The sequence below is a fragment of the Sorghum bicolor genome, chromosome 1 (genome assembly GCF_000003195.3).
Source record: "Sorghum bicolor cultivar BTx623 chromosome 1, Sorghum_bicolor_NCBIv3, whole genome shotgun sequence".
In the NCBI taxonomy this organism is placed as follows: domain Eukaryota; kingdom Viridiplantae; phylum Streptophyta; class Magnoliopsida; order Poales; family Poaceae; genus Sorghum; species Sorghum bicolor.
This window is the reverse complement of record NC_012870.2, coordinates 80,205,340-80,346,633: the sequence shown is the minus strand read 5'-3', so window position 1 is coordinate 80,346,633 and position 141,294 is coordinate 80,205,340. Positions and strand designations below refer to the sequence as shown.

At 42.6% G+C, this 141,294-nt stretch overlaps 15 protein-coding genes and 1 long non-coding RNA gene across 27 annotated transcripts; 5 read left to right on the top strand and 11 right to left on the bottom strand.

Annotated features, from left to right (window-relative positions):
* On the bottom strand, positions 1,770-4,461 carry LOC8059522 (UPF0187 protein At3g61320, chloroplastic). Its single transcript, XM_002465981.2, has 4 exons — positions 3,715-4,461; positions 3,306-3,473; positions 2,988-3,194; positions 1,770-2,503 (listed from the first exon to the last, which is right to left on the bottom strand). Exons 1-4 carry the CDS (start codon positions 4,366-4,368, stop codon positions 2,297-2,299), a joined length of 1,236 nt encoding a protein of 411 aa, XP_002466026.1. The 5' UTR covers positions 4,369-4,461; the 3' UTR covers positions 1,770-2,296.
* LOC8059521 lies at positions 8,252-9,582 on the bottom strand. Its single transcript, XM_021453732.1, has 4 exons — positions 9,460-9,582; positions 8,995-9,196; positions 8,794-8,865; positions 8,252-8,707 (listed from the first exon to the last, which is right to left on the bottom strand). Exons 1-4 carry the CDS (start codon positions 9,580-9,582, stop codon positions 8,526-8,528), a joined length of 579 nt encoding a protein of 192 aa, XP_021309407.1. The 3' UTR covers positions 8,252-8,525.
* LOC8059520 (mediator of RNA polymerase II transcription subunit 12) lies at positions 12,912-25,697 on the bottom strand. Of its 4 annotated transcripts, none has more exons than XM_021451596.1 (13): positions 25,448-25,695; positions 24,878-25,167; positions 24,008-24,067; positions 23,647-23,752; positions 23,364-23,435; positions 22,374-22,427; positions 22,156-22,263; positions 21,604-21,753; positions 21,170-21,520; positions 18,772-21,074; positions 15,227-17,764; positions 13,998-14,316; positions 12,912-13,771 (listed from the first exon to the last, which is right to left on the bottom strand). In XM_021451596.1, the coding sequence occupies exons 2-13, from the start codon at positions 24,985-24,987 to the stop codon at positions 13,337-13,339; spliced, it is 6,606 nt and encodes a 2,201-aa protein (XP_021307271.1). In that variant the 5' UTR covers positions 24,988-25,167; positions 25,448-25,695; the 3' UTR covers positions 12,912-13,336. The 4 variants fall into 4 exon arrangements, with proteins under 4 accessions (XP_021307271.1, XP_002466024.1, XP_021307272.1 ...); XM_002465979.2 differs by having other exon boundaries at positions 25,453-25,695; XM_021451597.1 differs by having other exon boundaries at positions 21,170-21,514; positions 24,878-25,695.
* On the top strand, positions 29,160-35,302 carry LOC110431364. The gene is made up of 3 exons (XR_002448866.1): positions 29,160-29,479; positions 33,655-33,779; positions 35,182-35,302. It is a non-coding gene; the product is annotated as an uncharacterized LOC110431364 (long non-coding RNA).
* LOC8059519 lies at positions 30,564-35,976 on the bottom strand. 2 transcript variants are annotated; one of them, XM_002465978.2, is made up of 7 exons: positions 35,473-35,976; positions 34,906-35,197; positions 34,412-34,467; positions 32,327-33,899; positions 32,134-32,246; positions 31,798-32,047; positions 30,564-31,688 (listed from the first exon to the last, which is right to left on the bottom strand). In XM_002465978.2, the coding sequence occupies exons 2-7, from the start codon at positions 35,066-35,068 to the stop codon at positions 31,141-31,143; spliced, it is 2,703 nt and encodes a 900-aa protein (XP_002466023.1). In that variant the 5' UTR covers positions 35,069-35,197; positions 35,473-35,976; the 3' UTR covers positions 30,564-31,140. The 2 variants fall into 2 exon arrangements, with proteins under 2 accessions (XP_002466023.1, XP_021306106.1); XM_021450431.1 differs by lacking the exons at positions 34,906-35,197; positions 35,473-35,976 and adding an exon at positions 34,689-34,784.
* On the bottom strand, positions 39,066-44,432 carry LOC8081545 (protein PAIR1). Of its 2 annotated transcripts, none has more exons than XM_021462332.1 (11): positions 44,194-44,432; positions 43,862-44,093; positions 42,923-43,073; positions 42,565-42,702; positions 42,397-42,449; positions 42,101-42,298; positions 41,401-41,460; positions 40,813-41,315; positions 39,775-39,955; positions 39,567-39,648; positions 39,066-39,459 (listed from the first exon to the last, which is right to left on the bottom strand). In XM_021462332.1, the coding sequence occupies exons 1-11, from the start codon at positions 44,415-44,417 to the stop codon at positions 39,311-39,313; spliced, it is 1,971 nt and encodes a 656-aa protein (XP_021318007.1). In that variant the 5' UTR covers positions 44,418-44,432; the 3' UTR covers positions 39,066-39,310. The 2 variants fall into 2 exon arrangements, with proteins under 2 accessions (XP_021318007.1, XP_021318008.1); XM_021462333.1 differs by having other exon boundaries at positions 42,929-43,073.
* Positions 45,070-49,931, bottom strand: LOC110431942 (branched-chain-amino-acid aminotransferase 5, chloroplastic-like). 2 transcript variants are annotated; one of them, XM_021451788.1, is made up of 10 exons: positions 49,715-49,930; positions 48,806-48,894; positions 48,512-48,689; positions 48,200-48,376; positions 47,933-48,064; positions 47,586-47,684; positions 47,384-47,500; positions 47,053-47,148; positions 46,600-46,712; positions 45,070-45,499 (listed from the first exon to the last, which is right to left on the bottom strand). In XM_021451788.1, the coding sequence occupies exons 1-10, from the start codon at positions 49,805-49,807 to the stop codon at positions 45,379-45,381; spliced, it is 1,215 nt and encodes a 404-aa protein (XP_021307463.1). In that variant the 5' UTR covers positions 49,808-49,930; the 3' UTR covers positions 45,070-45,378. The 2 variants fall into 2 exon arrangements, with proteins under 2 accessions (XP_021307463.1, XP_021307464.1); XM_021451789.1 differs by having other exon boundaries at positions 45,084-45,499; positions 48,512-48,686; positions 49,715-49,931.
* On the top strand, positions 59,600-60,886 carry LOC8081544 (expansin-B11). Its single transcript, XM_002468642.2, has one exon. The coding sequence runs from the start codon at positions 59,666-59,668 to the stop codon at positions 60,464-60,466; it is 801 nt and encodes a 266-aa protein (XP_002468687.1). The 5' UTR covers positions 59,600-59,665; the 3' UTR covers positions 60,467-60,886.
* LOC8081543 (expansin-B11) lies at positions 68,113-69,387 on the top strand. The gene has a single exon (XM_002468641.2). It carries the CDS (start codon positions 68,169-68,171, stop codon positions 68,967-68,969), a length of 801 nt encoding a protein of 266 aa, XP_002468686.1. The 5' UTR covers positions 68,113-68,168; the 3' UTR covers positions 68,970-69,387.
* LOC8059518 (expansin-B11) lies at positions 76,227-77,523 on the top strand. Its single transcript, XM_002468640.2, has one exon. It carries the CDS (start codon positions 76,291-76,293, stop codon positions 77,089-77,091), a length of 801 nt encoding a protein of 266 aa, XP_002468685.1. The 5' UTR covers positions 76,227-76,290; the 3' UTR covers positions 77,092-77,523.
* Positions 82,556-83,826, bottom strand: LOC8059517 (expansin-B11). The gene has a single exon (XM_002465976.2). The coding sequence runs from the start codon at positions 83,768-83,770 to the stop codon at positions 82,970-82,972; it is 801 nt and encodes a 266-aa protein (XP_002466021.1). The 5' UTR covers positions 83,771-83,826; the 3' UTR covers positions 82,556-82,969.
* Positions 91,502-105,976, bottom strand: LOC8059516 (expansin-B11). Its single transcript, XM_002465975.2, has 2 exons — positions 105,733-105,976; positions 91,502-92,097 (listed from the first exon to the last, which is right to left on the bottom strand). The coding sequence occupies exons 1-2, from the start codon at positions 105,929-105,931 to the stop codon at positions 91,502-91,504; spliced, it is 795 nt and encodes a 264-aa protein (XP_002466020.2). The 5' UTR covers positions 105,932-105,976.
* LOC8059515 (expansin-B11) lies at positions 92,462-93,749 on the bottom strand. The gene has a single exon (XM_002465974.2). It carries the CDS (start codon positions 93,682-93,684, stop codon positions 92,884-92,886), a length of 801 nt encoding a protein of 266 aa, XP_002466019.1. The 5' UTR covers positions 93,685-93,749; the 3' UTR covers positions 92,462-92,883.
* On the bottom strand, positions 110,775-116,386 carry LOC8081481 (SKP1-like protein 21). Of its 4 annotated transcripts, none has more exons than XM_021451344.1 (10): positions 116,201-116,386; positions 114,017-114,164; positions 113,662-113,886; positions 113,372-113,563; positions 113,181-113,300; positions 113,003-113,078; positions 112,611-112,708; positions 112,372-112,529; positions 111,901-111,986; positions 110,775-111,226 (listed from the first exon to the last, which is right to left on the bottom strand). In XM_021451344.1, exons 2-10 carry the CDS (start codon positions 114,050-114,052, stop codon positions 111,210-111,212), a joined length of 1,008 nt encoding a protein of 335 aa, XP_021307019.1. In that variant the 5' UTR covers positions 114,053-114,164; positions 116,201-116,386; the 3' UTR covers positions 110,775-111,209. The 4 variants fall into 4 exon arrangements, with proteins under 4 accessions (XP_021307019.1, XP_021307020.1, XP_002466017.1 ...); XM_021451345.1 differs by having other exon boundaries at positions 112,372-112,463; XM_002465972.2 differs by having other exon boundaries at positions 112,611-112,702.
* Positions 116,613-121,809, top strand: LOC8078037 (plasma membrane ATPase). Of its 3 annotated transcripts, none has more exons than XM_021458378.1 (14): positions 116,613-116,698; positions 116,811-116,939; positions 117,574-118,623; positions 118,701-118,832; positions 118,997-119,101; positions 119,186-119,303; positions 119,407-119,553; positions 119,645-119,883; positions 119,988-120,017; positions 120,104-120,188; positions 120,309-120,469; positions 120,549-120,722; positions 121,062-121,185; positions 121,294-121,809. In XM_021458378.1, the coding sequence occupies exons 1-14, from the start codon at positions 116,657-116,659 to the stop codon at positions 121,431-121,433; spliced, it is 2,676 nt and encodes an 891-aa protein (XP_021314053.1). In that variant the 5' UTR covers positions 116,613-116,656; the 3' UTR covers positions 121,434-121,809. The 3 variants fall into 3 exon arrangements, with proteins under 3 accessions (XP_021314053.1, XP_021314058.1, XP_021314061.1); XM_021458383.1 differs by having other exon boundaries at positions 121,266-121,430; XM_021458386.1 differs by lacking the exons at positions 119,645-119,883; positions 120,104-120,188.
* LOC8078035 (putative transporter arsB) lies at positions 136,682-138,667 on the bottom strand. Its single transcript, XM_002465971.2, has one exon. It carries the CDS (start codon positions 138,375-138,377, stop codon positions 136,923-136,925), a length of 1,455 nt encoding a protein of 484 aa, XP_002466016.1. The 5' UTR covers positions 138,378-138,667; the 3' UTR covers positions 136,682-136,922.

The window sequence follows — 141,294 nt, the reverse complement described above, 5'->3', positions numbered from 1 at the left end:
ACGATTCCGGCAAGGCAAGGCAAAGGGCATGCAATTACGTAGGACTCAATCAACCTGCCCAACCTTTGTCTGCCTGTCCCCATCAACACCTAATGCCCAAATTGCCCATGCATATGGCCGGCCCAAGTGCTGCCTGTATGTCTGCATTGCATGCATCATCCTCAATCATTAGGTCCGCCACAGATATAGTCCGATGATCGATGACACGACCCACGGTACTCGTATCAACACTACAGTACACTATAGGCCTGTATCTATATACTGGCTGCTAGCTGCTTAGGCGAGTCTAAATGCATGTTTCATGGAAGTGACATGCGCATTAAATAGAATGTCACATAAGCAAAATTGCTGACTTGACAGAGTTATTAGGCCAGTCTCAATGGTCCGTTTCAATGCACTGTTTCCAAAACAAATATGCTGACAGAGCATCAATGAAACGAACAATGAAACAACCTCCACAATGCATGAGTTTCACCTTGATGTTTCCTAGGTTGGGAAAAACATTTAATTACTGCAAAATGATTGGATCACATGCAAGATGGTGAAACGATTTAGTCCCCAGTGGGGATTTCATCCTGTTTCACCGCGTGGGAAACAACGCCAGCGGAGTTTCACCATGGTGAAACTACTTCCTTCTCTCTCCTCTTCGTTTCATACAAAAAGTGCAGTTTTGCTGACATGGCGCTCTAATAAATGTGCATGACATCCTGGTGAAACTCCCACTGAAACTGGCCTTAAATGAAGAAGTTTCATTGAGAGGAGTTTCATCCCCATAAGAGCAAGTACAATAATGGGCTTATAGCCAAGCTAATGCTGATGTGGAGGAGAGAGATGATAGCTTGGCTCTTATGTAAGCACCAAGCTGAGCACGGATGCATAGGTACTAGTGAGTCCAAATAGCAAGTGTTGTGAGAAGAAATTGGAAAGAGAATGTGTTTTAGAGACAAGTATGAGACAACTTATTGTATAACTTGGCTTATAGCCAAGCACTTGACTCTATTATTGACCTTGCTCTAAAACTCATATGACTCGATTACCTAATTTATAATCTTGTTCATTGTGTCATAAAACTATATATTAAGACTGACCTTAGTTGCAAGTCCAGGTGGTGGCCGGACAATCTCCATCTGCACACTTCCCTTTCACTCCATTGGATTAGCAAAAGAGATTTCGATTGATCGCTGTGTGCTGTCCTGTCCTTCCAGAAGGCAGCTAGCAGCAACCATGGGCAGGGCTGCAAGCAATCTTGCGGGCAGGGGGACATGCATGCAATGGTGGCGGGCTCAATCCACATCGAATCTTGTGCCACATACATAGAGTAATAAATATAAATAAAAAAACTAATTACACAATTTATCTGTAATTTGCAAGACAAATTTTTGAATCTAGATAGTCTATAATTAAACAATATTTGTCAATACAAACGAAAGTGTGGTATCTATTTTGCAAAAAAAAAAAAGGCCTCGACCGTCACAGATACATAATGCTACACACTACTGGTATAAGCACTCAGCAGGGGGTAACTCAATTATGAGCCTGTTCGTTTTTCTTTTCAGCCGTACAATAAATTAGCGAACACTAATTTCAGTCATAGCTTTTTAGACGAGTGAACAGGCTCATCAGCATACACGCATATACATATACCAGACTGTTTTCCTCTAAATAAAAAGAAGCAGCATATACCAAGACTGGAGATACATTTTTCTCCAACACAAGACTGGAGAGAGATACAATCCACACAAGCTAGCAAATAATAAGGCTAGCTGCAGTGTGTAGAGATATCCAATTTATTTATTTTCTCATGTAGTATGGTCGTCAGAATACAAGACACCTCGCGCATGTTAATTAAATATAAGAAAGCATAACGAGACATACATAGCACATTAGCACACCATTATGTTTCCATCTACTATCTATCTATATACACAGCTACAACAGCAGGAGCTAGTTTTGTGTCTCTTTCTTCTTCATTTATATACAGAATAATCTGCTCTACTCACCACATCTACATCGTACATCAACGTGCTTCTTCAGGTCATTCCAATTCACCCCAACTCGTCTCTCTATACCAATCGCAAGCTCGCTCCCGGCTTCAGTTCTCACCTAGCTCCCAAGCTATCCAAGCACTAGCGAGTGCATTTTATATACTGACATAGACAAACCACAGCAGGAGGAACTGGGCACAACCGACCGTGGGGTCCAAGTTCTCCAGTCCATGGATATCGGGTTGCCCGGATTGCTTGCAATGCTATCTTCTTATTATTCGAAGAGTTCACGGCGGCACGACCTTGCGTGCTCAATCAATCTTGGCTTCTTCTCTTTTGGAGTTAGGCCACCCATTGTTCTCGCACCTACTGCCCCTGTGGTCCTTAGTAGTCTTGGCAACTAGTCGCAAGTGAACCGAGCTCTGCACCGCCATCACATCCTTAATACCGTCATGGAGCTGCTTGCACAGGGCATCAAGAGCCAGCATGGGGAACGGCTCTTCAATTAGAACACCAACCTGAAATGCATTAGTGTCAGTCACCAGACAGGGAGAAATACAAAGAGGGACTCATAAGCTTCAAATTAAGTGTCCAATCCAACATTTCAAAATAACACCACTAGGATTTCTGAAGATCAGTGATACTGCACTTGACAGCAACATTCACTATCTAATATATATCCGGATTACCTGGTCCCTAAATAATCAACCAGCTCCTGCAGGCATTTTTGAAAAAAAAAATGAAGTCCAAAAATCATCCACAAGTTGAGCTGTGATTAGCTTTGTACTGATACAAAATAAAAAACACTTGTTTGTACTGTTATCACATTCAAAATATTGATCTTGAAGTACTAGCTAGAGTTATTTCCAATGTTACAGAGTTGGTGACATCAAGATTATGGTACAATAATGGCTGCAACCGCTAACGAAATGCTGCTGATTTTCTGTACAGTTTAGGATGCAAGCATGATTGCCAGGATGAAAAATGACAGTAGAAACTTACTTCCTCAATGCAGAATAGTGATGCAGCACTGATAAAGGTAGCTGGAACAACAATCCATTTACATTCCTCCCAGAGTATCACTGGGAGTGTAAGATGCCACAGAACAAGGAATCTCGAAGTAAGTCTAGTGTATGACAGAGGAATAGGAATCCCCATGAGCTGCTCGCAAACACCGATTCCTTCAAGAAAACAAGACAGTTTAGACTCCTACAAAAGCAAGAAAATAAATAGCATTAGGTTACTTGATGACAGCGGGTGAATGCGCCAATCCAGTTATTGTACAACTAACAAGAGATACTAGGATGGATAGTTAGCTACCATGATGCTCCGCTTCTGTTCGTCGAGATCTAGCATTTGGAGACTCTGTGAAATGAACTCGATAATACACCGTGGTCGATGTTTCGATGCTAGAACAACGTTCAGGTCATCTTCGGCAAGCAAGCCCTGGAGGTCCCCTTTTACATCGGAGTCGAAGATTATGTGGCACTGAAACGTTCGTTGCAACACTCAATTCAGTGCAGGAGAAACACTTGAATGAACAACACACAAACACTGTAAAGCTTAGGAAGCGCATCCACAGAGTAGAGTAGAGTAGAGTAGAGTAGAGTAGAGTAGAGTAGAGTAGAGTAGAGTAGAGTAGAGTAGAGTAGAGTAGAGTAGAGCAGTCGTGAAATGAAGGAATCACTAGTTGAGTTTGTTATTCGCGGTCGAATGGCTGGGTTGAGACCTTGAGCGCGACGGGGAAGGCGAGGATGTAGTTGATGAGCGCGCGCCGGAGCGGGTCGTCGTCAGCCTGAGCCTGTCGTCCCCCGGTACGGGTATGAAGATTATTAGGATGATGCATGAGCATCCCGGCGAGGTCAGCGGCACCGGCGAGCACGCGCATCCACGCCTTGCGTCCCTCGTCGAAGCGCGCGTAGGAGGCCTCGGTGCGGAAGACGAGGAGGAGCGCGAGCGCGGGCGCGGTGAGCTGGTAGGGGAGCGAGGAGGCGGTTAGCGCGTAGTCCGGGAGGAGCGTATTGTAGGTGGCGATGGCGGCGGCGAAGGCGGTGAAGGCGGAGACGGGGGGCGCGAGGGAGAGGATGGCGCGGGAGGAGAGCGAGGTGAGGAGGTGGCGCAGGTGGCGGCGGGAGGTGCGGTGCTCCCGCCAGGCGGCGTGGTCGTAGAGCGGGCGGCGGTCGCGGACGCGGCGCTCCTGGATGGCGTCGGCCCAGTCGGGCACCGCGGAGAGAAGGGACAGCACGGGGTTCGGGGGCAGGGAGGCGGGTGGTGGTGGGTCGGGGAAGCAGCGGGTGACGTGGAGGCGGCGGGTGAAGGTGGAGCTGCTGGGGCCGGGCGGGTGCCGGCGTGGTGTCGGGGGTTTGGGCGACGGCGCCGCCATGGAATGGGACGAGGGAGGGAGGGAAGGGGTGGGGGTGAGCTCGGTCGAGTTCACAGAAAAGGCACCAACCAAAGCCCACCACCATTCGTGTGGCCGCAGGCGCAGCGCACTGGATCATCTCTGCCCAGTTGTGCAGTGCTTGTGCTTGTGCGTGAACATGACAGGTGGGGTCCAAACACAGCACCCTGGGATAACTAACTCGGGGTGAAAAAACATACAAAATACTATTTTGACTTACAAATACTCCCCAATTTTCTAGTTTTTTCTATGTCAAATTATCTTAGATATTATATCTATATTTATATTAGCGTATATAAGACTGGATCATCAATTTGCACGCAGGCCTCATGAACTAGACTGACATCACGCTTCATTTGCAGGGGGAATTGATGAAGCTAGCTGCTCCAGCAGATGCACAGAGTGCGCTCCAAATTCCATACTACAAGCGATCATCACATTATTCCATGCACATACTACTCTACTACATTACAGGACATACCAACAAGCTAATTAAAATTAAAGCAAATTACGTAGCTAACAGTGGGGCGGCTGGGGTAGTAGCAAGCAGCGCGCGGTGGAGGTATTGGCGATAGCCGTACCTCCTCAAAATTCTCCTGGATGCAGCACCGCAGAGCGACCATGGCAAATCTCGCATACCCTCTCTGCCTTGCTGTGCCCACATGCAAGTGTTCCGTGTGCACAATAACCGCGGCGGTAGCAGGTCTTGCAAATGCAGTCCGCTGAAAAAATAATGGCAGCAAGAACACACTGTGTGCGTGTGAGCAAGGGAACAACTGTGTAAGTCATTGGTTCATCTGACAACACAAGCAAAAAGATATCACAAATTAGATTCACACAAACATGTTGTGTAGTATACAACAAAAATAATCAGGAATGTTCTCCAATAAATTTAGCATAGAGAAATTAAGTTAAAAAAATGAAATAACTGGAAGCACATAGAATATTACGCTACAAGTTACTGAAAAACTATGCCTGCAGATATATAAGGTAATAGATAGGTTGCACAGGAAGTCGATCTGTAACACAGGGTGGGTAATAGCTTTACTGTTACCCTTGTTCGAAACAAAACTTACCAGGCCTCGCTTTGCTGACACAGCATAATTTGTCCCATATACTCAAAACATGAATCTGTCACTATACCAAGCATACTATAAAACTACAATGTACATCGCTGCGAGCGAACTACAGTACAGAGATAAGGCCACTGCTAGCTGAAGACCATCTAGTAATACATTTAATCTGTATAATTATGCGGAGGAGAACAGGATGTAGATTAAGATGGGTTTCATAGCTTATGCGATCAGACGTACGAGACTGGGATCAACCAGTTATTTTTTTGAAATGAATGGGATCAACCAGTTATAAGAGTCAATTTTCTCACTCATGACGCAGAGGAGATATATATTTTTTTTTTTGAAAAGTTGCAGAGGAAATTATGAAGATCTGGATTCCAAACTGTCCAAAGGATGATATGGTTGCATCGTATTATGAGAAGAATGGGACATTCACATTGCGCAGCGCTTATCGAGTAGCAATGCACAGCAGCCCATACAAGAAATGAATCTGGCATGTACAAGTGGTTCAGCTAATGGTGGGCACAACTGCTGGTCTAAGTTACTTTCTGCACCTATGCCAAAAATCTTTGAATGGAGATTGACTAATGACGGGCTAGCAACAGTGCAAAACAGGAAGTGCATAAATATGTGATGGGATCGATAGCATGTGTCAGATATGTGGGGGGGAAGAAGAGGACCGCTTTGATGCTATGGTCTCTAGCACGAAAGCTAGCTCTGAGAGAGGAACTGAGAAAGGAGTGGGATCTGCTACCTGAAAATGAACTTACCATATCAGGGCCGGGACCATTAATAATGTGTTGATGGACTCAATAGGATTCAGAAGAGCGAGGTCAGTTGCTATTTTGTTTTTGGAGATGTTGGCATCTACGGAATGATGCAAATCCGTGGAAGTGGTACAGCTTCAGTCTTTGATTCTGATAGATATGTGGTTGCTTACTGAAGGTCACTGTTGAACATCAGACACGGAGTAGAGGGGACATATATAAAAGGCAAAGCACTGGTGACTGAAACAAGATGAAGCTTACTCGAAGCGGTTAAAGAGGAACCATCCACTATTTATAAGATTGATCATTCCTTCAGCTGCTGACCTGCTGAAATACGCAATGGACAATAACAACGAGAAGAAATTGTTACTGTACAACCTGTTAAGGTTTCCGGGTTAATCCAGGGAAGACAATGAATATGCTCTTATATTAAAAAGAAAGGGCAAGGCAAGCATACACAGTGTATGAGGAAGGGAACAAAGAAAGCTGCCGTGAAAATGCAAAATAAAACTAAATTAACGAAACAGCTATTGATTGATACAGAAGGAAATGAAAAGAAGTGAAATAAATATTTCCACTGCATGCAGGGAATGGAGACATAATGCAATCTCTCAAGTTTTCACAGGATAAACAAGGACATATACCAAACAATATAGCAAGTTAAAGAAATATTGAGACGGTAACTAGTAGTGGTTTGGTAAAATTGTAGCAGTCATGATTCATGAACCCCTCAAATTTTACATGGTGAAAATCCAACTGTTTAAGTATTTTTAAGAGATAATCTCGAGAGAACTTAGGGCACTCACAATGCAACACTCTATCACAGAGTCCAAGACAATTAATTACATATTATTTATGGTATTTTGCTGATGTGGCAGCATATTTATTGAAGAAAGAGGTAGAAAAAATAAGACTCCAAGTCTTATTTAGACTCTAGGTCCACATTGTTCGAGGTAATAAATAACTTTAGACTCTATCATAGAGTCTGCATTGTGAGTGCCCTTAGTGATGAAGTGGTATATAGAATAGATGCTGAGGCATTCAGCAGCAGGTTTACTATGTAGTGGCATGCCTTGTGATGAAATCCCCTGTTACATATGTTATTATTATTATTATTATTAATTAGGATCATCAGAAAGGAAGGCGAAGATGGGACTGACCAATCCAACTGAGCGCATGACGTACCTCTGCCTTCTCTGCCGATGCCTCCTGAACAAGTGGAGCGGCAGCCGGCTACCTCCACCTGATGCAGGCACGGCGCGGAGGGACGAGCGCGGTGCAGCCGCCTCCGTCGAACGAATCCACCACCTCCTCCTCCGCTACAGCTGCAGCGGCGGCGGCGGCGGCGGCTGATGCTCATCAGTCATCTCCTGCTTTCGACGTCTGCCTAAACTTCAAGTGAAAGCAAGGAACGGTCTTATCTTACCCAACCAAAAGTGCACTTTGAACTTGCGGCATAAATACGTACGGCAATGCAATGCAAGACAATTTCTTCATCTTCTCAAACTTGAATGAAATAATAATCCCAGGGGCAAGGGCAAACCTGACCAAATGAACCTACCGTACGTGTAACCAACTACTCCCTACATTCTTTAAATAAATTATAAGACATTTTTGTCTTTTCTAAATTCATTGATTTTATAATGTATCAAGACATAAGGGTGTATATCTAGAAATGCCAAAACATCTTATAATTTAGAAATTTACAACGGAGAGAGTGAGAGTCATCGCAAATTTTGGGTCAAACGCCTGCCTCTTTCGGAGCACCCTCTCAACTCACTCATAGGCTCTGTTTTCATCTTTCGGAATGGGAATGGTTGGTTAAAGTTTCTGTAGTTCTGCAGCGCCCAGCAGGCAGGCAGATGCATGGTTCAAAGTTCCTGTAAATCACATCCTGTTAATGTCCGCTAATTGCAGCTCATGACGGTCATCGAGCAATGCAATCTGCAGCACCCAGGTAATTAGATTACACAGATGGGTTCCAAAAAAAAATTTATTTAAACCATTTATACCCACCAGCCATGCAAACAAAACACATAAAGAACATTCTAGATTCATTCCGTACACGAATCAGATATATTATAAGCATGACGTTAACTTGTAACCTCCGATTCGATAGAAAGCAACAAAAAAGAAACACATATTCCATGAACATATAGACCATGGGAACCAACAATCTACATATACCACCACCACAAGCACGTCTAGCGAAACCATCATCATCTTGAATGTACCATATCAACTAATCAGTATTCTATGCACACATTGGTTAACGCGGAAGATGGATGATCGGTGCTCAGTAGTAGCAGCGGTAAAGGTATTCGCGATAGCCATATGCAAATTCTCCAGGGAATGGATGCAGCACGGCGGAGCTATGATAGCACATCTCGCAAATCCTTTCTGCCTTGCCGTGCCCACATGCTGGTGTCTCGTGTTCAGAATCAAAGCGACGATAACAGGTCTTGCAAATGCAATCCGCTGAAAAACAATGGCAGAAACAGCATGTTGAGTTAGTGTGAGGGAACAGTAAGGATACAGAGAGACAGGTAGAGACAGAGAAATACATCTGCCATCACGACGACTACCCCACCAAATAGGAAAACCCAGGACACTATAACCTTCAGTAACTGGTTCATCTGAAAACACAAGCAGAAAAATATCAGATTCACACCAACGCGGTGTAATAGAGAACACAGTAATCTGGTACGGTTTAATCAGTTGTTACAGGTGTATTAAGATATACAAGTAGAATTGGTGATAAGTACCTAAGGGGGTGCATGTGACGACTCCATAGAAATCACTGGTACGGTTGAGCTCAAAAAAGAAGAGAGTCCTTGGAGCAGGAAGGAAGGAGAAGCAACCGGAGCGCTTGCGGCGAGCCACAAAGTTGCCATGAGTCCAGACCCCGATGCTGTGCGCCCTCAAGTGTTTGGTCACCTCACCAGGAGCAGGCTCGTACTCGTCATGCTGATGAATCAAATCAACCAATGTAATGCAATGAGAGAAGAATCATCAATAATTAAAACAGAGAGGAATGCAAGGTGAAACTAAACATCAGGATTCTGGCATATATAACCAACAGCGGTATTAATAATACATTTAGTGCAGGGGCAGATCCAGGGGCTGCACCCGGGTCCAGTCCATGTGACACCCAATAGCCCCAGGTAATATTAGCCCATTAACAGCCAATGAAAGAAGGTCCAGCCCAGCCCTAGCTAACACAGGCACACAGCGTCCCTTGGCTGCTCCCGCTTCCCAGCTCCACTTTGCGAGCTGAGGGGGTGATTGGTTTTTCTCGGTTGCGGCTGGTGCCCCCCTCCCAATCCAGATGATAATGCGCCAACTCCAGCCATCGATACACACAATTAATCCTAGTCATCGAGACTCCAATGTTTCTATGTGGCTAGGCGAAGATCGAAGGAGCTGGTGCTCGGCGGTCAGCGGCCCGGCCTCCCCTCCATCATCCACTCCCGACGTACGTACGTACGGCTGCCAGCAGGGAGAGCAAGGCACGGTACCACCGGTACGTCCTCCACTCCAACCTTGGCTCGCTAGCTCCTCCCGGCCCTAAGTAGTCGCCGTCGCTGCCCCGACCGCTCGTCGCCGACGACCTCGATCATTAGCGCACCGCGCGCCCCAATTCGATCGCTGCTCCGCGCGGTCTGTGCTCTCGGTCCGCCGTCCAGTCCAGTACCAAGCACCGACCAGGGCGTCATCACAGAAACGGGCATGCAGTCATGCATCAGTTATGGACGAGGAGGAGGGGACGATTGTGATCGACCCGGCCGGATGGCAGCCTATCCGCTTCGATCGCCGGAGTTGGTCAGACTGCCTACCCCCGCCACGACTCCAGCTAGCGGATGCCGCTCCACCAGGGTGGGGTACGTACGTACGTACTTTTGTGCTGCGGCTAACCCCAGACCTGACCTCTAATGGATCGATCATCACCGACCAGTTTACACTTAATTGCTGTGTGTGCTTATTTCATCATCGACTCATCCTCACCTCACAGCCGCAGGGCTCACACACACACGTACGTTAGTTTATTGCTCTTTTTATTAATTGTTGCATTTATTGCAGGTACATGTGCCATTATTCACTCTTACGCTGAGGCCCTAACTGCGAGGATCCGGATTGGGCACAACAACCCTACGCTTGAGGTTGATCTTCGTGGCTTGATCAAGGCGTGTGACATTCTCACGGAGGAGGCCGGGCACTTCTGAGTTGGCCATTGCAAGACTGGCGATCGAGATACTACGTACGGCATCCCGGTCCAAGGTCATTCTTCAGCTGACTTACCCAAGCAGGGTGCGGTGGTGCCGCCCAACAAGACGCAGCAGGCCGGCTACGCTCTGGGAACTTCTCTCCTGTCGTTCGAGGCGACAAGACTTCCTCGCACTGCCGTGGGCACCAGGGCCAAGCTCGACGCCGCGCTCGCCTACCGGGAGTCGCTGTGCAGGTATCTCGACGCCGGTCCTGTGGTCGCCAGCTTCCTGGTGCAGGAGCACTACCTCACCCCTCGTGACGTACGCCGACGAGCCGTACCGGTTGATTCCCGGCCGCGAATACCTTACGGAGAGATTGAGCACGGCCGGGCAAGGTCATCCCGGCCGCCCACGCAGTGGTCATCTATGGCTACCACTGTCCTGCAGGAGATGTTCGCAGTCTGCGTCTCTTGTATCAGGATAACATGAAGGATGCTCCGGTGCGGCATCTCGTGGACCCAGATGCTATCGAGCATTTTCACATACCCATCGTCGACGGACTCGTATTCACTGCGCAGCCCAAAGAGTCGCAGGATCTACTGCACCCGCGGCCACCCCCGGTTACTGTACACCCGGGTTTGTGGGACAAGATGCGTGATATCTTTATGCATGCATTAGACATTTAGACACTTGATTCATCGACTATAGGAGTTTTATTTACTCATTACGTCAACAAGCATAACTCTAGCGATGTATTGACCGATCGACATGCATGGGCCAGACTCGCTTTGAATTGTAAAGGAAAAAAAAAAGTCTATATTACTTTCCTCAACTTTCTGTTTTTTTTTTCTCTCCCTATAAACTCTAATATTAGGAAAAATATCTCTATCAACTTTTTAAAACCGTTTATCTTACCTCCCTGACCCTGACCCAGTTTTAAAGGCGGTTTTGTATTTTTCTTTTTTTTTATTTTGACCGAATTTTTAAAAAAATATAGTAAATCACAGATAAATCATAAAATAGAAAATATAATTTTGTTGGACTCCACATGAAACTTTGTACTAAAGCATATCATATTATAATATGATAAAGCATATCACAGACCATATTATGCTTTATCACAAAAACTTTGTACTAAAGCATATCATATTATAATATAATTTTGTTGGACTCCACAAGAAAAATATAATTTTGTTAGAAAATATATACATAGTGAACATATAATATGATATGCTTTAGTACAAAGTTTTTGTTGTGGCCTTAGTTATATGCTTTTCTGTAATTAATTATGATTGGTTAATTATTACTATGATTAAATTGTATTAAAAGTTTCATATTCATTGGATCATGTATGGCTTAGTTATAGATTTATTTATGTTTAACAAGCATAAACCTAAAATAAAATCTATAGCTAAGTTATATATGATTCAATGAATATAAAACTTTTACTACAATTTAAGCATATAATAATAATAATCCCACCATATAAATTTTATTACAATTAGACCAAACTACAACTATAAATTATTTCATTTAATTACAAGCATAGATCTAAAGCCGCAGTAAAAACATTTGTACTAAAACATACTATATTGTATATTCACTGTGTAGATCTACTTATATAGAGTCTAATAAAATTATATATTTTTTATTTTATGATTTTTCTGTGACTTACTATGGTTTTTTCAAAAAAAAAATCAACCCGAAATAAATAAAATAATATAATAATAGGGAAAGTCAAGGAGGTAATATAGACTTTTTTTCAATTATAAACACATGACTCGTGGCTATGAATTGTAATTGTAATGGGAAAAGCCCAGTGGACCTGTAAACACTACCAACTAGTGGGCCTATAATCTTCTAAAAAACTAGTGGGCCTATAAGTATGTATGTTAATTGGCCTATCAACACTACTACCATTTTTTTTATGGAAACGATTTTGTTACTAACTTCGTGATTATTTATTCGAATCTAATTGAATACGAATTTGTAATAAATTAAAACAATTTTATAATTTAAGAAAACATAACCTACCATTGAAACCAGTTATTATCCGATACTTGTACTTCATCAATGGTTAAATATTTATGGACACACACCCTAAAATATTTATGGATATACAGCTGTATATCGCCAAAACACGCACGCGCGCGCGCACACAGGAAAACACACACACGCCTTAGAGCAATTCACTTGCTGGCTGTAAGGTTCCTTACGGCCTTCTTACAGCCCACTCATACAATAATTAGCTATTCACTATTAATACATGGCCCACTTATCTCTCTCACAAAGGTTCTTGGTTTTTGTGTCCTGCTTCTCCTCTCTTACTTCCCTTCTCTCCTCCACATTAGCATTTAGCCAGCTTATAGCCCACCATAATACTTGCTCTTAGCGTAAGCAGACACTATAGCAAATCAGTAGGTGGGTTAGTTAATACAGTACGACCCAAAGTCATGATGTCAAGGCAGCGAATGCACTGGCAGCTAGCATGAGTGATGCAACTTGGATTAGCCCTTGGATCAAAAGAATATATGTGACATTCACTAGATTACATCTCAAACAAAAAACAATTAGACGGCTTTTGGCTAAAATCTACAGCATGACTTCCTAATTCTGGAACACAGCTCCCCATTGGATGTCTTCTCGGGCCATGCATGCCTCAACAATGGATCAATGTTTTCCATTATATACAGTCGCCCCCACAGGTCCTAAAACAAAATGGGGGCGGCAATGTATTCTACACCAACACCAACCTAAAGCCATGGTTTCCATCTTGTGGTACAGAACTCCCAAAGAATTCGATGTAGTTGGTGTTTTAATTTGAACACAGCACAAATGTCAAATACCATCACTTCAGCACCAACAAGTGAGACTAATACCCTAGCCTCCAATTCACCATGCGTCAGCTGTCATCATCTAAAGACCCAATGTAGGTCAGTTCTGTCCTCCTCACCCTCACAGCACCCTTGAGCCAGCTGCACGCTTTCAGATTAGCATGGTCACCCGTCACTCCACTTGCACCATTGCTTCCAGATGTTGTGGAGGGGCAGCTTGTGCCATCTTCGAGCAAGTTCCATGGATCTACCTCCATTTCAGGATCATGAGAAGGCAATGCTGCCTTGCTTCTGCTCGAGACATTAGTGGGCACCCAACTCACAGAACTTTTCTGTTGAGGACCTGCACCAGATGTACTGCTCTGGAGTGGTGTTAATGCAGCCAACGACAACTGAGGAGGTTGACATTGCATAGAAGGGTGCCGGGATGGTGGAAGAAGAGGCATGGCTGCTTGGATCCTCCGCCTGATTGTTTCAGGCAATTCCATGTGATCCAGCGCAGACTGCAAGATACAAAAAAAAATTAGAACAAAAGAGGCCACAGGGCTACATATGTTGCATGAAAATAATATAGGTAACAAATCAACTATTGTAAAAGGAAAAAAAATGAAGCCCTAAGCCAATCACTCTATAGAAAAGATAAAAGAAAACATACTTTGTGCAGAAAGATGGAACAGCCTAAAAGAAAAACTAGGGTATGCATTTATGAATTCAAGCAAATGAACTAACCTGTAAGCCTTCGGCTGCTTCATTATCAAATGCGGAGAAATCTCGTTGAGTTCTATTTGTCGACCTAGAGGCTGACCTCGACTTCAGCCAACTTGGTTTATAGCTGCCAAGCAGCGCATGGAGAACGCATAAAAGCCTCTCAAAAAGACTTTCACCAGGCCGATCAAGCAGGACATCCAGGGGAGGTTCCAGCAAGGAATCCATCTCCCTCCTTAAAGCATTTGCATTGGTAGGAGGAAGGGGCAAATCTGCATCTTCATAAATCATCCGCGTTGCAAGCAGGCCTAGAATTGCAGAAGCAAGTGTTTGTCTCATGCTCCTAAGAGTTTTCATAGTCAGTGTGTGTAAGAATAAGAGTGAACATTTGCTATCAAAGGAAAGTATCCTAATGATAGCCTAGGAAACCAAAGGGAGCAACCAATCAATTATCCAAAACTGGAAAGGGCTACAGAGGAAGTTTACAATACTTGAGCACACTGCTATAATCTAGTTAAAGTAGTAATAAATGTCAAGCAAATGGAAAGAACTAAGGTCACATTCATCTCTCTGATTGACATATTTGTCATCAGAAATTACAGTTTTGACTCAGTTCACTTCATTAAAAAACCACATTTGCAGATACTGCATTGCATATTATAAGTGCATCACTAAAGCATTTATAACAAGTACCACAAGGATTCATAACCCCTTCAGGACAGGCTACTGGATAGTCCATCAAATGGTCACCGACAAATTGTGTACAGAACATATAATGGACAGTAGACAAGCATGATTGAGTGCTGTAATATTCAACCAAACCCTTCTATATAATACAAAATGTGCTCATTTTTCCATCCTATGTACAAGTGATTCCAGTATGAAAAAACATTCAACAATGCCGCACAAAGCTAGATCATTTGACATAAGGCCCTGTTTGGTTCCTCATGTTTTTTTAACAACTATCACATCGAATGTTTGGACACATGCATGGAGTACTAAATATAGACTATTTAAGAAACTAAAAAGACAGCTAGAGGATAATTTGAGAGACGAATCTTTTAAGCCTAATTAGTCCATGATTGGACACTAATTACCAAATAAAACGAAATGCTACAGTACCTGTTAAACTTTAACACCTCCAACCAAACACCCCCTAAGTACAATCTATGACAAACCTATATGTATAACTATCGAAAACCCATGTTGGATCAAATACTAAGGTCAACTCTAACCAAAACATGTAAAAGTACCTGTCTGCCATGATTACTGGAAGCAATCTAATGATGAATTGGAGGCGTAACCACAATGCTGCCCGCAGAGCAGAAGCCGAAGGAGGACTTGGGTCATTACCAACCGGAGCTCTTCTGCCAATGTTTGGGCTTCCACCTCGAATTCCTTTACGACCACTTGATTTGTTTGATGGCACTTCATTTCCTAAAGGAACTGAACCAGCTTGTTTAGCACCATTCCTTGCTATTGCTTTGATATGTTCACTAATAGCCCCCATCTGTTTGATCAAATCAACAGAAAGTATACCGCGGATATCAGCAGAACTTCTGTCAATGCATGGCAATACTAATTCAGCAAGGGCTTTCTCAGTTAAATATTTATTAATTGATCTAATCGCATCAAAGCTTCTATCAACATTATGAGGGGGAGTTTTGCTAGGCCTTTTAGCATCAACAGTGTCATCCACAACTTCTCCCTCTTCAATTGACGTGACTTCCAACTTCCTTTTTGCAGCTTTATTAGCAATGACATCGCTAAGCAAGCTGGACCAACCCCATGGTTTCCAAACCTGTGCCTTTGTTGAAAGCCCTTTTCGTTGGGCAATATGAACAAGCTGCTGTCTTGTTGACCTGCGGCCAAGAATAGCGTCTTGCCCTTGTAAAATCCATTTTACATCCATAACAAGCGACTCCTGAAGCTTTCCAAGAAGGTGGACAACTTCTGAATAGAGAGGAGCGGCGTCAGGTCTAGCAAGTAGCCTTGATAGAATCACTTCAGTAAACCCTTTTTCACTATCAGAAAGGGCAAAACCCTCAGCATTTGGGGATAATGACCGAAGTGATTCAAGTGCTGTCTTGCCTGCTGCAACTTTTTCCATAAGAGCCTGTTCATCTAAAAGAAGCCTCATCTCAACCCATTGCCAATGGAACTTTGCAGGTTGAAGAGTATCAAGAAGTTGCATAAGCCTCTCTGAAAGCTTTAATTCATTATCTTTGGGGTCACAAGGCTCTGAAGCACCATCCCCCTGAATAGTTGGTGTGTTGCAATCAATAAGAGCATCCAGAAAAAGCCGGGCACGGAGAGGTATAAATGGCAATATTTTTGAATTCCTGTCCGGGCTATGGCTTTCAAGCATTGCTGCAAACTCTGAATCACCAACATCAGAAGCCAGAAGGTTATACAGACGATGTGTATTACGGAAGCAGATCTCCCGAAAAGGTTGATGTCTGGTAATATCACTTATTGCGTTTGACAGAGACTGATAAAGCTGTGGATCTTCACGGTTAAAAATATATCGTCTCCAAAGAACCATGGCAAAAATTGAGTAGGCCGGAGGAAAGATTACACTTAGAGGAAGCATCTGCTGCAACCTTGAGAGTGCAAGAATGTATGAATCTCCAAGAATATCTGCAATAAGCCCATCATAGACAGTTCTGCAGTTCCCCAATAGAATCCTAAACCAATGTACCGAAACTTCTGTGGAGTTCTCAATCCTAAAAGTTCCAGTAGGACGGGATACACCATTCGTACTTGATTTCAAACCTCTCAGGAGCTGCAGAATATCCAAACCATCTTTTATTTTTAAAGCAGCAACCATCCGCTCAAGACTAACAGCTCCATGAACAACGGCCCCCACAAGAAGAGCAGAAACAGCAGCAGATACTTTTGCAGCTCTCCCAACAAAGCCTTTCCCTGAGTTGCTGAGATCACTCGTATGATTTCCATATGCATCATGGACCTCAGGAGATGGTTGAAACTGATTGCGGTGCATCTTTGGAGGAGCAAAAGCTGCTGTAACAGCTGCAGAAGTTTCAACGGCCAGAGCTATTTCAAATGCACGGCTGAAGCGGTCCCCAAGGGTTTCTTTCAGTAAGCAAAGAGAATTGATGTGGACACGCAAAGTGTGGCGAACAAAATTTAGCGAATTACTCACAGAATTAACACCTTGATAGTTACCTCCTGCAAAGTCCAAATGTTTTGCTATCACATGCCCAGCATTCACAACAATTGCAGAAACAGCAGAAGCAACTGTTGAAAGGTCTCCATCTGGATTTGCACCTCCATTTTGCCTGATACAATCTACTAAGCCCGAAACAATGTCATGTGCAATTTGATAGCTATCTTCTTTCTCAAAAGTGGGTGGATTCCTGGGAGCTGCAAGAACTTTCTTTTCCTTCAAACTGCGCTGAACTTCATCAGCTTGCCGTTGCACTATCTCTTTCATATTCTGCACGAGTCTTGAACTCTTTCCATTCAACTTTTGGCGGACCTGCTCATCAATCTCCTCGCCTGCTGAAACCCCCGAAGAAGAAATCAAATCACCATCAATGGACCGCCCATTATCAAGCTCAGCTAACAGGCGCTGATCACAAGTGGTCCGAAAGCTTTTTTCCCACTTGGCCACACCAGACACATCTCTGTATTTCTTCAAAAAATATCTGACATAAGCAAAAGCTGTTGAACCAGGATGCCTGACAGTTGCTGAGACAGAATTTCTGTTCACTAAAGCACTTAGAACATCAGGCAAGATGTCAGTCGCAAGAAGTATGTTCTCATACCTGCAAGCATTGCACAATAAAGATATCAAAACCATATAAAATCATAACGAAGTTGAACATTGAAATGCAGCCATTACAACTGATGGACAAAGAGTCTTGTCTACCTGCTGGCTGAAACTCCTCACTGATACAACAGTACCAATTCTCATTTTATTTCCTAATTAATTATGTAGTGTATGGCTTAACCTACGTCAACCTAAGAGGCAAACTGTTAGGCATGACACTCTTAAACCTTTTTACATGGTCGCATCATAAATATCTACTAGGTGATCCCAAAAGTGGGTCTCACTGTGTGCATGGTCCCCTCTCCACACATGGACTGCATTTTCTAAGACAACCCAAAATAGCAAAGGAAGTTTAGGTGACACAAAATAGTATGATGGATACCAAATAACTTCTCGACTCTACTATTCTTTTTTGGGATAATTTTTATCTTTTAGAAAGAAAGGTTTAATTGAACGCTTAACAAGGACTCTCATGGTGGGATGGGATCATTAACAACTAAAGCATGTCTATGCATTAAAACTAGAATAAAAAAGCAGATCTTAAATTGTAGATATTGCAAAAATAACAAGTATGCAAAGTTTGCATATACTGCTCCCAAATGAACTCAAATCAGAATCTGCACATACATTTTACATAAACATATATGCCAAAACAGATAACAAAGAGAGAGAAATTCCCCCAGATAAATATAACTCCCAGCATTTAAAGAGATATGTAATGCTTTAGTAGTGGCCAAACATCCTTGACAGCTGATATGTTTAAAGTGTTCAGATTAGTCATATAAAAACAGTACTACCAGAACATAATAATTATATAGTACTTTCTACTAAAGATAATTTTAGTATGAAAACAATGATCCATAATGCTTATTGTAAAAGGTTTTGTCCAAAACATCATATATTCTTCTTTTTTATTCCCTCCTGCGACCTGTTTCTCATTTGTGTAAACAAATCATTGCATAAAAGCTTTTGGAAAACAGCAGAACATCAGAATGAACATACCTAAGCAGAGATGAGAACACAAGTGCCTCGCTGACCTGACAAACTTGGTGATCTCTGTTCCTCGTATGCATAGAACTCCTCCCAGGTTGGCCGGAAGAGCCCATTCCACCACGAATCTTCGCTAGTAACCATACAAGGAACCTCGCACCAGAGACTAAATCACAGCATGTATCCAGTACATAGAGAACTGACAGCAGTTCTTCATCACCTAGTCTCCATTTGGATGCCGTTTTATCATCAGGCTGCAGAGAAAGGATGCTTATAGAATTGGTAGCTTTAGCAGCTGTCATTTCATTTCCTTCAACAAGTTGTCTTACTGATTTCAACAACCACGAAGAGACAGATCGTCTTTCAAGCAATCTAAGTCTTTTTAGTGACTTCCCAATTTCAGTCAGATTTGCTGCCCTCGTGTGATCAAAATCTTTAACATTATCGCCATCGATATTAGGTTTATGATGGGGACAGCTCACCTTGCTTTCACAGACATGACTAGTAGATGCCCCCTGGCTTCCTTCGATTCTAGCAGCTGCAAGTTGTGCAAGACTTTGTGTTTTACGAACCACTTTTGCCCTACCCCTAGAAGTTTGCTTAATAGATTTCTGTACAGGTTCAATGTTGAAAGATTCTTGTAACTTTGTGCCTTTCCTCACCCACCAAATATCTTCCTCGTCCGACTGAATCAATGGAAACCCTTGGAAAGGGGTGGCGCTATCATCCAATTTCTGCCCCTTGAACCTCATACAATCCTCGCATCCACTTTTTGCTTCTCCAGTCTCAACTTGTGAGAGCGTTGACGTTGCTGATTCTTGATAGCTTGTTTTGATTTGGCCAGGTTCTGATTCCACTAGGGGAGGATATGTAAAACCCAACAGACTTGACAATAGAGCTTTGACATCTTCTACTTGTTCTGGCGCTCTTCCATGCTTATCACCTCCTGATGCAACTGGAAGATCACTCTGCTTCCGAATGCAGGAACTTGCAGCATACCCACCTCTGCCACTTGCATAAAATGAGTGACCACATGAAAGCTCTGAGAGAACAAGGCGTCGCTCGCTGGAGTATGTTGACATCATCTCATATAACTGTTGCTCTTCTGCAGTCCTAGTTTCCTCAAGAATATCAAATAAAGAAGACCCAGGAAGCTGCTTTAAAGTTCTATGATGCCTCCTTTTTCTTTCAACATCCAACATTGTGTCATTCTTGTCAGTAATTCCACTAATAATTAGCTGCCTGACATAAGCCTGAGGAAAAAATATACCATTGCGGATAAGTTCTACGATGAGAAGATCCACCCGGGTAAAACCTGCAACACTGCTAACTTCATGCTGATCCAACCAACACACGATGATATCATGCAGTGGACCAGGGCTTTCAAAGATATCATTTGTATCCTTCTTATCATCCACATTCTTTGCCTTACTTCGCAATCCAGAAGAATCATCCGCAGTAGCTGCTGTCAAACAAGCATCAGTCAATGAAGAACCTTTGGTGATAGTATTCAGGGTAACGCGAGTGCTACTCTTAGAACGAGACAAATTATTCATCTCATCCATTTTATTCTTCAAGATAGACACTGCTATATGTATCTGAGACAAATCTCTTCTTCCTGTAAATTTTACATTCTGAGAGGGAGATGCTCGGCAATCACGGTAATCACATGTCGCCCATTCACAAAGGAAAAATATAGAACAGATAAGGGATAGCTCAACAGTCCCAATCCACATCAGAGAAGACTGCAAACAGGGGCTGACTTCTTTAATCCATCTCTCTTCCATTAAAGCGTCAGATAAATCATTAAAGAGTGAAGAATATGCCACTGACAAATTTCCTGTGACAAGAGCTTTGTCCAAAGCCTGTACCACTTTGGCTGCACCACGTGCTTGAAGATTAGGGTTAGCAACAGTTGCGAGATCATATGCACGTTTCTGAATTGAACAAACAGCATAACCACAGGACAAATACCGATAAGCATCACGCCTCTTAGAACTTGAAATTCCGCCACCACTAGTTATCTTCAACAAAGCACCTCTACCATATACATCAGGAACCACAAATGATGGGAGAGGAAAGCAATCCAAAGAAACAAATGTATCTGGTACTGCAAGTACCATGTATCGCAGTAACTCTGCTATAACAGAAGAAACTGAAGGCCTTTTTGGACTATCAGCAACAGAAGCGTCATTGAGACGTCTCACTAGAAGTTCCACAAACATGCGCACATATGTTTGTGAGAGAGTAATGGTGTCAACCAGACCAAGCATAATAGGCAAAAGAAGCTCAAAAACATCAACCGAGTCTCTCTCCTGAACAAAGGAGATAAATAGATCAATAATTTCAATAGATGAATACGAACTGAAACATAAACTTTGACGTCGATTGAACTCTCGAACAGAAGTACCTGGAGTTGGTTAGATAGCCATTCGATAAGTACCGAGGGAACAAGCAATTCTTCTGTGAGATGCCATTGGATGAGACGAACCATATAACGCCATTTGAAGTGCACCAATGGTTCTTCACTGTCTCCAGCAGCTGGAGATGCTTCTGTTTTAATTTTTATTTGATTGGTTCCAGCAGTAAGTCCTGGTGATGACTGCTCTCTAAAAGATGGAGGTACAACAGCACCCTCTTTAGAACAAAATTCGTCCAAAATCTGCTGTAAATATTCAACAACATCCTTTGTCCACTGATTAGATCGTTGATTATCAGAAGCAGCTACTGAAATACTGTTAGGTGTCTGTCGGGTCTGTAGCTATATAAAAATTACATGTCATCACAATGGTGCAATGTGGCATTTGGTAGTAAACAAGAGATAGGTCGCAAGAGATTCCAAACCTGATTCAGGTACGTGACTTTAATAAACCATGTTGCTCTTAGTAATGGGACATTATATCGAATGAGACCCTCAAAAAGTGATTTCCTACGGTAACCATGAGGAACGTGCTCAGACAATGAACGCAGTCGCTTGTTTGGCTGAGCAAGGGCCTGCAAGGCAATAGTGGATGTAAAGAAAGGAGAATACTTAATGTAAGCGAGCTGAGCTCATTGCTGCAGCACCAGCGTAACAGAAGTTAAAACGGCATTCAGCACCATAAATCAAATACTCCAAGCTGTATAACTTTGAATTCCACAGATGCAACACGTGAAAAAGGCTAATGCTCGCTATCCCAACTAGCAAGACTGTTCAAGATTTTAAATGTCAAAAGCAACCTCACAGTAAGAATGGCCATATGTCCTTAGCTGTTATTCTAAGCAGAACATCTAACTATCATGCGAAGGCAAGCTTGAGAATTTGCAAATTTAGATAGCAAACCTGAAATATTTACCGAGGTTCCATTGAACAAAACATTATATTATAACAAAAAATGACAGGTTAGTCTGCTCGACCTCAGCCCATTTTCTGCGTGCGTCTTCATTACATGGCCTTTGCTCTGGGTAAACTCCAGGCTTGATCAATAGAGATCCAGAAAGAGGAACTCCATAAACTTGGCCAGCCTATTGAGAAAGAAAGGGCGTCAGTTTTTTTATGTTTAACACAATGTTACATAATAGGAGGGATTATATTTTTGCAGGCACCAGCACTAAAGAAAATACAGAACAAATACCTTTCTCTTTTGAGCACGAGATTCGTTGATCGCTCTTAAACGCTTCTTTAATGCCTTCATCAAAGAATGAATGTGACAAAGTGTTAGTGTAGCCTTATCTGAGAAAACCATACAACAAAGAAAAGGAAAAGGGAAGGGAACAGAAGGTTTGAGGAAAAAAAAGATAAATTATTAGATCATGGTCCAACAAGAAGGTAGCATCCACTATCCTGGAAGGTTTAACGATACCTTAAGAGGAAAACATAAGTCTATGCAGTACATTCAGTAGAATGTGCAGGTTGTGAATATCAAAACATGAAGAACAAAATCCTGAAGGGACCCCAAATCGCACAATAAAAACAACGAACTAAGTTGACAAACTGAAATTCAATGCTATTTCTCCATTCCAATTGCTGCAATATCATCCATTTCAAGCATTACAGCCTTAGTACATGTAGTTTTGAGTATCTTTGATACAAGAATGCCAAAAGCAAACTTTTCATCAGAATTCTTTCGGGGTACCGAAGGTAATTTTTCAGGGTGCATGTTTATGCCAAGTTACCGACTATGTTATTGTAAGCAAGAACTTCATAATTAAACAATGTTCGCTGGCCACAGAAGCAGTCTGTTCTAGGGCTTGTAAACAAAATTTAGTAGAACAACATATAAGGCGATGTTATCGGCCTAGCACATTTCAGTACAAAGCAACAAAACATCTCTTTCAATTATCTGTGAAGAGGTATCAGATGGCATGACCAATGGCAAGTTGATGTGGGGTTAAAAATACAAAAATAGGGCATGGATGGGAATGTCAAATGCCGTCAAACAATGTAAAAAACAGTGCTACATGATAATTAATTATAGCATTTCCTTGTGGGTGAATATCCATTCTGTCCTCTCTTTTTACAGAAGTAGCCTTTCTTGCGAACAAGAAAACAAACTTTTGCATCATAATGGGAAAACAGGACTGCCTTACAAGTTATTCAGTAAATATAGAAAGATTATCCTTACCTCCTTGCACTTTATGATTGCATCTGGCTTACAGAAGTATGGGATCTGGCTGAGTACAATCTCTCTTGCTTCCTATCAAGCCCAGGAAAATTTAATTTCAGTCAATGCACTAGATTGTTGGAATATGTCCAAACTGTGGAAGTGAAAGCAAAGTACAAATGAATACAATAACAAATAAGAGGTTATGATTGTCTAAACTCCTAAAAGTTTTGGCTGCGGTGGAAAAAAAAGAATAGCATGATGTCCATAATGTATTGTCTGCAACTTCTGTTTCCATACACACCTCAATTCCTTCAACAGTCTCCTTATACCCAGCTTGCGCATACTCTTTGGTTAATGTCTCTTCAGGACAGTTTGGTGTTTGTGGATAGAAGTCAGGTGGCCCAAGCCTACAGAAGAGACATAATGTAAAAGGTATGCTATAGGATCAAATGAAATCATGTCATAGGACAAAGCAACAGTTCTAAGTTGTAAACAAAAGAACATATGAAATTGTTGTTTTATAAGCAGAAATCATGTCAAAGCTAAAAGGGAGGACCAAAAAAAAGGAAGGGAATCATAACCAGTCAGAGATAATAAGCATGCAATGCAAACAAAAGAACAGTCGTAAGTGAAGTGGCTTTGGTCCATAAGTTAAGACATACTTGTTATTAAGTGCCTCTTTGTCACACTTTAGCTTGTATGGAGCTAGCTGTTGCTGCCGCCTGAAAGATAGGGGTGTTCGGGAGAAAAAGAAATAGTTACACGACAGTGGGAAAAAATGCACAAGCAAAATATAAACAAGAAATAGAGTACTGGAAGTGAGGTCACTGCTACTTCCTACTGCACCACAGCACCTTCAATTCCAAACGAGCAAGTGAAGGTGGCACAATTATATCTACACTTGAAGTGATACATATCTTCTAGTTGTTATTATTATACAATAGACATGGGAAGTTTACGAAACATGTATATTAAAGCCCAACTACTGGCAACAGTTCACCCGCACCAAAAGATTGAAGTATAACATAGTTCAATAGAAATAGCGACGATGAGCACTTGGTTATTTGGTAGACTGCAACATGCTATTCAGACTTTTGAAAGCATGATTCTCTAGGCAATGCATTCGTGTAGGTGGTTGAATCATGTGATGATGAGAAGAAGTAAGTGGAAAGGCTCAACACGAAAGTTATTCAAGGACGAAGCAAGTAGAGAATAGTGTGATTACAAGCTATATATGTTCATTCATTGAAAGGATTTTGCACTTGTTAAAATACAAAGTATGTGACAAGCTACTTTATCGAGGGCGGTGATGGATAGCAGTTTTGTACGAGGATAAACACAAATCCTGCTGACAATATAGCCTTTGAAAAAGTGTCATTATTACTGCCTATAAAATCCGAAGCGCCGCCGCATCATGGTACTACAGTGCCTACTCAGCAACTACACCAATCAAATAAGTTGCAACAGCAGGTGGCTATTGTTGTAAACAAACGTCTAACACCCTGTACAGGGAAACAGGGGTAGAGTGTCACCTGGAGCTGACGGGGTAACCAGAGGAGGAGGACGAAAACGGGGAGGATTCCGACCTCGCGGCGTCCCTGCCGCTGCTGAAGCCAGCGCTGTTGCCGGCGTACCTCTGCATGGCCCTCCCCCCAGCAAGTCACCTGAGCGGCGCCCCCGGCATGAGCACGGATCAGGGCGCTCTGCTGCGGCACGGGGGTGGGGGAAGCCTGTTTTATTTGTCGTCGGTCAGGCACCGGCCGGAAGAGCGGAGAGCAAGAGGAGCCGGGCGGGCGGGAAGAAATCGGAGCGAGGTCGATCACTGCAGAGCAGCAGGGTTGAGGAAGAGAGTCAGGTCAGCGGAGAGGAGTAAAGTTTTTTTGTGTGTTGTTTTGTTTTGGATTTGGAATTAAAAAATAGCAGCACAGCGGCTAAGGAGCGGCAGATCGCGGGGCGGGCGAAACCCTAGGCGCGGATCAGGGTCAGGGGAGTGGATTGGAGAGGAAGGAGGAAGCGGGGAGGTGAGAGGAGATCCGCGCGCGGGCGGATCCCGAATCGGCGAGAGTAGTAGTAGGGTTTTAGGTGGAGAGGAGGAGGCTGACCTCACCTTGTGCGAAAATCGGGCGGAGAAAATGGCGGACCTCGGGGGAGCGGGGGCTAGGGTTTGGTGGCGGAGCGGGGACGGGGAGCAGGGTGGAGGAAGCGAGCGGCGGGGGAGGAGGAGTGACGAGTGGGTGGGTGGGTGGATCCTCTTCCCCTGGGTCTCGTTGCTGCTGCTGCTGCGGCGGTGGTGGTTGGTAAAGGGAGGGAATGGTGGTGTTGCTCTCCTTCTCTGCTGCTGCTGCTGCGTGCGGGATGCGTTCGGGTGTCGGGAGGAAGAAAGGAAACCATACGACTCACGCGACACGAGCGCCCCCACCCGCAGCTGCCGCTCAGGCGGCGCCGTCCGTCCGTCTCCGTCTTCCTTGTCCGTCTCCGTCCGTCCGTCCGTCCGTCTCTTCTTCCTCTTCCGTTATTAATAATACAGTACTGTAGTAACGCCACGCCGTGCTGACCGTTGACTCATCTCCTGTTCCGTTTGCTGCCGTGGCCGTGATGGTTTCCGATCGTCAGCCAGCCACCCGTGAAAGAGGATGAGGACAGCAGCAGCAGGATGATGAGAGTGACCCGTGTTTGGGATTTTCTCGACAAATCTCCTGTCGGCCTACAATATAGTAGTTACATAGTGGGATATGAAACTCGTGGTACGGTCAAGCTGCTTTCTTGTGCTCCTTGCTGCTATCCATTCTATTCTACTGCTCTGCACTGTAGATTATAGAGCTATTTATTGCTGCTGTGATTTTAGATTATACATCTATTATGCATCATGTTCAACGAGTAATCCCTAAATGACGTGCATAGCTGCTATCGGTTTAATTCCGTGCGTCCAGATTTCATGTGAAGACAGTGATTGATCTATTATACAACAAGTATTCCAAAATTGTGCATATATTTGATTGTAACTTTAGGCTTCGTTTAGGAAGCCCAAACCATAGGGACAACCCGATCTTTCTTTGGGCATGATCCCACATGAAATTGCGGGACGGTTACAAATTTCTTCGATGTTTGGAAGCGCGCACGAGGGGCCAGCCTTGCCCTATCCCTGCCTCCCTGGGCATCGCTCCCTGACCCCGAACACCTAGGGGCCACTCCTGGCCTCGCTGTGCGACTGATCGCACGTGCCGCACAACAGCTATGAATATGATGGAGGAAGGAAATCAAAGAGCAACAAGAGTCATATGAGAGAAATAGCATGGATTAATTAGCCCACAAAAATCCATGTTGGAGTTGTCGTGTCCCATACATGCCTTACATAGCTCTTAAAGGAAGCCTTAATGTGAATAGTGTTTCGTTGACTTTTCGATTATACTTCTCTGAATGCATGTGTATAGGTATAAATCTTTTTATGTCTCATATTTTTTAGATAGTGTTATACTTAGCACGTGTAAAATGGCACTTTTGGATAAAAAGAGCATCCATCTTGATGTGTTTGACAATATAAAACCAAGTAGAGCTAACTTAGAATCTCCTTTGTTTTCTAAATTTACATGTATAATCTTTGCTTATGAGTCCTGAGTATAATGTAAAATCACTGATATTTCATCTAAGACGAAATTCATGTTTGTCTTTTACTTTAATTTCGCTCATTCCAAACCTTTAAAGGAAGCATTCCCTCGAATTTTATAGAGCTTACTTTTCTAAATTTATAGTAACGTGAATTTTTTGTTTTCTTGTGTGTTGGCGCATTGATGTAGATAGACTTACTTGACCTGTATTACTCATGGAAAATATTTATTGAACAATCCTTATTTTACACTTATGTAAAAGGCCTACTTCTTCACTGTTAGTTGTCATATATTGTTTCACTTAACACGTGTCGGGTTATTATTTTATTGAACATGTGTGAAACATTTTGGAATACAATCTACTTAGCAACTTCAAAAGATTGGCTAAAATTAGTAGTCAAATTCTATTGTTTAGCCATTTTGTAAAATAAAAAACTTCTTAAAAAAAGAGGTCCACAATAGTTTTGTTATTTTACAAAATTAGATAGCTAGTATCATTGGTTGGCTATATATAACCACCAAAAATCAAGGGATAACCAACTTTCTATTTTAAAAAAACAGATAACACAATTGTTGGAAGTCTATTTTTTACCGTGCAAATTCTAAAATAGTCTATAACAAAAATAGCCAAGTTGTTGGAGTTACTCTTATCTATTATTGGTTCATTTGTCATATAACTAATCAGCGCTAAATTGATATCTTCATCATTTTCTAGATCTACAAGCATAAGAGGTGATACATATAGTGTTGTGAAAAGCGACAACATTTCATATCAAATGAGCTTATGGTCGTCTTTTATTCCACTTGGATTATTTAGTGTCCTAATTTTAGTTCAAAGACAACACATGTCATTTACACAACCATATATATCACAGTCATTAAAGTAATTTTTTTATATTTTATAAAACATTAACAAAATAGATGAAAAGTGTGAACACTCAGGTAACCGACCATTCCACTCGTAGAAGGAAGCATTGGCAACATATAGGATTTATAGCCATATAGATCGCAGTCGTTAACCTAAATTATTTTTATTTCTATTTTTGTAGTGCTTTTTTAGTTGTGATCATGTGGATATTGTGTCTCTTTTTTGTGTGTTGGAGCTTTGACGTGGATAAGGTGCAAGTAAGTTATATGTGCAAGTGTTACGGGCTTTTGCATGGTTTACTCTGTTGATTTAGAGTTGGTTGGTCTAGCTGTGAGCTATGAAAAAACTATTTTGAGCTATAAAATTTTTGTTTTGAGTTGTAAAAAAAGTTATCTGAAACTACATGCTATGAAAAAGTTGTAAGCTTTTTGGTTGAAACAACTATAAAATCTACTCCTCCCTCTACCACAATTAAGGCCCTATTTAGTTCCCAAAAAGTTTAAAGATTTTTATGTCACATCAAATCTCGCGACATATGCATGAAGTATTAAATATAGACGAAAACAAAAACTAATTATACAGTTTATCTGTAATTTGCGAGACGAATCTTTTAAGTCTAGTTAGTCCATGATTGGACCACAATTACCAAATACAAATGAAAAGTGCTACAGTACCAAAAATCTAAAAATTTTGCCAACTGAACAAGGCCTAAAGAAACAATAAAACATCTCTCTATTTCTATCCTTTTGGAAAAACAGAAAGCCAAACCACAGGGTTGTAGCTAATTCTAGAAAAGTTGCTTCATATTCCATACATTTGGTTCGATGTTCTGTGTTTTCAGCATAAACACTTTCCATAAGCCAAATCAAATGTAGCCTTAGGCTCTTTCTAACGTTTGCTTCATCGAACACATGTGAAACATCTTGAAATAAAAATATTGACTTTTAGTTATTTTGATGCATTCGATGATATATGGGTACAGCTAAATCAAGATCTTCTCCATTTTCCAGGTGGACAGTCATAGGCCATTTTTGATAAGTACAGTGAAGGTGCTGACGTTTTTGTTTCCCTTGAAAACTTTTTTTTGTTCAACTAAGCGTCATGATTTTAGTTTAAATACAGAAAATATATGACATGTTATTTGTCAAAAAAATATACTACATAAAACTATGATAAATCCAATAATACTAGTTTGATATCATAAATCTTAGTTTTGTTTTTTTTTAAAAAAAAGTTGGTTAAAATTTAAAAATTTGACATATGACAACTTAAAATTGATTCATTCGTGGACTCAGAAGAGTATTAAGTAGGCGAGCCGCTTAGGGTTAATCGTGTGGGGGGGTTTTTTGTGTTTAGATTTTTTTTTTGCTTTTACTTTAATGAACTATACTGACAAACTGAGTCAATTCTGTTTTTTTTTTATCTTAATTAGTTGAAAGCAGAATTCCTGCGATTGCCTTTTTTTTTTTAAAAAAAATATTCGAGCAATTTTTACGAGAGTTCAAATTCTCATCACTGGGAAAACGTCTTCATTTCCATCGCGGATGTAGCGAAACTCCGTCATCCCAACACACGGATGGAAACAATAGATTTCCATAGGCCGCGGCGTCTCACTGCTCTGCAAATTTGCGCGTGTGGCTCCCGGGTGCTGCTCCTGAGCGGTGAGTCCAATCTCTCCTCCAAACATCGATTATTCCGTTATTAAATTTTAGGAGGCTTGTTCCCTAATCAAATTTGAATTTATTCTGGTGCTTGGTGCAACGAGATTCCCGATCGAATTAGGCGTGCACAAGCATTCGATTGGTCATCTGTTCCCCCAAACGGCCAAATCTACTTGCATCGGTTTTTAGGGGCCCAACCCAATAGCCCTTTTCTGATCCAAATTTAACTGTGGGGGTTAAATGGGTGGATCTGCCATGTATGTAGATGTAGATGTAGGGCGCCTAGCACCTGGACCTCATGGCGCATGCGTAAAAGAATTTCAGACTAGGAAGTGGAGTGCTGGGGGGCGTGTAGGTCCCAGCCACCATTCAGCTTTCTTCCACTTCCAATCCTGGAGAGACCACTACCGATAGAAACACTACTTGATGCCTGCTGGTGGGAAGCATCATCCATCACTGGGATTATGTTTCTCTGCCCTTTGTTTTTTCATCTCTACTTCAACAAAAAAGGGAATATTTGTTATGGTAGTATGCTGAGATACCATATCCTGTCTTGCCTGTATATGCAATCATGAATCACATCTTCAGGTGTGCATATCTGTCCTTTCTTCCCTGCATGTATATGATGACATGGTTTGCTCTGTAACATCACTATTTTTTTTTCTTTTAAATAACTCTACCATAGCAAGCTAAGAATTGGATTTATGTTATTGACTGCTGTTACTGAAAATCAATCAGTTAAATCTAACTTTGTTTACAATTTAGTTAGGAAAGACATGTAGCCACCTATTGCATCTTTCTAGCTGAAGACTCCAGTTCGATCCCCACCAACCGCAGCTTTAGTAGTGGGATGTGTTTTTGTGGATTGTTTCTGCTGATTTCTGGGGGGGTGGTACCTGGGTAGTTAGTCTTTATGCTGACTTTAGTAACCAATTGTCCCCCCTCTTGAAAAAAGGGAAGAAAAATGTAGTCACTCCAATTTCATTCAGCCTAATGACATTAGAACTAAATCTAGGTTAACCTACACATGTCAGTTCAGCAGTAGAGCTATTCAAGCAAACAAAACTGAAATGCGATCTGAATCTGAATTAACTGAAATACTTTCATTGATGATAGTTTAGTGTACACAACCAAACCAAACCAACACACACTCTCTGTCTCACATTCACACACATGCTCACACACTCACCGTGTTGTAAACTTTGCTTAAAAAACAACGTGTTGATTGTCACCCATAGCTGACAGTATACACATAATAACAAGAATGTACACAAGGGACATGATCAAATTCACATGACCCCACAGTGAGCCGCATGCTACCGTGCTTTTGGCCCCAAGAACATCCCCAAACCATGCAAAGCCATTAACTGTGAATCTGCTGAAAGTTACTATATCCATTGCATGGCTCAGGATAATGTCACGTAACAGCCTCCGCTGATGTCTTTAAGAATGACTTCTGCTGTACTCGGACTCTAAAGGGAACTACTCAAATTCACAAGCACATGTTCTTTCTGTGGCCCTCCATGTTCAAATTACTGGATTTTGCCACACAAACATGCTGTTGTCAGTATGCCGACTTCTATTTACGACTCTAGTTGTTGTACTACCAAATCTACAGATGGTGTTAGGGAGACTCCATTACTGACTACGAGACTAAAGCTTCAAATCCACAAATCATAAACTATTTCTTCCAGAAGCTCATCCAGTATGCAGTCCCATATTACTACAGTGACCTCTTCACTTTCTGGTCGAAGATCCATCCAACTGCCACCTTCAAGATCCATGTTAACTAGCTGGTCTAATGTGCTTGGAAATTGATAATGGAGATGGCGCTCGACATGCTTATTGATTTCTGAGATAAGGTTTTGTCCCGCTGGAGGGGCCCTTATGCTGTGTGTGAGAGAAGATAAGCATGGAGGGCTTCTAAAGTATATATCCTGGATTTCTGTCACAGCTTCACAAATGCAGTCAAATAAAAGCTTCGTATCATCGAATTGATTGCCTTGATGTAGTTCTTCGAACAAGCAAGGGCTGATTAATTCATCTTCTAGATACCATACCTCTAAGTTCTGGTTTGTGCACAGTTCTGAAAGCTCTAGTAATTCCTTTATGTAACCTAACCTGAGATCCTTGTCCTCCCAGAAAATCTCTTGGTCTGAACCATCCCCTGTGGTGTATTGTGTCCTGAAGATGTCTTTGTGCCACTCACCTGTAGATCATTGGAGTACCAAAATAAATCATTTAAATTTTCCGAACATCCATTTTCTCAAAGTTAATGGAAATTGCAAGTTTGACTTTGAGTGAATTCATGAGTTTACATTGTATCATGTTTTCAGTGTCAGTACTGTCGACATCTTCATGGAAGAACACATCAAGAACAGAGACGGGACTCGGCTGCTCTTGCTTTTCGTGGTTTCCATCAGGAGAAAATTGTGATATCTGTTCAATCGGTGCACTTGTCCGGGGAGTTGTGGGCTCTTGGCATTCTAGTTTTTCAAAGTCGTTCTCAGGGGAGCTTGGAAAGGTTCCGACATGCCCTTGTCCTGGTTCTGCTTCTTCCACCATATCCTTGAATGTAAAGTACACAAAACCATCAAAATAATAAAAGCTATGGAAACAAGATGGAACGACACTGAATATTGACTGAAACATACTTGCGATGGTTTATATGTGCATTGCTTTGCTGGGGTGCACCATGCATTTCTATTTCTTTCCATGCAATCCAGCTTATCAATTTCTTCAGTGCACAGAGAGTCAAGTTCAGCACCTGCAAATATTTTACCATGTTAAAAGAATAACCATGTGTGCTGTTGAACTATTTTGCTGACTATGGAAGTTTTAACTTACCTTGTTGTGTTGTTTCTTGACTTTCTTCTTTGACGAAACACCTTTCCTGAACAGCCTGCTCATGCAGTGCTTCACTAGGATCACACACAACACTCTCTGAAAATTCTCCTGACTGGCTTTCTTCTTTTAAAATTTCTTCTCTCTTTGACTTGTATATGGCATGAATGCTTGCCTCTTCAGGTGAAAGGTAAATGCAGTCTTTTGCCCTAGGGCTACTTCTAGGTGATGATGTGCTGGACTGAGGGAGGGAGAGCATCCTCACCAAGGACCTTGAGATCTGGAGTGTTGGGTGCTTGGTTGTTTGTGTTTTGTCCTTCAGAATCTCTGTTAGATGTTTCTTGGCCTCGTCATAGAAGACAGATTTATCCTTTGATGTTGTGATTATGCTGCTGTTATTAATTTCGGTTGGTCCATCATTCCTTTTCTTTTGCCTACCGCTATTTGATGATCTAAAATCCTTTATAACTGTAGATGAGGATTTCCCTTCTGAGGTTTGTTCAGCGAGCTGTCTGGTATCTTTTATTATCGTGAAAGCTGAACTTTTGAAACAATGTTGATCTTTTTGGAGTTTATCTTCAGACACTGAGGGTCTTCCTTTTGTAGCTTCACTAGTCACGATTCTGAATCTCCTTCTGACTTCCTTAATTGAAAATTTTGAGCCTTCAGTTGCACCTAATTTTGGAGCTTGAGTTGAACTAACAGCTACAGCATGGTCAATCTCTCTTCTTGGATTTGGCTTCAGTATAACTATTTTGTTAACTGGCTGAGAACTACTGGTTCCTTCTACAGTTTGCCTCCTGTTTGATCTATCCTTCTTCCAGAAAAAGATATGCCTACTCTCCTTACCATGTGTCCTGGTGGCCAACTCATGCTGATTCAAACTCTTTGTATCTTTGTTGGAGTCGGTATTATCTGCCATTTTTGTGGGCTCTTGCCTGGTCCCTATCAGTCTGTTTTGGTGCCTTTGGACGCTCTCCAAAATATGTGAATTTGGCTTCTGAAGTATCTTCAAGAAAAGTTCAGTGTCTGAGCTTAGCATCTCCAGTGCATCTCTGAATTTTTTGGGTTGAGTTTCACTGCTGCTACATAGATGTTTGCCATCAGCAGTATCCTTTTCCTCACCCTGTCGAGTTTGCTCATAAGCAAGTGTGCAAGGATTATTATCTAACTCAGCAATCTTTGTTTGGATTAGGACCTTCAGCTCCGTACATAGCTCCCCATTATTCTTGCAATTTTTATGAGGCTGATCGTCATGCTCCCTATGAATTTGTCCTAAGAAATCTGCCAAGGCAAATTCAAGTTCATCTCCTTCTGCTTCTTTCATGCAGTTGGAACTAGCGGGATCCAAAGATCCAGATGGAGCCGCCGTGGTGATACTTCTGCTGTGATTTTGGTCTCCCTTTGCTTTGCTGTTCTGGGTTGAACTTTTGTCCAGGCAGGCACCATGTCCCAGGTCAGCTAATATTCTCTGAACCTCATCATTTGGAATTTTCAGCTGTTTTCCCTTTCCTAGCTCGTCCTCCATAAGTCTTTTGACTGTTGTTGGTTTGCTCGAACTGGACTCCTCCATGTTCTGAGAAACGTAAGAGCATAGGTATGCATTTTTTTCAGAATATAAGCTGTAACATGCGCAGCATAGGAATTACAAAAATGACATAATGGATACATTTATATCAAATGTTACATAGAATAGAAACTTGATGGAAACTAAATCAGTTCCAATTTGATGCTTTAACATGCTATAATATACATGCAAAGTATGCCTGATGTTCATACACATTGGGTATCCCCTAAGCCCTTCTATTGTTAACTAGAAATGTATCTGTGTGAGATATTAAAGTGCATGTATGCCTGAAGGAGCACTATCAATGCCAAGTGGAAATTTCTTATGCAAGCTACTGCATAGTCAAGAAATGGCTATGCTCACTGGAGTACTGTACACATTGCTGCATCTTTGCAGCGTAAACAAAATCATTAAGCAGACTGTTGTAGTGATCAGCCAACATGTGACTATTTTTTTTACTCCGGAGAACACGAACACAATAACCATCGTGTTATAGATGTACATATATGAAGAGAACTTACGTCGAATTCATCTATTTCGTCCAAGTCCTTGGAATTCTTTCTTGAGTGGCCCCTTCCTGCAATCATGCTGGGAGCATCAGTAGCATTACAGACTCCAGTACCAAGATTGTAAATATGATGTTTTCCTGAGACGACTTAATATTTTCAAGAGGGAGTCAGGTGGTCCAAGAGTCTAGCTTAGGAGAATTTGCTGGTGAAATCACAAAAAGCCAGAGCCCAAGGGAGAATGCCATAGACTAAGATGTAAGATCATATTGACATGGAGCTGTTGCAGTACCTATATTACCATACTTTACTGACGCAATTTCACCGAGCTGCCTATATATGATTAAAGGAACACATGCACCAATCCCTGTCTCTTATGGCTCTGAATCTTTGATCAACAATATCAGAATTCCAGATTGTATCGGGTAAATTGGCAACAGTAAAACAACCATTCAAGGGTGAGGGTGATGATTTGAGCAGCTGGGGCCTTTTGAGGAGAAAATGATTACCTGGAAAGCCACTGAAAGTGTGTCTTCTGCTGCTCCCTTGCTTCCTGTCCAACAGGAGCTTATTGGTGTCATGGCGGGAATAGAATATGCGGATGAGGCCTGCCATGCAGCCTATGCTGTTGTCCTGGCGTCGTATAAGCCGCTTCTGTCTTCTCTTCCCCATTTCGGTGTTCCTTACCTATAATTATTTTGCCAGTTCTCTGCACTTGTAATTTGATCCTTATGCTGTCCTCATTGCTTAGTTCATGGAGCCAATTGATTTTTTTTTTTCTGTAGGAAGTGGGTGTGGTCCCTGTGAGATTTGCAGCCAGCAGATGAAGTGAGCAAACAGTAAAACAACCGTTTTTTTTTTTGGGTGGGGTGGGATGAACCGTTGATTAACACAAAGGTATGGAACCATGTAGTAATATGCTGAAAAATCATGTAGTATTTTGAGGAATCAGTAATTGTTGATATGGGCGCAACTGGTGGGTAGGTAGAAATGAAGAAGGAAACCCAACACCTAATTAAGAGGCTAAGAGTTAGTAGTTAGTGATGCAAGATGGAAATGACTACACCGTCACCTACCTGGAATTTCAGTTGAGCTGGGAGAAGCCTCGCCTCAGCTCAGATGAAGAGGATGGCAGGACGACCAAGCATGGGAAGTCGTCGCGGCGGTGGCGGCGATGGAAGGAAGGAATCAGAAGACCCAAGCAAGCAAGCAAGCAAGCAGCCTGTGCTGTGTGCCGTCGGTGAGTAGCCTCCAGTGCAGTGCGTGCTTGCTGCCGCTACCTTTGGCTAGTCTTGCGATTTAATTTGTGAAGGAAGGAAGGAAGGAAGAATGGAGGGTCCTAATTAATCCTGGAGGGTCACCAAGCTATGGAGGAGAGGAGAGGAGAGGAGAGGAGAGGAGAGGATGGGGGGAGCACATGGCAATGCCATGCACAAGCAAAGCGCACACTACGCTAGTAGCTCATTAGCTTTTTCCCCACCTCCACCTCACCTGCAGCGAAAAGCGGGAGGCAGGCAAACTTTGCTCCGGCCGGCCGGCCGATGCCGATCCCAGCCCATTGGTAATTGCCTGCCTGCCTGCCTGCCAATAATAATAATAATAATCATCCTGCCACTGCCACATGCCAGCCTGCCTGTCTGCCTGTGCCCTGTGGTAGCAGTAGCACTAGCACTATTTACGTTACGGATTGGATACCTGGTGCCTGCGTGCCCGTCTACTGTATCCACATACGTCTCTCTCACTCGATGTACCTAGTGGCTCTGGATTCTTGTGTGTTGTGTTGCCACCAAGAATTGAAGAGCATCGTACACAAACAAGGGCCAAAGGCCCATTCCATTCCAATATTTTCCTTTTCCTTTTAGTGTCGAATGCATGCCAATGCCATGCTAGATTCCACAGTCCAGTGCACGCACACACCAAAGCGATGACAACTCATTCCAGCAGTATGTGTAGTGCCGTGTGAAGCGAGGTCACAAACAACTCGATCGCACCTCTCCTTTGCCTGCTCTGCACTCCACTCCACTCTGCACTGCACTGCACTCCTGATTATAGGCCTTGTTTAGTTCCCCAAAAATTTTGCAACATTTTTCAGATTCTCCGTCACATCGAATCTTTAGATGTATGCATGAAGTATTAAATATAGATAAAAATAAAAACTAATTGCACAGTTTGGTCGAAATTGACGAGACAAATCTTTTGAGCCTAGTTAGTTCATGATTGGACAATATTTGTCAAATACAAACGAAATTGCTACAGTGCTCATTTTGCCAAAAATTTTGGAACTAAACAAGGCCTTACTTGATTAGTAGCAGTACGAGAGATATATGCAATGCAATTAATGTGACTCTCCCTTCCCTTTGTCTTCCATTCCATGGAACAACAAACAAACAAACAAACGCTGCATGCCATGACGACTATATATGATAGACAACCTTTCGATTATATTCATGTGACTTGCAATTCGCACTCATTACAATTACTTAGATTTATATATTGCTAGGACAGGAGACGTTTTCGATTTTGACAAATTCTTTTTCCAAGGATCACATTACAATTCACATGCATGCCACATCTACTATGTAACCTCGAATTGGTTACCAACTCCCAGAGCTAGTATTCAGCTAAACAAAGCACCACCATTATTTTATATTAGATATGTAGCAGTAGTAGAAATAATATACACATTACCACCACGTCCACCATCACCAACACCACGTATGCATGGTAGTGGGTTGCAGGCCGCGCAGTGTGAGTGTCGCTCAACTCCCAACTATAAACAAATTACTAACAAAGCAGTGCTTGTCCCATTCTTCAGTTTCATAATATATACATTTTCTGAAGCCACCACTCCATAAGTCCATATCTCTAAAGTCTCTGTCACATAGCATTTTCATTTCATTTTTTACCCTATCAATACTTGCACTACAGTGGTACTGTTTGGGAGGTCAGCATACGTGTTATCCATGTACTAATGTATCGCCTAGCTAACAATTAGCTGACTAGGTCTCTTTGGATCCATGTTCCAAAAAAAAAAATGATCTTATAGGTTTAGTCAAAATCAAACTTTTTTAAAAAAAAATGATAAAAAATTATAGAAAGGAACCTATCAATATCCACGGTATCAAATTATTACCGTTCTATTTGTTATATACTTATATGTGATATGCTTTCATAGTATTCCTTTTTAATTTGGTGTCATAAATATTAATATTTCTTTTATAAACTTATGCTATATATATTTTTACTGCGACTAGACCTATAAAGGTTTTTTGGGGGCTCGGGACGCTACTACACAAATAATTTTGCCAAGCCGTTTGGTCTCCGTTCGTGTCGTTTTTTTTTGCCGAGGGTCACAACAGCACTCAAAAAATATTTTGCCGAGCGTTCGACGAAAAATACTCAGCAAAATTTTCTTTGCCGATATATTTTTTTTTGCTGTCTAGGCTTTGCCAAATGCTACACTCGGCAAAACCTTTGCCGAGTGTTTTATTGCCTTTACCATGTGTCTTCAGCACTAGGCAAAGTACCTGGATTACTACTCCGTACTATACGCAGCAGCAGCCGCCTGAGGTGGTCGTTACTCCACCAAACTCGCCGTGCCAATTGATGCGTTTTCTTCCGCCTGCAATGAAACGCGGATCGATGATGAGTACCGTACGTAGGATATAGTATCCATGGCTACGCAGACACACACGTGCAGTGTCAGGTATTGTATCATGGTGGTGAGTTGCCGTTACAGCCTACAAGCCTAGTTTATCTATCAGCTTTTTTTTCTTATAATAAATTAATGAGGAGCACTACAAGCAAACATGCTCTAAGTATGGATAGTACTCCAATCAAATTACTACTCCCAATCCCAACTACTGTAATAATGCAATAAAAATATAATGTTTTTTTGATCAAACGGGGGGGGGGGGGGGGGATTTCCCACCAAAATTCATTAAGCATCACTCTGGCAAAGCGAGGCCAGAACCGTTACAAGATAGCGACTAGTTGCGCCAGTCGCAAAGACCATTTACATGATCAAGTTTCAAACGCATATGCCAAACAACAAGATTATCATAAACTCTAGAGATTACTGCGTGACTAATGGAGATCTCATTTTTAAAAATCTCCCAGCGAGCAGTGCCTGTCCCGTTTGTCTGGACTCATCATACACTGCGCCAGTCTCCTCTGCTCGATGGAGATGGATCGATTAGGCCGCCCGCCCCATACGTGCAGCAACCCCACCACAACTGCATGCATTTGCCAGCATAAAAGGCTCGCTCGCAGTCGCAGAGCATCATACTAGTAGCAGTGGCAGTCCCACTCGGTCATTATTTCCCTTTTAGCCACACGATGACACGACCACGCAGCAGGTGCAGGGCCACATTTTGCCATTTTCTTTTTTGGATCACGACACTAGTAGTACGTACTCCGTAACCACGCAGCAGTAGGCAGCCCCAGTAGATTGCCAGATTTACATTCAAGCCCAGGGCCCAGGCCGGTTATCAGTCATCCGGCAACGCGCGCAGCACCTACTGCTGCTAGCTGCAAACAGCAAACAGACAAGCAAGAGGCAGGCATGCTGGTCCACTGATCACCGACCACCACCCTTTCTTTCTTCTTCTATATATAATCAACCAATCAATCTATCGGATCACGGTCGGTTCTTAGATCCATCAGGGCAGAAAACCATACAACAAATCCTGCTCAATTCATTCCCACCATCCAATTCCTGTATGATTTATTATAACACAACAGACAGTCAAACGGTACACCACAACAAACTCTGTCTATGCATATATAATATAATATAACCCCCTGATCCTTTTCCGGTCTTCATATTCATGTTTACCTAGCTCTAGAGTATGCATGCAATTCAAACACTGCTCCAATTACCGATTGCATATCATACCGTACGTACGATCAGAGCTAGTGCCCAACCTCAGGCGGCATGCTGGCAACGGTGGCCTGCATTTCTCTTCTCCTCCGCTTCCTGGCCCTCCGCATGATCTCCTGGCTCTCCTCCGCGCCCACCTTCATCAGGTCGCACTCCCTCTCACCTGCACCTGCACCTGCACCTGCACGCACAAATAAAGCCCGCGTCTTTCTTGTTCAGTTCAAACCACGCACGTATCTATACTACTACAAGCTACCTGAATCTGAAATGCTCGCCCTCCAGTGTTACCTGATCCCGATGACCTGAGGATCACGCAGGAAGAAGCACGGACGTCGCTGTCATCGTCAGAGTCCTCGATGAATATCACCACCTGCATGCGTTTCATTCGCAAGCAACCCACCATCACAATTCACACACACGCTCATCGACACAGAAAAGCCAGTCAAAGCGCATGCTCTAGCTAGCTAGTTGCCAAACTACCACTGCGAGTTTTTACCTTCTCAGTTGCTGCTGCCCGGCTGAACTTTGTACTCGCCGCCTCTTCCTGTTTAGGTGTCACCCTGGATCTAGAACCAGTTAGCTTTTGGGGAAGCACTTTCAGTTTTCCGTCGTCTACCTTCGCCTTCGGGTCTGCTGCTGCCTTTGCACTTGCAGGGAAGACCAAAGGTGCAGGATGCCTGCCATCAGTAAGCAAGCCTAGTCACAACACGATACAATCATCAGACAAAAGACGCAGAAGAACGAAATCCAGAAAACTGCTGTTATGTCTGCGATGCACCTGAAAAACACCAAACTAATCTGGTTTGACTGAAATCAGGCTAGAGCATTCTGCCATCTTCCTCATGGAAAAACGACGAACATACCAAGACTCTTAACTAGATGCAGTAAAATAACCTCTTATCAAATGTTCATGGTTCTAAGGATGGATGTTCACTCAGCTTTCTCAAAAGCATATAGCAGTTTCTGAAACTTCTGCTCGGCAATATTCCAAACACCACTTAAATGCTCCGTATTACAGGAATTCAACGTACAACAAAAACTGCAGCTAACAATATAGTGCTAGTAATGCAACTGACAAGAAACAACTTAAACCTTACATGATGAAATTCAGTGCATGGAAAAAAGTAAAGGCATGCTAGTATAATGAATTAGTACCACTCATAATTTCATATAGGAAAACCAATAAAACTGAGAAAAAAAATGCAAGGTTAATACAACAAACCAACATTCCACTGCAATGGCCTTTGAACATGCTGCCATTTCAACACTTGAACTGATGTCATGAACCAGATGTAATGAAAAAGGAAGCAGCCATTTTAAAAGAACATGCACCCAATGATGAAACTTTAATCAGGTTTCAGATTAGCACATAACAATATCAACACCCTTTTTTTTAGGATATCAAGATTAGAGCAGCCACTTTGCATTTTGACTAACAAGCATTAAGAGAAGTCCTAGTTCAATGCTCCATTCTACAAGAATAAAACGTTATCTAATAACTGGAGCTTGTACGAAACTGAGTTGAGAATATTACACTTCCGGTGCGGGTATTTTGTTTGTATGGGTCCATCCACTTGCTACAGGTATTTGGTTCATCTGGGGCCTTCCTCTTTCTCCTGTTTTCTGCCTCATCATGGGTCTTCCCTTTGGTGCTGGTATTTGGTTCGTCAGAGGTTTCCCATTTGCTGCTGGTACTTGGCTCATCAGGGATCCTCCATTTGCTAGTGATGCTTGGTTCGTCAGAGGTTTCCCATTTGCTGTTGGTACTTGGCTCATCAGGGATCTTCCATTTGCTACTGATGTTTGGCTCACCAAAGTTTTCCCATTTGCTGCTGGTATTTGGCTCACCAGGTGCCTTCCATTTGCTGCTGGTGTTTGGTTCACCAAGCTTGCTACTGATGTTTGGTTCACCATGGTTGCTACTGGTGTTTGGCTCATCCGGGTTACCTCTGGTGTTTGGTTCACCTGGGGCCTTTCATTTCTATCGACTGGTAGTTGGTTCATTAGGGGCCTTCCATTGATTGTGCATCGCTGGTCCTTCAGTCAAGATGAAAAACATAGAAACTAAGAGAGGAGATACAGATGGAACTTTGACTTGCTTACTATAGTAATGAATACATACTGTTGGCATTTGGATTGCATCAATCTTACTGTTGAGAGATCTGACAGCTCTAACAATCTCCTGCACAAAGAGGCAATGATCAGCCAGTGTCGTGGCTCTGCATTTTCTTTTTCAGCAACCCAAGTAAGGGGTATTTAGTTCCCCATAGAATACAAAATGCAAAATGCCAACTACTTTGGAGTGATGAAATGCAAAATATTTTCAGGGCCATGTTTAGTTCCATCCAAAATGCAGAATTTACTGCCCTCATTAGGGCCTCTTGAGGCTCTTTTTGGGATTTTTTGGCATCTCGAGGCCAAAATAAAAATGGAGAATAGCCACCTTTTTGCTAAAAATTTTGCATGGTGTTTAGTTTCATTATGCAAAATGATGGACCAAAACCCAAAATTTTTTGGGATAAAAGGGGAACTAAACACCCCTTAACATGATTTCAGAATGCAAAATGGAATACGAGGTTGACCATATAATTTGAGCCATCTCCAAATTTGAGCTAGCTTGTATGTTTATGTGAAACCGAATTGGCATCTACTGAGGTAAAAGGGAAACTCAGAAACTAGCAAATTGGTATGCCAACCATCAGAAGGACCCAAAAAACCAATGGAATTAATGGATTCATATCAAAATTAGAGGTGAATCATAGCATAAATGGATTCATATCAAAATTAGAGGTGAATCATAGCATAAGAAACTCAAAGGCTACCTCCATGTCTTTTCTAAAAATTCTGAAGATGTCACTGTGCTGTTGCTTTAAATCTGTTTCTATTTGTTTCGGCAAGATTGAAAGGGTTGAGGATATCTCATCCAGTTTGTTGGAGTGGGAGTTAAGAACAGTCAGCTGATCAGAGATGCTTTTGGTGTTGCTCTCAACAAGTGCTTTGAGATCATCTTGTCCCTTAAGCTGCAACGACATAAATAAATTAGTCAAACTTCATTGTCTGTCAAAACCGAATGCAGGAGGATGGACCGATGGAAGACAGAAGGATCATTTATGCTTACATTCTTCTGCAGTGAAGTGTCTAGGACAACAATCTTTTGCTGCATGCTTCCAGCTAAACATGACAAATGCATGCTTTCAGTGATGTCCAGAACATAATTATAGTGCAAAAACTCATAAACAAAGAGAAACTTCTTCATTACCAAATTCAGGTACCAATTAGGACTTACAATCTAGTGCGGCTTCCTTCATGGCTCTGTTTAACTGCATAACGTCGTTTTGCACTGAATCGAGCACCATCCCTACCTTATGCACCGAACTTGCCATATGCTGAAATTTGCGCTCAACATCCTCAGTAGGAACCACACCTGTTAAAACACTGCCTGTTAAGCACACAAATTAAAATAGAGCTACAATGGAACTATGGAGCTCAATGAATAGTCTGGATACACAGTGAATGAGATAAGAAGAATGAATCTAATTAAAACACAATCATCTGTTTCCCCAGTTTTTCTGGAATACTACTATCCTCTATGAACAAACTGAAAATTTTCTATCAAATGCAGCACAGTGATCTGGAGGGTTTACATCTACCATCAGGAAGAGAAGGGTTCCATCGATGGACAGGGTTGCTTGGTGTTTTTGCCAGTTGCAGCTGAGATTCTTCTCGCACACAAGACGCCGAGCTGACAGGCAATGATGGCATCTTCTTTGATGAGTCGTCATGCAACCCAAATCTCTGATCACCAAGAAAAATAAAATGGAGGTCACAATTGTGCAATCAACCATAATTATACATCTTTGAAAACTAGTGAAGCACAGGTGCTCTAAGTGAAACATGAGCAGAAAGAGCAAAGAGCATTCTCAGATTGGGCACTCATCATGCCTTCAAGAATAAAGCGTAAGTCACTGTTGAGGGTCAGAAAATAACGTGACTAAATTGCATACTGCTGGACTCTCATAAGGGAACCATAATTTCAAACAGAATCACACAGATTCACAATTCGAAGCAGTCGCACAGAGTCGCAGTCATGGTGGGAATATGGGATCTACTCCCTAATAGCTTCAGTAAAAGCTGTACCAGAGAGATCAGAGATGTCAAGATGGTGCTAGTACCAGAGCAAACACTTCTACTGATCGGAATTGATTAGACAGCTAAACTGTTGGAAATTGAGAATCTGTGCGCTGTGGTTTTGCATCCTACAAAATTTTGGTAGAACATGCTTTTATGAATTTATGCGATTAAATATGGCAGCGCATCAATTTGAAGTCACAGATGAAGCAAAACCGCCCTTCACGAACTGAAATCACCTGAAGCAACTAATCCAAAACGATCAACCTGCTACAACTACAACTAGCACGATAATCACAAAATCCCCCAACCACTAACCGCCCTTCACGAACTCACTGATGAAGTAAAACCGCTAATCCCGCTGATCACACATGAGAGCACAACGGCTCACATCCACGATCAGCACACATGAACAGCGACGAGAGGGAGGAATGGGTGCAGAGTGCAGACGGGACCTGATCGCGCGTGGGCGAGGCGAGGTGGAGGCTGAGGAGATTCTCGTCGAGGGAGGCCTGCGAGAGCTGCGACTGCGAGTGCAGGAGCGACGACGCGCCGCCGCTCCCCATAACGCCCTGCGAGAAGGACTGCTGCGAGTGCGACATCGGCTGCGACCGCTGCTGCGACCCCGCCGCCACGGCCGCGGCGGAGGAACCCGCCTCGCCTGCGCCGCCGCTCCCTCCGGTCCTACTGAAATCATCAGAAACACAGGACGAAGCGGATCGCATGTGTCAGAACAACGGGAGCAGCCGCGGCGAGAGGGTGCGGAATTGGAGAGTGGGGATTTCACCGGGGAGGGAGGACGGAGATGGAGCCGAGGTCGCACGCCTTGTTGATCTTAAGCTTCATGGCCTGCTCCCTGGAGCGGGCTGGAGCGAGGAGGCGGCGGCGGCAGTGGTGATCGCCGGTGCCAGAAGAGCAGCCGAGCAGTAGCGGAGTAATGGAATGGGAGGCGCTGCGATTTTGAATTCTCTGCTGGCGTGGACAGTTATATTCGCCCACCCTGCCTGCCATGTAGGCCCGTGTACAAGGCAATTCTGTTAGGGCGGCCGGGCCCACTTGACGTGCTGTGTACTTCTCTTCGCTGGGTGCCAGTGCCACTGACACCTGGGCCGAAACCCATCATCTGAATGTCTCTTGACTGAACCTATACGGAGGCAAAACGAGGAACGGAAGCAAACCACGTCACATAATATGTTCAGGCTTTGTTTAGATGTGAAAAGATTTTGTATTTCGCTACTGTAACACTTTCATTTGTTTGTGGCAAATATTGTCTAATTATGGACTAACTAGGATAAAAAGATTTGTCTCATGATTTACAGGTAAACTGTGTAATTAGTTTTTATTTTTGTCTATATTTAATGCTTCATGTATGTGCCAAAAGATTCGATGTGACGAAGAATCTTGAAAACTTTTTGAATTTCGGAGTAAACTAAACAAGGCCTCAGATTGTATACTTCGGCATATGGTACAACATCAACATACCGATAGAATTCGGATCCGTACAAACTGTACAAAGCAAAAATTCAGTGCCACTGCGCCGAGTTGAGCAAGAGCTCTGCCAGTGCTCTGTACTTAGTACAAAGCAGAGACATTATTGCTGCTGCAGCAGATTAATAGTTTCAGATATCAAACAACAGCATTATGAAAGAATTTGGGCCTATTCTTTACATGGCAAGGTGCAAACCACAGATTTTATTTCATTGCTTTGAAACAACAGATCAGCAAAATAACAACAAGACTGTTCAGTGTTCTTATGGTCAGGAGCTCAGAGGGCTAGTAAGCAGCAGCACATTCATCTTACTGCTCTACTATATGCTGTGGTCGCAAGGGAAACAGATACTGATACAGTACATATGCGTGAGGTCTGTAGTCTACCTCAGGAACCCAACTCAACTGACAGGTAAACAAACTATCGCACCCATTAGCTGTAATGATCTGGGGATCTGCCAAGGCAATATCTGTGGAGAACCTGCTACTGATTCAGTTGCACGGTCCAACCCATCCAGTCCTCAACATTGCCCATCTGGAGGCTTGTAAGTGACTTGTATAGTTGCTGAGACACGACACCGACTCCTTGGTTGCCATATTCCGCCCTGCAAACCAATGCCATAGGATGTCAGATTCCAACATAGCTGCACATTAATCTGTCAGTTTCCACTTTCTACAAATCGACAATGCAACAAGTACGATTGTGGTTCTAACTTCACTAGCAGTTTCTCTTCTTATGGTTCTGTAACTTCACTAGCAGTTTCTCTTCTTAACGAAATACACACTGAGGCGCGTTCACGAAAAGAAACTTCATTCGCAGTGGTGAAACTGATAGCTGTAACATAAGGCAACAGTCATCAGCCTCAATGAACGTTACCGCCCACCCACTTCTACTGGATTCCATGTCACACTACCTTTTGCTTTTGATAAAAACAGCAGAAAAGACCTCGGTCCAAATGGCTGGGGCAAAGCATACAATGCTACATTCAAGGATCGCAAGAAAGAAACTTATGGGGTGTTTGATTTGAGGAATGAGGTGGTCACCATCATCTTCTCATTCCTCACTTTTTTCGTTTGTTTGGTTCGTGGAATGGAATGGGTTGATCCATGACCACCTTATTACTCACAAGCTAACAATTAGTATATGCACGAGGAATATGTTGATTCCACCAAAATTCATGGGATGAACTCATGATGCATCACCACATCTAGTATGGGGTGGTTCCTCAAACCAAACACACCCTTATATCATGAAGATGTCATGACAGGTAAAATCAAGGTACCAACATCCATATACCAGCATTTCCAAGAAAAAAGAGAGAGAGAGAAAGAGACAGCATACAAAAGAAATGATTACACAAAAGTATGCTTGTATGCCTAGGTGATATGGCGTAACTAAAACCTTGTGGCGTCCTGTGGCACCTGGGGTATGCCTCAACGGTCAACGCCTAGGCAACTCAGAAACCATGAAGTAATCACAACAGTACTGTAAAAGATCATAACTAGTGCAATAAATATTTGAGTATTTCCAAGATCAATTTGTTCACCATGCTTTATTTCAGTATTAAACTCTTGTTGCTATTGCAAGAAAAAGAAATGTCTTCTCCGAGAGAAAAGTGTTTTCACAAAAAAAACAAATGTCTAGTTTATCACATATGCATACTCAATAGAAAATAAACTTGCAAGGCACAAGAGAAAGTGTCACCTTTTCCCCATATATGTAACACTCCCTACAGGTGACACCACAACAGCAGTCCCCGTGCAGAAAACTTCATCAGCATTAAGCAACTCATCTACTGACACCAGGCGCTCCTCAACCTAACAAGAAGCCAATGCATTAGATAAGACTGCATTTTATTGGAGGCAGCATATGATGAGTTGAGCCTAGTTAACATATCCTTCTACCTATGGTAACAAGTTACAGGCCCAAAGTATTTAATGTGTTAAAACTGTATGTATGGCCACTCAACTTGCAGCTAAAATGCGCTGATTTCACATATCCTTCTACCTATGCTAACAAGTTACAGGAGAAAAGTATTTGGTGTGCTAAAACTTAAAACTATATGTATGGCCAATTAACTTGCAGCTAAAATGCACTGAGACAGCAGTCATTTCTTCCCCCATTTCTTTAAATCCATGAGATCGGCAAGTAAATTACCTTGAAGCCTTTGCTCTGAGCAACTTCAATGATACTTTTCCTTGTTATACCAGGCAGTATTGTTCCCTTAATGGCAGGAGTAGAGATAACATTGTCCTGGCACAAAAGGACAAGAAAATAAGTCCATCATGGCATTGTCCCATAAAATAGTATGTTAATCAACCAAAGGATGTTGCATAGGTTAAAGAAAAAGTCGTGGATAACTAGAATGCTGATAAAATGGCATGGTTATCACTACTGCATGCCTTGAGCACTAAAGTCTACTCTTAACTGCAGCTTTGAAGGAGATATACTGCCAAAACAGCAAAGAAGTCAAAGTGAAGGATCATACTTTCACAACAAAAATATTGCAGGAAGAGACTTCTTCAAGATATTTGTCATGAACAGCATCCAAATAAAGGACATCAGAATATCCTTTCCCCTTTGCAACCTTTTGCGCTCTCAGTACCTATACGGTGATGACAATGTATGTAATTAAGTAACCAAACTGGGGCTTCTATAGAATTTCCATAATTGCTAATTCATAAAGTTACCGAGGCATAGTTTCCAATGGTTTTCACGCCTCCAGTTCCACCAGGGCTGGCACGGTGAAATTTCTCCTCAACAATCAAATTGATAGGAGATAAACCTTCCTGTAGAATAAAATGAACAAAGGCAATCAACATATATACTGGCATTATTGAAACAAACTATTTTAGATGCGTGACAAAAGGACGAGTTCATATTCTACACTATTATGATTAAGTTATCCTACATCACTGTCCACTGAGCAGGAAAGAACTTGTAATGATTTGCTCTAGGTCCAGTTTACATTTTGGATGAGTGCTTAGTGCCTACAGATTTTCGTGGAATTTAAAGTAAAAGGAAACTCAATACGGACCTTGAAATAATTCCCAACAGGGGATACAAAAATGATAAAGCTATACTCAGGAGCAGGTGCAAGACCAAGAACAGCACCGCTTCCTATTAGGAGTGGCCTGATATACAGGGAACCTTTACCAGTAGGAGGCACCTAGAAACATGATATATTTCATTTCAAGAAAAAAAAGATATGTTAGCAAGGGGTTAATGGTTCGCTAAATAAAGTATTATTGAATATGTAGCCTAATACTATCACCTATGAAAACATAAATTACTAATTACTAACCCATCTTTTATTTGCCAAAACAGTTTGTTTAACAGCATCAACGAATTGCTCAACAGTTGGAGCAGGCATACACATTCTCTCTGCACCACTTATCATCCTTATAGCATTCTCCTCCGGACGAAATAGAAGGATGGACCCATCAGCTTTCCTATATGCTTTTAGGCCTTCAAACAATCCCTGCGTACCAGAATAACATAGGCTAAGCATATTCAATACCAGTAGGCGTTCAAAGGTACCTAATTGCCAGGTTATAGTTGTTCCAATCCAGTAGAGATATAGATATGAAACAGGGTGGGAAGATTCCCTACTAACCTGTCCATAATTTAAGACTCCAGCAGAAGGACTCAGTGCTATAGGACCAAAAGGTAGGACTTCACCTTTGGAAAAGATTCCATCAGGTCCACATTTTGCAACATACATAAAGTCAGTCTCGATGAGGCCAAAGCCAAGGTTTTCCCAGTCCAAATCAGTGACCTCTGATGTTTCCCTGCTAAGAGTTAAACCATCAGAATGTAGCTGAAAGTCATCGCTGAACCAGAACCATATGTACCAAAATGATGAAATGCATGTCAGTAAGGATATGACTTTGGTTTCAGAATTACATACACGTAACTTGTTGCCATAGAAGCATGGCATTTTGCCGTGGTACGAACCTTGTAACAGAGACTTGGCATCGGATAAATGTGGTTCTGGATCTGCAGAACAAGAAAAAGATGAAGCAATCTTCTATTAGACCACAAGGCTGGTGAAAATAGTGACGGTGGGAATAGTTAAAGTTATCTGGATTCTTTGGCATCTTTTTACGAGGAAAAGAAAAGGCAAGCTAGGTAAGTCCATTTGAAGTGAACTGGGATTGATTACACTTCTCAGGTGGTCAGGCCAAGGAGTGGGAGGTATGATGGGGTTATCCAGGAGGACAACGGCAAGGGAGTCTGCAAATTCAGATTTTTTTTCAGTAGGTCAAGCAATACAATATAACCTCTCTTTTTTCTATTATTGAAAAGAAAAAGGAGTAGCCAAAGTGCCTTCCAGGTAGGTGACTTTGTGCGCCTGCTTGGCGCAGTCAACAGTCAATCAGGCACAAACAAAAGTGGTAAAAAACACGAGAAACAAACAATATCTAATGACATCGCAGTTGTACTGTATATATATATGTAAATACCATGGACCGTGTTCATTCAGCTACGTAATCAGTTTCAATGGTGGCATACTGTAAGAGCAATATGTGAGCAACAATTAATAAATAAAATTATAAAAAAGACCAAAGGTGCAAAGCCTTCCTGTTTTGAAGGTATACGCGGAAACTCTATCTCTCTCGACACCCTTTACGCACGACTAGAAGCACGATACTCTCCAATTATCTGAAGAAGATGTGAACCCAACATGGCAGATTCTACTCTAACTTAGCTGGTGCAGAGGCCCTCACAAGCCTCGCTACCTACCCCCATTCCTAATCCACCAAACGCACACAACATGGGTCTGAAAAAGGAACGCCACGAACAGGGAGCCAGGAACCTTGAGCCACGGCGAGAGCGAGTGCCGCGACAAGCAGCCGGAAAGCGGCGGAGCGGCCGAAAGGGCGCCGCGGGAGGCGAGGCGGAGCTCCATTCCCTCTTCTAGCGCTCGCTGTGAAGAGTGAAGGGATCAGCGGCCCGCGAGAAGGAAGAAGAGCGAGCGGGGAGGCGGAGGAGGAGAGAAAGCGGCGGCGGCGGCAGTCAAAGTCGCGGAGGCAGAGTCGCCGTCTTTTAATGGACAACAGCCGTGCGCGTCATGTGCGCCCGACTACATGGTCCCACTTGCTGGACCCCACTCGCCAGTGTCTTTCACGAGGTCTGCCTTGTGGTACTTGTTTGGTGAGCGAGCGGAATGCACAAGGGCCCCACGTGCCCCTTGCGTTGGATTGGAAATAACCTTTTTTTCCCCTCGATGACCATGTTTTATCGAACATTTGAATTTCCTTAAGGGCCTTTTTGGATTGCAAGGCTAAAAACAAGCCCATCTTATGAAAAGGGATAATTAAATACGAGCTAATAAGGACTAATGAACTCTAACTATAAATTAGCCCTAACTAGTTCTTATAAGTCCATAACTAGCCCATAATTAGGTGTTCTAATTGGTACCAAAAAAACATAGGCCTTTTTTTACTCCTTATCGCGGAACTTTTTCCTCCAAAAAACCGGCGCAGCGCCACCCCCCCCTCATGCTAGTTTAAATAACACCTACTATATTCTATTAATGCTAACTAATAATTAAATTAAGGAAATATCTTATCATTCATAAAATGTACTGCTTTCTAACCATTGGATTGAACCCCAACACCAACAGCGTGGATCCATCCTTTCGTGGCAGAAAAAGTGCAAGAAACTGTACGTGTATTTTTTGAACATTTTTTCTTCTAAGATCGAAACAATGCAAACTTAACACATTTTTGCTAGAAAAAAATGTTGGTCCCTTTTTTGTGCATATTTTGTTTCTCTACTTGCCTAGCTGTCTTTGACTAATTTCCCCTCTTTTTTAATAAAGATATAAATTAATATGGTTTTGCCAAACAAAAAAAAATATTGGCATATAAATAACATTTCTTACAAATTCATATTGTCATCTTTTGGCTCTATTTGGCATCACTCCAAACAACTCTGGTTTCTTTGCTACGGTATGTGAGGAGCTAGGCCGGCGAATAAAAAGAAATGGCTTCACTGTTTCCTAGTTTATTTTGAGGAGAGAAAGAAAATAGCTCATTATTACCAAGGATCTTAAAAACCAATGTGAAGCCATCTAGAGCTATACAAAACGGGCCTTTATACGCATTGACATAAATTGCTATTGCCAGAAATTTGTCAAAGTGTGCAAGGACAAATTGAAACGTACAGCCAACGTACAAGCCATGGTTTAATTTGTGTACGTACCTGATTTGTGGTCGCAGCATGGCAACCATTCTGTGCCATATATAGGCGACTTTGCAGTTAATATGTAACCGCAGCTTAATTGTTACTTGTTCTAGCTAGCTAAGCTGATGTCCGAACTGAGCTAGTAATTTCTCAATGCATGTTTATAGCAGAGCACATGATGAGAGGCCGTTATATATAGCAGAGCAGCTAGCAGCTATAGTTCTCTAGAGCCAGCAAGACAACGGGGGAAAAAGGGGATCCGCAAACGTTTTGTATGTGGTCGATGACTTGACTAGCTAGACGCGTCCTCAAATAACTTCTGACGCAGTTCTGAAAATTTTCCGGTTTTCGGAACGGTAGCACTTTCGTTTTTATTTGATAAATATTATTCAATTATGAAGTAACTAGGCTTAAAAGATTTATCTCGTAATTTACAGATAAATTGTGCAATTAGTTTTTATTTTCGTCTAATACTCCATGTATGTGCCGCAAGATTCGATGTGACGAGAAATCTTGAAAAGATTTTGGTTTTTGGGGTTAACTAAAGAAGGCGGATTAATGTACCGTCGGCGTGGGATAATATCATTTTATTTTGTTGACGATAATATATATCACATGCGTATAGATCGAGACAACCTCGCTCTCCAACACATTCTGTCCTTTTGTTCATTTATTCATTTTCGTTCATTTTTTGGGAGCTTTCAGAAAAAGGTTTGTGATGGTTTCGTGTCTCTACCTATGGCAGTGGAAGGGCATTATGTTTTGTATACACAAGTATTTGGATTTGATGCCAAAGATGTACCTTATTGTGCAAGACAAATTTTTTTTCATTTTTCTCTTGTATTTAATTCTTTGCAATGTCAAGTAAAAAATCATATGAGACACCTAATTAATGTGTACAATACTATTGTCCATTTGGAAGTAGCCTTAGGCATCCACATGGTCTAAATTGCCTTTACATTTTTTTTATATAAGATTTTTAGCTCAGAGTTTATTTTTGGAAACACAATCTTATCCATGAGTAATTTACGAACAATTTCGCATATATGGACTGCCAACTAACAACAAAGAAGAAGAAATCTAAATAAAAGGAGGTACAAAACTAGTGTAAATATTCGTTGGCCGGCCGCCTCTTTCATGAGTACTAAACTTTAATCTCCATTTGTTTATAGAAAAAATAATCTCCATTCAGAATCACTTTAGTACCACATCGAGTGCGGGCTTAACACGAGTCACATCTACTAAGATTACCCTTTTTTCTTTTCTAGAAAGAGAGAGATTAATAACTAGACTGAAAAGTGAAGACGAAGACTCTTCAAGGAATCGCACATATATAAAATCTCTACAACTAAAAAGACTCACAAGTCATCGCCAGCCGTGGCTAATCGCCCCCCCTCGCCCAACCTCTCCCCCGCGATTCCCATCATCCCATGCCCCCTCAGTGATTTTTTTCGCGCCGACAGGTGGGGCCCCGATGCTGAGATGCGCCCCTCACAGCCCACGCACACCGCCCCGCCTCTCTGTACCCTCTGGTACTCCCGGCCCGGGAGCGCCGCCGCTGCGGCTCGCGACGGTCCCCTTCTGCTCCGAGAAGGAGAACTGGAGAAGGATTGTAGCCCTATAGGAGGACCGACCAAGTTGAAGAAGGAGCTTCGAGAAGTCGAAGAAGCGCGCGCCCTCTCCCCACGGCTGTGACCTAGCGGTTAGGGTTCGAGCCCCTGAGCTGTGGGGGCAGCGCAAGGCGACATTGGCCCTTGCGTGGTGCTGCTACCGTAGATCCGCCCCACCCGGCCCCCGGCGCCAAACCCGCCTCTTCAGAGCTCCGCCGCTGCCGAGTCGACGACATTGTAGTTGCCAGGTAGCCGTCGTCTCAGACTCTCCATCTGCTTCCTCCCTCACCGGCAAATCCTACAGGCCCGTGGTGGAGTGCTCCGGCGACCTTTCGTATTTGCACGTTGACCTTTCGTATTTGCGAGTTCACGAAATCACGTGATGGAGTGATGCGGCGGCTGTTCCATCATTCCCAGTTGCCGTAATCCTGTGAACCACGTGATCGACTAATCGTATCTAGACGCTAACGCAGCGAGTAGTGGTGCCGCAGTCCCTCCATCCCTGACTTCCTGCGTATTTCGGTTCAGTTCATCAGTATTCAATCACAGTTGTAGGGCATGGCAGCTTGCACCTGCAATTGCACTAGTACAGTTTCAGTGTTTGTTAGATGACAACTTCATATTGCTTTTTGACCTCCTCGCAAAAAAAAAAAGGATTGCTTTTTGACCTTGCAATCCGATCCATACAAGCTAAGGCATCAAGCGATTCAAGCAAATAGTTGATCCATTAATTTAATTATTTAATTCATCAAGCTACATAGGGACAGAAGAACCTAGGCTACAAGTAATTTGTTCTAAATTTTATGTTATTCCAAATTTATTTGAGGTAACAATAATAGTTATATAGCAAGTACTATATAACTTCAATTGTCATATTAAAACATTAAATCATGTGGCTCTTATTGTCTTGCTTGTCTAAGGGCTCTCAAAATTATTGAGACGGCCTTGCATAGTCCTCTTTACTTGGTAGCTGAAATCATCCCTGGTTCTTGCTTCTTGACTTTTTTTATGTCCATGTCAATTTAATATATGGCCTGAAACTAAATGTTTGTTGTTTTGGTCAAGTGAATTTTCTGTACTGCGCTTTCCATATTTTAGCTTTTTTTGGTTACATCATACATATGATGCTTTCATGCAGATGATGACGTACTTTGCAAAGGATCGGCTATTACATGCTTCTATGCAGGCCAAGATAAGTGTTGCAGTTATATAGACTGATTGCCTTTGAACCTATTTTATGTGATTGTTAAACCATCAAATGATCTTTTGTGCAATCCTGCTTCCTCGATACCTAGTGTAGTTGGCTTTTGCTAAACCTAAATTTGTTATCTCAACCTAAAAGAATAATTTTAAATTTGTCATTGACAGGTGATCGGACAAACTCTAACCGTTTTGAGAAACTTGGGTGTAAGATTAGGGCATTCTCTATTGGCCAATGTCCTGTAGTATCCTGATGTCATTGTTCTGTTACCTAAAACTGCCAATGTTATGTTACCTAAAAACTTAACAGTAGAAGACAGTTGTGATGTCTGACCTATCAGTACCATGTTTATTTAATAAACTTTTGCAGCCTTCAAAATCTAAAACTACGATGCACAAATATTTTGGGCTGTGTATTTTTTAAACAACTGTGTTTTAATGCAAGATTTAGAGATAATTTTTATAGTTTGCCGACTTAAATAACACTTTAGTAGTTCTTTCTCATTTGTTACAAGGATAAAACATTTTATCTCTTGTCTACTTAATTTCTATTTGTTCTCTCTTTTAGGTAACCTGAATTTGGATGAAGGACGTTGGGAATGGAAGTTCTATATAGGTAGGATCAGTGTAAGTTCTATATTAATACTAGCTGAAGTTTCAATCAATGTTCCACAATTTGTAGAGTACAATCCATAAGTCAGAAAAAGGATGTCGCAGCACCTTTCCCATAATCCACGTTCTAAATTTCTAGAGAACAATCCATAACTTCTTCTTCTTTAACACAATCTATCTGTTTTAGCAGCTTCTTGTATTGTGTGCCTACAAGCTGTACAAACACAGACACTACTATATATAAAATTCCAGTACATATTTTATATGCACATTTTGGCTTAGTTCCAGTGACCTAATGGAAGCTAATAGATTCTTGTTAGTATGGTAGTTTGTAAGGAATTTATTTTCACTATTTTATTTTGATTTGTGTCATAAACTATTTGACTATGCAATAGGTCCAACAAAAGAGAGCTAAAATTGTTTTCTGTCCAAACTATTTGCTGCAATTGGTGCATTATCATTTAGTTCTGAAGGAGTATGTCTGGTTTCATGATCAAAGGATTGCACTGTCATAATCTAGGATGCAACATGGAATGCTTTTAGGAAATTTGAAACATGGTGAGAACTTCATAGTAGATTACAACTCACGTTATGTGTGATTTACATTCACATAGTTTTATTCTTCTTATTTGTCAATATAGACCCTGCAAAAAACCTATTAGTAGTTCCAAACTAGAGAGTTCAAAGGTCAATAGAAAAAATCTGCTTTGGGGATCCCTACACTTGAGAAAATGTCTAGACCATTTAATAAAATGCGAACAGTTTTACAGCCCTCTGTTTTAGTAGCTTCTTGTATTGTGTGCCTACAAGCTGTACAGACACAGACACTACTATGTATAAAATTCCAGTACATATTTTATATGCCATCTGGTTTTGTTTTTCTCGTAACAAGGCACAATCATAGACCTATGAGTAATCATATATTTCAAGTCTATATGATCTCTTGTATTAGTGTAGTATGATAATTCACTATCATACTTTGACCTTGTTCTGTTCCTATTTGTATCCATAGTCCAGTTGATAGTTCAAGATGATATTGTGATCTCGATTTTTTTACATGTGTATTCATAATCCAAGTCAACCAGCATATCTCCTGCTTGAGATCACTATAGAGTTTAGCTGGCAGAAAAATACTTCTGATGGTGGCAGCGTGAGGCATCAAGAGGCCTGTCATCATTGTCAACTTGAAGCTGACGGTGATCATGACAAATACAAGTGGTGGAGTACATGGAAGAGATGATGTTGGCACTGCCGCGGAGTAGTTTTGTGCTAATCATGTATCTTATTGACAACACAAGCCTGGAGATCAACCTTGCAAAATATGGTTTCTCTCCATCCACTAACCAATTCTTTGGTTTTTGTACATCTTCTAAGCTGAAGCATTGTCTTATTTGAGGATAATTTAGAATAATGTCATCAGTTTTCTTATTTGAGGTTCACTCAATTTTTTATTCAATTCGATGCATCTGAATTACTATAATTGTGTTGGAGGAGCCAGAGGCAGATGTATCTGACCTATTGATGGACTAGGATTAACTACGGTTCAGATAAATTAGCAGTTGTACTGCAGATTTTTACTCTCACCTTATTGCACAAAGCTTGGACTTGTCACGAATATCGCACTTGAAGTATTATTTATTTTTTAATTGTACAACACATTCAAAATAGACTTATCATGATATTATTTTTCCGTTGCAACGCACGGGCACGATCCTAGTAAAATAAAAAGGGGCAGGCAACCCATAGTCCCAGCAATAGCACCTGAACCAGTCATCTACTTCTGAGAATTTCCTATATTGTTGAGGCACTGTTTTCTAGGCGTAACTTCACCAAGAGCTTCAAATCAAGGCCCTAATTACTTTCTGTCTTCTCTAATTTCTCACTTTCTCTGTGCATGCGACCTGCTATTTGATCTAACTTAAATTGAAACATATATATGTTAACGTATCAATGCATCAAATTTCTCCTCTATTGCTATCACCACCAACTAGCCTCACTATCCTCTATATCAACCAAACTTATAAGAAAAAAGAGCACATATATATTTATGAAACCAAATCAATGTCACTAGCAGATACACCATGAAATATATTCTCATGTGTATAAATATTGATGTTTTTTTTTCTATAAATTCAGACAAACTTTAATTCTTTTTGACTATAGTAGAAGTTATTATAATATATTTGAGGACGGCGGAGGGAGTACCATGGAATTATTTGTGCCACTACGCCCTTGTGAAGCGGGTACTCCACATATACTGCACTTTCAAATAAATAAAGCATAATAATTACGTGGAGACGGTAGCTAGGGACGATGGAGATTTTTTTTTTTGAGAACAGACGATGGAGAAATTAAAAAGGCATGAATGCATGGTACTTGTCCAAATGAATCAATTGTATTAAACCAGCTGCATATGACGATTTTTGAGAGAGAATGTGAAATCAAACGTAAGCTACGGACCCATCGTTTGCATAGCTTGTTGTTAATTTTGTATAGAATTTTTGTATTGCTTGCATGCTTGTATTTTGTGTATATATAATAGAATAGATGGAGTAGTGTTCATCAAATATCCACTACCAGAAACCAGAGATTTTGTGAGAGTGCAAAATAGGTTAAGAAATCAGGTTTACTCTCATAAGTCTAATACATGTTGGTAGACCATCATGCATCAACCCTCATAGTATTAGGCCAATTTTAATGGAGTTTCAATAGAGTTTCATAGACATTAAATATGCTGATATGGCACCATATTAAAGAAGAGAGATGATAAGAGTTTCATGGAAGTAGAGAGTTTCATGAGGATGAAACTCCTAGGTCAGTCTCAATGGTGGGTTTCACCTTCCAGTTTCCAACACATGAAACATTGACATAAAACGAGGTTTTCTCACAGTGTAAAATTTCATTGCACGGTTTCATAGTTTATTTTACTATTTTTCCTCTCATTCTTATCTTTCCTCTCCCTATCTTCCTCTCATCCATCTCTTCCCGCATGAAGCCAAGCGGCTCCCATGAAATGCCTGAGCTCCTCAACGCGGGTTTCATCCTCGTTTCGTGGTGTCGGAAACGCCGCCCCACTTGTTTCGTGGCTATAAAACGAATTCCTTCTCTCTCCTCCTCGTTTTATGCAATTTGCTAATGTGGAACTCTCTTAAATGTGGATGAAACCACTCATAAAATCTCATTGAGACTGACATTATGTACAGTTTCTAAAATATAGATATATTAAAAACCGAGTCTTGAAACTCCCACTGAGGATGACTTAGACCCACGAAAATACCATTTTTATGAGAGTTTACCACCAAATTTATGGCAGGAGTTCATGACGACAACCCTCATGAAAATCATGCTCTATAGCTAGCTCAAATATATTGTCGCAACCTCCGTTCCAATATCATGCATGCTTGGATGGGCGCCACACGCGTAATTCATTCACTTGTTCTAGTATCGTGCATATGTATTATTATTATTATGTACTTCATTTTGCAATCAAATAAAAAAGAACAAAAGATTCGATCGATAGCACCAACTACTGAACTTTCGGTTAAGGGTACGGTATATATATAAATGTATAAAGTTTTTATATATGTACCACGCGCGAGTCGTGTTCACACATATGCATGCATGCTCACGCTCAACGAGTTCACACGCTCATGCAGTCATGCTCATGCTCATCTCTCAAAGATAAAGTTTTTAATATATATTGGACCCTCTTAGTATTAATAACGTATAACTGGTTCGCGCTAATTAAACTTTACTGGCGAATATATACTTTGGTCGTTGGGGGGCCTTGGGGCTTCAATTCGTGATAGACGATGGCGCAGACTGCATATATTCGTCAACAAACTTAAATAGTGCCGCCTTGTGTCGGCTCTGTTCAATGCTGAAAAAAAGGCTGTTGCTGAGAAAAACACTATTTTATGGTTGAAAAATAGTACTGATAAGTTTAATAATATCTTCTTTTGCCTTTTTTGTACAATTAATATGCAACAAAACAATTGCATAATAAAAAAAGATAACTGCATGGTAAAAGGATTAATTAGAGGACCTTTATTGTATATGGCAACAGAAAAATGACAACTACTAATTAAGGGCAAGTGGAAATAGGAACATGTAAGAGGGCATCAATTGTGTGCACCTCCTTGGGTTTTATAACGTGACACCAGTTTTCATGTGTATATACACCTCATCTTATAGTCGTCTACTCCATTATCTGTCCTAATTAAACTAAATGTGCACCTTGATTTCTGATGAGTCAAATATTTTTTGTTTGACCAAATTTATAGAAAACAATATAAATATTTGTATCTCTAAATATGAATTACCTTGATAGTTTCGAATAGCACCCAATAAAATAAGAAATTACTATGACAGTTCGAATTAGCGCTCTAGGAAATATAAAATTATCTTGGTGGCCTAAATTAGCACTCAAGAATATGTATTTTCTTGGAAGTTTGTTGCGGTGATTTTTTCTTTTTTTTAGGGGGGGGGGGGGGTTCAATCTTGCCCCTCAAGGAAATTGTTAGCCGCCAAGGATATTCTATTTCCTGACAGTGACATGTCTATATCTTACCTTCTGTCCGCTCAAACTTGATTGAACTGAACCTGGCTTTTAAACTCAAACCTCACAAAAAAGGAGAAAAATCTTAATTCAATTAGGCTTTGGGCCAAATTGAAAATGGTCCATATATAGGCCCATATCAGAAATCTCAAGTGTCCCTAACGGTCTGTCACCAATATGACATGTATGTCCTCTCTTCTGGACCGGTCATTCATATATGCTTCCTTCCATTCAGTTGTCCGCAACGACGACATTTTCCAATGCAAGACGAGAGAGACGAGCAGGAGGGTAGGGGACGACATGAAAACGGCTGCCTCTGATCGCGGCGACACGAACAGGTGTGCAGTAGGGTCTCCCGGCCGTTGTCACTTCTGACCACATATGGAACCAACTAACCGGCGGCCAAGAGCAAAGCTCGCTCAAACATGCATGCATGACCACTGTACCTCTCCGTCATCTCCGTCTCCGGTGCGTGCATGCAAGCTCGTCCCATCATAATATAAATACGAGCCCCGGCCGCTTGCTCATTCATATTCATCGCCTCACAGTTACATACATTATTACATACCATCCACCGATCAACGATCCAAGGAAGAAGATGGGAGTGAACATGATGTCGTGGTCGATGCAGGTGGTGTTGGTGGTGGCGCTGGCGTTTTTGGTGGGTGGTGCATGGTGCGGTCCTCCCAAGGTTGCCCCGGGCAAGAACATCACGGCCACCTACGGCAGCGACTGGCTGGAAGCGAAGGCGACATGGTACGGCAAGCCGACGGGCGCCGGCCCCGACGACAACGGCGGCGCGTGCGGGTACAAGGATGTGAACAAGGCCCCCTTCAACAGCATGGGCGCGTGCGGCAACCTCCCCATCTTCAAAGACGGCCTCGGCTGTGGCTCCTGCTTTGAGATCAAGTGCGACAAGCCAGCCGAGTGCTCCGGCGAGGCTGTGGTGGTGCACATCACGGACATGAACTACGAGCAAATCGCCGCCTACCACTTCGACCTCGCCGGCACGGCATTCGGTGCCATGGCCAAGAAGGGCGAGGAGGAGAAGCTGCGCAAGGCGGGCATCATCGACATGCAATTCCGCCGGGTCAAGTGCAAGTACGGTGAAAAGGTCACCTTCCACGTGGAGAAGGGGAGCAACCCCAACTACCTGGCATTGCTGGTCAAGTATGTCGATGGCGACGGTGACGTTGTGGGGGTGGACATCAAGGAGAAGGGTGGCGACGCTTACCAGCCCCTCAAGCACTCCTGGGGCGCTGTTTGGAGGAAGGACAGCGACAAGCCCATCAAGTTCCCCGTCACTGTCCAAATCACCACCGAGGGAGGCACCAAGACCGCCTACGAAGACGTCATCCCCGAAGGATGGAAGGCCGACACCACGTACACCGCCAAATAAGCTATCCAGCAGACCTACCACAGATCTGGGCTGGGTTGGATTGGATCCCAGCTACCCAAGCAATGCATTACACTTATGCATGCATTGATCCATGCATAATATCTATTTTTTACTGCTGCTATTGTGACGAAGACAACGTCCTCCTTCATCCTCTCCATATGTAGCTAGAGCGAGGCTTCCTTCATCCTTTCCATATATAGCTAGGGCGAGACTCCATCCGCTTTGTTATTATATTAAAAAAAGAGAAGGGTGAAGAAACAGAGACCGGATAAATAATAAGTATCTAACGAGAGATTTGGGAGGCTTTTGTATGTAATAAAAGGAGAGCGAGATAAACAACGGTTGTCCATAGATCTCCCATGTAATCTCAATTTTATCATGCCTACATTTTAAGTGAATACACATTTTTTTCAAGACTAATTGAAATTTCAGATACGCACATATCGATTGTAGATGTATTCTTTGGTTTGGCCATGCTTAACCGTGGTCATTCTTTGAAGGTATTAAGGTACGGCATTTATTCATGCGGCAAAACATAAGCTTTCTAGCACTCTTTAATAGAATGTACTTTGCATTACTGTGACAACTTCGCTGCTTCTATTAATTATGCAATTTCCAACATTAAGATAGCATCGTGTATGCATCTATAGACCACTAGCTTGGTAATAAGTGTGGTAAGTGCTTCGATGTTTATGCCAGCTATATTATTGGGAAGGCACAACATGATGGATATTTTGGCTTTCTAAATATGATTGGTCTAATGTGGTGATACAAATTTATACTATAGCTAGTGTGGTTTGTTCATGCAACCGATATAGGTCATCGTTTTACTCACTTATGAAACTATATATAGAACTAGTTACCTCAAAGAAACCATAGGAATGGTTGTAACATAAAATGAACTTAGGAGGATTGAATAATGTCGTGTTTCCTCTACCACCCACACTGTCCTTGGATTTTTTTTATATAATCCAACCCCAATTTTATCATGCCAACCCCAATTTTATCATGGCTACCTTTTTAAGAGAAAATTTTTTCTATGACTAATGTAATTACCATGTGTGCATTGTATTCATAACCATGATCACTAGAATTGCAACATAAAACTTCTAATTTATAAGAAAAACTATGTGTTATATATTGTTGCACCGTCAAATCTGCGCACTAGTGAACAGCTAGGCAAATGCTTTGTTTGTTGGTCAGAGTAGTGCTCCGATGGATGATCTAGTAGTGACACCACCAGACAATTCCCTAGAACACAGTGGCGGCTAAGACATGTTGTTTGTGAGGTGTCTCCTCTACATGCTTCAAGGACCATGTGTCGGCATGAGTAGCATCAGCATCCCGGTCTCGCTCCCTCTCTAGCACATTTATCTTTACACCCCTTCTCTCTCTCTAGCGAGAAAGGAGAAGAACCCTAAGCTTCTCCTCGTCACTAGATTGGAGCTAGTACACTACTACAAAATCCATTATCATCACCACACCCTTAATTATCACCTTCGTTTTTTTCTAGAACCGACGGCAAAAATATTTCACCGCAGATTTTCAGTCCAATAGGGCTGCACATAACTTGGGATTGGACCGATGACAAAAAATATTTTCACCACTAGATCATAACTCATTGTTTTATTACTGGAGGAGAAAACTGTTTTTACCACTGAATTGGTTGATCTAGCTGACCTTGAAGAAATAGCTGGCTAGTGCAAAATTGGATTATGTGTCCCACCCTGTGTGGCCAGTGTGTGGCCAAGGGCTTTTGGGTTGGCGTAGGAAAGGGAGGAAGGATGGATTGGTGTCACTTAAGGGGCTTTTGGTGTAAAAAACCCTTATATTATTGTTAAGAAAGAGAAGGGAGAAGAAACAGTGAAACTGAATACATAATAAGTGCCTAATGAGAGATTTGATAGCTGAAAGGTCCTAAATGGCTAAAGGTGGGTGAATAACCTATAAAAATTTCTACCAAATCACTAGCGCAACCGATGAGATAACTAAGTGACGATAATTGCATTTTACTCTAGTGCTAATCAAACAGCAAGCCACCTACCAATAGTTCTAGTATCTTATGATCACTAAGGCACATAATGGCTATGTCTCTACTTGACTTACTAGTTAGTGTGGGGGTTTAACTCCCTATACCCTCATGGCTCGACATAGGCCGCACCATTAGAGGTGGTCCGCCTCACAAGATGAAGACGTGCAACACATGATGGTAGTCGGTGTGCACCGCAAGACTACAAGAAGATATTATACCAAATAGGATACTTGTAACTCTGTCCCTTCGCATTATATAAAGAAAGGGCAGGGGTCCTCTAGAGGATAACTCAACTCAACAAATCATACTCATTACATCTCATATCATCAATACAATCAGACGTATAACGTAGGTATTACGCCATCACGGTGGCCGAACCTAGATAAAATCATTGTATGTGTCTTGCGTCACTATCTAGTTCGTAGCTTGTGCACCTGTATGTCGACAATCTACTACCTTGGGCATACCCCTAGACTGCCGACCATATTTCGTCGACAGTGGCTCGCCAAGTAGGGGGTCTGTGTACAGCTTCCCGGGCAAGTAGGAGGTGTGTGTACAGCTTCTCGGGCAAACCAGATGGTCATTATCCTTGACTTCACGACCGTGGCGGACGGCCTCACATTTACTGTAGACTAGATCACTTGGACCACCAGTTTCAACACCTTCGCCGCCACGACCATGGAGGAGGTGTAGACCCGATCAGCGTCGATCACTTCTTCACCGACATCGGCTATGGCTTCGACCACGCTGGCTACGGCTTCAATCACTCCAGCAACATCTCCGACAACGCCGACCTGCTCGAGCTATCGACCAAATTGTTTGGTCTACTTGGTATGACCACCTGTCATGTCATAATAATGATCACAACTAAGAACGGCGCTACAACAACCGCGACCACCGTTATGACAACACGTCAGAAAACTCGAGGGCCAGACAATTTTGTAGCCACCGAACAAACTTTTGTTCAAAGATAAGTGCACTTTAATATTTTATTTATTTTTGTCATAATATTTTGTATAATGTCCTTGATATGATTATCCTTTGAAACAGCTTTTTGGTTAGCCAACTAGTTTTTTTCCTTCTAGAGTCGGCACTGTCTCCGACTCCTCTCCACACATGCACGAGATCTGTCCTCTGCGTTCCGGGTGGTCGGCTGTAGTTCTCTGGTGAGGCTGGCAATCCTACGCGTGCCTAGGCTCCGTGCCTCATGCTCTAAATTGTTGGTCAGACCAAAGCTGGTGCAAGCTCTAGGATGAATTAACTACTTATGCTAATTAGTTTATTTATACATCATATAATACCTATTCTCTATATTTGTTTTTTCAAGAGCTTGGCCTAGTCAACAAGCTATGCTTGGGGACTTTCGATCTTTCCCTACACTGTGCTCAAGAAATGCTCCGACCACTGAACATGTTTATGTTCCCAACCACGCTCGGAGATTCGTCGACGAGTCCCTACGCTGTGCTAAGGGACTATGCTAACTACTGAGTACGTTTACATTCCCAACCACGCTCAGGGACTCCTCGATCACTCCCTACGCTATGCTCGAGGATTGCTTCGATCACCCTTCGACCACAGCGTGAGAATTGCTCTCCTCAATTACATATGAATTAGACTATATAATTGAGGGGCGATTTTAATTTTTTAGACCTTGCTACAAGGCTCATACTTCACCTTACAGCAAGCTCGGGGACTACATCGCTACGATGCACCTAGCGATGCATCTTAGTATTAGAATTTCTATGCGGAATTTTCTTTTTAGACCCTAGCACCATGTGGCTACGTCATTTACTGCCAGACTCGGGGACTAAGTGGACACACTTCACCTTACGGTGAATATGCTTGGTTTTTCAAACCCTACACTTTTTAGAAAAGTAAAATAGACACACTTCATAAGGAAAAAAAAAATCCTTTTTTCTCAAGAGAACCATACATTATTCGGACAACCAGCTTCTTTGGTGTCAATGGTGGTCGACCGTCTTCCGAGCTAGCTGAAATACTATAGCAACTGCTTGAGCAACTTTCCTACTGGTCGGAGACGTTAAGCCTCACTGATCAAAGAAGCTTAAGATGGCATGTCGCATCACAATACATGAAGCTCAGAGACTAGCTGTGGGGGTATAACTCCCTATACCCTCATGGCTTGATATGGGCCGCACCATCAAAGGTGGCCCAACTCACAAGATAAAGACTACAAGAAGATATTGTACCTAATATGATACTTTACTTGTAACTCTGTCCCTTTACAATATATAAAGGAGGAACAGAGGTCACCTAGAGGACAACTCAACTCAACAGGTCATAGTTATTACATCTCATATCATCAATACAATCGGACGCAGGACGTAGGTATTACGCCCTCATGACGGCCGAACCTAGATAAAATCCTTGTCTGTGTCTTGCGTCACCATCTAGTTCATAGCTTGTGCACCTGTTTGCCGACAATCTACTAGCTTGGGCATACCTCTAGGTAGACTACCAACCATATTTCGTCGATAGTTAGTTTGCTAATTAACTAACAACAATAAGAACAACTAGGCTAGCTACACTAACAAGTTACTACTACTCCACTAGGCAAGAATGAAAAAAATGAAATGCTCAAGTGATAGAGTAGTATACCGATCGTGGCAAGAGACAACAATACACAAGAATACCAACTGGAGACACAAATATTTTTCTCCCAAGGTTTACGTGCTTGTCGGCATGCTAGTACCTATTATGTCGACTGTTCACTTCCAACCCAACACAATGATCACCAGGAGTGGCCATGAACAATCATCAACTTGTGCGAACCTCCTCAAGCTGCTCCATGCAACAACTAGAATGATCCCCAAGTGCCACTAGATGAAATCAATTAAGCAAACACACTTTGGATCGGTCCCAACTCACATGGATGATGAATCAAAGAAATGAGTGGGAGAGGTTTGTCTTAGCTAACAAGGATGCAGCAATGATCAAAATACCCAAGAGAGTGAGCTAGAGCCCGTCAACATCTATTTATAGAGGCCCCATGCCTCAAATAGCCATTGTGCCCATGTAGGGGTGATTAGACCTATGTCTAGACCATCAACCCCAAGTCTGGCCCACCCTAGGAGTGAATCAACATGTGTTCAAATCCAACCGTTATGCGTGCTCAATGGTCACTAACTTGGTCTAGACCGGACGTGCACCACAGCGACTAGACTCCCTCACAGTGGAGTCCAGTAAACTCTAGTAAGCATCTAGAGCACTCCAATGAGTCTGGACTGAGTCTAGTCTGACCGATTCGACCCATGAATAGTAGGTTCTAGTTTGAAACTAGAGCATTCTATTATCCCCCAAATAATTCTTTGGACCCTGACCATGGTCAAGTTCTCAACCGGATCGAGTCTAGTCACTCTACTACTACTCACCTACACGCCCTCACCTCAACCAAACTCATAGAGATTGGTCTGAATGCTTGATCTGGTAGCGTCCAATCCGAGTGCTAAAGCCCACAGGCTAGGGTATGGTGCCGGACTGGACTCACCTAGGGTTGAGACCCCCTAAGCCTTTAGAGTTCTATTCATGAATCTTCTCCAAATCAACTCCAAGTTCTTCACCCTTGTGCATATGTGCCAACTCTAAGTATCTCAACACATACTACGTGAGTTAGCAACATTTTCAAAGTATTTTTAAGGGTGTTAAGTTAGCACACTAGGTCCTATTGCATATGCATGATCAACGACAACTAGTGGCACTTGATAATCGTTGTAACCATGATTTCTCCTCTTCATAGTAAAACCATCTATCTTAAATCCATTCACACCCTCTATGATGTGTTTTTATTAGTGAAACAAAAATATTATTTATACCTTTTCCTTTGTCTCCGTAGGTTTTTATTTTTCTCTTTATTATTTTCTAAGTTGGAGCACTTGACCTTCAAAATTTTCCATCTCCATCACCATGGACACCATCATCTAGCTCCATCACTTAAGGTATACCAACCTATCTTACATAACACTTATGACAAAGGTTAGTACACTTAAGATTTCATCAATTATCCAAAACCAAACTAGAGCTTTCAGAAGCCTTTTTTGTATAACAAAAGGATCCAAGGTGCGAGACAAAAGAGCCCTTGTTGTGTTGTCACACCCCGGGCATGACTCTTTCCAAAGCAAGCAAGCGACGTCTAGTTAAAGCAGAATGTGCTGATCTCTTTGGTGATATCTTGGCCAGCTTCCCTTATGTAGTGTACTAAAGGGCCTTGGTTCGACTGTGACCTTCCATAAAATGACCTAAGCGAGTGGTTCTAGGCCCACATCCACTGAGCTACATTCATTTGGACAAATCCCCCCAAATGATATAGGGAGTCAAGTGGACCATCCATCGCCTGGGGTAACAGAACTCTGAGGGCTTCTATAGGTATCCAGCGGGGGCATGCAAGCGCACCTGCTGGGTGTAGCCTCTGAGTCCCTGACTGATTAGTAGAATTAGTTAGGAGCTTAACTTCATCTTAAATAGCAAACTATAGTCTTATAAGGCTTGAAATCCTTGTGATGCTTTTCATACCACTGATAGTCTATTTTATGTTCAATGTAGTGGCAGTTGATTTCAAAGACAAACTGAGTGGTAATTATTAGGATTTGCCCAATCGCTTGCCCAAGAAGGAACGAAGGATGAGTCTCATTCTACATTGTGATGAATGTCTAGGTTTATGAGCAAACCAACAAAGATTAACTACCACACTTACATGACGACAAATAAATAACTAATTTACAAACAAACTAGCTACATTGGGCGTTATACAACACCAAGCTCTGACACATAGGCAAAGTTATGTCATAACCATGGATAACAACACCATGCCATATATTTATGTCGGCCCCTCATTTCTAAGAATCGTAGGTGCATTTGTACTTGAGCTAGGATCATGCACAAGTATGCACAAAAACAACAAATTTAGTACATAGCTAAAAAGAAAGGTTCTGAGCTTTATTGATATCTCTTACAACTGTAGCCCGGAGGGTGATGTTGTAGGCTTACAAAGCTAGCGGGAAACTACTACCATAGGATGGCACTTGTTCACGGTGGTCTCTAGTACACACTGTTCGCCTAAACGACTATTTAGACTATTTAAACGCCGTATAAATAGTACATAGTGGTACATTGTTTCCATTTAATTTAATCAGGCTTTGGGCCAAATCTATTGAAAATGGTCCATATATAGACCCATACCACAAATCTCAAGTGTCCCTAACGGTCTGTCAACAATATGACATGTATGGTCCTCTCTTCTAGACCGATCATTCATCTCTGCTTCCTTCCATTAAGTTGTCCGCAACGTGTGTGTAACGATGACGACGACGACATTTTCCAATGCAAAGACGAGAGAGACGAACAGGAGGGTAGGGGACGACATGAAAATGGCTGCCTCGGATCGCGGCGACACGAACAGGTGTGCAGTAGGGCCTCCCGGTCGTTGTCACTTCTGGCGACATATGGAACCACCTAACCGGCGGCCAAGAGCAAAGCTCGCTCGGACATGCATGCATGACCACCGTACCTCTCCGTCATCTCCGTCTCCGGTGCGTGCATGCAAGCTCGTCCCATCATAATATAAATACGAGCCCCAACAGGCTGCTCATTCATATTCATCGCCTCACAATTACATACATCACATACCATCCACCGATCGACGATCCAAGGAAGATGGGAGTGAACATGATGTCGTGGTCGATGCAGGTGGCGGTGGTGGTGGCGCTGGCGTTTCTGGTGGGCGGCGCATGGTGCGGTCCTCCTAAGGTTGCCCCGGGCAAGAACATCACGGCCACCTACGGCAGCGACTGGCTGGAAGCGAAGGCGACATGGTACGGCAAGCCGACGGGCGCCGGCCCCGACGACAACGGCGGCGCGTGCGGGTACAAGGATGTGAACAAGGCCCCCTTCAACAGCATGGGCGCGTGTGGCAACCTCCCCATCTTCAAGGACGGCCTCGGCTGCGGCTCTTGCTTTGAGATCAAGTGCAACAAGCCGGCCGAGTGCTCTGGTGAGGCCGTGGTGGTGCACATCACAGACATGAACTACGAGCAAATCGCCGCCTACCACTTCGATCTGGCCGGCACGGCGTTCGGCGCCATGGCCAAGAAGGGCGAGGAGGAGAAGCTGCGCAAGGCGGGCATCATCGACATGCAGTTTCGCCGGGTCAAGTGCAAGTACGGCGAAAAGGTCACCTTCCACGTGGAGAAGGGGAGCAACCCCAATTACCTGGCATTGCTGGTCAAGTATGTCGATGGTGACGGTGACGTTGTGGGGGTGGACATCAAGGAGAAGGGTGGCGACGCGTACCAGTCCCTTAAGCACTCCTGGGGCGCTGTCTGGAGGAAGGACAGCGACAAGCCCATCAAGTTCCCCGTCACTGTCCAAATCACCACCGAGGGAGGCACCAAGACTGCCTACGAAGACGTCATCCCCGAAGGCTGGAAGGCCGACACCACCTACACCGCCAAATAAGCTATCCAACAGATCTACGACTGCTCTGGTCTAGGTTGGATTGGATCGCAACTTCCCAAGCAATGCATTACACTTATGCATGGATTGATCCATGCATAATGCTTATTTTTTACTGCTGCTGTTGCGACGATGACGACGTCCTCCTTCATCCTCTCCATACGTAGCTAGAGTGAGGCTTCCATCGTCCTCTCCATATATAGCTTGGGCGAGACTCCATCCGCTTTGTTATATTAAAAAAAGAGAAGGGTGAAGAAACAAAGAGACCGGATAAATAATAAGTATCTAACGAGAGATTTGAGAGGCTTTTGTATGTAATAAAAGGAGAGTGAGACAAACAACAGGTGTCCATGGATCTCCCATGTAATCTCAATTTTATCATGCCTATATTTTAAGTGAATACACATTTTTTCAAGACTAACTGAAATTATGATACACACATATCGATTCTAGATGTATTCTTTGGTTTGGCCATGCTTAACCGTGGTCATTCTTTGAAGGTATTAAGGTACGACATTTATTCATGCGGCAAAACGTAAGCTTTCTAGTACTCTTGAATAAGATATATTTTGCATTATTGTGACACCTTCGCTGCTTCCATTAATTATGCAATTATTGAGATGGCATCATGTGCTAGACCAGTAATAAGCGTGGTAAGTGTTTTAATGATTTATGACAACTATATTATTGGAAAGGCACAACATGAGGGATATTGTGACTTTCAAGTATGATTGGTCTAACGAGAGGTGATTGCACAAATTTATGCTATAGTGTGGTTTGTTCATGAAACATATACATATAATTGTTTTGTTCACTTATGAAACCATAGAACTAGTTGCCTCAAATAAGCCATTGGAATAATGGTTGGAACGTAAAATGGACAATAGCAGCACAAATGATGTCATGTTTCCTCTACCACACACACTATGCTTGGACTTCTTATGTAATCCAATCCTAGTTTTATCGCCGCTACCTTTTTAAGAGAACACTTTTTTCTATGACTAATGTAACAACCGAGTGTGCATTGTGTTCATAACTATGATCACTACAAGAATTGCAACATAAAACTTACAATTTATAAGAAAAAACTATGTCAGCATGAGTATCATCAACACACACTCTCTGCCCCTCTCTAGCAAATTTATCTTTACACCCCTATATCTCTCTCTATCATGAAAGGATAAGAAGAAGAAGAAGAGGACGCCTATAGAAGCTTACCAAGGAGTTGTAGCAAGAAGCCCTAAGTCTCTCCCCGTTACTAGGTTGGAGCTAGGACACTAATATAGAATCCATTATCATCACTGCACCCTTGCTTATCACTATCATTTTTTCTAGAACCAATGACAAAAATATTTCACCGCTGGTTTTAAGTCTGAAAGGGCTACACATAACTTGGTATTGGACTGATGGCGAAAAATCTGAAATTTATTTTTATCACCAAATTAATTGATCTAGCTGACGTTAAAGAAATGGTTGGCTCGTGCAAAATTAGATTATGTGTGTCCCACCATGTGTGGCCATTGTGGGGGGCTTTTGGGCCAGCGTAGGAAAGAGAGGAAGAATGGATTAGTATCACATGTGGGCTGCTCTCCTTTGGCTGCTTCTCATTGGCCTATGAAAAATGATGGTACTCTTAGACATGTATTGTTCCTATGAAGCTTCTCAAGTACTAGCAGAATATCCCTTTGTTATATTTATATGCATTCATTCTTAATCCTAGAGGTAAGATGCGAGTTTGTATAATGCTTTTCAACTCCTTGCTAAGTTTATTGGTACTTATTAGGCTTCATATATTATTTTAGTGAAGTTAAGATCGAATTACATAAGTTGTGTAACAAGTATGAAAAGTGCAGCTAGGTCACAGAAGGCCTCACAACCAACAAGGCCTACATGTAAGAAAAAGCAAGCATGGGGCATAATTAATTCGCAAAAAAAAAAAGCATGGGGCATAATTTTTTGGAGTTCCTAGAATATGGTCTAGTTTCCTTCACCCATCTCTGCCAAGACTTCTTCATCTTCTAGATCTGCATTTGATTGTGTTACTTGTATTTGTCAAGACTTCTTCATCTTCTAGATCTGTATTTGATTGTGTTGCTTGTGTTTCTAAGCTGTCTGTGTACCTTTATAGAGGTTGATTTTTGACATCCTTCATTAGTGGCATGAGCACAAATTTACCTACCCGATTCTATGTATATTGGCTAAAGATGCCATGTTAGTTCTTGTTTAAATTATTTCTTTAGAGTTTTGCTTTAGTTTGGCGAGATTATTGAGGAGCAGCAACGGTGCTTGGCCGATTGCCCCCTAAATCAGTGGAGATATTGACCGTCATCAAGGACTTCGAGTTTGGAGACGCAAGAGCACAACATGCGGTTGAGTACAAAATAATTTGAAGTATCCTTCAAGAATCTCTAACTTGATTGAGATGAAGCTTCTATTGCTGCTAATGAGTGAGAGACAAATAGTGCAAGTGTTTACGCGCGCCTGTGAGATGAGACTGACATTGAGAGTTTGGTTTGTTAGACACTAAGACTTTGAACTATTGAACTTAGGAGTTGGATTGCACTCTTTTTTTTTTGTCTCGGATTTTCTTATGAGATGTGAGTTTTGACCTACAAATATTCTTAATGAGAGGCAACTAATGCTGGACGAAAAACTCGAAGCTCGTTAGCTCGCTCGGCTCGGCTCGTTAGGATAACGAGCCGACTCGAGCAAATCATCATCACTTATATTAATTTTGTATTACTTCATGTCTTACACTTAATAAATGGTTGATATATTAGCTTATATGAATATTTTGTTGGACTTAAGACAATTGGATATATTATTATTATTTTTAAGCTTTAGATAAATATAAATATTATATTATATATATATTCTTTTATACCAGGCTCGCGAGCTTAACGAGCCAGCTAGAGCTTTTAACGAACCGAGCCGAGCTGGCTTTCTAGCTCGTTAAGATAACGAGCCGAGCCGAGCTAGCTCGTTATCCTAACGAGCCAAAACAAACTGAGCTGAGCCGAGCCGAGCCGAGCTGGCTCGTTATCCAGCCTTAGAGGCAACCACCACTGTAAGTGAACAACTAAATAATATTTGCTATTTTGGTTTTATTTTGATTTGTTGCCTCTTATTATGAATTTTGATTATTGAATGAATGCTTCTGTAGAGACTCTAGATTGGTGAATTTGATTTTGGTAATGGTGAAGCTAAATGAAGAAAAATAAGATGCGACACTATTACTGGGCCTTGGGCCGACCGACATGCTGGTTGAAGTGGGCTACTCGGCCTGCCCTAGGCCAAAAGGGCTAGGCCTATATGGCCTTGATCGATCAGCATGACCTATCTAGTGGTTTTGTCTGGCCTTGTGCTGCTTCCACCCGGTCCATGCTCGGCCGTGTACGTGCCAGGTGACCTGATTGGCCGTCCTATAAATATATAACTCCGTCTAATCCACTACTAACTGTTACTGTGTTGGGTAGGATTCCAGCCAATGCACGGACACATGCATCGATCCATAATATCCATTTCTACACTAGCGCTACTACTTACTAGAAAGAAGATCAGGAGAGAAGGAAGGGAGAGACCAAATATATAATAAGTGTATATATGATGGAGATCTGAGAGGCCTATGCAAAAGGATCCGAACGCATAATATTATAATAGTGTCACATGCATGTACAAGGCTTAGCAGTTGGAACTGTTAATTTGTATTAACTTCAAATAATGACCATGCAATCGTGCAAGTCTCTGATGAGTAGTACGTACATCGCCCAACGGCTTGCTAGATCTCTCTGACATAAAGGTGCAACTGGGGCGATGGGCATGATGGACACGTCTAGGGCTCGTGCTCCCAGACCCAGACGTTGTGGCTGATGCGCGGATCCGCTGTGTACTCAGGTGAGAAGCGGACAAGATCAGTTGTCATCGCCGGACCTTCACGCGCGGCGCGGGCGACCTTGCCTCCAGCCACGACCACGAGCACCGCCAGGCCTGGCCGTCCCTCGCGAGTAGCAGTGGCCCGCCCTGCAACTTCTGCTCTGGACCGACAGCGTCTCCATGACTGGAGCGAGATCTTGCGATTCGACAACCGGCGTACTCTCTTATTGTGGTTGGACCATACACTCAAAATTTAAATTTTTTTTTTTCAAGCACATCGAATCTTGCGGCACATGCATAGAGTATTAAATATAGATAAAAAATAATTAATTATACAATTTGCCTATAATTTACAAGGCAAATCTTTTGAGCATAGTTAGTCATGATTAGACAATAATTATCAAATACAAACGAAAGTGCTATAGTATCAAAAAAAAAAAATTTCACCCAGAGAACTAAACAAGCCCTTAATTTGATATTATTTTTAGATAATTATAATTCTGGTTTCCCTTATTTGTAACAATTAACTAATGCTTGAATATATTTTGTACCAACAAGCAACATAGTAGGATACATGAATCATATTCATGCTTGATCATAGTTACATACAAGCATCAAATAATTTATAGATAGTGAAAATACAACCATTATATAAGCTGTCTCTGTGCTGAGTGTCCAGCACTCGACAAAGACTGACACTCGGCAACGAGTCTCTATGCCAAGTGTCCAGCACTCGGCAAAGATGGCCGTAGGTGACGGCCGTCTGTCTTTGCCGACTGTCCACCGTCTTGCATTCGACAAAGATTTTATTTTTTTAATAAATTCTTTGCCGAGTGTTCCGACCCCGACACTCGGCAAAGAAATTTTTTATTTTTTTATTTACTTCTTTGCCGAGTGTCTCGGTCCTGGCACTCAGCAAAGAAATTTTTTATTTTTTTGTAATTACTTCTTTGCCGAGTGCCCCTCCTTCCACTCCGCAAATATTTTAATTTTTTAATAAATTCTTTGCCAAGTGCCGCGGCTCCGGCACTCGGCAAAGAATTTTTTTTATTTTTTAATTACTTCTTTGTCAAGTGCCCCCCTTGGCACTCGGTAAATATTTTTTTTAATAAATTCTTTGCCGAGTGTCCTAGACTCGGTACTCGGCAAAGAATTTTTTTATTTTTTTAGTTACTTCTTTGCCGAGTGCCTCCTCCTACACTCGGCAAAGATTATAATTTTTTATTTTTTTGCACCTAATTTTTTTCCGTAGCCTACCATAGTACCTGCAACTGCATATTCAAATTTGATGCACTTTTTTGTATTTTTTGCTATATTTCTTGAATTAATTTTATTTCATTGAATTATTTTGAAAAATGCAAATTTGAAATGCACCGGCATCGAAATAATGAATCTAGAGATTTAAAAAATGATATTAAAGTTAGCGAATGTCGTGTGAGGCCGTATCCAGGAACTACACGGAAATTTCTAATATCTTGTTCATGAAACATTAAGGAAAACTTGCGGATAAAGTATTTTTAAATTCTATAAAATTCAAACGAATTAAGAAAATGATGAAACTTTAGGAAATATCATTATATCATATGTGGAGACTATGATAAAAATTTAAGAAGGTTAGGTACACGTTGTCACGTACAATGCTTAGAAACCACAATACCACCCACACATCTCACATGTGTAGATTTCTAAGCATCATACGACCAAACGTGCGTGAATTATTTTTAGTTTTTTTATTATAGCCTACACATGTAATATCGTGATGTCTTTGACAAGTTTCATGATTTTCGAACTTCGTTTGTATTTTATACAATTAAAAAACTATTTGCCCGTAAGTTTGGGGTTATGTTTTGTGTCTAAGATGTTCAAAATTTTTTGGTTGTTCCTGGATATGGCTTCAAAGTACACTCTAAGTAACGCGAATATCATTTTTTTGAATCATTAAATTACATTATTCGAGGCATCTGTAGTTCAAACTTACATTTTCTAAAAAACACAATTAAATTAAATAAATTAAATAAATATATCAATAATATCGAGAAATGTGCCAAATTTAAATATGCACTCTAAAAATACTATGTAAAGCTAGTAAACAAGTTTTGGTTATTCCTTCATATGATAAAGTAAAAGTATATAATGTTTGTTTTGGTTTTTTCTTCATATGATAAAGTAAAAGTAATTTTGTTCAAAAATCTTATATCTCTCTCTTGTAGTTTATGTTAGAATCACCATGTCAGATGAACATATGACCAAACGACGAAAATAAACTTTGTAGATCTTGAGATGTCATGCAAAACTGCGTTTGAATTTGAAAATTTTAAAATTCAATTTTTCAAATGTTCTCGGATGAAAAAACAATGAAAATAAACTTTTTTAATCTCAAAAGGTTATGAAACTTTATAGTTGGCAACTTTTTCATTTGAATCCATCTTATCATGCAAAACTGCGTTTGAATTTAAAAATTTAAAATTTGAATTTCGTAAATGACCTTAGATGGAGAAACTTTCTAAACAAAAAGTGTAGATCTCGAAAAGTTATGAAACTTTATAGTTGATACCTTTTTATAATTCAAATTAATTTAAGATCTCAAACAAGCAATTTACACTTGGTTTAGTATAATATGTGGGGAACCTAATGATTTATATATGTACACATGTGAGTATGTAGTGTAGTGGTTAGAGGAGGTACCGCGCAAGGGAGAGTGCTGTGACTTGTGACTTCGACGAAGACAGGCGGGTGCTGGCTGGTGGGGGCCTTCTTTGATTAATTTTTTCTCTCATTTTTCTGTATTTTGTCGTTTCGAACTCGTACTGATTAAAGTTTTGTCGAGTATGGCATTCGGCAAAGCCTTTATCGAGTGTAATGTGGGCTTTGCCTTCTGCCCCCTTAGACACTGGGCAAAGAAGCCAAATCCAATAGAGCGTGGAGAGGCCAGACAATCGAACCGAGAGTCTCTTAACTAATCTTCGGATCAGATCGATCGTGACAAAGGACACTTGGGCCAGTGACTCTTCGGCTCATATCAGTCGTGACAAAGGACACTCGGCCTAGTGACACGAGATAGTCAATATAATAGGCTCAACAGTCAGATTAACCTACAATGCACACACTCGGACCATGTTGATCCAAATATATATGCGCTCAGCCATCTAAGCTGAGTCGTAACTCTATATAAACACTTGCACAATTTTGAGTATCAAGAGGAGTGCCTTGGATCGTGGCGAGACGAACAGCTGCAGGGGCGCCCGTGGTCATCGATATCTCTTATTAGCTTGTTGTTACGGTACGCAAAGCAAAGCTCGCTCGTCCTCTCCTATTCATAATCTCCCCGGCCGGTGTGCATGCATGCACGCGTGTCCATAATATAAATAGGAGCCCCGGCCGCCTGCTAGCTCATTCATATTCATCGCATCGTAGTTACATTACATACCATCCACCAAACGATCAAAGGAAGATGGGAGCGAACATGATGTCGTGGTCGATGCAGGTGGCGTTGGTGGTGGCGCTGGCGTTTCTGGTGGGCGGCGCATGGTGCGGTCCTCCCAAGGTTGCCCCGGGCAAGAACATCACGGCCACCTACGGCAGCGACTGGCTGGAAGCGAAGGCAACATGGTACGGTAAGCCAACAGGCGCCGGCCCCGACGACAACGGCGGCGCATGTGGTTACAAGGATGTGAACAAGGCCCCCTTCAACAGCATGGGCGCGTGCGGCAACCTCCCCATCTTCAAGGACGGCCTCGGCTGCGGCTCCTGCTTTGAGATCAAGTGTGACAAGCCGGCCGAGTGCTCCGGCGAGGCCGTGGTGGTGCACATCACGGACATGAACTACGAGCAAATCGCCGCCTACCACTTCGACCTGGCCGGCACGGCGTTCGGCGCCATGGCCAAGAAGGGCGAGGAGGAGAAGCTGCGCAAGGCGGGCATCATCGACATGAAGTTCCGCCGGGTCAAGTGCAAGTACGGTGAAAAGGTCACCTTCCACGTGGAGAAGGGGAGCAACCCCAACTACCTGGCTCTGTTGGTCAAGTACGTCGACGGCGACGGTGACGTTGTGGGGGTGGACATCAAGGAGAAGGGTGGCGACGCGTACCAGCCCCTCAAGCACTCCTGGGGCGCTATCTGGAGGAAGGACAGCGACAAGCCAATCAAGTTTCCCGTCACCGTCCAAATCACCACCGAGGGAGGCACCAAGACCGCCTACGAAGACGTCATCCCCGAAGGCTGGAAGGCCGACACCACCTACACCGCCAAATAAACTGTCCAACAGACCTAACGCTGCTCTGGGCTCGGTTGGATTGGATCCCAACTTCCCAAGCAATGCATTACACTTACGCATGCATCGATCCATGCACAATATCTATTTTTTTACTGCTGCTACTGCTACGACAATGTCCTCCTTTGTCCTCTCCATATATAGCTAGAGTCAGGCTCCGCTCTCTTATATTATTATTATATAAGATAAGAAATAGGAGAGAGAGGAGAGAGAGACCGAGTACATAATAAGTGTCTAATTAAAGAGAGATTTGAGAGGCCTTTATTTTGTATATAATAAAGAATCCAAGGAGTGAGGCAAACAGCAACAAAAATGCGTTGTACTGTCCATGGATAACCATGTAATCTCAATTATACCATGTCTACATTTTAATAGAATACACACTTTTTAATGATTAATTGAAATTTATGATAAGCATTCTAGATGTATTCTTTGCTTTGCCAGCCTTAACCGCGGCCATTCTTTGAAGGTAAGGTTCAATATTTTCATTCATGCTACAAAATATAAGCTTTCTACTCTTTAATAAGATGAACTTTTCATTATTACGACACCTTCCCCGCTTACATTAATTATGCAATTCCCAACATTAAGATGGTGTCATGTATGCATCTAGACCACTAGGTAATAAGCGTGGTAATTGTTTCGATGATTTATAACAACTATATTATTGGAAAGGCACAACATGAGGGATATGATTGATCTAACGAGGCGATTGCACAAATTTATGTTACAGTTTGGTTTGTTCATGCAACAGATACCTATCATCGTGCAAGAGCCTCTAGACTTGTGATTAAAGCGCCTCAGTAGTATCCAGGGAGCCTAAGTTTAACTCCTTGTGGAAGCAAATTTAAAAGGTCTAGAATAAGCATAATTAAAAAACAGATTGTGGTTTCCCTACTGAGTTCGAAAAAAACAGATATATATCATCATTTTGCTCACTTATGAGACCATAGAACTACTTATCTCAAAGAAACCATTGGAATGGTTGGAACATAAAATAGACTTAGGAGGACTGAATTGGATCCGAGGCGCTAAACAATAGCACAAATGATCTCGTGTTTCCTGTCACACCCATATTTTAAGAACAAAATAGGATGCATAAAAGACTCATATGTGCACCAGGAATAGTCGCACACATAAGTAGACAAATCTCAAATGTACCATCGCAGTGTTTATTACATAGCGGAACATAATAAATCATATAGTCTTATACATAAATGATAGCAAGATGTAAACAACGCTCTCGACGGAAGCTCCACACAGAGACACAGAGACACTGTTGACTGGTTGACTCCAAACCTAGTACTCATAACGGTAGTCCTTATTCCAGTCATCTTCATTATCATATCCTGAGGTGTTGGGAAATTGCAAGAGTGAGCATATATCGTACTCAACAAGTATAACCAGGGGTTTATGAGGCTCAAATAGCTGACACAGGTTTGACTGTATTTAGCTTTTAATAGTTGATAGCATGTTTAATCATTGAATAGCAAATATCAAGGTAGCATAATTAATCCCATAACCACATGATCAATGTATACAAGAATTAAGAATAACACATATAAACAACATAATAAACCATCATTTATTATCATTATTCACGTTCATCAGTGTCCATCTATTCCGTCAGTTTTTCGGGCCGCCCGTATCCGTGGGCACGACTAGTATACCAGATTTAACACTCTGCAGAGGTTGTACATCTTTACCCATGAGTCATGATTTACCCTTTCGCCCGAGGTAGCTAGTCTCTTAACCCCCTTCCTAGGGAGGTCGGCAGGGATCACTATGAAGCTTTTCAAAAGTTCGTCTAACATGTTAGGGCCGCAAGGTTTCCTTCGCGAGCAGATATAGATACCCCCTTCCGAATGGCACAATGACGCGCAGCCTATACACATAGGGACAGGGACTCACACTATACCCGTGTCAGTTCAGCCCCTCTAGCGCCCTTTCGGGTAACCGCTAACAAGCTAGAAAAGGTCTTCATACTGAGCTAAAGCCAGAGCCATATAGCCCTCATGGTTGTACGAGTTGTCCCAGCTTTTGCCAAGGGATAAGTCCTTATAGAGGGTCAAGATCAATCCAGCAAAAGCCAGAGTTCTTTCCACCCTTTATATTCAAGTTGCTAGAAAGTTTATTTTATTGTTTATTGTATATTCAAATATTCATGTTACAAGATCATGGATTAATAATCAAGCACTAGCAAGAACTACCCAAATGCAAATCCAAATAGGTAACAAGGAATTCAGGATAACAATCATCTATGATTTTGCTAAGGTCATCAAGGTGGACATATGCATATGATCAATATTGTATTAATTGTGTATGGGTAACAAGGATAATCTCAAGTTATACTTGCCTTGATCAAAGCTCTTCTGAGCCTGCTGGTCCTCAAAGGGTTGGTCTTGATCACCAACGTACGGCTCACCGTCTATTCCCAAACATCAATCAACAACACACAATCCAATGGAGACAATCATACACAAAGTAAACAAGATATAATTAGAAAATTACACCAAACAATGGTAAAACAAAGATAAAAGTTTATCAAAATTTTCTTCGCAGCGCTACGATCACATAAACGTAAAGTTCACGAAAATCAGAATTAAAACGGAGAAGTTATGCATTTTCCAAGATTTCCTATAGAGAAATAATTAATTAAATAATACCAGGAAATTAAAAAGTTTCAAAACAGAGAATAAATAATTCTAACATGTAGAGCTTGTAAATACGAATCTAACGAAATTTGAATGGACAAAAACGGAGTTAATATGAGCATTTTATAAGCAAAACAAAATCAATGGCATTTCTGTAAATAGTGAAAGCGTAAATTGATTCAAACCGACGAAAATACGCTTTTGGAAAATAAAAACGTAAACCAGCGAATGCGTAATGGACGGCGGGTTGATTCCTCAGATCCTGGTGGTCTCTTTAGCAAAAATGACCCGAAGGGGTAAGTTCTATTTGCGGCCATCGATTCTCGATCTGACGGCCGAGATCGCTCCCAGGGGACTCCGCGGCGGGCCGGCCGTCTCCCAGAAGTCCGGCGCGGCGGCGCCATGGGAGAGGCTCGCCGGAGTTGGTCGTTTTCGTGATTCCGAGCACGAGAAAGAAAAAGGACTACACCGGGCGGAGGAGAAACTCATGGCAGACTCACCTAGGGCCTTAGCTCGAACCGGGAGAGAGCGGAACGCTCGGTTCACGGTGAGGAAGAAAATCTCGCTCGGCGAGATCCAGTCCGCGATGCACGAGACGGTTAGGGTTGCTTCCGGTGGCCAATATGCAAAAGGGAGCCTGCGGGGTGGCGCTGCCACTTTATAGGGCTCGGTTTTGTACTTAGGGCGAGGAAATCCCGAAGAATCCGGGTGGGTTTGCTCCCCGGCCGTGTCCTGCTCGGTGACGACGCGGAGGAGATGAACAGGACGCTGCCACGCGGGCCCGGGGTGCCAGTGAAAGAAAGGGCGGGGCCCAGCTGTCGGTCGGTGAAGCGAGAGGGGAGGGGAGTGCGTCCGTGCGCGGCCTGACTTGTTGCTGGGCTGTGACATGGGCCAAGGGGGGAAAGTCAGGGGGTCGGGTGGGCTGCGGGGAAAAGAGGAGGGCCTCGGCCAGCAGGCCATCAGGCCGAGGGCGGCTGTTTCCTTTTCTTTTTTTTTCCATTTTATTTCCAAAGCCTTTTCCAAGAGAATTTTGAATGTGAAAAATAAATTCTCTCCAAAAACAACAAGCATAGAATAAAATATGCTCCAGCATGAATGCAAGGCATGTTCCTAAAACTTATGATAAATTTTATTTTCCATAAAAATTATTTAAGTGCTAAATTTAAATGCTCACAAAATACTTAATTAAATCAAATTAAATCCTATCAATTGAAATCCGATTTTTGGGTGTTACATTTCCTCTACCACCCACACTGTCCTAGGATTTTTTTTTATGTAATCCAATCCCAATTTTCTTGTGGCTACCTTTTTAAGAGAACACTTTTTCTATGACTAATGTAACAACAGAGTGTGCATTATGTTCATAACCATGATCATTATGAGAATTGCAACATAAAACTTCTAACTTATAAGAAAAAAACTATGTGTTATGCATTGTTGAACTGTTAAATCTGTGCACTGTGAACAGTTGGGCAAATGCTTTGTTTGTTGGCCGGAGTGGTGCACCAATGGATGGTCTAGTAGTGACACCACCGGACAGATCCCTAGTTATAGTGGAGAATAAGACATGTTGTTTGTGAGGTGTCTCCTCTACACCCTTCAAGGACCAGATGTTAGCACAAGTAGCATCAGCATCCCCATCTTGCTCCCTCTCTAGCATCAGCATCCCTGTCTGGGTGTAAAGATAAATGTGCTAGAGAGGGAGCAAGATGGGGATGCTGATGCTACTTGTGCTAACATCTGGTCCTTGAAGGGTGTAGAGGAGATACCTCACAAACAACATGTCTTACTCTCCACTATAACTAGGGATCTGTCCGGTGGTGTCACTACTAGACCATCCATCGGTGCACCACTCCGGCCAACAAACAAAGCATTTGCCCAACTGTTCACAGTGCGCAGATTTAACAGTTCAACAATGCATAACACATAGTTTTTTTTCTTATAAGTTAGAAGTTTTATGTTGCAATTCTCATAATGATCATGGTTATGAACATAATGCACACTCTGTTGTTACATTAGTCATAGAAAAAGTGTTCTCTTAAAAAGGTAGCCACAAGAAAATTGGGATTGAATTACATAAAAAAAATCCTAGGACAGTGTGGGTGGTAGAGGAAACACGAAATCATTTGTGCTATTGTTTAGCTCCTCGGATCCAATTCAATCCTCCTAAGTCTATTTTATGTTCCAACCATTCCAATGGTTTCTTTGAGATAAGTAGTTCTATGGTCTCATAAGTAAGCAAAATGATGATATGTATCTGTTTTTTTCTGAACTCAGTAGGAAAACCACAACCTGTTTTTTAATTATGTTTATTCTAGACCTTTTTAATTTGCTTCCACAGGCAGTCAAACTTAGGCTCCCTGGATACTACTGAGGCGCTCTAATCACTAGTCTAGAGGCCCTTGCACGATGATAGATATCTGTTGCATGAACAAACCAAACTGTAACATAAATTTGTGCAATCGACTCGTTAGATCAATCATATTTGAAAGCTATAATATCCCTCATGTTGTGCCTTTCCAATAATATAGTTGTTATAAATCATCGAAACAATTACCACGCTTATTACCTAGTGGTCTAGATGCATACATGACGCCATCTTAATGTTGGAAATTGCATAATTAATGCAAGCGGTGAAGGTGTCGTAATAATGGAAAGTTCATCTTATTAAAGAGTAGAAAGCTTATATTTTGTAGCATGAATGAAATTATTGTACCTTATCTTCGAAGAATGGCCACGGTTAGGGCTGGCAAAGCAAAGAATACATCTAGAATGCTTATCATAAATTTCAATTAATCATTAAAAAGTGTGTATTCTATTAAAATGTAGACATGGTATAATTGAGATTACATGGAGATCCATGGACAGTACAACGCATTTTTGTTGCTGTTTGCCTCACTCCTTGGATTCTTTATTATATACAAAATAAAGGCCTCTCAAATCTCTCTTTAATTAGACACTTATTATGTACTCGGTCTCTCTCCTCTCTCTCCTATTTCTTATCTTATATAATAATAATATAAGAGAGCGGAGCTTGACTCTAGCTATATATGGAGAGGACAAAGGAGGACATTGTCGTAGCAGTAGCAACAGTAAAAAAATAGATATTGTGCATGGATCGATGCATGCGTAAGTGTAATGCATTGCTTGGGAAGTTGGGATCCAATCCAACCGAGCCCAGAGCAGCGTTAGGTCTGTTGGACAGTTTATTTGGCGGTGTAGGTGGTGTCGGCCTTCCAGCCTTCGGGGATGACGTCTTCGTAGGCGGTCTTGGTGCCTCCCTCGGTGGTGATTTGGACGGTGACGGGAAACTTGATTGGCTTGTCGCTGTCCTTCCTCCAGATAGCGCCCCAGGAGTGCTTGAGGGGCTGGTACGCGTCGCCACCCTTCTCCTTGATGTCCACCCCCACAACGTCACCGTCGCCGTCGACGTACTTGACCAACAGAGCCAGGTAGTTGGGGTTGCTCCCCTTCTCCACGTGGAAGGTGACCTTTTCGCCGTACTTGCACTTGACCCGGCGGAACTTCATGTCGATGATGCCCGCCTTGCGCAGCTTCTCCTCCTCGCCCTTCTTGGCCATGGCGCCGAACGCCGTGCCGGCCAGGTCGAAGTGGTAGGCGGCGATTTGCTCGTAGTTCATGTCCGTGATGTGCACCACCACGGCCTCGCCGGAGCACTCGGCCGGCTTGTCACACTTGATCTCAAAGCAGGAGCCGCAGCCGAGGCCGTCCTTGAAGATGGGGAGGTTGCCGCACGCGCCCATGCTGTTGAAGGGGGCCTTGTTCACATCCTTGTAACCACATGCGCCGCCGTTGTCGTCGGGGCCGGCGCCTGTTGGCTTACCGTACCATGTTGCCTTCGCTTCCAGCCAGTCGCTGCCGTAGGTGGCCGTGATGTTCTTGCCCGGGGCAACCTTGGGAGGACCGCACCATGCGCCGCCCACCAGAAACGCCAGCGCCACCACCAACGCCACCTGCATCGACCACGACATCATGTTCACTCCCATCTTCCTTCGATCGTTTGGTGGATGGTATGTAATGTAACTGCGATGCGATGAATATGAATGAGCAGGCGGCCGGAGCTCGTATTTATATTATGGTCACGCGCGCATGCATGCACACCGGCCGGGGAGATTATGGATAGGAGAGGACGAGCGAGCTTTGCTTTGCGTACCGTAACAACAAGCTAATAAGGGATATCGATGACCACGGGCGCCCCTGCAGCTGTTCGTCTCGGCGCGATCCAAGGCACTCCTCTTGATACTCAAAATTGTGCAAGTGTTTATATAGGTGTTCAAGGCACACCTATAGAATGCATAACTTTTGCATCCTAGCTTCATTCTTATTAGGTGAAACCACTTCTAAAATCCACCTAAAATCTAGCTGTATGCATTCATGCTAGTGCAACCATATTGTTCTATGTTTTCTTGTCTTCTTTTCTTTTGGGTTAGAAGTAGTATTATTCGATAGCTATGCTAATAGACGATGGTGACTACCGGGAAAGCAAGGACCCTAACTACGAGATTGTGTCAAAAGAAGTCAACAGTGAAGGCATAGCTCCCCTCTACCATCTTGCTTAACTAACTATAAATGAATAATTAGCTTAATTATTATCCTGAAATATGAGCTCGAATATTATGAAATGAATAATGTTGAATTAAGATAAATGGTTATTTGGTTATTTTATGAGCTCCATGACATAGACGAACTAAAGGATAATAATTAATGGAACTTAAAACTTAGTAATTAAACATGAAACTAAACACCAACACGGGTGAGTGGGGATAGCTTATGCGGGATAAGTTATCTTGGCAGGAATGGCTAGATAGGGTTCCTAGGGCGATGCTCGCTTCGGTCACATAAGGACAGATTCATAGTCCCTCTCGCCTAGTGTGATGTTACGTATAGCCACATGTCTATATGGGTAGACTTGATCTCACCCCGTTGGGCGGAAGTATAATTTCTACCAGGAGGTCGGTGTATGCTATGTGATCTTCCATGGTCCGATTGGTGTGGATGCTAGGTGATCTTCCACGCTAAGCCCCTTGATTTTTGGCCGTGTTCGAGCCCTTGAATATTATTGACCATTTTGATGATTTGGTATCATCGACATTGATTTGATGGGATGATATGGTATCCTCCTGAGTTTTAGTATGTTTTCTGAACCCTAAGAAGTCATGGTAGAGTTATATGAAAGTCTAGGGTAGCACCCAAGCCTATTTCGTCCACTGATCATGGAAGGGATTGTGCCTATCATGTGGGGAAATTTGTACACCTCTGCAGAGTTACTCAAATCTATTTGAATAGCCATATCCTTGGAATGAGCAGATGCTAAGATGGGATACTATGATTAGCTTAACTTTTTGTGTAATGAAACTAGTAACTAACATGAGATAACACTAACCTGAGGATTAGCTGGGAAGGTAGTGCTCCACTAGGACCCAACCCTTAATTATAATCACCACCACACCTCTATTTCCACCCTATGGTTAGGGCTTGCTGAGTACATATAAGTACTCACATGTTGTTGACCATAGACTTTGGCGCTGAGGAAGACCAAGGCCATGACGAGGAAGTGCACCACGAAGATTAGGAGTTACGTGAAGAGTCCAAATGCAGGAGATGACATTCGAGCTAGGGTTTTGGCCATGCTCGAGCTTGCCTATGGAATAGGTTATCGATATGTTGTATAATCCCATGGTACTAGAGACCACCGTGAATAAGTGCCACCCTATGGCAGTAGTTTCCTGCTAGCTCTATAAACCTACAACTTCACCCTCCAGGTTACAGATGTAAGAGATATCAATAAGGCTCGGGGCCTTTCTTTTTAGCTATGTACTAAATTTGTTGTTTTTCTGCATACTTGTGCATGATCCTAGCACAAGTACAAATGCACCTAGGAATCTTAGAAATGAGGGGCTGACATATATATATGGCATGGTGTTGTTATCCATGGTTATGACATAACGTTGCCCATGTGAAGGAGCTTGGTGTTGTATGAGGCCCAATGTAGCTAGCTTGCTTGTTGTGGTTTTAGCTAGTTTGTATGTAATTTAGTCATTTATTTATTGACATGTAAGTGTGATAGTTAATCTTTGTTGGTTTGCTTATAAACCTAGACATTTGTCACAATGTAGAACGAGGGTCATCCTCCACTCCTTCTTGGGCAAGCAATTGGGAAAATCCTAATAATTACCACTCATTTTGTCTTTGAAATCAACTACCACTACATGAACATAAAATAGACTATCAGTGGTATGAAAAGCATCACAAGTATTTCAAGCCTTATAAGACCATAGTTTGCTATTTAAGATGAAGTTAAGCTCCTAACTAATTCTACTAATCAAATAGGGACTCAGGGGCTACACCTAGCAGGTGTGCTCACATGCCCTCGCTAGATACCTATAGAAGCCCTTAGAGTTCTATTACCCTAGGTGATGGATGGTTGTTGGCACTTCTTAGCAACACTAGCAGAGGACATAGGTTAACTACTATCCTAGTAATGGTACTAGAAGCATTAGGTCGGTAGTTCTTAGCTACACCTAAGGTGAGGCTAGAGTTGGCTAGTCTACAAATGCCTAGTGGGGTTGTCAGTCCTGACACTAGTAGGGCTAACAAGAGTGATTGCGATCTACCTAGATAAATGGGATCTACAAGCGCACAGAACTATCGTGTGTAGCACTTCGCCTGGTGAGTAACCAGGTGTCAATTTGTAATTTTCCAAAGGAAGGCTAGGGGGATGTTGTCGAGTTGGGTAAGAATGGATGATTGGAGTTAGGATTGGTAAGGAATGGGTTGGCTAGCAAGAATGGATGGATGGGTAATCAATATGAAATAAAAGATAACCAAACTAACCTACCAACTAACCTAAGGGGGTTAAAAGATAAATAAGAGTGGTAGTAGATTTAGGGGACTCAGTAAAAGGATAGCACTAGTTATTCAAGTCAAGCAAAGAGGCGTACTCATCCTGAACTCACCGTATGGTTGATCAGGCATGAAGAACAACGAGCCTTACGTTTTAAGAACTAGACCGAACATAGGGGAATACGTAGGCAATCAGGGCTGTCACCACCTGGTGCTACCCTAGCTATCCGTGGGTCTAGCCATATCTGAATGTAAGCCTATAGCCTAAGCACCGCACTTAATCTATATTCCTACTATATTTACCCGAGCTCTGGAGTAAAGACACCCTAACTAGATGACAGAGCAATTCCTTAGCTTGAACAACTAACACTAAACTAACCAAGCAATTATCCCAACACAATCAAGAACCTAAGCTCACTAATGATATGATCACTATAAACTAAGTACTTAAAAGGTAAACAATCAATATAGTACTCAAACACTAAAAGTAAATGATAAATAATAAATGAGTACTAAGATAGAAAAGGTATAATACTAGAGTGGAGACGAGAAAGACTCTTCCTGTCTCCAAGCTAAGCTACATCTGGTTACTCTTCCTGCTTACAACTTCGAGCTACTTGAGCTACGCTAAGCTGGGGGGCAGAGAGGCTACGGAGCTGAGATGGCTACCTAAGCGAGGGAGCTACTACACTAACACATGCTCTAAGCTCTATGCTATGCTTGAGCCTTTTCTTGTGTTCTCTTCTTTTTTCCCTTCCCTGAAACAGGTGCCGAGGGGGTCCTTTTATAGGCCAGGGACATGGGCCTAGAACCGCTCGCTTAGGTCATTTTATGGAAGGTCTCAGTCGAACCAAGGCCCTTTGATACACTACAAAAGGGAAGCTGGCCAAGATATCACCAAAGAGATCAGCACACCAGAGGGACACCTTGAATGTTCTGAGTGGCGCCTATCATGGAACATCCCTCTAACACCTAAGGATGAGCACTATAGTGTGAGCTTTAGCAGGGTTGTTGGTTGTTTCATGCTTTAACTAGACTCCGCTTGCTTGCTTTGGAAAGAGTCATGCCCGGGGTGTGACAACACAACAAGGGCTCCTTTGTCTCGCACCTTGGATCCTTTTGTTATACAAAAAAGGCTTATGAAAGCCCTAGTTTGGTTTTGGATAATTGATAAAATCTAAGTGTACTAACCTTTGTCATAAGTGTTATGTAAGATAGGTTGGTACACCCTAAGTGATGGAGCTAGATGATGGTGTCCATGGTGATGGAGATGGACAAATTTGAAGATCAAGTGCTCCAACTTAGAAACAAAGAAAAAGAAAAATAAAAACCTATGGAGACTAAGAGAAAGGTATAAATAAAATTTTTGTTTCACTAATCAAAACACATCATAGAGGGTGTGATTGGACTTAACATAGATAGTTGTACTATGAAGAGGGGAAAATCATGGTCACAATGATTATCAAGTGCCACTAGGTGTTGTTGATCATGCATATGCATTAGGACCTAGTGTGCTAACTTAACACCCTTAAAATACTTTGAAAATGTTGCTAACTCACGTACACATGTGTTGAGATACTTGGAGTTGGCACACATGCACATGGTGAAGAACTTGGAGTTGATTTGGAGAAGATTCTTGAATCGGACTCTGAAGGCTTATGGGGTCTGGACCCTAGGTGAGTCCAGTCCGGCACCATACCCTACCAGATTAGGCATTCAGACCAATCTCTGTGAGTTCGGTTGAGGTGAGGGAGTGCAGGTGAGTAGTAGCAGAGTGACTAGACTCAGTCCGGTTAAGAACCTGACCATGGTTAGGGTCCAAAGAATTATTTGGGGGATAACAGAATGCACTAGTTTTGGACTGGAACCTACTATTCAAGGGTTCGGTGGACTCAGTCTAGACTCATTTGAGTGCTCTGGATGCTTACTGGAGTCGACTGGACTCCACTGTGTGGAGTCTAGTCGCTGTGGTGCATGTCCGGTCTAGACAAAGTTAGTGACCATTGAGCGTGCATAATGGTTGGATTTGAACACATGCTGATTCGCTCCTAGGGTGGGCCAGACTTAGGGTCGATGGTCAAGACGTTGGCTCCAGTTACCCCTGCATGGGCATAATGGTTATTTGAGGCATGTGGCCTCTATAAATAGATGTTGACCGGCTCTAGCTCACTCTCTTGGGCATTTTGATCATTGTTGCATCCTTGTGAGCTAAGCCAAACCTCTCCCACTCATTCCTTTGATTGATTCACCATCCATGTGAGTTGGGACCAATCCAAAGTGTGTTTGCTTAAGTGATTGCATTTAGTGGCACTTGGGGATCATTCTAGCTATGGCTTAGAGCAGCTTGAGGAGGTTAGCATAAGTTGATGATTATTCATGGCCACTCCTGCTGTTCATTGTGTTCTTTCTTGACCTTTCCCCAGATGAGATCGTAAAATGCACTATAGTGGATTGCTCATGTCATTGACTACCCTTATTTGTGTAAGTTCTTATGGCGGCTTTGTGTATGGTTAGGCTTGTTACACTTATTATGTCACGAATCATGAAGTGAATGGTCAACATAATGGGTACTAGCATGCCGACAAGCACATAAACCTTGGGAGAAAAATATTTGTGTCTCCACTTGGTATTCTTGTGTATTATTGTCTCTTTCCACGATCAGCATATACTACTCTATCACTTGATTTCATTTTTTTCATTCTTGCCTAGTGCAGTAGTAGTAACTTGTTAGTGTAGCTAGCCTAGTTGTTATTGTTAGTTAATTAGCTAGCTAACTAGTTAGTCAAGTAGAGACATAGCCATTATGTGCCTTAGTGATCGTAAGATACTAGCAATATTGGTAGGTGGCTTGCTATTTGATAAGAGCTAGAGTAAAATGCAATTATCGTTATTTAGTTATCTAACCGGTTGCTCTAGTGATTTTGTAGAAATTTTTATAGGTTATTCACTCACCTCTAGCCATTTAGGACCTTTCAGCCTATCAAATCTCTCATTAGGCACTTATTATGTATTTGGTCTCTCTGTTTCTTCTCTCTTCTCTTTCTTAACAATAATATAAGGGGTTTTTTTGCAGGAAAAGCCCCTTAAGTGACACCAATCCATCCTTCCTACATTTCCTACGCCGACCCAAAAGCCCCTGGCCACACACGGTGGGACACATAATCTAATTTTGCACTAGCCAACTATTTCTTCAACGTCATCTAGATCAACCAATTCAGTGGTAAAAACAGTTTTCTCCTCTAGTAATAAAACAATAAATTATGATCCAATGGTGAAAATATTTTTTGTCATTGGTCCAATCCCAAGTTATGTGCAGCCCTTTTTGGACTGAAAATCTGCAGTGAAATATTTTTGCCACCGGTTCTAGAAAAAACGACGGTGATAATTAAGGTTGTGGTGATGATAATGGATTTTGTAGTAGTGTACTAGCTCCAATCTAGTGACGAGGAGAAGCTTAGGGTTCTTCTCCTTTCTTGCTAGAGAGAGAGAGAAGGGGTGTAAAGATAAATGTGCTAGAGAGGGAGCGAGACTGGGATGTTGATGCTACTCGTGCTAACACATGGTCCTTGAAGCGTGTAGAGGAGACACCTCAGAAACAACATGTCTTAGTCGCCACTGTGTTCTAGGGAATTGTCTGGTGCTGTCACTACTAGACCATCCATGGGAGCACTACTCTACTACTCTGACCAACACACAAAGCATTTGCCCAGCCATTCACTAATGCACAGATTTGACGGTGCAACAATATATAACACATAGTTTTTCTTATAAATTAAAAGTTTTATGTTGCAGTTCTCTTAGTGATCATGGTTATGAATACAATGCACACTCAGTCATTACATTAGTCATAGAAAAAAAAGTGTTCTCTTAAAAGGAAGCCATCATAAAATTGGGGTTATAGATTATATAAAAAATCCAAGGACAGTGTGGGTGATAGAGGAAACACGACATCATTTATGATATTGTTTACCTCCTCTGATCCAATTCAATCCTCCTATGTCCATTTTATGTTCCAACCATTCCTATGGTTTCTTTGAGGTAACTAGTTCTATATATGGTTTCCTAAGTGAGGAAAACGATGACCTGTATCTCTTGCATGAACAAATGACGCTAGCTATAGTATAAATCTGTATCACCTGGTTAGATCAATCATATTTAGAAAGCCAAAATATCCTTCATGTTGTGCCTTTCCAATAATATAGCTGGCATAAATCAAGGAAGCACTTACCACACTTATTACCAAGCTAGTGGTCTATATATGCATACACAATGCTATCTTAATATTGGAAATTGCATAACTAATGGAAGTTTGCGAAGTTGTCACAGTAATGCAAAGTACATTTTATTAAAGAGTACTAGAAAGCTTATGTTTTGCAGAAAAAATGTCTTACCTTAATATGTTCAAAGAATGACCACGGTTAAGCATGGCCAAACCAAAGAATACATCTAGAATCGATATGTGCGTATCATAAATTTCAATTAGTCTTGAAAAAATGTGTATTCACTTAAAATGTAGGCATGATAAAATTGAGATTACATGGGAGATCCATAGACAACTGTTGTTTGTCTCGCTCTCCTTTTATTACATACAAAAGCGTCTCAAATCTCTCGTTAGATACTTATTATGTATCCAGTCTCTCTTTTTAATATATAACAGAGCAGATGGAGCCTCGCCCTAGCTATATATGGAGAGGACGAAGGAAGCCTCTGTCTAGCTACGTATGGAGAGGATGAAGGACGACGTCGTCATCGTCGCAGCAGCAATAGTAAAAAAATAGATATTATGCATGGATCAATGCATGCATAAGCGTAATGCATTGCTTGGGAAGTTGGGATCCAATCCAACCTAGCCAAGAGCAGCGCTGTTGGATAGCTTATTTGGCGGTGTAGGTGGTGTCGGCCTTCCAACCTTCGGGGATGACGTCTTCGTAGGCGGTCTTGGTGCCTCCCTCCGTGGTGATTTGGACGGTGACGGGGAACTTGATTGGCTTGTCGCTGTCCTTCCTCCAGATAGCGCCCCAGGAGTGCTTGAGGGGCTGGTAAGCGTCGCCACCCTTCTCCTTGATGTCCACCCCCACAACGTCGCCGTCGACGTACTTGACCAGCAGCGCCAGGTAGTTGGGGTTGCTCCCCTTCTCCACATGGAAGGTGACCTTTTCGCCATACTTGCACTTGACCCGACGAAACTGCATGTCGATGATGCCCGCCTTCCGCAGCTTCTCCTCCTCGCCCTTCTTGGCCATGGCGGCGAACGCCGTGCCGGCTAGGTCGAAGTGGTAGGCGGCGATTTGCTCGTAGTTCATGTCCGTGATGTGCACCACCACGGCCTCGCCGGAGCACTCGGCTGGCTTGTCACACTTGATCTCAAAGCAGGAGCCGCAGCCGAGGCCATCCTTGAAGATGGGGAGGTTGCCGCACGCACCCTTGCTGTTGAAGGGGGCCTTGTTCACATCCTTGTACCCGCACGCACCACCGTTGTCGTCGGGGCCGGCGCCCGTCGGCTTGTGCAATCGACTCGTTAGATCAATCATGTTTGAAAGCTATAATATCCCTCATGTTGTGCCTTTCTAATAATATAGTTGATATAAATCATCGAAACAATTACCACGCTTATTACCTAGTGGTCTAGATGCATACATGACGCCATCTTAATGTTGGAAATTGCATAATTAATGCAAGCAGTGAAGGTGTCGTAATAATGGAAAGTTCATCTTATTAAAGAGTAGAAAGCTTATATTTTGTAGCATGAATGAAATTATTGTACCTTACCTTCGAAGAATGGCCGCGGCTAAGGCTGGCAAAGCAAAGAATACATCTAGAATGCTTATCATAAATTTCAATTAATCATTAAAAAGTGTGTATTCTATTAAAATGTAGACATGGTATAATTGAGATTACATGGAAATCCATGGACAGTACAACGCATTTTTGTTGCTGTTTGCCTCACTCCTTGGATTCTTTATTATATATAAAATAAAGGCCTCTCAAATCTCTCTTTAATTAGACACTTATTATGTACTCGGTCTCTCTCCTCTCTCTCTCCTATTTCTTATCTTATATAATAATAATATAAGAGAGCAGAGCCTGACTCTAGCTATATATGGAGAGGACAAAGGAGGACATTGTCGTAGCAGTAGCAGCAGTAAAAAAATAGATATTGTGCATGGATCCATGCATGCGTAAGTGTAATGCATTGCTTGGGAAGTTGGGATCCAATCCAACCGAGCCCAGAGCAGCGTTAGGTCTGTTGGACAGTTTATTTGGCGGTGTAGGTGGTGTCGGCCTTCCAGCCTTCGGGGATGACGTCTTCATAGGCGGTCTTGGTGCCTCCTTCGGTGGTGATTTGGACGGTGACGGGAAACTTGATTGGCTTGTCGCTGTCCTTCCTCCAGATAGCGCCCCAGGAGTGCTTGAGGGGCTGGTACGCGTCGCCACCCTTCTCCTTGATGTCCACCCCCACAACGTCACCGTCGCCGTCGACGTACTTGACCAACAGCGCCAGGTAGTTGGGGTTGCTCCCCTTCTCCACGTGGAAGGTGACCTTTTCGCCGTACTTGCACTTGACCCGGCGGAACTTCATGTCGATGATGCCCGCCTTGCGCAGCTTCTCCTCCTCGCCCTTCTTGGCCATGGCGCCGAACGCCGTGCCGGCCAGGTCGAAGTGGTAGGCGGCGATTTGCTCGTAGTTCATGTCCGTGATGTGCACCACCACGGCCTCGCCGGAGCACTCGGCCGGCTTGTCACACTTGATCTCAAAGCAGGAGCCGCAGCCGAGGCCGTCCTTGAAGATGGGGAGGTTGCCGCACGCGCCCATGCTGTTGAAGGGGGCCTTGTTCACATCCTTGTAACCACATGCGCCGCCGTTGTCGTCGGGGCCGGCGCCTGTTGGCTTACCGTACCATGTTGCCTTCGCTTCCAGCCAGTCGCTGCCGTAGGTGGCCGTGATGTTCTTGCCCGGGGCAACCTTGGGAGGACCGCACCATGCGCCGCCCACCAGAAACGCCAGCGCCACCACCAACGCCACCTGCATCGACCACGACATCATGTTCGCTCCCATCTTCCTTTGATCGTTTGGTGGATGGTATGTAATGTAACTACGATGCGATGAATATGAATGAGCTAGCAGGCGGCCGGGGCTCCTATTTATATTATGGACACGCGTGCATGCAAGCACACCGGGGAGATAGAGGTCATTCACGGCCGAGCGAGTTTTGCTAGCTATTCCATGCATTGCATACCGTAATATAACAAGCTAATAAGGGAGATCGATGACCACTGGCGTCCCTGCAGCTGTTCGTCTTGCCGCGATCCGAGGTACTCCTAATCCTGTCTTCTTCAGTCCCTCTGCTCCCTCGATCTCTCTTATCTTCATTGTATTGTCGTTGTTGTTGTCATTACATTACAGCTGCAGCGTTAGATGAATGTAAGGAAGTGGAGAGAGATGAATGAATACCATGCATGCACATATATATTATACTTGGCCATGCACCCCGCAGTCCGGCAGGAAGCCTGCCATTTTGGCCCAGCACGAGCACGGCATGGCCCTGGTGCTGAGTGACCCGAGCTAGCCTAGCCTGCCTGGGCCAACATCCAACATATTCATCCACCCACAGCTACTCTTGATCTGCTGCCCCATCGACTAACTTCTTTTTTTCCATCACTACTCCACACGGGGAAGGCCGAAGCCACCGCCCTTACTGACTCTTCCGCTGCCCGCCCGCACTTGCTCGCCCTCCTCTTCTTCCTTCACTCAGCTGCCTGTGATGCTAGCTTGCCCCATCTCGCGCTCCTCTCCTCTCCTCTCCAGTGGCCTATCTCAGATCTCTCTTACCCTGCTGACCTCCACGTCATGCAGATCAGATGCAGCAGCCATCTCCAAATGGACTCGCGTCGCCTCCTCTTCCCTAACTCCCTCACATGGCCTCACATGACCCTTGGCTCCTCTGCACAGCTGGTGACAACGCTCCCCCATGGCTTCATTGCAATGTGGGCCTCTGGCTAGCCCCCCTACTCTGCAGGTTGTGCTTTCTGGGCCAGCCCAGCTCAAAAATCGGCCCAATAGGTTGTGCCTAGGCCGCTGGCAAACATGAGGCCGGCTGATGAGGCATGGCCTAGGAGGCACGACGTGCCATGTCGGCCCGACCCACATGAAGCCATGCCTAGCCTGGGCCTGTGCCTGGCCAAACCAGGCCGACTCATGGACATCTATTGACCAACCAAGAAAGAGAGGAGGCTACTTCCATTTTTTTTGAGATGAGGAGGTTACATCCCTTTGGCAGAGCTCCACCTCACTTCACCAATGAAATTATTATTATTTTACTTTGGCTCCACGAGCAGCTCTACTCGTAGAGCTAAAACTGTTTTAGTGTCAGAACAACTCTACATGTACAACTCCTTAAAACATATGGTCACAAAATGCTACGAAGGGTCCACATGAGTAAGTGGGAGTTAGGAGATGCTACTATTTCAACTTCATCTTCCATCCCCCATTTTGAGAGCACATTTTAAAAAGTTCAGGGCTATATGTCATAATGTTGACTACTATTAAAAACATAAGAGATTTCTAGTACTAGTTTGAAAATATTTAGCCCAAAGCCAGATTAATTTGAGATTCTTGTTTTTACCCTAGGGCTTTGTTTAGTTCCACTCAAAATCCAAAAATTTTTCAAGATTCCCTCTCACATTAAATCTTGTGGCACATACATAAAGCATTAAGTATAGATAAAAAAAAATAATTAATTACACAGCTTGCCTGTAATTTATGAGATGAATCTTTTGAGCCTATTTAGTTCGTGATTGGACAATAATTGCCAAATATAAATGAATGTGCTATAGTATCCAAATCCAAAAAGATTTTGAATGTAAACAAGGCCTAGGTTTTGGACGGAAGGTTTAATTCAAATCTAGAAAAAAAAATCAAATCTGAATGAGCGCCTGGACGGAAGGTATGATATAGTAGGGGTTTGGACTTTGGAGCCACGTGCATAGCCAATCAGTCATGCGATGTATTTTTGAAAGTATAAATTCAAAAATAAATTAGTTATAACTTCTATGTGTTTGTTAGGCAATAGATAGATATATTTCATAAACTTCAACCTTTTTATGGACTTCAAAGGTGATCATTGGAGTCTCCTCCCTCAATTCAGCTTGAGGATAGCAAACTGACTATAGATCAGCTAGTTGAGTTCCTTGTGATAGAATCTACCCACCCGGATTCAAGTCCTCAACTTGGCATAGGTGCTCACATTTTCCTCAGTGAGGCGCGTGTGGTAACTTCATAAATCTTGTGATCTACCGGCTCAGTTGTTCGGAGATACTCATAGAGGGTTTGTGTACGTGTATTCATAGAAATTAGTGTGCGTGTGTTGTAAGTGTCTACGTTGTACTATGTAATTCTCAAAAAAAGCTTGAGGATAAATGAGTGATAAGATATTTTAACGACTAGCGCTTAACATCAATGTTTCATCAGACTCCTTTCGGTCCCTACGTGAATTGATAAAGCATCGCATAACCACATAATAACAACCTTGTATTTTTTAAAAGCAAACAAGGCAAAGCCCTAAAATGATAGAAATCATATATATAGCAATGTGCTCAATTTGTGTTTTCCCCTTCAATTTTGCCCTTGTGTTAGGGCATGGTCTTGTTATCTGTGGTTATGACACAATTTTGCCCTTGCGCTGGAGCATGGTGTTGTATGAGGCCCAATGTAGCTAGCTGCTTGTTGGTTTTAGCTAGTTTGTTTTAAACTAGTCATTTATTTGTAGTCAAGTAAGTGTGCCATTTAATCTTTGTTGGTTTGCTCATAAACCTAGTGTCGTGGGGTCAGAACTGCGGCAAGCATTGTTGTTCAAATTGGTGTCAGAGTACATGTCTTCGGTGGCTCGGGTGGACTCAAGAACACAATAATCACAGAGGAAACGCAACAGTTTATCCTGGTTCAAGCCCATCAACGTCCTACATCAAGTAGCTGATGATCCTTATACTCAAGAGCACCCAAAATTGGGGAGTTACAATAGAGTGCAGGAGAAAGAGAGAGATTTGTTAGGGGGTTAGCTCGGTGCTATCCTAAGTTCACCTCGTCGCCGATGTAGTCTTTCCCTCGTCAAAGAAGAGGAAGATAATGGGTGCGGTGGAGGAGCTCTCGCTACCCCTCTCTGGGTTGCTCTACTCTTGATGCTGAGTAGGAGGAGATCGATGAGGAACGTAATGTCTATCTCAGATTGTCCTATCCACTATAGGACCTGACCTATCCCTTTTATATCGAGATAGGTCGGATACATGGTGGTTTTAGGAGTTGAGCCCATGTTCTACGGGTGCTAGAGTCCATGAGGGTCTTGTAGTGGTACTTTAAGGATCGTGTTGGTGTCGTGGAGCCAAAGAAGCCCTAGACATCATCTAGTTGCTCTGTTCTGATACGCCGAGTGTTAGGCTATGTCGGCTTGAACCGGGCCCCCCAGGTGTGCTTTCTAGAGACTTGGTGGCAAAGGAGGCTGGGGCTGACACATAGGCCCAAGAGCCCTCGAGCCACTAGATGCCATGGATACACTATGGCAAGCTGACCTAAGGCATCGGGCACGTGTGTTTTTTTCTAAGTGAGCTCAACGAGTGAGAAAATATCTTGCCAGTGGAACCAACATGGCCGGCCCATAAACAGGCCGCTCTGACCTCATGCTCTCCACCACTAGCTCTGTCATGAGCTAGAACACTCCATCTCGCTCTCCTCTTCCCCTTTCCTCTTCTCCTCCTTGGTCAACATTGGTTCCCCTAAATCAGGTGCCATCGACGCCATTGAAGTCGCCTCCCTCTCCTTCCCCATTTGTTGCACCATTAGCTAGTTAGTTGATTAGACCTCTTGTGTCATGCTGCCACCAAGCACTGTGCCCACCGAGTCACCATGGCTAACAACCACCATTTACCAAGAGGCTCGATTGGGCACTACACGACCACCACTGCACTCACCACAATCCCGCACCCATGTACACGTAGTTAGTTGAGTTAGATAAGGTCATTAGGGCTATAACCACCACACGATGCCACAATGGAAGCTCTGGCGAGCCACCACCATCACCTCGAGCACCCACTGATGCTCACTTTGGTCACATAAGGACTAGTTCATAGTCCCTCTCGCCTAGTGTGATGTTACGTATAGCCACATGTCTACATGGGTAGACTTGATCTCACCATGTTGGGTGAAAGTATAATTTCTACTAGGAGGTCGGTGTAGGCAACATAATATCAGGAGCAGACATGGATGCTATGTGATCTTCCATGGTCCGATTGGTGTGGATGCTAGGTGATCTTCCATGTTAAGCCCCTTGATATTTGGCCATGTTCGAGCCCTTGACTATTATTGACTATTTTGATGATTTGGTATCAGCGACACTGATTTGATGGGATGATAAGGTATCATCCTAAGTTTTTGTACGTTTTTTGACCCCTAAGAAGTCATGATAGAGTTATATGAAAGTCTATGGTAGCACCCAAGCGGACATGGGATCTTGTTAGCCCTACTTCATCCACTGATCATGGAAGGGATTGTGCCTATCATGTGGGGGAAATTTGTACACCTCTGCAAAGCTACTCAAATCTATTCGAATAGGCATATCCTAGGAATGAGAAGATGCTGAGATGGGATACTATTATTAGATTTACTTTTTATGTAATGAAACTGGTAACTAACATGAGATAACACTAACTTGGGGATTAGCTAGGATGGTAATGCTCCACTAGGACCCAACCCTTAATTATAATCACCACCACACCTCTATTTCCACCCTATGGTTAGGGCTTGCTGAGTACATAAGTACATAAGTATTCACCTATTGTTCACCATAGACTTTGGTGATAAGGAAGACCAAGGCCATGATGAGGAAGTGCACCATGAAGATTAGGAGTTACATGAAGAGTCTTAATGCAAGAGATGACATCGGAGCTAGGGTTTTGGTCATGCTCGAGCTTGCCTATGGAATACGTTATTGATATGTTGTATAATCCCATTGTACTAGAGACCACCGTGAACAAGTGCCACCCTATGGCAGTAGTTTCCCGCTAGCTCTGTAAGCCTACAACTTCACCCTCCGGGCTACAGTTCTAAGAGATATCAATAAAGCTCGGAACCTTTCTTTTTAGCTATGTACTAAATTTCTTGTTTTTGTGCGTACTTGTGCATGATCCTAGTGCAAGTACAAATACACCTAGGACTCTTAGAAATGAGGGGGCAACATATATATGGCATTGTGTTATTATCCATAGTTCTGACATAACTTTGCCCATGTGCAAGAGCTTGGTGTTGTATGAGGCCCAATGTAGCTAGCTTGCTTGTTGTGGTTTTAGCTAGTTTCTTTGTCAACTAGTCATTTATTTTATCGTCATGTAAGTGTGATAGTTAATCTTTGTTGGTTTGCTCATAAACCTAGACAGAGTCATCCTTCGTTCCTTCTTGGGTAAGTGATTGGGCAAATCCTAATAATTACCACTTAGTTTGTCTTTGAAATCAACTGCCACTACATTGAACATAAAATAGACTATCAGTGGTACGAAAAGCATCACAAGGATTTCAAGCCTTATAAGATCATAGTTTGCTATTTAAGATGAAGTTAAGTTCCTAACTAATTCTACTAATCAGTTAGGGACTCAGGGGGCCACACCCAGCAGGTGTGCTTGCATGCCCCCACTGGATACCTAGAAGCCCTCAGAGTTCTCTTACCCCAGGCGATGGATGGTCCACTTGACTCCCTATATCATTTAGGGGGATTTGGCCAAACGAATGTGGCTTAGTGGACATGGGCCTAGAACCGCTCGCTTAGGTCATTTTATGGAAGGTCTCAGTCGAACCAAGGCCCTTTGGTACACTACATAAGGGAAGCTGGCCAAGATATCACCAAAGAGATCAGCACACCAGAGGGACACCTTGAATGTTCCGAGTGGCGCCTATCATGGAGCATCCCTCTAACACCTAAGGAGGAACACTATAGTGTGAGCTTTAGCAGGGTTGTTGGTTGTTTCCTATTTTAACTAGACACCACTTGCTTACTTTGGAAATAGTCATGCCTAGGGTGTGACAACACAACAAGGGCTCCTTTGTATCGCACCTTGGATCCTTTTATTATACAAAAAAAGGCCTTTGAAAGCCCTAGTTTGGTTTTGGATAATTGATGAAATCTAAGTGTACTAACCTTTGTCATAAGTCTTATGTAAGATAGGTTGGTACACCCTAAGTGATGGAGCTAGATGATGGTGTCCATGGTGATGGAGATGGACAAATTTGAAGATCAAGTGCTCCGACTTAGAAAAGAAGAAAGAGAAAAATAGAAATCTATGGAGACCAAGGAAAAGGCATAAATAAGATTTTTTTTCACCAATCATAACACACCATAGAGGGTGTGATTGAATTTAGGATAGATAGTCGTATTATGAAGAGCGGAAAATCATGGTTACAACGATTATCAAGTGCCACTAGGTGTTGTTGATCATGCATATGCATTAGACCTAGCTAGTGTGCTAACTTAGCACCCTTAAAAATACTTTGAAAATGTTGCTAACTCGCGTACACGTGTGTTGAGATACTTAGAGTTGGCACAAATGCACAAGGGTGAAGAACTTGGAGTTGATTTGGAGAAGATTCTTGAATCGGACTCTCAAGGCTTAGGGGGTCTGGACCCTGGGTGAGTCTAGTCCGGCACCATACCCTAGCCTGTGGGCTTTAGCACTCGGACCGGACCCTACCAGATCAGGCATTTAGACCAATATGTGCGAGTTCGGTTGAGGTGAGGGCACGCATGTGAGTAGTAGTAGAGTGACTAGACTCGATCCGATTGAGAACCTGAACATAGTCAGGGTCCAAAGAATTATTTGGGGGATAACATAATGCTCTAGTTACGGACTGGAACCTACTATTCGTGGGTCTAATTAGTCAGACTGGACTCAGTCTCATTTGAGTGCTCTGGATGCTTACTGGAGTTGATTGGACTCCGCTATGAGGGAGTCTGGTCGTTGTGGTGCGCGTCCGGTCTAGACCAAGTTAGTGACCATTGAGCGCGCATAACGGCTGTATTTGAACACATGCTGATTTGCTCCTAGGGTGGGCCAGACTCGGGGTCGATGGTCCTGTTGGTGCAAAAAAAAATGCTTCTTGTACAACACACTTGGCGGCTTTTAGAGGGCGTGTAGAAGCTAGAGTTCTGGACCTCCTAAGCCTCAACACACGAGCTTAGCTTGGTGACTTAAATCCGTGGCATGCCAGTCAATGTGACCTAAAATTGAAAAGGAAGAAAAATGACAAATTATGAAACATGTCGGTTATTGTCAGACAGTTCCACAATATATGGCCCAAGGTAGCCATTAACCAAAGGAAATTGACTAAAAAGTCAACTCCTAACAATAAGGTAATGATAATGCATTATGACATTTGTTATTTAATTGTTGAGTCACTTTTGAATATAATCGAGCAATTGGGTTACGAGCGAAAACAACTAGATCGACTATTTAGTCGATACGTTATTCATACATGAGAGATAGTTTACGTATGTTTATCCTTTTATTCATTAGATAGACAATAACTCATTTAAGATGGTCTAAAGGCCTGCAGTTTTAATAAGTTACTTTCATAGTAAATTTATATTTACCTGGTCTAAAGACCAGCGGGCTTCAATAAATTCAACATAAATTACTAGTCTATTTAACTTCATAACTGAATTTACACACGTGCACTCTTCATTGAAGCTTAACCGGATCGGCTATTTAGCCGATACAAAATCCATGAAGCACGAACAAGATCTACTTGGTCATAATTAAATTTTGTTTTAGTTACCAGATTAATCATGATTGAATAAATATCTCGAACGCACAATATGTAACAATTAAGATTAACAGATTAGTTAACTTGGATAGTTGTTTGATAATCGTTGTACATTAGAATTCGTTTCAAGTATATATGTTTGAAGCTTGAACTAATCTGTCGGATATTAATTGGGTGGAATATTGTTATAATAAATAAAATATTAAACTTCAAATAATATTGATAACTTATAGAATCTATTAAATTGCTAATTTAATAGAGTCAATAATTAGCTTAAATCGATTCTTTGTAAGAGATTAAATAAATGCAGCCTTACAAATATGATCTAAACCGATAACTAGTCCAATTCAAGCTTAACACGAGTTTGAATGATGCAGCCGTGATAGACTTAAATAGAACCATGACAATACTTACAAGCAAATCGAAAGTCGAAATCAACCGATGCAGCTCGATTCGTCGAAGGTCTTATCGAGATCTACTCTTACTCCTACTCCTAAGGTTGACGGCCGGAGCCGAAAAGGTTTTGTATTTGATTGTGTATATTTTTACAAGGATCGGATCTCTGATATTTATAACCAGGAAACCTAATCATGTGTCCTACTATTACACGAACACTCAGAAAGGTAACTCGGACTTTAATCCTTCTTGTAATGGAACCTGACACGTCTTCCCTTGCATCCGTCTTGACTCGACATGTTCCGATCGAAAATTTTCATCCAGTCTTCAATTTAGTCGATCCATTGTCCAACCGTTCCTTCTCTCCATGGGTACGGTGGACCCACAAGTAAATCCTGTCTCACAAAAATTTGGGATTAACAGGTCTAGACACAGGTCTAGTCACCCCTTTGTGGGCATAATGGCTATTCGAGGCATGGGGCCTCTATAAATAGATGTTGACCCACTCTAGCTCACTCTCTTGGGCATTTTGATCATTGTTGCATCCTTGTGAGCTAAGCCAAACCTCTCTCACTCATGCCTTTGATTGATTCATCATCCATGTGAGTTGGGACCGATCCAAAGTGTGTTTGCTTAAGCGATTGCATTTAGTGGCACTTGGGGATCATTCTAGCTATGGCTTGGAGCAGCTTGACGAGGTTGGCATAAGTTGATGATTGTTTATGGCCACTCCTGGTGATCATTGTGTTGTTTCTTGACCTTTCCCCGCATGGGAAACAAAATGCACTACAGTGGATTGCTCATGTCATTGACTACCCTTATTTGTGTAGGTTCTTGTGGCGGCCTTGTGTAGGGTTAGGCTTGTTACGCTTATTATGTCACGAATCATGAAGTGAACGGTCAACATAATGGGTACTAGCATGCCGACAAGCACAAAAATTTTGGGAGAAAAATATTTGTGTCTCCACTTGGTATTCTTGTGTATTATTGTCTCTTGCCACGATCAGTATACTACTCTATCACTTGAGCATTTTATTTTTTCATTCTTGCCTAGTGTATTATTGTCTCTTTGTTTCTTCTCTCTTCTCTTTCTTAACAATAATATAAGGGTCTTTTTGCACAAAAAGCCCCTTAAGTGACACCAATCCATCCTTCCTACATTTCCTACGCCGTCCCAAAAGCCCCTGGCCACACAGGGTGGGGCTCATAATCTAATTTTGCATTAGCTAGCTATTTCTTCAATGTCAGCTAGATCAACCAATTCAGTGGTAAAAACAGTTTTCTCCACCTGTAATAAAACAATGAATATGATCCAGTGGTGAAAATATTTTTTTGGCATCAGTCCAATCCCAAGTTATGTGCAGCCCTTTTGGACTGAAAATCTGCAGTGAAATATTTTCGTCGTCGGTACTAGAAAAAAACGACGGTGATAATTAAGGGTGTGGTGATGATAATGGATTTTGTAATAGTGTCCTAGCTCCAATCTAGTAACGAGGAGGGGCTTAGGGTTCTTCTCCTTTCTTGCTAGATTGAGAGAGAGAGACAAGGGGTGTAAAGATAAATGTGTTAGAGAGGGAGCGAGACCGGGATGCTGATGCTACTTGTGCTGACACATGGTCCTTGAAGCGTGTAGACAGCGGCGGAGCGTGAGGTATAATCAAGGGGGGGCAACTACAGTAGATTACTTGAGTGTGACCAAAAGGATTAGCTCCAAATTACAGGCATACACAAAGTTTTTGTTGTTCTTTATTGGAACTAGGCAAGGACGACACACATCCACATGGCATAGAAGTACGGTTAAAAAAGCTAGTAGAGCATGCTATCCAAGGTACTGATAGGGTAAAGTTGCATGCTTTGAGTAGATGATTGATCTGATAGGAGAGAAAGGAGACAAGATGGATGGATACATAGGATTACCAATGGCCAATCATAGTACAAAATAAGTCACGGATGCTCGGAGACTCAAACATGTACTAGTGTTCTTTTAGACTAAGGGGTGGCAGGTGCCCAGTATCGCCTCTACGAGTCTCCGCCCATGCGTGTAGAGGAGACACCTTATGTCTTAGTCGCCACTGTGTTCTAAGGAATTGTCTGGTGGTGTCACTACTAGACCATCCATTGGAGCACTACTCTGACCAACAAACAAAGCATTTGCCCAGTCGTTCACTAGTGCACAGATTTGACGGTGCAACAATATATAACACATAGTTTTTCTTATAAATTAGAAGTTTTATGTTGCAAATCTCTTAGTGATCATGGTTATGAATACAATGCACACTCAGTCATTACATTAGTCATAGAAAAAGTGTTCTCTTAAAAAGGTAGCCATGATAAAGTTGGGGTTGGATTATATAAAAAATCCAAGGACAATGTGGGTGGTCGTCCTCCTCTGATCCAATTCAATCCTCCTAAGTCCATTTTATGTTCCAACCATTCTTATGGTTTCTTTGAGGTAACTAGTTCTATATGTGGTTTCCTAACTGAACAAAACGATGACATGTATCTGTTGCATGAACAAACCACACTAGCTATAGTATAAATTTGTATCACCTCGTTAGACCAATCATACTTAGAAAGCCAAAATATCCCTCATGTTGCGCCTTTCCAATAATATAGCTGGCATAAATCATCAAAGCACTTACCACACTTATTACCAAGCTAGTGGTCTATAGATGCATACACGATGCTATCTCAATGTTGGAAATTGCATAATTAATGGAAGTAGCGAAGTTGTCACAGTAATGCAAAGTACATTTTATTAAAGAGTACTAGAAAGCTTATGTTTTGCCACATGAATAAATGTCGTACCTTAATACCTTCAAAGAATGACCACGGTTAAGCATGACCAAACCAAAGAATACATCTAGAATCAAATGTGCATATCATAAATTTCAATTAGTCTTGAAAAAAAGTGTATTCACTTAAAATGCAGGCATGATAAAATTGAGATTACATAGGAGATCCATGGACAATTGTTATTTGTCTCGCTCTCCTTTTATTACATACAAAAGCCTCTCAAATCTCTCGTTAGATACATATTATGTATCTGGTCTCTTTGTTTCTTCGTCCTTCTCTTTTTTTAATATAATAACAGAGCGGATGGAGCCTTGTCCTAGCTATATATGGAGAGGATGAAGGAAACCTTGCTCTAGCTACGTATGGAGAGGATGAAGGAGGGCGTCGTCATCGTCGCAGCAACAACAGTAAAAAATAGATAGATCAATGCATGCATAAGCGTAATGCATTGCTTGGGAAGTTGGGATCCAATCCAACCCATCCAAGAGCAGCGGTAGGTCTGTTGGACAGCTTATTTGGCAGTGTAGGTGGTGTCGGCCTTCCAACCTTCAGGGATGACATCTTCGTAGGCGGTCTTGGTGCCTCCCTCAGTGGTGATTTGGATAGTGACGGGAAACTTGATGGGCTTGTCGCTGTCCTTCCTCCAAATAGCGCCCCAGGAGTGCTTGAGGGGCTGGTACGCCTCGCCACCCTTCTCCTTGATGTCCACCCCCACAACGTCGCCGTCGCCATCGACATACTTGACCAGCAGTGCCAGGTAGTTGGGGTTGCTCCCCTTCTCCACGTGGAAGGTGACCTTTTCGCCATACTTGCACTTGACCCGGCGGAACTGCATGTCGATGATGCCCGCCTTGCGCAGCTTCTCCTCCTCGCCCTTCTTGGCCATGGCGCCAAATGCGGTGCCGGCCAGGTCGAAGTGGTAGGCGGCAATTTGCTCGTAGTTCATGTCCGTGATGTGCACCACCACGGCCTCACCGGAGCACTCGGCCGGCTTGTCGCACTTGATCTCAAAGCATGAGCCGCAGCCGAGGCCGTCCTTGAAGATGGGGAGGTTGCCGCACGCGCCCATGCTGTTGAAGGGGGCCTTGTTAACATCCTTGTACCCGCACGCACCGCCGTTGTCGTCGGGGCCGGCGCCCGTCGGCTTGCCGTACCATGTCGCCTTTGCTTCCAGCCAGTCACTGCCGTAGGTGGCCGTGATGTTCTTTCCTGGGGCAACCTTGGGAGGACCGCACCATGCGCCACCCACCAGAAACACCAACGCCACCACCAACGCCACCTTCATCGACCAGGACATCATGTTCACTCCCATCTTCTTCCTTCGATCGGTGGATGGTATGTAATGTAACTGTGATGCGATGAATATGAATGAGCAGGCAGCCTATTTATATTATGGTCACGCGTGCTAGCGATGGGACGAGCTTGCATGCACGCAACGGAGACGACGGAGATGACGGAGAGGTGGTCATGTATGCATGTCCGAGCGAGCTTTGCTCTTGGCCACCGGTCCATATGTCGTCAGAAGTGACAACGGCCGGGAGGCTCTACTGCACACCTGTTTGTGTCGCCGTGATCCGAGCCAGCCGTTTTCGTGTCGTCCCCTACCCTCCTCCTGGTCTCTCTCGTCTTGCATTTTGGAAAATGTCGTCGTCGTCATAGGCGGATCCACCACTAGGGCGAGCCAGGACGGCCGCCCTAGGTCCTCTTGGGGCTAATCTGACACTCTATGGAAATTTTAGACATTAGTGCAAAATAAAAAGAGGCTCCTAGAGTATCCGATGGAGGTTGAAGATAACTTAGACGTCTTGGACCATCATGTGTGGTTCAGCCCATATAGAAAACCACAGCGCACAAAGCACAATAAGAATACGATCAGCCTTTCTCACGTTTCACGTTATTCTCGACTTCTAACTTTCTATCGTCTCTCTCGCTAATTCACAAACTTGCGGAACCTAAGAACCTGTGCCGGGTTGCAGGTATCTTTATTTTTTATTTGCCCTTTTCACATAGTTAATTGTTTAAATTTGATTAAGGACGAATCATCAAATGATTTGGTGAAGTCAGTTTAGAACTATTAGTATTAGTATGTATGGATTCTCTTAATTTAAGGAACAAACTTCTCTAATTTTGATGTAGAAAATATATGCTGAAAACTTTAATATTGGTCAAATTATTATGTTGCCAAATCAATTTATGGAATTTGTTAGCTTATATTGTCATTGGTTTGCCAAAATTTTATAGTATAAGTCCGCCCTAGGTCATTTATCGAGCTGGATTCGCCACTGGTCGTCGTCATCGTTACACAGACGTTGCGGCCAACTAAATGGAAGGAAGCAGAGATGGATGACCGCGATCCAGAAGAGAGGACATTACATGTCATATTGTTGATGGACCATTAGGGACACTTGAGATTTGTGGCATGCATGGGCCTATATATGGATCATTTTCAGCAGATTTGGCCCAAAGCCTGATTGAATTAAGATTTTTCTCCTTTTTTGTGAGTTTTTTTAGAGGACAGGTTCAGTTCAAATTTGAAAAAACAAAAATCTAAGTGGGGTTTGGACTTTGGAGACACATGCATTGCCATTTAGTGGTGTATTGTTTTATTTGAAAGTATGAATTTATAAATAAATTGAATATAACTCCTACAAGTTTGTTAGGTAATAGATAAATAAATTTCATAAAGTTCAACCTTTTTATGGATTCCAAAGGCAATTAGGGCTCGTTCGGTTAGGCCATTCTAGGGTAAGGAACTATTCATGTTCATTTGCCTATACAAATTAAGCTTGAGTTCCAGCTAGATTCTTTCCAGCCACTCATTCCTTGTTAACTGAACATGACCTTGGAATCTCCTCCTTCAAACGGGCTTGAGGATAAAAGGAGTCTTAATGGGGCTTTTGATGACTTGTGCTTAACAGAGTGTTTCGTCATTGGACTCCATCTGGTCCATAGCTGAATTGATAAAAGCATGGCATAGCCACATATCAACTACCTCATTTTTAAGAGAAAACAGGCTGTCACAAGTTAATTGGTAAATCCAATGTGCAAAAGTAGGATTCCTCCAACATATTGTGATCTTCAAGACTACACGTTGTTTTCCAGATATTTTTTCAAAGCTTATACTCGTCAGGATTCCAATATAGTTTGTGCAAGAAAATATAATTGATCAAATAAATCTTTCACCACTTGGCCGATAATAAATATTTTACCCTTTATCTATCAATCTGTATATGCACACACACAAATAACTCTTTAGTATATCTATATCTATATCTACGTCGAGAGAGAGAGAGAGAGAGAGAGAGGAGGACGGTCAGTGCAGACCCGGCTCGCCTGGTGGTGTAGGCAGCGGCAAGGAGGAGGAACACGGCCAGCACGGCGGCGCCCGCGTTGACCGGACCGTGGAGGTAGAGCGGCTTTGTGGGAGCGCGGGCTGGGGCGGGGGCGGAGACGGAGGCGGGTGTCAGTCATGGCGCGAGGGTGGTGCGACGGTGGTGGCCTTCGTTGGGAGCCGACGGGCATGTGGGACAAGTTAAAAAAGTCAATGTATCCACACGTGCCTACACTTGGTCCTTCGAAATAGCTATTCTTCCTTTACTTTTTCTTCATTTCAAGTATTGTAGTAATTTTTTAGAAATACATAAATATTTATCTTTATCTTTATCTATCCCTAATACTATAGAGACAAAATTGCTATCTCTTTTTGGTATGGAATTTTTTTTCATCTGTCTCCCCACGACGCTATGGTAAAAACCGACGTGAACGCGCATATCCTATAGATCCAGCAAAACCAACATGAACACGCATGACAACTCCGCACCCAAATACAGAAAAACTAATATATCCCTAGAGTGACAATTTCTTCACGTATGCCGCCAAGAACAAATCCACAGAACACACAAATAGCATCACCGCCACACAGCGCAAGAGGGCGGAGCAAGCAGTCTCAAACCCTAGCACAGCACATTAGCTTGGCTGGCAGGAATATGGGGTGTACCGAGGCGTGCGGGAGGGCGGAGCATGGTGAGGGGGAGAAGGCAATGTCATAGAGGCGCGTGGCGGTGCAGCGGAGGTGCTCGAGGGTGTGGCGGTCTAGATCGGCTAGCTCGCTCTCCAACTCCTCCGCCTCGTCTGCCTCGTCCTCGGCACCTGTGCTACGCCGGGGCACAGCGAAGCCTTGCACTTGCGCTGATCGAGCGGGGCTCCTCGGCACTAGCGAACCACCAACCTGGCAACCATGGTGTGGATTTGGGAGTGCCCGATCGCAAGGAGGGAGCAAAGCGGATTCAGTTTGGGAGAGGAGCGCAGGGTGCGACCGTGCTTGCTGTTTAGATAGGACCGACTCGGTTCAAATTAGGGGATCCTCAGACATGGGCCCGGCATGGGTTAGGTTAGCCTAGATACTCATCAGCTTTTTTTTCTGTTGCAACGCACGAGCATGTTTTGCTAGTAATATATATATATATATATATATATATATATATATATATATATATATATATATATATATATATATATATATATATATATATATATATATATATATATATATATATATAATAAAGAGATAAAAATTTCAGCCTCTTTTTTGGTATGGATATTTTTTGATGTGCCCTTCCAAATTACATTCAAATATATCTATATCTACACCTATATCTATCCCTAATAATAAAGAGACAAAATTTTTAGCTTTTTTTTGTGTCCAACCCATTTAATTTTGCCAACTGTCCGGTGCACTCACTGGCCCAATCGACCGCGTCCAAATTCAGCTCACGGCCGGTGCACAGCTCGCATCCGGCCCAATCGCGGACCAACCAGGTAGTCATCGTGCGGCCCAGTCGATGGCGTCCAGATTCAGGTCACGTTGCCCCACTCGACTCCAGCCCAGTCGTGGCCCACTCCGAGCAGCCAAAAAACAGACTATTAAAGGAAGGAGGAATTGATGGTGGAGTCTCCAAATATCAAAGGGCAAACAAATACCACCACGCCACATCCATTAGACCTTGTTTGGATGTAGTCGTATTCACATCAATCCACATGTATTGAGGTGGATTGAAGTGGAACTTGAACTAAATTCCACATCAATCCACACCAACACACATGGATTGAAGTAAATACGACAACATCCAAACAAGGCCTTATGTGATGTAGAAAAAGTTGGAAATTCTAAGATGTCTTGCAAAAACACGTAAGAACGAAGTGAGAAAAAAAAAAGTTTGTCAGCCTCCCTCCTTCCAACTGTAAATCGATCGATCGATATGGTTGGTGCTGAAATCAAATCGGCGCCCATGATTTGACTCAGACACGTTTCTCTCAAGGAAACAGAAAGATGAAATGAAAGCCGACAAATAGTATAGGTGGAGGCACTCTGAACCTGCTGCGTCCACCAGGGTCGACCAACAACTTAGCAAGGGATGGATGGCCATATACAACTAGGGGGATGCGCCACGTGCCGACGTCCGTAGCCTCGTCGAGTCAACGTCACCATGCACGGTGCCTGATCGATGCCCACGTACTGCGTCAATTTGCTTGGATCGATCGGTCTACCACCTACAACATCCTAGGTGATCGTGGCGGGGCTCGACAAGGTGATCGCCGCCCTACTGCATGCCTGCAAGTGGTCGGCGTAGTAGAGGCCGGGCAACACATAGGTTGAAGCGACCCTGATGCAGTGCCACTACTACTCAATGTGTGTGTGGTGGCCATCGATCTGACGGTTCTGGTGCAATTACAGTTAGGGCCTGTTTGATTCCCCTTGCTAAATTTTAGCTAGCTAAAATTATTTTAGCTACTCTTAGATGACTAATGGAACTAAACTATTTTAACTCATTTTAGTCAATGTGTTTGGAACTTTAACTACTAAAATGACTAAAGTTTAGCTAGCTAAAATTTAGTTGGTGGAACCAAACAGGGCCTTGATGTACAGTGAACTCAATGTGTGTGTGGGTGGGGGGGTCTACAACTTTAAAGGGTATGTATGTACAGGGTAGATTCCAACCCAGGTAAGGTCAGCAAACCCTCCAAATAGATACCCACAGTCCTTCTCTAGTGTAATTTAATGAACTAAATAGATAATTCTTTTTCTTATTTTTTTTTATTTAATTACACTAGAGAAGAACCACGGGTATCCGTTCGAAGCACCGTCTCCATCCTTACAGCCAAACAACGCCACACATTTTTTTATGTGCATCACAATATAGTGAATCAACGGAATTTTCATGGATATCTGTAACAGCTCCAACAGCCAACACCACTTCCTCTCTTCCCCTGTTAGGAAAATTGGTAACGCAGCAGCCAAGGGGGAAAAAAAAACGAGTCAAGACAGACCTCTAACCCTCCCTTCCCAAAGAAAAAAATGGTAACTCTTTTTTACTTGAGTCCTGAACCAAGCTATGCTTCATCCCAACTAGGCGGCCTCCTTCCCCAGAAAATGACCAAGGGAAGTTGCGCATGTCTGCATGCTTGGTTCCGAGTTATCAAGGTTTTACCACACACAGGAGCCAAGTGGCCTGTATGGTCTTTACATTGTTCCAAGCTGTATGCCCACAAATATTCTCTGCCACTGCCTTCTGATCCTGCCAGCATAACACTCACCTGTGATTAAACCCTGCAAACAGCCAAACAAGATTAAAAATGTCAATGGATTTCCCCAAAAAGATAGTTTCGACCATTCATAGCCGGATGAAACAACACCTAAGCTCCTTTGTATATTCTTTTAACGTGCCCTCCCAATCATGTATTCATGTTACACACTGATGAAGTGATGATACTGACATCGCTCAGAGAAGAGGCCAATATGTTCAGATTAGTAGGAACAAAGAAAAAAAAAAGGTCACCAAGTTCACCTTCCACTGGAATAAGTTAGGCCATTAAGCCTAGAGTGCGCGAATCAATTCCACCAACAAATAATTTTGGTAAGAGGGCCTTCTTTGCACTAATTAATAAAAACTAGGTGAAAGAAGCAGGAATACAGGTTACATCTGACAGCACTCAACGGACTATTCAAGTGAAACACAAGATGCAGCCCTGAAGGAAACAATTTGAAGTTGATACTAGCAGTCCTAACTGCTAACCCTTGTACATGTGGCACTATATGCTAGTTCGTTTAGCAGGACACATGCAAATCAAAGAACATTTTGTCTTCTACTTATAATGTTTGATTGATACTAGGCCTGCATATCTCTAATAAATTTCCCTCCCCAAACTCCCCTACGAATTTTTCTTGAATCACTACTATAGTACCAGAATCCTCATCAAGGAAATTACATATGGAAAACATACCAGGAAATCTCTGCACAGAACCATTACCACCAATATGTGACTCATTCCAAACTGAATTCAACCTCCTTGCAAAGTCCTCGACTTCTCTGCATGTTAAAAACAAACCTTGTCATTATTTCAGGCCACAGCACTATCCACTATTGCACTATGCCTAGAGTAAATAATGAGCACATGCCTCGCAATCCAAGTAAGATTGAAATTGAGTTTCATGGATTGTTGTATTTGACACAATATTAAGTAACAATTTTGAAGTCAACTTAAGTTCTTCACATCTCACTATAGAAACCTCCAAGAATAATCATTTCAGGGACAACTACATGTTTCGTGAATTAATAAGCAGACTAGTAGGCACAAAATAAAGCTGACTAAAAAGCTCACTTCCAAAGAAACAAAAAACAAGATGACTCATCAAAAGAAAAACAAAGCTAAAAGTCTACATGCATACAGCAATGAGACATGGCATATCCTCACCTATCAAGCTCTTCTTTCATTGCAGGATCAAGTCCATCATCGAGGTCAGCATCTTCAAAGGGGTACTCGACATCATCTTGCACATCTGGATTCTGGCATGGAAGTCTAGAAACATTACTGCTATCCACTTTGCACGGAACCACACAAGCAGCTCCCTCCTAAACTCCCCAGATAGATCGTGTAAGAAATACATATTCTATATGGAATACACAGTAGGGGAAATAGTCAGAAAATCTAACCGCATTTAAAGGCTCAGAGTCAGCTTTCGGAGGGTTCTTAGCATGATCCTTCCTTCTTTTATTCTTTTTCTTACTCTTGGTAGCTTTCCCACCTGAACCTGTCAATTGGTTATATGGAGCCTAAGAATGTTTTTATTCAAACAAAACACTAATTAAGGCATTAAGCAAATGTTGCAGCCTTTGGACTTTGGTTCAAAGTGAAACAATGGTGGAAAATCCACCAAAAACCAAGGTAACAGATAGTCCATATTACAAAGAACAGAACATTAGGAAGTAGACCAAAATCTGGCCTCAGTAAGAGGTCAGGTATAAGTCATCTAAAGAGTTTCAGGAACATGCAGTGAACAGAATAACACAAGTCATATAGTCAATATAACTCACTGTAGTTATACCTCCATCCCCATTAATAAAACAAAGTAACTCATCCAAAGATCTCTCATCTTTTTGCTCTTTTTGTACTTGAACACCCTGAAATACAGTGAACTTCAGATTTAACAAAAACCATGAACACCATTGAGTGAAGTCGGAAAATGCTGCTGAACACAAACATGTACAATCTGTCATAGTTACCTTCAGCTTCTGGCGCTGGTGGCGCTCCTGGAGCTCTTTCCGCTTCTTCGCGTACAATCGGTTCAATAGGCGTATCCTAGGATCATCATTTATATTTTTTAGGGGCTCCAATTTCTCTTCCTGAGGGCATACAAGTTTTGACAATAAGTATTTAACGATTCAATATCTGAAACTGAAGAAGGCACTCTAACCTCTGTTAAGTCATCTGGTAAATGGAAAATGTCACGAATTTCCTCAGGTGTCTTTCCTTCAATGATTCGAGCAAGTGCTCGACTAGTAAGATCAACAAGTGGCTTTAACTGTAGACTGTCAGCTGCAGAAGTCAATTCACAGAGTCTTTCTGTTTCTATCCTAACAAACTTTTCATCAAAGGACTTGCGCTCCTGCATAGCATGTATAAGGAAAAAAGCTACTAAGACTAAGGGAACCTATGTAGACTCAACAAGTGAGATGTACAGGAAAATTAAAAATTGTATCATACCTTGTTTGAGCGCCCAGCAACCTGATGAAACCGACAATAGTCAAGAATCAAACTCAAACTGGTTGGATTAACTCTTTCCGGGAGAGCAATAGCATGATTTTTGGATGACCCTGTGCCATTTTTCACAATTTCCCGACATATCATGGGGCAAAACATCGCAACCTCCTCCTCCACTTGCTGTATGGAACCATCAAAGCACTGAAGCCAAATATAAGTCTTCAACGCCTGTTATAGTTCACCACCAATAAGCTCAAGATAGGTTGAATTCAATTGAATAAGATTGGAAAGTAACTGTTTCCCTCTAATTAACTGGGGGGGGGGGGGGGGCAGCTAAGAAAGGCACAGGGAATTGTACCTCTGGTTTTATTACTGCTAACTCGCTCTCCGACATAATTGGCAAACGCCAGTGAAAAAATGATTATGGCACCACCAAATATAGATGAGCTATGTATAACAGCACCGCTTGATCCAATGCCCAACAAATGAAATGATCAAAATTTATCCTGCAGAAGAAATCAGGGTATCCCAAAATTATCTCATTTGCCATCAGATCATAGAGTGGCGCCTATTAGCAATCTAGAATAATGGAATAGACTTTGGTTTCAACAGTACAGTTCAATGTAATCACTTTACCAGGTTAGCCTACAGTAGAGATGCATGAGTCAAGGAATATCATATCAACAGTAATGCATGAATGGCATATTTATCTTTAAAAAAAAGCATGGGATGAATGAACCATCACAGCAAAAACAAAAGGGGAGATCTGACATGAGAGCAGAATATGTAAGAGGTAACTGATGAACACACAGAATAATCCATTTCAACTGCAGGGGAAGTTGCAAGTGCAAACAATCACACGATGTACATGTACAGGATGCCAACCTTAAAAGTCGAGGTAAAGAAGAGAACACACAGTGATCACATTCAGCTAGATGGAGCTGATTGCCAATGCGTCTGACGCATGACTAACACAGCATGTACGGGAAGTCCGCTGTTGGACTCATCAGGGCAGTCCCAATGGGCAATAATAGTGGTTTCTATCTCTATTAAATGAGATGCCACGTAGGCAAATATGGTGACATGGCAGGTCAATTAATGAGGAAAGAGAATCAAATTAGAAGAAACCGTTTCTCCGAGGAGAAACCACGTCTACCCTCGCCCCAACGCACCAAGAAACGACGAAATCGCCGTTGGGAAGAAACCGGTGGTTTCTACTGTCGCCGCGCCGCGAGAGCCCGCACCGGCCAGGTTCTGCCGCTGCTCGAGCCCAGCCGCGTCCTCGCTCGGACACGCCGAGCGCGTTGGCCGCGTACTCACGCCGCTCGTGCTCTTGCCCGGATGCCATGGCAACTCGCCGAAGCCACCGCGCTCGCCCCGTGCCCGCACAAGCCATAGACAAAACTCGTCGGAGCCTTCTCGCCCGAGCGCACCGCCGTAGGAACACCTCGGAGTCACTTTGCTCACGTGCGCCGCCACAGAAAATCGTCGGAGCCGCCTCAATGGAGCACCGCCATGCGCGTGCCACGACCAGAACTCGACGCCGCCGCCTCGCACCACGCACGCGACCGCGGGAACACGTCGGAGCCGCTTTGCTCGCATGCGACGCCGCGCTGCTGCGGAAACTCACCGAAGCCACTGTGCTGGCCCCCGACCACGCGCGCCGCCGCAGGAACCCACTGGAGTGCCTTGCTCACGCGCCGCCATAGGAACTGCTTCGCCCGCATGCTGCCATCAGAGCCGCTTGCCCCGCCGCATCTGCTAGCCAGAGGCCCGGAGCTATGTGCGCTCGCCCGCGCCTCCATGCTTGGCCTTTGCATCTGCTCGCCTCGCTCGTCTGCGCTGCCGCTTGCAAGCTCGTGTGCTAGTCCTTTTGGTTGGTAATGTGCTGCTCGTCGTCGTGCTTGAGGTTTGGCCAGTAGGAACGAACGGATGAGCATCCGAGATGGAGAAAAAGATAAGGTGGAAAGAGAAAATAGACTAATATTTATTACTTCAAGACACTACCATTGTGGAAGATAGTTTCTACACATAATTTTTTGTTGACGTGGCCGTTATAGAAACCGTGTCTAGTTTCTACCATTGGGACTGCCCTCAAAAGAACTAATCATTGTTTTCCCTCCCTGGTGAGTTAATTACCAGGGATAGAAAGGAAGAATCCAGTATTTGCACCCTACCGTGACAGATGATCCGAAACCTGAACAGTGACTAGTGGCCTAAAGAATTGAGCCAAGGATTGCTCCGCAAGGCGACTATCAAGGCTCCCAAACCCAGACAACCTCGAGCCGTCCAAGCATTCACGCCCAGTCCAGGCGCAAACAGGAGAAAGGCAGGCAGGCAGGCGCGCACAGGTAATCCCAAACCCGTTGCAGCGAAATGGGGTTAAAGTTAAACCCTAATCCAAGGCCGAGGCTGCGGGCGTAAACCGTACCCGGATTTGCGCGTCAGGGAGCCCAGCCGGGACGGCGAGGCCGGCCAAAACCCTAGCCCAGACCCTCCGCCGCCCGGGAAACGTACTAGGAAGGAAGAGGTGGGGACGTACCTCCGGTGCGAGCGCGAATGGAATGGAGCCACGCGCTCCCGGATGTAGTGGGTGAGGAAGAGGGAGCAGGCGCTGCGGCTTCTCCCCTCCGTCGGCGGCGAGGAAAGGCGTGGTTTTTTTGGTTGGTGGGCGTCCGCCAGCGGTTTCTTTGGTTTTCAGTTGGGTTGCTGTGGAGAGGAGAGGAGAGGAGAGGGGAGGGGAGTCGTCGTCCTTATCTATCGTCTCCCACTCCTGGCCTCCAATGGATGGACCGGGCCGATATGGGCCCATTCTTCCTTCCTTCCCCTACTAGGCCTGGCACCGCGACGAAGGGTCCCCATTTGGGCTGGACTTTGTTATTGGGCCTCCAGTTGGTTGGTTGGCCCGTCTGCTCGGCCTCGCCGTCGTGTCTTCTTGTTACGGAAGGAGGACGGAACGCAACGGGACGGGACGGGACGGGAGTAGCGCGGCGCGCACATGGACATGGCGTCGTCGGATGATATGGCCATGGCGGACCTGGTGAGTGCGCTCCGCTCCGCCGGTTCGGTTGCGGGACCGTTGGTCCAGCCATCGCGATGTGTGATTGTGATTGTGATGCCTGGTCTGGTGTTGTTGCAAAATTATATTGCAGGAGACGGGGGAGGAGGAGGAGGTGCTGCGCCGGCTAGGCACCGCGGAGGAGGCGGGCCTCACCGACAACGAGGCCGCGCGACGCCTCCGCCTCCACGGCCCCAACGTCGTTGTCCTCTCGCACCACCACGTAAGTCTCCCCCCCTCCTCCCCCCGCATGTCGTGTCCGCCATTTGTAACTCCTGCGCCCGTTATCCATTCCAATACCGCCATATGCTTCAATTTGTTCATATGTTACTCCAGGATCATTTGGTAATTCGTACCACTCAGTAATAAATCCTTAGCTCAGGTGCTGAATGTTTGGTAAGAAGCACAGCTTTTTTTTTTTAAGAACCAGACAACAAATCCTTAGCTCAGGTACTGAATGTTTGGTAACAAGACAATGCCAAAACCACTAATTACCATTCAGGCGCTGAATGTTTTGCAAAACACAGTTTCTGCCTCCTTTAATCTCACTGGACGAGCTGTTTCCATAACTCTTCTTTGATTATCTCTTTCACCTCAGCTGTTGCCATTAGCCTTCTATATTCAACTCATCTTATTTGTGGATCATGAACACCGACGATTAAACTGGAACCAATTACACATATTGCTAGTCTCGTTATCTCACCATCTCCTCTTTCATTGTAGTATTATGGTATAATAATTGCTACATACTAGTTCAGAAAATTGTCCCAAAAAAATACTAATTCAGGAAAAAAAAAGTGTTCTCATCAGGATAACTTGGATTTTTAACATCTAAATTGAAACTGCCGCTGCTGCAGGAGGGCAGCATGCTCCAAAGATTCCTGATGGCGCTCTTCTCACTCTGGGGATGGGATCATGTCTTCCCCAAGTACAATAACATGGTCCGGATCATACTCAACTCCATGTCGTGGGTTACAGTACTGACTACAATTGCCATCACCTCAGCTGGCCAAAGACCATGCGAGTTGGCCATCGTAATTTTCATAGTAGCTACAAGCCTCATAGCATGCTTTATTGCAAAGCTTGTTTTAGAGTATGCTAAGGCTCCACTGGAGGCCAAGGCCCACTCACCAAGGGCCAAGGTTCTGAGAGATGGGAGGTGGAGAGATGTACATGCAGCAAATCTGGTCCCGGGGGATATCATATTTCTCAAGGTTGGGGACATCGTCCCAGCCAATGCTCGCGTACTCCGGTTTCAGAAAATCGACACAATGACTTGCTGGGCCAAAAGATCTGTTGATTGTGCACATGACTTCCTCATATACTATGCTTGGACTGTTTCCTGTGGCCAAGGAACCGCTGTTGTCATTGCAACTGGCCGTGGCATTCCCAGAAGCACACTGCGGCTCTACCCACAACGTTATGCTCGACCTGGGCAGCTTAAAGAAGGAGTCATGCTTGCTGCCTGCTTCTGTGCTTCCCTGGTACTTGTTGGCACTATTGCTGAGATAGTCTTAAGCTTTTTGTTACAAAAACAAAACTGCACAGGCATGCCACTCAACGCCCATTTTATGCCATTGATTGGTGGAATTCCGATGGCAATGCCTGTTTTTCTCTACTTGGCATTGGCATGGGGATCTGTGAGGCTTTGTTTTCTGGGGATTGCTAGCCGAGGGACAGTTGCACTTGAAGATCTAGCAAGTGTGGATGTGATCCTCTTCAACATGACTGGTACTTTAACTTGTAATCAGCCCTGTTTTGTCCGGGACAAGATTGAGATGTTTGCAGATGGTGTTAGTAAAGACCATGCCATAATTTTAGCTGCACGGGCATCAAGATCTCAACATGAGTTGTACATCGAACCAATTGATGCAGCTATTCTACGCCTCCTTGATGATCCAGAGCAGGTTGCTTTCTCTAACTAAGCAGAGTTCTATTCCGCCTCTGTGCTTCTTTTAAATAAAGATGCGTACCAAATTTGCAGGCACGATTCGGTGTTCAAGTCTTAGAGCACCATGCATGTTTCTTTGTTGCACTGAAGCTGATGTTCCAGACTACATACATCGATGAAGGCAATGGATCCAAGTGCTGTGTATTCAAAGGTGATCCCACAAAGGCAAGTTGCTGTTGAAATTTCAAACATAGCGTCACACTTACAGGGGAAGACATGCATGCAAGTTCCACCACCATCTCGAGGCACATGCACATGTGCATGCATGCAGTTGCATGTGTTTTGTTTGCAGAGCTGTCTTTTAGTCATTATCTGTTTTCATGCTATAGGTTGCTCATCAATGTGGCTGCAGCAAAGAAGTTAAAGAGAAAATAAGCACACTAATGGATGAACTTACTCTTGACGGATATCAGGCCATAGCTGTAGGACATCAAGTAGGAAATTGGATTTCACATTAGTATGCTTTAATATGCAAACTTACGATCTATATCATTTAGTTTGTTTTTACTTTCCTCCAGGTAGACTCATGCTGGGAGTTTATTGCCCTTATGCCTTACACAGATGACCTTAGAAGTGATAGTGCTGATGTTGTTGATAGCCTTATCGATCTGGGTTTAGATATAAGAGTCCTCACAGGTGATTCTGATGTGTATATCCTGTTGTTGAGATTTTTGCCATTGTCATTTGCTCTTATAAACAAGTCTTCATCATTATATATATTACTTTGTCCTCTCTACAGAAAGCCCATTGTCGACCACAAAGCAGGTTTGTGGAAAGCTTGGAAAACTAGGCACCAATGTGGTACCTGCGCATTCAGTGTTTGAGTTAGCTCGGAATAACATAGAAGTCCATTCAAACATCAACGGGATTTCTGATCTCTTTCCAGGTCTATCCTTATCTTCTATATCCTCCTGGCGAAGTTTCTTTCTGTAAGAAGTTCTTGTTTACCATTTTGCTATCTTGATATGTTAGTACAGAGGACAAAAGCGATGTAGTAAGAAGACTAAGAAATTTTGGTTGTCATTGTGCAATGGTTGGGTATGAATTTCTGGATCATGATGCCATAGGAGAAAGCCATATTGGAATTTCAGTTGCTGATGCAACTGATTACACAAAAAGTGAATCTGATCTTGTTTTGACTCAGCATGCCCTGATGCCTGTTTCTTCAGCTGTGCAAATCAGTAGGAAGATTTGTCAGATGATGAGAAGCTTCACTGTAGGTCATTCTGATGCATTTGGAGGCTTGATTTCTGACAACATGTTTTGTATCTAGATCATGATAAATGGATATTAACTTGCAGTATGTTGCTGTTTCTGCAGATATTCACGGTTTCATCAACTGTCCATCTTGTGAGTTCTATTTGTGATTATTTTTTTAGAATCCTTCTAAAGTACAGGGTCCTTCAGGTCTAACTCCAATCTTAATTGTAATGAAGTTTGGTGTCCGTGCCATTTTATATTTATTATGGCACTTTGACTTGTCAAGTATCCTGGCTTTCATGATTACCGCTTGTAATTACTGTGAGCATCAATTCCAAAAGGCCGCAACCTTTATTTGCGATATATTTTTTTAAGGTCTTCGCGATATATATTGTCTTCTTTTTTTTTTACCTTTTCCTTTGTTTCTCTTTTTATTTCCAGGTACGTCATTTGCAATGTTATTCGAAAGGGTGGAATTGAACAAGTCACCAGATAGATGGAGAGTTCAGAAAATCATTACAAGCGGTGCTGCTTTTGGAAGCTACATAGTTCTTACTACAGCCATTTTTTATTGGGTTGCAAGTACTGCAAACCCTTTTGCAGTGAGTGCTATTCCTTCTGTTGAAAGATAACCTCTTGCTTTTGAGGTGATGAGCAGCTGATTATTTAGTACTTGGACAGTGTAAATTCAAACCTATATCACTGATGGGAAGTGATGAGGAAATCAGAGCTGCTTTGTTCCTTCAGATGAGCACAATAAACCAGGCTATTGCACTCTTTGTTCACTCTGATGGTTGCTGCATCATAAGATTCCCTGGGCCTGTTGTCACATTTTCCTTTGTTGTTTCCCAAATGGTGAGCGGTCGTTTCCTTCTCTTTGCTTCTTTGCCACAATCCTTGGTTTTTCCCATGTATTGTTTCAGTCACCATGACTTTTATTCCACAGATGGCGAATTGTCGTTTCCTTCTCTTTCCTTCTTTGCCACAATCCTTGGTTTTTTTCCATGTCTTGTTTCAGTCACCATGATTTAGCACTGGGCCATTGTGTCTGTAGACTGTAGTTAGCAACAACGTTCTAACAGTTACAGATATTCATTGTTGGATTCATTCTGTCAAGAGAATTAGAAAACAGTGAAATTTACTGCTTGACATTTATATGCTCAAGAACTGTTGAATCATTTATTCTTTTTTCAGGTGGCAACGCAAAAAGTTGTCCATGGGGATTTGAATTATGCACTAACAAAGGGTATCGGCTGTGTTAGGGCTGGATTGATATGGTTGTACAACTTAGTCCTACTTTTGACCCTGGTTTTAGTTTGTAAGTTTCTAGATCGAATGTTAGAGTTTGTGCTAATTATAAAACTTTATTTTCCATATCCCATTACTTATCTTTTGCAGGAAACGTGAATGTGCTGTCATTTTACAGGTCGCAAATGGGGACACACAAAGATGACTAGTGAAAAGTTGTTGACAATATGCATGCGTTCAGCTATCCTACACATAGTTCTTATCTGGTTTCTGTACGTGGTACTTGATGTTAGGGTACATCAGCCGGTCTCAAGTTAGATAGATCGAACACATTGTTAGGGTCTTTTCCTTCTGCAGTGTCATCTGTAAACCTCTCAGGCCTTGTTTGGATGTAGTCGTATTCACATCAATCCACATGTGTTGAGGTGGATTAGAGTGGAACTTGAACTAAATTCCACTCCAATCCACACCAACACACATGGATTGAAGTAAATACGACAACATCCAAACAAGGCCTCAAGTAAATAGATATCTTCCATAATAGATTTTGCATTTGATTGGCCCTTCATGATTCAGAACTTACAGCTGTGAGTCCACTATATTATTTTAAGTTAAAACTTTGCTGGAGCTACAGAATGCTCATTGCTTTCCCCTATGCTAGAACAATCTTTTTTGAAGCATTTATGCTACAACAGTTAAGATGTAATCATGGAAAAGAAATATATGGTGCCTTATTCTGGACCTGCACTAAGTACTAACACACAGTACCATGACAGTCGAGCATGCTAACGTTTGGATCTTTGTGACAGGTTGATCGAATTTAACTTGGAGAAACTATATTTTCGATTTTCTGGCATTTTAGTTCTTCTCTTCTTTGCACATCCATTTTTTTGTAAATTTCCTTTATCTAATCATTTTAAACATGTATTGTTTCCATGTAAAAGTATATATTTAGTTTTCTACTTGATAGTATAGCTTTTTTCAGATTTGAGCCCTTTCAGATTTTTTTTCTCTTATCCTCTACCATATCGAGCTGAAAGGAGTTACTCCAACGCTGCATCACTAATGAAGTTGAAGGACTAGAAGTAAAACTTTCGTGAGTGTGTATCTCCACTACTATATAATGCACCACTTAAAACTTTCTTAAATCCACACAGCAAACTACCCCCCACAGTCATTGCCTAATCTAAGTACACCCAACTAATTGCACACAGTAATGTCTAATTTACAAAATTAAGGGGGGAGATTAACTCTAACATCATCTTGCGACCAGGAACGCTCAGATCAAACTCATCACTCACCCCTCCACCCTCGGCGCGCAAGAACGAGGTCGCGACCGCCAGGACGCCTCGGCCCCGACTCCCTCCCACTCGATTCCTCTGCCCGACTCCCTCCCACGCGCCGCCAGGACGCCTCGGCCCGCGAGCGAGCCACCGCCAGGGCGCCCCTGCCCACGACCGCCGCCGCCAGGGAGCCCCTGCCCGCCACCGCTGCCGCCAGGGAGCCCCTGCCCGCCACCGCCGCGGCGCCCCTGCCCGCCACCGCCGCCGCCAGGGCGCCCCTGCCCATGACCGCCCCCGCCAGGGAGCCCCTGCCTGCGACCGCCGCCGCCAGGATGCGCCTAGCCGAGGACGCCGACACCGGGGAACGCCGCCGCCAGGACGCCCCTGCCCGCGAGCGCCGCCGCCAGGACGCGCCCAGCCGAGGACGCTGACACCGGGGAGCGCCGCCGCCGTCACGCGCCCAGCCGAGGACGCCGGCACCGGGGAGCGCCGCCCAGCCAGCCAGGTTTTTTATTATAGTTTTTGAAAAATGATTATAGTTTTTGAGAATTGAGAATTAATTTTGCTTGACAGTAAACCCTTGCTTCCTGCTAAGTGCTATGATTATAGTTTTTGAGAAAAAAAAGATTGTTATGTGTTCAGACAATTGTTGATCATTTGTTATTTTGGATTTGGATGCTGAAAAATTTCGTTTAGGATAGGCAACTCTGACAGGGCAGTCATCAGGGGGATTTGTTAGTGGAGAATTGGTGACAACCTGAAAAATGAAAACCATCACAATATCTTTTATTGCGTTGGAATTAAACCATCTGATGAGAAATGAAGAGATATTGGCAAATTTGGAACTAATTTAGTAACGTTATGGTTGTTTTAAGTAACCCTATTGGCAAATTTGATATCTTGTTCTGAAACCAAATAAGTAAGCTTCTGAAACCAAATAAGTAAGATTGATATCTTCTAATAGTATTTTCAGACCATTGTCTTGAAGTGCATCTCATGTCTACAGGTCTGCGATGGGTGATCGGCGAGAAGCCCGCCCTACGTTTGGCGACATATCAAACACTATCGGTCGTAAAAGGGCCGATGAAACAAGTATGTTCACGACCAATGATACTAATTTAGTTTGCATTTTTTTCTGAAACTCATGCCACAATATATTTTCCAGATGAGGAGAAAATAAAGAGGGAAGACAGAAATAGAAAACAACGTGAATACCGCGCACATAAAAGGGCCCAGGAAACCAGTGAACAAAGAGAAGAACAGAATAGGAAGCAATGTGAATATCGTGCAATGATAAGAGCTACAGCAGTGGCAAATACACCTGGTCAGGGTAATAATAAAAAACCAATTATGTATACTCTTCTTTGTTTGTGCATCCAACTGATTGACATCCACACTCCTGCGATGTAGAACCTATATCCAGTGCCACTGATGTCCAAATGACTGAAGCAGTGCATTCGACCTTGGCACCGTCTCTGTCACCATCGGTACGTTCTTGTCTTTGTCAATGCTGATTATAAATTGTAAATGTGTCTTTTATTGGTGCAAATCAAATAATATGTAAAAAATGAATATGTATCACAGGATAAAAGTCACCACAAGAAACTGGTGTTTCAGCCATTTGCCAGCCATCAATACATCTTGGACAAGAAAATATTGATCCTACCGATTCTATGGACTGGCTGCATAGGAATGATCAGTACGTTAGAAAACAAAGACCACCATTGGCGCCTTTGTAGACTGAAAGTTCAAACGGCACCGTAATTACACTACCACAAAACTGAATACCCTTGAGGGTCAAAAACCCTCAAGGAAACCCCTAAAACCGCCAAGGAAATCAATATTGGCGGCTAGCACTCAAGGAATGGCCGCCAAGGGTAGAGAGACAAGGAAATGAGTGTCGGCCGCCACAAATCAATTCCTTGAGGGTTAAACCGTCAAGAAAATAAATCAGTGATCAGATTTTTAACATCGTCAAGAAAATATAACGACACCCAAGGATATAGGTTTCCTTGAGTGCCAATGACACTCAAGAAAATGTAAAAACACCCAAGGATATAGGTTTCCTTGAGTGCCGATGGCACCCAAGAAAATGTAAAAACACCCAAGGATAAATGTTTTCTTGAGTGCCGATGACCCTCAAAGATATGCATGGAAAAAAAAAAGAAACAATCTCATATTTGTTGTAGCTGAGAATCGAACTCATGACCTGATGTTCCATATGAAACTAACCTACCACTACACCACGAAGTTCCATATGAAACTAACCTACCACTACACCACGAAGTCTTCTGTGACTAAGTGAATGTTTCTTTCTTTTTGTTTTCACCTAAGCTGCACGGATACTTCAGGGTAGGCGCGTATCCCGTATCGTATACGTATCGGATACGGATACGTCGCGGATACATGGCTAGTACGTACTGGAGGAGTATCGGGTTTTTTTTTTACATAATAGGATACGGTTGGCTGATACGTATCAAGCAACGGATACACGTATCAGATATGGCCCAGCCCATTACGAAGCCTTTCTCTCGCCCTAACTGCGGACGCGCGACGCCCCGACCCCGACTCCGCAGTCGCGACGCCCGCCCGACCGTGAAGCGCAGCCGCGACGCCCGCCCGACGCCCGCCGCCCGCCGGCGCCGTTCCTGCTCGCCGGCGACGAGCACGGCCCCTGCTCAGCCCGAAGCCACCTGTGGAGCCTGCGCGGGCGCGCCTGCTCTTCCGCGACGGCTGAAGCCGCGAGGCTACGACGCCCGGCCGCCCGCTCGACGCCCGCCGGCCGCTGGCACTGTCCCTGCTCGCCGGCGACGAGCACGGCCCCTGCTCAGTCGTGGAACCACTCTGGTCAGCCGCGGAGGCGCCCTGCTCAGCCTGCTCCTCTTCTTCAGCCCGATCCAGATCCCGTGAGTAAATCCCATCAATCTCTCCTTCTTCAGTAGTTCAGTTCGTAGGATGGCAGTGTAGTGAGTTCTTGTTGCTTGATTTCCTATATGCAGTAGATGGCGTCTCCCAATTTGAGTGGTGCTAGTGGTAGTGCAAGTGCTAGTGTGGGATCTGCAGCCACAAACACAACAGACATCAAGGCTCCACTTTGGGATCATGACACCATTTTGGAGAAGCCTAAACCTGGTGGAGGAAACACTTACTGGCGCTGCAAGTACTGTCCACTGGAAAAACTGAGTAGTTACACTAGAGTTGAAGCTCATTTGCTGCAGATTTCGGGAAAGGGAATAAGTAAATGTCCTAAAGTTACATATGAAATGCTTTCTGCCATGAGAAAGGAAGTTGAAAGGTGCAAGAATCTGGTGGAAAGATCCAAGTCAAGAACTGTTTCTCTGCCTACTGATCCTTCACAGAGCAATACTGCTGACACCAGCAAGAGGTCTAAGAGGGGGCCTACTTCTGCATTGGAAAAATCTTGGAGACTAGAAGATCGTAATCACTTGGATGCTTTGATCAGTAGAGCAATTTATTCTGGAGGGGTTTCTTTCAATTTTTTGAGAAATCCGTATCTTCGAGAAGCCTTTGCTTTTGCTGCCAGCCGCAACATGCAAGGTTATGTGAGTCCTGGTTACAACAGAGTTAGAGAGGGACTTCTGAAGCAAGAAAGGAGGCACATAGAGCGTTTGTTGGAGAGCACAAAGAGCACATGGCCAGAGAAGGGAGTCTCCATCTGCACTGATGGTTGGTCAGATCCTCAGAGGCGACCAATTATAAATTTTGTTGCTGTTTGTGACAAGTCACCTATGTTCTTGAGGGCTGATAACTGTGAAGGTGAGGTCAAAAGCATGGAATACATTGCAGAAAAGTTGAGGGGAATAATTGAAGAAGTAGGTCGAGATAATGTGGTACAAATCATTACAGACAATGCTGCAAATTGCAAAGGTGCTGGTCTAATAATTGAGGCTGAGTATAAAAACATATTTTGGACACCTTGTGTTGTGCATACCCTCAACCTTGCCTTGAAAAGTATATGTGAGCCTAAAATAGGAAGGAATCCTTCTGATGATGAGATATTTGTTTGGAATCAACTTGAATTTATAGATTCTGTGAAGACTGAGGCTGCTATGATAAAGAATTTCATAATGAATCATGGCATGCGGCTTTCCATGTTCAATGAGTTCAGCCGTTTGAAGTTACTTTCTATTGCTGAAACTAGATTTGCCTCTGTTGTATGTATGTTAAAGAGGTTTGTTGAGGTAAAATCAGCCCTCCAGCAAATGGTGATTAGTGACAAATGGAGCATCTACAAAGAAGCCAGAGATGATTCTCCAATTCCAACAGCCCAACTTGTTAGGGACTTGACACTTAATGAAGTATGGTGGGACAAGGTGGACTTCATTCTTAAGATTACCACTCCTATATATGAGATGATTCGTATAACAGACACCGACACACCATGCCTTCACTTAGTTTATGAGATGTGGGATTCAATGATAGAGAATGTGAAGAAAGCCATATATCGGTACGAGGGCAAGCAAGAAGATGAGCATTCGGACTTGTACTATGTTATTTATGACATTCTGATTGCTAGGTGGACAAAAGGAAACAATCCACTTCATTGTTTAGCTCATTCACTTAATCCAAGGTACAAATTGTCATTCCATTTTTTTTATTTAGTTCATATTTGTTCCATTCACTAAACCAGTAAACCATAAAGCCAAATTGACAAATGACAATTACAGATATTATAGCCAAAAGTGGCTTGAAGAAGGTGTTGGCCGTGTACCACCCCACAAGGATAAAGAGGTGTCCAAAATGAGAATGACTTGCTTCAAGAGGTTTTTTCCCAATCCAGAAGACTTAGCAAAAGTAAAAGAAGAGTACGCAAGGTTCTCTAGTTGTTCAGAAGAATTTAATGATCCTGACTCAATCCAGGATAGATGGTCTCTATCTCCTATGACCTGGTGGACAAATCATGGACAATATGCTCCCTTGTTGATGAGTTTGGCCATGAAATTGCTTAGCCAACCAGCCTCATCTTCTTGTTGTGAAAGAAACTGGAGTACCTATAGCTTTATCCATAGTGTGAGCAGAAATGCCTTAACTCCAGAGCGTGCTGAAGATCTGGTCTTTGTGCACACAAATCTGAGGCTTCTATCTAGAAGAAGTGACGCGTACAAGGCAGGAGAGACAAGGATGTGGGATGTAGGAGGGGATTCTTTTGATTCACTCGGTGGTATTGGCATTCTTGAAGTGGCCAACCTGTCCGTTGATGAACCTGAATTGCAAGCTGTGACTTTTGGTTTGGATGCTCAAGAGGTTGATGTTGCGGATGACAATGAGCCAGATGAGGAATAGCAAGTTGCTGCTGCATGAATTGCGCCTGAATGCCTTTTAGTTTTAGTACTTTCCTAAATATGAGAGTGTCTTGAGAATTGCGATTACTTTATTTGAATTTGAGACCTTTGGACCTGCTGTTATGTAATAAGTAGTTGAGTACACTTAAGTAGTTATTTGTGATGTTTTTATTGTTATCAGATTTAAATATAGACTTCCATAATTTTATTTTATTTTTTTTTTATTTTTAATATTAAACGTATCCGCGTATCTGGTTTTTTGGGAAATCGGTGTATCCGCGTATCCGTATCCTTCCGATACCGATACGCGTATCCGTATCCGTGCAACTTAGGTTTTCACTTTAGTGGATCTTGTAATGAATATTTGAGAACCTAAATGATTTCAAATGAAAAAAGTTTGAATTATAAAGTTTTATATCTCATCGAGTACTATAACTTTGGTTTAGGTTGTATCTCTATCTGAGGTCATTTGAAAGATTCAAAAAATTTAAAGTTCTAATAATTTAAAACATATTTTATGGACCTCAAATAATTTCAAATGAAAATTTCATCAACTAAGAAGTTGTATATCTCTTTGGGCTCTATAACTTTGATATAAACTTTGCCTCCATACGATATTATGTTACATTTTAGCTTTAAAATAAGCAAGCATCTCAAGCTAAGTGCTAGTATATGCATTCTCTAATGCATAACAACACAAAATTATAACTTTTATTGGATTAATTTACTAACAAAAATTATATATCATTTTCCAAACATGTCAATGGAGCGTTTATGTCTATAAAATGCAATGTCTAACTAACAAGAATGCAATGAGTTCACTACATCGGTGGTTAAGAGAAATATGACTATAAACTGTTTTTTTCTTGGCAGCTACAATAATTTACTTGAGGGTTTACACCCAAAGAAACTAGAACTTCCTTGGCGGTTTCTAGTTACACCCAAAGAAATGTGAATTACCTTTGGTGGTTTATAATAACACTCAAGGAAACATAGAATTACCTTGGCGGTTTCAACTAGCACTCAAGGAAATATAGATTTAACTTGGCGGTTTGGTTCAGCACTCAAGAATATGCATTTTCTTGTGGGTTTTATACAACCCTCAAGGTAATTGTATATCCTTGGGGGTTTAATTTCGCCCCTCAAGGAAATTGCTGGCCCTCAAGGATACTCAGTTTTCTGGTAGTGTTAATCCAGGTATGCTACCTGCTATAGGGAGCAAATTTTGATGGTACATGACAGATCTACTATTATATCTCTTGTGTACTTTGATGACCAGGTGCCACTTCAGACAATATCAGACTGCTTAGAAGCCCCTAGGTATATTTCTATTTTATTTCTTGCTTTTGGTAAACATTTTCCTTTCCTTGAAAGCATCAAACTTACTCACCTCAAAGTTGTGCAAGTTATGTGACAATTGGTCTTTGTTGTAGTTCTCAATTGGGCATTTGCCTTGAGCCTCCAACTGCACGTTCAGATATGTCGTGTCCAGTTTGCTTGATATCCTAAGAAAGGAAAAAAGTTGTTGTTGCTCCAGCAAAGGTAACTACTGTTGGTGGAGGTAATGTACTGCTTGACTGCTCTTACAAATCCATTCACATGTCTTGGAGTGAGATGATAGTAGAACAATTTTGTAGCTCCTTTTAGCGTAAAAAGATAGAGCACCATTTTTCATGTCTATCATCACTACACTTTTCAACTGAGCACCTTGGCTTGGCATGACTTTGATGACAAGTATTTGTAGGTTGAAGTCATTATATATCTGTATATATTATCTATAGAGCCTGAGACTTGGAGAGCTTGAATTATTTATAAGTTGTGGGTTGTGCTTGTTGCGGGTGGACACTTCTAAGTCTTGAGGAAACTTTTTCTGAATGGCCGGAGATTCATCTCGATCTACAATAGTTTTTTCAGGTATGAGTTCTCTCTCATGTTTCTGCAAAATATATTGTAAGTTCGGAATGCAAAATATATTGGGAGCCCAGAATCCTATTTTATAATTTGCACTGCTTTAGTCAAAAACTTATATTTAGCTCTCTTATGTACCTCCTTAGCTGCAAAATCGAAGTTTCAATTCTTTTCCTCATTGTCAGACCAGCAGCAACATTGATTTTAAGCGGTCTCACAGTTAAGTTCTCAAATCTCAAAACCCTCATTTTTTGTCTCTACAACATGTGCAGATGGACTGCTCACTTGTATTAACAATTTCCAGTTCTAATGGCTACTTGATTTCAGCTATATGTCAATGTTCAAAGATGGATTCTTAAGGTATAGATGGAACATCAAAGTTTCTGAAATCTGAATCATTCTGTAGCCAGGTAGATCATTCTATGCTCTCTAGGTTAAAAAAATTTCATCTATGTGTTGCAGTTCATGTGTCTTGCAACTGTGACATTCCATAAAGCACTTATTTAGCTTACTGTATCTTGTTTAAACCTATCTCTTTAAGGAGCTAAACCTGTGACAACTGAAAGAATCACCGTGCTACACAGTTTATTTTGTTGTACCAAGTCTTGTCATTGTCTATTTAATGATAAGATCATATTACTTGATATATCTTGAATTTAATGATGAGCTCAATAACTTGATTACCTAAACGGTTATTTTTGTCACAAGGAGCATTTTTTTACTGCAATTTTTTTAATAATAATTAATTACGAAAGTATCTTTTCTTGGTAGAGATAGAGAGATGGATGGTTCACGTTTGTTGTTTTAAGTATATCCCTTAAATAAAACCGTAGCAACGCACGGGCACTATACTAGTGGATGAAAGTTGAACAAATCAGCTACCTATAGGTGGCTTAGAAATATATGATCTTATTCTTTATGGCAGTATGAAAATGTGCAAGATAAGTTTTTAGTGATCTGTAAAATTCTCTGAAGAAAGTATGGGGATATAATTTCATTAACCTTTGAATATTTACTCAGGTAACTGCATCCACTAATAGTACTGTGACAATCTTCAAACCCATTATGAACTCAATTCTCAGGTGATGTTTATATATATAATATAAATATATTATCTTCATAGATTGGAAATTAATTTACTGTTTGCACAGTGGCATGCTTCGCGATGGTTTTGGCAGGTTGGTTTCTAGTGTCATTGAGGCGGCCTTGTTTAGTTTAGTTCGTGAAAATTTTTAGATTTGTCTACTGTAGCATTTTCGTTTTATTTGGCAATTAGTGTCCAATCATGGACTAATTAGACTCAAAAGATTCGTCTCGCAAATTACATACAAACTATGCAATTAGTTATTTGTTTATCATCTAATGTTCCATGCATGTGTCCAAAGATTCGATGTGATGGGACGGAAAGAAATTTTTTGGGAACTAAACAGGGCCTAAGGTGGTGGAGAATGATTAGTGGATGGACGATAGCGTAGAGTGTAGTCGTGTGTAGGCCACTGCTATGAACAGCACGAAGAAGGGCAATATAGATTCAATCTATTGTAACTTAGTTGTTTACAGCCTCTTTTTTTAGTTTATCTATCTTTTGTTAATTTATTATCTATCTAAACTGAAGCTTAATCAATCTCTTAATGACCAACTAATGGCTAACTCTGAACGACCTGCCGTTGCCCTCTGAACTTCTCTGACGAAACTGAAGCCCAGAATTAATTTAAATATACCTTGCTTTAGCCACTTTGCTGAGCTGGTCTGGCACAACCTTGCAATCCTTTCTCTTATTGCGCCTATCATATTTGAGTGCCCACATAACAATCACTTTTACTAATGTTATTGCTTTGTAAATATATTTATACGTAGGGAAAATGCGTCGTTGTCGGATGTAGAAGCCCATTGCATTGTGCAACATGGTAGCATCATCATCCTTAAAATTTTCATGAGTTTCAAAGTGATATGAAAAAAATGAGGTGGTGATGAGCTGATTATGGACGGTGTAAATTCAAAGATATATCACTGATGGGCACTGATGAGGAAAATCAAAGTTGATGCTTTTGCTTTTAAGGTGGTGATGAAAGATAACTACTTTTGCTTTTGAGGTGGTGATCAGCTGAGTATTTAGTACTTGGACAGTGTAAATTCAAAGATATATCACTGATAGGCACTGATGAGGAAATCAAAGCTGCTTTGTTCCTCCACATGAGCATAGTGAACCAGGTTATTGCACTCTTTATTCATTCTGATGATTACTTCCTCATCAGATGTCCTTGGCCTATTTTTCACATTTGCCTTTGTTGTTTTCCAGATGCTGAGTGGTCGTTTCCGTCTCTTTGCTGCTTTGCTAACATTCTTGAGATTGTCCATGTTTCTTTCAGTCACCATAATTTAGCACTGGGTCATTGTGTTTGTGGGCAGCGGTGATTGTTCTAACAGTTAGATCTGGATTCATTATATCAAGATAAGTAGAAAACAGTGAAATGTATTATTTGACATCTATATATGATCAAGAACCGTTGAATCTGGATGTGAGAGTAGTGCGTCCTGATAACGATCTGGATGTGCATCTTCATAATGTAGCCCTGCAACATTTTTTAGTCGACGGTCTCGGTATACTTGTAACTAAGGCCTTGTTTAGTTCCCAAAAAAATTTGCAAAATTTTTCAGATTCCCCGTCACATCGAATCTTTAGACGCATGCATGAAGTATTAAATATAGATGAAAATAAAAACTAATTGCACAGTTTGGTCGAAATTGACGAGACGAATCTTTTGAGTCTAGTTAGTCCATGATTGGAAAATTTTTGTCAAATACAAACGAAAATGCTACAGTGTCGATTTTGTAAAATTTTTTGGAACTAAACAAGGCCTAATACAAAGATACACGCACTTGTGCGTATTCGCGAAAACAAAGAACCGTTGATTCAGTTACTTTCTTTCAGTTGGCAACACATAAAGCTGTCTGTAGACAAATATACCCTACTCTCTCCATTCTCATAAAAGAAGTCGTTTAGGACAACGACACGGTCTCCAAAACATTTATCAAAAAGTGGTATATGTATATTTTTATGAAAGTATTTTTCAAGACAAATTTATTCATATGGTTTTCACATTTCCAAATTAAAGAACTTAAAAGTTATTCATGATTTATATTCCCAATGTTTGACATAAACCTTGTTCAAAACGACTTTCTTTGTGGGTATGGAGGGAGTATTCTGGAACCCGTGCAGACTGCAGACAAACAGTACCATGGAAAAGTTGAGTATGCTAACTTCTGAATCAATGTGTTACACAACAAATTGATTGAACCTGAACAAACCATCTTGTCAATTCGTAACATTGTACTTCTTGTTTTCTATGCAGTTCCAGTTTTTTCTTGTCTCCTTGTAAAAATATGCAGATTTGAACCCTTTCAGAGATTGTTTTCTTCCTCTCTTTTCCTCTACCATATTGAACTGAAAGGAGTTTATCTCCAGCAATACCAATACATCGATAACGAAGTTGGACAAATCATCAGTTTATAGGTTGCTTAAATATATGTTCGCAATCATTTTTTCCCTTACGAAACATGCAGATTCTTATTATTTATCAAATTAATGTTCGATCAAGATAAGCTATGGCTGGTGATCTCCCGTAAAATGTCTGAAGAAAGGAGGGTTATGTTCCATTGACCTTTGAATCACAGGTAACTGCATCCACTAATAATTAATGTATTGTGACACAACCTTCAAACCCTGTATGAACTCTCACAGATATTTGGATACCTTATCTTGGTTGATTGGAAATTAATATAGTGTTTATTGTGGCAATCGTGCAGGTCATGCGTGACCTAGGTGGCTGCTGGAGAGTCTCCCAGACCTCCTATGCATATGCATCAATTGGTTCCTGCTGCCGTAGAATAGTTTTATGGTGGGGCAGTTGTTAGCATTGCTCAAGATGGGTATTATGTTGGCAGGTGAGTTTCCAGCATCACCCTTAGAAAACAGTATTATCTTGCAAATGCGTATACGTAGGCAAAATGTGTTGTCGGATGCAGAAAGCCATTGCAGTGTGCACAATGGTTGCATGCATCATCCATATGAATTTTTGATGACAATTTCAAGACGTTATGCAAATGTTTATGCCGTGGAGAAATGTGTTGTTGGATGCAGGCGCGGTCCATTCCAATGGCAATGCTTCCATTCTGTAGAGGACAAAATAAAATGTTGCATCATCCTTGAACTAGCTGTAGGTAGCTTGAATTTATACTATTAGAAATAATAAATGTAGGTGTTGTCGGATGGCCATTGGAGTAGAACGTAGCAACTTTTGCATCATCCTATGAATTATAGAATATAAGAGTAGTTAGGAAGATATCAGGATTTATAGCAGAAATTTCTGTCAGAGAAGTCTGTCAATAATTAAACGTTGCTTTTAGTTGACCTAGCTTTGCCCTCTATATTAATGCCAGTGATCGAGAAGCATATACTCATGAGATATTTTCTCATGTGTTCTGCACCTCTTTTTTTTAGAAACCTTGCAAAAAAAGTGATTTTTCAAGACTGAAAACATAAAGGCGCACATGGCACAATCAAAGATATTTGTAACCGGCGCCACATATGTATAACAATATGCTTGCGATGATATAATCGACCTCTTTATATATATGCTTCAAGAGAAAAACTATATTATGTTAGAGACGTCAGCTTTGTAATAATAAATATATTAGAGGGTCAGAAACTCAGATTTTACATACTTTTATTCAATATAAATATCAATATACTAGCATTGCGATTATATATTCTCTAAGAAACATCAACTTGAACCAGATTTATATGCCTAGAATAATATGACACCGATACTTGCTAGCATATGTTTATAATGTAACGTAGGCAAAATGTGTTGTCGGATGCAGAAAGCCATTGCAGTGTGCACAATGGTTGCATGCATCATCCATATGAATTTTTGATGACAATTTCAAGACGTTATGCAAATGTTTATGCCGTGGAGAAATGTGTTGTTGGATGCAGGCGCGGTCCATTCCAATGGCAATGCTTCCATTCTGTAGAGGACAAAATAAAATGTTGCATCATCCTTGAACTAGCTGTAGGTAGCTTGAATTTATACTATTAGAAATAATAAATGTAGGTGTTGTCGGATGGCCATTGGAGTAGAACGTAGCAACTTTTGCATCATCCTATGAATTATAGAATATAAGAGTAGTTAGGAAGATATCAGGATTTATAGCAGAAATTTCTGTCAGAGAAGTCTGTCAATAATTAAACGTTGCTTTTAGTTGACCTAGCTTTGCCCTCTATATTAATGCCAGTGATCGAGAAGCATATACTCATGAGATATTTTCTCATGTGTTCTGCACCTCTTTTTTTTAGAAACCTTGCAAAAAAAGTGATTTTTCAAGACTGAAAACATAAAGGCGCACATGGCACAATCAAAGATATTTGTAACCGGCGCCACATATGTATAACAATATGCTTGCGATGATATAATCGACCTCTTTATATATATGCTTCAAGAGAAAAACTATATTATGTTAGAGACGTCAGCTTTGTAATAATAAATATATTAGAGGGTCAGAAACTCAGATTTTACATACTTTTATTCAATATAAATATCAATATACTAGCATTGCGATTATATATTCTCTAAGAAACATCAACTTGAACCAGATTTATATGCCTAGAATAATATGACACCGATACTTGCTAGCATATGTTTATAATGTATATACTATATAGTAAGATACTTAAATAATGCACCTATATATATGACTTGGAGTGATGCATCACTAGTAGAGAAACGACCTTTTGATTCTTCTGCCAAAATTGGCTTTAGTTCCGGAATTTTGTGCATCCAGAATTAGAAGCACCTTTAGTCCCGATTAGATCTATTAACCGAGATTAAAGGCCCCTACCCAACGGCTACTGCGCCATTGGGTTGTGGTTCAGGACCTTCAGTTCTGAGTGGAACCAATAACCAGGACTAAAGGTCAACTTTTACTCCCGATCGTTGGCGCAAACCGGGAGTAAATGTTAACAACTATTTGTGGTCTAACAACGAATATATAGGGGAAAAATTAACAACTATTTGTGGCCTAACATTTCTTTGAAGTTTACAGTTTATATATGTGGCCTATACTTAATTTGGGTGTGTTATTACCTAGGAAGAGTATAATAGTGTTTAGCAAAATAATTAAGAGAGGCTAGATGACTGATCGATGGATATGCTAGCGCACCACAATTTGGTACGTGCAAGGTGTTGCATTTAATTTGCAGAGATACTTAAACTAGCCACAATATTACCGAGGTTTGAAACTTTTATCTGCATGATGCCAGAACTTGTTGACCACTGAATATTTAAATTGTAAGAAACAATTCGTTTTACTCTACCTAGAAGACATATGCTACTGCATATTAATGACCAAGCATCGAGGCATGTAGAATCACCGATGCTTGCTTTTTTGTATTCAGCATCACCTCACACGTGTGCAAATTGATGCTTGGTTAGAAGAGAGAATGTTTCAGCATCGGTTGGAAGGGCACGCTGTGCAGTGGGCCGTCTTGTGCACTTGGTCTATGTTGTACTTAGAAGAGTGACCTGAGAATTTGATTTATTTTCAGAGCATGACCGATGGTACGGTAGTCTGATGATTGCCCTTTTTTAAAAAAAAACGAAGGGTAGTGAGATACCGAGAAAGAGATGCAATAATATACAAAGGATCTAGTTCCAAGTTTCTAGGTTTCAAGCTCCAACTGCCCCTTTCAAAAAAGAAAAATCCAACTGCCTCCTCCATCAAAGTATGCAACACTTTTCTTCCGATGCCGCCGAGTGTAGTATTGGTTAATTTGTAAATACAATAATTATATATATATATATATATATATATATATATATATATATATATAGTTTTCAACTAGGAGCGAGATGCATGGTTGATATATTTATAGTTTGAGAAGACCACATCCACATGCATATGCATATATACTTTCTTCAAGCAGCAGCAGACAGTGCACTCTAGCTAGCTGCTTAATTATGCATGCATGCACAGATGCAGCAGCTACACCTCGCTCCAAAAACACAATAAATAGCAAAGCTAAGTGAATTAATTCAAGCTTTTTGAGGGGGGCATAATAATAATATATAATACACACCACGTACATATATACGGAACTGATCGAGAGGCACGTACTGTACGTACTCGTACGTAGTATAAGTATATAGGAGCTGATGAGTATACATGCACTGCACCACGACGAGCCGGCGTCGTTACGTATTACGTTGATGCCTGCATGCATCGCGCGCGCGGCTGGCAGATCGATCGATCAATCAGATGTTGATCTTTCCGATGAGTGGTATGCCGATGGCGGTGACGATGAGGGTGGATGGCACTCCGAAGACGATGTGTTGCCAGAAGGTGAGGTCGTAGGCGTTGCGCGTCGCCCGCCGAGCCTGCTCGCACACGATCAGGTTCGCCGCCGACCCCAGCAGCGACAGGTTGCCCGCCACCGTGCTCACCCAAGCCAGCAGCAGCCACGACCGAACCACCGCCGCCGGCGAGATCAGCGCCGCCGCCGAGGCAACCTCTCCGCCCAAGAGAAGCACTGTTGGGACGTTGGATGCGAGGTTGGATAGCAGGAGGATGATGATGGAGAGCACGGAGATGCCGCCGACGCTGTTGACCTTGGAGTAGGGCGCCATGAAGTTCCAGATGGCCCCCGGCAGCCCCGTCTTGTTGAATCCGCTGACGGTGATGAACATCCCGGAGAAGAAGACGAGCAGCGAGTAGGAGACGGTGTTGAGGCACGGCTCGGCGTCGCGGAAGTCGACGACCACCAGGGCGATGGCGGTGGTGATGGCCGTCCACGACATGTTGAGACCCACCATGTAGGCGACCACCATGCCCACCGTCACGATGTAGGCGAAGCTCTTGAGGAACAGCTTCCGCCGCTGCTCCGTGCACTGCATGAACCAGGGGTGCTTGGTGGAGATGTTCTCAGTCATCAGCGGAGACATGTAGCCGGTGCCGCCGTTGGTGGTGCCAAGCTGCAGCAGCTTGGGGCTCTGCTCCACGACGCCGGCGGCGGCGGCATGGGCAGCCCCCTCCTCGACGGCCTGCATCCGCTTGCCGTCAACGTCCATGGTGGGACTCCCATTCCCATCCAGGTCCTTCCAGTACATGCATAGCAGCATGACCATGTTGACTGCCATTCCGGCGAGCATGGCCGGCAGGATTCCGAGCAGGAACTTGGGGAACGGGATCTTGCTGTTGAATGCGATGACGAGGTTCTGCGGGTTGCCGATGGGCGTGGCGCTGGAGCCGATGTTGGCGCTGGACGCGAGCGCCAGCAGGAAGGGCTTAGCGGGGAGGTTGCGCTCGGCGGCGAGCTCGAGCACGAACTCGGTGAGCACGACGCAGCAGGTGTCGTTGGTGAAGAGCGCGCTGGCGAGCGCCGTGACGACGCAGACGCGGCAGAGCAGGTCGCGGCCGCCCTGGCTCCGCCACGCCAGCAGCGTGCCCAGGTGCTTGAACATGCCGGCGTTCTTGAGGTAGCTGCCCACCACCATGGTGGCGAAGAGGAGGCCCAGGATCGGGAGGTCCACGGACGCGTACGCGTCGTCCGGGCTGATCACGTGGAACACGATCATTAGCACCGCGCTCAGCAGCGCGCCCGCAGTCCGGCCGATGGGCATGAAGGGAACCGACGGGAACACGGCAAGCACCCAGAAAACACCGAAGGCCAGGGAACCAAGAACAACCTTGGCAACCGACGCTAGAGCCATGATTGATATGATAGATAGATTTGGATGGCCTGCTGCGCCGCGCGTGATCCTGATCTTGTTGATCTTGCACTAGCTACGTCGTACGGCTACGGTCGACCGATCGATCACTAGCTTAGCTACGTACTTGCTCGATCGATCGATCGTCGTCAGTGCAGTGTGCGTGGTAGCAGCAGCAAATTAATTAAGCTATATATGCTCCTCCGAGCGAGCACACTGCTTGGCTCACCGAGCGAGTTCGTGCTATAGTGATGACTGATGAGAGCTAGCAGTGAGTGTGTACTAGCTGCTGGCTGCTGCACACTGCAGGGAGAGAGGCCCTCCTCGCGCACCTATAAATAGAGGAACCGAGCGAGCTGCTGCCGATCCTCGGCTGACGCCATGCATGAATATAATGTTGTATTGCGCGCTGCTTGGCTCCAATGCAAGCAAGGCCAAAGAGTCAAATTTCCAGAATGAGGTCACTATATATTTATTATTTCTATAATAGCTATAGCTAGCTAGCTAGGTTCATTAAATTAAAGTAAATAAAGTAATAATGACGGTTGCTGATGCCGTTGGTCAGTAATATAACGCGCGCAAGAATACACTTGGATTTAATTGCCAGCCCAAAAGTAGCTCGCACTACATCAATTCCAAATTATAAGACATTCTAATTTTCTTGAAAAGTTAGAGCAGAGTTAGGTGTATTATGCTATATTCCGCCTGAACCAGTATAACTCGTTTGTCTCTGTGTTTACCATCAAGTTCTGTGTTCATCGAAGCCCACCAAACATCGTCCCAGGCAACGCAATGTTGCCGGTCATCGGACAATCTTTGTATATAATTTTCATCGGTCATATGTACAATCAAATGGTTGGTCAATGCCTATAGACAACAAGCAAGACTCGCTTATATATAGAGTAAAACACATCAATGATTCTCGAACTTGGCTCGAGATGCCATACAGGTCACCAAACTTCCAAAGTGCACATCCATGTGCCTAAAGTTACTATTCCTATAACATGACGTCCAAATCACTATAACTTGAGTTAATCTACTTGCATGGCAGGCTGATTTGTACGATGACATATGTGGGCCTACTTGCCGGTCTCATCATCTCATCTCCCCTTACAATCACGTGAGTCGCGCATGTTGGTGCCATATGCCATCATGTAATCAGCATGGCATGGAGATAGATTACCTCGATCAAGTTATGGAGATTTGGATCTTAATTTGAGTAAATGTGCATTTTGGAAGTTCACAAAACCTAGATATGCATGGCACCCAGAGCCAAGCTTAAGGACCAACTTTGTGTTTTACTCCGCACATATGCATGTGTCAAGTGTTTTACTCTCTCTGCACTTATGCATGCGTCAGACGTACGTGCTTATAACAAAAAATAGTAATAAGCAACATAATTGCCACATGGACGGGATATATTAATTAGTGTAATATAAGCATCAGTAGTACGTACCCGTTGGTTAGGACTTAGGAGTCGATTGATCGGCCGGTACGGTGTATATTTCTCAGTGTCATTATCAATAGTACAATTGTAATAATATAAGCAGCTGAGAGACATGGCCGGTGGAGCAGTTACTCTCGAGTTACTAATCAAATGAACCCTTGCCCTGCCACTTTCAGGCTTAATAAGCGTCGTCACTGCTCTCAAGTTGCATTGCTTGCTCATCGTTCGCTTGCTTTTTTGCTTATTTTAGCAAACAGCGAACTATCAACTTCACAGGTCCAGCGTTTCGTCGCCTAGTCTTAATTAGTTGAGATTATATATATTTGTAATAACTTATTAATGCCATGATTAGTGGCAAAGAGAGCCGATACTTGCTGGCGATTGGCCCAGCAATATCTGCTGCAGAATAAACTAGACTGATGTGTCGATTGATCCGGCCGTGTGGACCATTTCATATCTCTTTTTGGACGGCACCACGTGATGATGATACATATACGTATATGTATATATATATATAGTCGCCATGGCCATGAGGAGTAAACTACTCTCTATCCATGGCTTTCCGGCTGACGATATAGAACAAGGCGCATCATATCATATATAGTACTAATTAAAGCAACATAGTTCTGTTCTATTTACACATGACACTACTCACACGTACATATATATCTCTTCTCCAAGCATTAATTAGTATGTCAACTGCTCCGTCAAGCTGTAATTTTAACAGTGTCGATCAGATTGTTATCTCCTTTTCGTTTTCCCTTAGCTGGAAGAGAGTGAAGGCGAAATTATGTATTATAACCAGGTAGTGTAGTGTGTGTGTATATATATATATATATATATATATATATATATATATCTCGCGGTATATGTGTCAACATTTCACTTGAACATTCAGTCCTGCAGAGGGCCACTAGCTAGCTCAACATCAAAGGTGCATGAACTACATTCAGCCACACAAATCGTGTCCAATTGTGTCTAAGCTAGCCTTTTGATTGAAACCGATGTTGATCAACAGCAAGGCCGCCCATCTACTCCTCCATGCAACTAGAAACACTAGAGAAATGCTCTTAATTAGTTCTAAATAAGCTCACTTATTTTTGCTAAACTACATAGAATTGGGCAACTGTTTATGTGAAGAAATTACTCCCTCCGTTCTAAGATAAATCAACTTCTAGCTAGAGTTATTCTAAATCAAATTATTTTAAATTTGATTAAATTTATATAAAAGAGCATCAATATTTATCACAATAAATTACTATCATTGGATACATGGTGCTATAAATATTTTTTTTGCGAACGAGTTGTACCCATATTTCATTAGGACGAAAGGTTACAAGATGTTATTAGTCCAGCTATCCCATGTCGATTGCGTGTGGCACACGACTATGGTAGCGAGACTAACAACCTTTCAGAGGGTTACAGAGATCACTACCGGATAGCAGGGGTTCGCCGTGTGACACACGGCAAAGA

Coding starts and splice junctions, on each gene's coding strand:
- LOC8059522 (XM_002465981.2), bottom strand. CDS start 4,368: ATGGCGGCGCCGTCGCCCAAACCCCCGACACCACGCCGGCACCCGCCC. Junction 3,474..3,714: donor CCTTCCCCGTCGCGCTCAAG/GTCTCAACCCAG, acceptor CGAACGTTTCAG/TGCCACATAATCTTCGACTC. Junction 3,195..3,305: donor AACAGAAGCGGAGCATCATG/GTAGCTAACTAT, acceptor TTGCTTTTGTAG/GAGTCTAAACTGTCTTGTTT.
- LOC8059521 (XM_021453732.1), bottom strand. CDS start 9,582: ATGGCTGGAGTTGGCGCATTATCATCTGGATTGGGAGGGGGGCACCAG. Junction 8,866..8,994: donor CGTCACATGCACCCCCTTAG/GTACTTATCACC, acceptor TTGTGTTTTCAG/ATGAACCAGTTACTGAAGGT. Junction 8,708..8,793: donor TAGTCGTCGTGATGGCAGAT/GTATTTCTCTGT, acceptor ATTGTTTTTCAG/CGGATTGCATTTGCAAGACC.
- LOC8059520 (XM_021451596.1), bottom strand. CDS start 24,987: ATGCAGAGGTACGCCGGCAACAGCGCTGGCTTCAGCAGCGGCAGGGAC. Junction 23,436..23,646: donor AGACTGTTGAAGGAATTGAG/GTGTGTATGGAA, acceptor TGGGCTTGATAG/GAAGCAAGAGAGATTGTACT. Junction 21,754..22,155: donor CACGCAGAAAATGGGCTGAG/GTCGAGCAGACT, acceptor ATTGCCTTGCAG/GCCCTTGCTCAGCCAAACAA.
- LOC8059519 (XM_002465978.2), bottom strand. CDS start 35,068: ATGGGGAAGAGAAGACAGAAGCGGCTTATACGACGCCAGGACAACAGC. Junction 34,468..34,905: donor CACTTTCAGTGGCTTTCCAG/GTAATCATTTTC, acceptor GCATGATTGCAG/GAAGGGGCCACTCAAGAAAG. Junction 33,900..34,411: donor ACGAAATAGATGAATTCGAC/GTAAGTTCTCTT, acceptor TACGTTTCTCAG/AACATGGAGGAGTCCAGTTC.
- LOC8081545 (XM_021462332.1), bottom strand. CDS start 44,417: ATGGCAGGCAGGGTGGGCGAATATAACTGTCCACGCCAGCAGAGAATT. Junction 41,461..42,100: donor TTTTTAGAAAAGACATGGAG/GTAGCCTTTGAG, acceptor CTCTTTGTGCAG/GAGATTGTTAGAGCTGTCAG. Junction 39,460..39,566: donor CCTCAGGTCATCGGGATCAG/GTAACACTGGAG, acceptor TTGTGCGTGCAG/GTGCAGGTGCAGGTGCAGGT.
- LOC110431942 (XM_021451788.1), bottom strand. CDS start 49,807: ATGGAGCTCCGCCTCGCCTCCCGCGGCGCCCTTTCGGCCGCTCCGCCG. Junction 48,690..48,805: donor TCTATGGCAACAAGTTACGT/GTATGTAATTCT, acceptor TTTAACTCTTAG/CAGGGAAACATCAGAGGTCA. Junction 47,685..47,932: donor CTGTTGGGAATTATTTCAAG/GTCCGTATTGAG, acceptor TTTATTCTACAG/GAAGGTTTATCTCCTATCAA.
- LOC8081544 (XM_002468642.2), top strand. CDS start 59,666: ATGGGAGTGAACATGATGTCGTGGTCGATGCAGGTGGTGTTGGTGGTG.
- LOC8081543 (XM_002468641.2), top strand. CDS start 68,169: ATGGGAGTGAACATGATGTCGTGGTCGATGCAGGTGGCGGTGGTGGTG.
- LOC8059518 (XM_002468640.2), top strand. CDS start 76,291: ATGGGAGCGAACATGATGTCGTGGTCGATGCAGGTGGCGTTGGTGGTG.
- LOC8059517 (XM_002465976.2), bottom strand. CDS start 83,770: ATGGGAGTGAACATGATGTCGTGGTCGATGCAGGTGGCGTTGGTGGTG.
- LOC8059515 (XM_002465974.2), bottom strand. CDS start 93,684: ATGGGAGCGAACATGATGTCGTGGTCGATGCAGGTGGCGTTGGTGGTG.
- LOC8059516 (XM_002465975.2), bottom strand. CDS start 105,931: ATGGGAGTGAACATGATGTCCTGGTCGATGAAGGTGGCGTTGGTGGTG. Junction 92,098..105,732: donor CGGCCCCGACGACAACGGCG/GTGCGTGCGGGT, acceptor ACGACAACGGTG/GTGCGTGCGGGTACAAGGAT.
- LOC8081481 (XM_021451344.1), bottom strand. CDS start 114,052: ATGTCGGAGAGCGAGTTAGCAGTAATAAAACCAGAG. Junction 113,887..114,016: donor TAGCAGTAATAAAACCAGAG/GTACAATTCCCT, acceptor GAACTATAACAG/GCGTTGAAGACTTATATTTG. Junction 113,301..113,371: donor TACCAGATGACTTAACAGAG/GTTAGAGTGCCT, acceptor GTATGCCCTCAG/GAAGAGAAATTGGAGCCCCT.
- LOC8078037 (XM_021458378.1), top strand. CDS start 116,657: ATGGACATGGCGTCGTCGGATGATATGGCCATGGCGGACCTG. Junction 116,699..116,810: donor ATATGGCCATGGCGGACCTG/GTGAGTGCGCTC, acceptor ATTATATTGCAG/GAGACGGGGGAGGAGGAGGA. Junction 120,018..120,103: donor TTTCATCAACTGTCCATCTT/GTGAGTTCTATT, acceptor ATTGTAATGAAG/TTTGGTGTCCGTGCCATTTT.
- LOC8078035 (XM_002465971.2), bottom strand. CDS start 138,377: ATGGCTCTAGCGTCGGTTGCCAAGGTTGTTCTTGGTTCCCTGGCCTTC.